Source organism: Necator americanus, chromosome X, assembly GCF_031761385.1.
Source record: "Necator americanus strain Aroian chromosome X, whole genome shotgun sequence".
NCBI lineage: Eukaryota > Metazoa > Nematoda > Chromadorea > Rhabditida > Ancylostomatidae > Necator > Necator americanus.
In genome coordinates, this window is record NC_087376.1 from 34,422,851 (window position 1) to 34,567,029 (window position 144,179).

Here is a 144,179-nt window from a genome sequence, read left to right on the forward strand (position 1 = left end):
AGTAGGAATGCAGATTTTGTTTCGGCACCACGGCAAGGGTGACTGACTGAATGACTTATAGGAGCAAGTACCGTAAAGAATCTGTTAATATTGCGTTATAATCTCTTCTTCTTTCTCTAATCACATATGTTCCAGTGTACGGAATTTAAGCTTTGCTGGCTGCTTACAGAACAGGCATTTTGTTTGTTTCATCTTTTATCACGGGGTTTATGGATTTCTCTCGGGTCTAATTTGTACTGTTACTCACAGCTTCCTTTCCGACAATCGATAGCAGCTGCAACCCATATGGTAAGCAGAAGGGGAAATAGGGGGCCAGGAGGTACCCAAGGTGGTGTCAGAATAAATCCTTAGGAGTTGCGTGCGTTGATAATTGCCCTGCGCTGTGGTCGGTAGAGGCAGCGGACCTTTCCGCTGCGCATGCAGGATGTCTCGCCCACCTACTTTCCGCAGCACCCTTGGTCCTGGGCAAATTGACCAAAAGTGTACGAACTCCATAATGCGATTATGAGCAATTCAATCCGCGTAGATTGTGAACATGAGCATGAAGTAGTGTGTAAAATTCAAGAGATGGCTTCTAAACGCATTGAAAACTTGAAAAGCTTAGAGCTAGGTATTGATCGCCTTTATTAAACAACGGCTAACGTTTCGGCGTTATCGCCTTCGTCAGATTTTAAAGCTGGAGAGACCAAGGTCTCCGTTAGTGACAAGGGAGGCGAATTTGTTGTTCTATCACGTGAACTAGACGAGGCGATAACGAGATAACATCTTGAGGATGACAGTCTATGTGTTCCATCCTCCACCAATGAGTTCAGAAAGCAATATCGCCGCCTAAACAGGGTTTGCGTAGAAACAGCTGGAACAGCAGGGCTCCCAAAAAACTTTATTACGCGTCTCAAGAACGACCTACCCGCATGTCCAGTCCTATACACGCTAATCAAAACTAACAAGCTCTCTGAAAATGGTCTCAATTCGAACGATCCACGTTACTTTAAAGTGAGACCTATCATTAGTGGTATCGGGGGCCTCACGGATAGAATTTCCTGGCTGCTCAACATTATCCTAAATCAGCTGCTCAAATATGTCCCTGCCCACCTCAGCAGTTCTAGCAACTTCTTAAAACATCTCCGCAGTACCTCGTTTGAGCTTGAATGTGTAGTAGAGACTTTTGACGTTGTGTCACTCATACGAACGTTTCAAGCGATACAGGCTGTTCACGAACTGCTCACGCAGCGCCAGTCTTCATTGAACATGTATGGATTAAGCATTAGACAGATCATGACATTGATAAACGAATGCCTTAATTGCTCTATTTTCCGATGGTCGGGACACTACTACCGACAACTTAGAGGCCTAGCTATGGGACAAAGGCTGGCACCCACTCTCGCCATTGTTTTCATGGCCAAGATCGAAAAGCCTATAATAGACCGCAAACCACTGCTGTATTATCGTTACATAGATGATTGCTGCGTCGTCTGCTCAACAAAAGCAGAACTTGACACGTGCTTCAATGTTCTCAATCAGCAATGTCCGCACATTAAGTTCACAAGGGAGAGACCGATAGAGAACTGGTTGGCTTTCTTGAATGTGCACATTTACTTGTGGAATGGGATATGTAAGACTAAGTGGTACCGGAAACCTAGTAGCAAAAACATCTTAATCCACTACCTTTCAGCGCATCCGAGCAAAATGAAAAAATCTGTTATAGGTAACATGTATTGACCGGCGGCAAGAGTGTCATCGAGTAGCCAGAAAATACATGGTCTGGAAATCTGACCCATGAAGTAGCAATATCCAATGGTTGCCCAACTGGAGATGGTGGTACCCGACAAGCAGGACATCCCTCTCGAAGATCCAACGTAGTGTATAGCCCAGAAAAAATCCCTTTCTGTTTACCTTATATATCTTATGATATGAGCAGAGCGGTTCGGGGTTGTCTACGAAAAGCGGGTCTACAGAATGACGTGAGGGTTGTGGAAATACCTCCAGCAAACCTCAAGGGTCAGCTGGTACGTAATCGTGCGTATGATCGACTCTGCACAACTCCCAGCTGCGTGTTTTACCCGTATGGCAGAGAGGGTGATTGCATAATATCAGGAGTAGTGTATCGTATCACGTGCAGGGTGTGCGGTGAGGAGTACATAGGGGAAACGGGACGTCCACTGTGTATAAGGGTCAAGGAGCATCTAGATGGACTCGGAAAATCTAAAACCTTCACGCCACTTGGAGCACGCCGTAGAATATGTCATCCAAACTCCGAAGTGGAGGTAGAAGTTCGTATATTATCCTACGAGTCCGAGATCACAGCACGCAGAACACTAGAGGCCTTTTGGATAACCGCCAAAAGTCTAAAAATGAACAAGAGGGATGAGTGCATTGCTATCACAAACGAGTTATCCCTATATCAAGACCTATGCAGGTTTTGATCTGCATAGGTCTAGGGGTGGGCCGTGAGGTCTCTATATAAAAACCCTTGTGACTCGTAGTTGTGGTACGTGGTGGTCTGCTGCGTTAACAAGTCTAGCTAATGAGGTAAGTACTAGCCAATGTGTTGCTGTTTGAGTTTGCCTACCGTTTGGATGCTTTCGGTAGGGTGATGAGGCGCTTGAGGGGATAAATCACTAATGGGTTTGAACTTTCCAGGCTCTGACGAAGGCGATAACGCCGAAACGTTAGCCGCTGTTTAATAAAGGCGATCAATACCAATCTTGGCTACAGCTCAAGGAAATGGTACTAGGGTCCCGCTGCGATCCCAACCGCTACGCTCCATCGCGCCGCATCTCAGCGCAACCGCTCACACAACGCAACGCACCACAGAGGCAGAGTCGACAGAACGAAGAATCACGACAAGGGATCCTCACTGTTTTAGACCTAAACGATACTAAGATATACATCCAAAAGATTATTATGTCTGTATTTAGTTATGTTTTCTTCTAATAAATCCGAATTTTCGCTTCGTATTCTCTGAACACCAACCGGATTGTATACATCCATGATAACCACTGGTTCCATAATTTTCGTCTATCTTTTAGCGCTTTATGCCTTCATGTCAACAGAATAAATAAAAAATCATTTTTAACTGAATTACGACTCATACGACTCATATTAAGAGTGAAAGTATTCACAGTTAACATTTGGCACAAAAAAAACCTTGTGGCAACTGGACGGTGACAAATTTCCCAAGAGTGAAACAAAGGATTTTTGTTACCGCTACTCACAGAACTTCAGCTAGTCTTTAGACAGCAGTTTAGGGTTGCGTACGTTACGTTTAATTCTTTAAAATTCTTCTTTGGTGCTTTTTGAAAATGAAAAATCAAAAAATACACCTGTGCCAGGTGATACTCTGGAAATTTGTACAGGACAATAGTGCGCCGGCCACGGCTCAGAAAAAATTGCAGAGTGTACGGTGAACAAATGACAACCGATTGGATGTTTACAAGTTGATTTTTCAAATTCCGTTCTGGAAAATTGACGTTGAAAGACGAACCAGAAAGATGGGCATAGCCCTTCAGATTTCGACAATAATATTTTGAAGTCGATACTGAAACAAAATCTACGTCATACAAACAAAAAGAGAGTTAGCAGACAAGCGCATTACGTCACAATCACAATAAATCATCATAGATACTTACTTAGATACTTAGATGGTCCATCTTCGCTAGACGTGTGGGCCCCAGCATCTCTTCCGCTCGTTCAGTTCCTTCGCCATTGTCATCGAAGATGTTCTCAAAGTTCGTGAGTGACGTTGATGAAGTCCTTGAGCCGTATCCAGCTGAGCTCTCAGCTGGTCCATCCGTGTAGCGAACACGTCATCCCATCTCGTTGGCGGTCTCCCTCGAGGGCGTTTAGCATCTCTTGGGATCCACTTTAGCGTTCTTTTAGTCCATCTATCGTCGATTCTTCTCATGGTGTGACCCTCCCATTTGTGTTTTGCTTTCGATACATATTCCGCTGGGTCACGAACACGGGACATTCCTCTTAAGTCGGAGCTGCGAAGACCGGCTAGGTGTTGTATGCGCCGATTAAACTTCACAAGGCATCTCTCAAGGGCTTTGTGGGTAGTAAGTAGCTTCCTAGACGTGGCAGCGCTGTCTGCCCATGTCTCCGCTGCGTAACAGAGCGCTAGAACAATTGCCGAGTCGAACAGATGGGCACGAAGATCTTGGTCTTTCAGTTGGTCCGTAGCTTCCCTGACGGTTGTGAATGCTGCCCATGCTGCTCTGATTCTTCTATTCAGTTCTTCCTTCAAGTCGTTTTCCATGTTCATAGAACGTCCGAGGTATACGTATGACGAAGCTTCCACGATTTGGGAGTTGTACTCCTCCGACTTCAAGTTGTACTCCTCCGTCCTCGCAGTGGGCGTTCTTCATGAACTGTGTCTTCTTTCTGTTTATTCGCAGTCCTATTCTCTTTCCTGCTTCGTTCAATTCGTTGAGCATTTTATCTGCTTCATTGGTACTGCTCGAAAAGAGAACGATGTCGTCCGCGAAACGAAGGTTCGAGAGAAATCTTCCATCAACACATATGCCCCTTTCTTCCCAGGAAAGTGATTCCATTATCCATTGCAATGCAGCCGTGAACAGCCTCAGCGATATAGTATCGCTTTGTCGTACCCCCTTTCCAATGGGTATGGTGAAAGGGCGGTGGAAAAGCTGTATCCTAGTCGTGCATCAATCATAGCAATTGGCTAATGTCCTCACATACAACGCGTCCACACCTTGATCGACCAGCGCTGACAGTATTGCATTCGTTTCTACGCTGTCAAAGGCTTTCTCATAGTCGACGAAGGATAGAAAAAGGGGCAGGCGGTATTCCCGGCAAACCTCTATGACCCTTGACACGGTCTAGATGTGGTCCAAGCAGCTGAACCCCTGAGGCTGGGCTACATCCAAATATGCGCGTGAGGATGATGTTGGTGAATACTTTGTATAACACGCTCAGCAAGCATATCGGACGGTATTTCCGAAGGTCCTCTCAGTCACCCTTCTTCTCATGGATAAGAACGGTTCGCGAGGTCTTCCACTGGTCTGGGATCCTTTCCTTCTTCTTTTCCTTTCCTTCTCTTGATAGCGACTTGTACTTCCGAAGGGAGAATCCGTGCTGGAACTTGACCAGTGGGGATAATCGGGCTTGACACAGGAGTTGATGAACGGAAAAGGTTCGAGTAGAGCCTCTCCGTAATGATTTCCATGTCACGACGAGAAGACGTGCGAGTCCCGTCTTCGCTCAGCAAGGCTGCTAGCGGAATATTATATTCGCGGAATTCCCTGCGGCACTTCTTTAGACTCGTTCTTCTTTGTGTTGCTTCCAGAATCTTCTTCTGCCTGTATTTCAAAAGATCCTCCTGCAACGCTTTTCTGCAGCCAGTGTTTGCTACTAACCGCTCCATGTACGATGCATTCGGATCAAGCCTCAAAACCCTTCTTCTTTCCAACAATTCCTTGGTGGTTTTCGAAATTCGATCCAAGTTTGTCGTGCGCGGCTTCGAGGCACGCTCAGCACAGGCTCGTAATCCTCTAAGCAGCATCTCGTAGTCCACGTTTGGGTTCTCCTCGATGTGCCAGTCACCTTGGGACAAAGAATCCTCGAGTCTTCTATTCTCCTCCGTTGCCAATAGCAGATGTTCTTTTCCATCGTGTGGCTAAGTCGCATTTTCGCACGAAGGGGACGGTGATCAGAACCACTACAAAAGGATAGTGCTACTGAGACGTCAAGTAGACGCCACCTCTGGTTGGTGAGTATGTGGTTGATCTCTGCACGAGTCGCGCCAGTGGACGACTCATGTCCACCGACGACGATCTTTTTTCATGAAAAGAGAGTTCCCATGAAAGAGGCGAGCGGCGGACAACAGCCCGGCGAAACGATTGCCATTTTCATTTCGGTCCCCTAGTCCAAATCTTCCAATCCTGTATTCCTCCTCTGTGTCCTTTCCTAGTTTTGCGTTGAAGTCTCCGACAACGAATTTATAGAAGGACTTCTTGTTGCGGATTACCTCTTCCAACTCCTCGTAAAACGCGTCCAATTCAGATTCATCAGCTGCTGATGATGGTGAGTAGCAGTTGATGATACTGATGGGTTTTTGGCGCAGAGGGCGGAGGTGAAGAATGGCCAGACGAGGTGACAGGATCTCGTTAGAATCGACAAGGTGGACGACAGATGGGTGCACAACAGAACCAACACCGCCTACATTTCGCGATGGAACCTTCTTTCCACGAATGACGAGTGTACCGTCATTCATCTGTCGTACGTCGCTCTTTCTACACTTGGTCTCCTGCAGAGCAATCACGTGAAATTTGATACGCTCTGCAGCTCCGAGAAGGGCATGCAGGTCAGCGTCTGTGGACACTGTTCTCGCGTTGTAAGTGCACAGTCTGAGACAGTCTCCATGGCGAGTCGTGCGTGTGTCGCTTTGGTCCAGAATCGATGACGTCCTGAGCAACTGAGATTTGATCGCCTCTCACCGGTCGCCATACCGTCCGACGTCTGAGATGGCAGGGCCCAGTGTGCAGGGTACTGAGGCAGTGGATATGCTGGAGTGGCAAAAAGACTTTTCCCCAGACTAAGCAGCCATGTCACGACGAGCTTAGCTTTCACCACAGGTCGTCGCCCAACCTATATGGATCAGGGAACCACCTTGCGACATTTTGCCAAGATGGTAGTGAATCTTAGCAGTGGTTTACTTTTAGCTAGGCTTCCGATTCCGAGAAGTCGGAATGTCGGATGTGTCGAACTCCTTCTCAGCTTAGGAGACCCTGCCGGAGGACGAACCTCCGCTGTCCATCGCAGTTCGACGCCCAGAGTCACCTCCACGCCACTATGAGGTGGTAAACCGTTGTGGAGGCCCGCTACACTATATATATATATATATATATATATATATATGTATATATGTATATATATATGTATATATATATATATATATATATATATATATATAGATTGGAATATATAGATATAGATGAGATGAAAAGATTAAATTATATATATATATATATTTATATATATATATGTATATACATATATATATGTATATATATATGCATATATATATGTATATACATATATATATATATATATATATATATATATATGTATATATATATAGATTGGAATATATAGATATAGATGAGATGAAAAGATTAAATTATATATATATATATATATATATAATTTAATCTTTTCCGTAACAAATCGTGAATTAAGCAACGATGCTCACTCGCCTCAAAAATCAAAATAGGCGTGTGGCTTACTCACCTTCATGAACTTTATTTGCGATGCTTCCTCGAACTGTGAATGCATTTAGTTGCCTTCTTTATTAATTAGTATGTTTTACTTTCCATTTTGTTGCTCCATTATTTTTCTGTAATTCTTAGAAGTATACCGCAATTTCTCGTCATTTTCCTCGAGTAATCTTCATTTACAAACGAGTTTCTCATTGTGGAGTTCATATCTTACCACTGGATTTCCTTATAAGTTGGTTCGATCAGTCAAGTAGGAACATGCGTGCCTTCGTTGTCAGTCACCACTCTATAACCATCAAATAACGAGGTAATGTGGTTCCGCACGTTCGTGGCCTTTCACCGACGAGCAACATGAGGCGTCCCTTCGATTATTGACTTGAGCTGTGAAACCTTTCATAGCTTAAACTCTTTAGTTTCAAGAAGTAATACTTTAAATTCAGCGTGGGTGACGTCAATTTCATCTGCACTGCGCCACTCTCTGACCTCTCCGTTATTTCATGCCACTCTCACCAATTTCTGCGTCCACGCATCACATGATTTTGTGTGTGCAAATCGATTTGTCTCTTTGGTGCAGTGTCGTATACGTGACCACAGCTACATGTTAGACCAAACCACAGTTGATGTATTGGATGTGGTGATTTCCACTGCTGCTCTACGATATAATTCATAAACGAGAATTGTTTTATAGCACAGTTGTCCTCAGCAAGTCTACGCAGTTTCCATTTCTTTTCACGTGAAGTTGTGTTGTCTGTCATGTTCGATGACTTTTCTCAGATTTGGTCAGTCTCTAGTTTTTGTGAGATAAGATAAGAAGCCTTGCTCGGTGCGGTAGGCTATGTGTTTATTAGGACTTCAGCACTCATGCCAAGACTGTAGGTTTTGTGGCTTATCATTAAGGAGAGTTAACATTGTTCCTAATTGGTTGTGACATTGCACCTGCTCTTCTGTGTCTCCACGCGTTCGTTCACCTATTTTCACATCAGTTTTTTTTTTTTTAATCTCCCCTTCAAGCACTTTGTCCAACAAAGACAGCAGTGCGTAGTTTGATAATAATTTGATGTGCTTACCAGCTGAAGAAAGTTTGCACATAGAGAAGGGAAGATTCGGTATCGTCAATGATTACAATGGTCATATGCTGAGTACTAATTAATAGAGGGTCGTAATCACCGGGACAATCCACTAAAACACAATAGGGGCGCAGATTTTGTTTCGGCGGCTGCACTGCATCGCGGTGTTGAAAACCAGGATCCCCTCAAGGCTGGAATGGTTTGTGAAGGAGGGTATTGCGAACAATCTGAAAATGTGCATATTATCTTTCATCCATCCCTAATCAGATATGTAATAGCCTGCAAGTTCCACCCTTGTTCCTGGTTTGTTGACTACTTACGAAACATGCATTTTGTTTGTCTCAGAGCTATTGTATCACTGAATATTTGCGGGTATTGCTCCAGTCTAATTTGTCCCGCTTATTTTTGAATTTGACGGAAATGAGTTAGGGGAGCATCCTAAAACGTGCTCTAGTTGCTACCTAACCAGTTTTCTCGAGGTCTGAGCTACTAAAAAGAGTTGATTCAGCAGTTACGTTTATTGGCATTGTTATCTCAATTAACCCGTCATCTTTCGTTTTTCGTTGAAATTTGTCGTAATGGCTTCCTAAACCTCTGTCTGGATGCCTGACAGCTAAACAAATCGCTCAAAATTCGTTGGGGTTTCATGTTGCTTGAGGTTGTTGGGAAAATACAGTTGGGTCAGAACGGTACATGAAGCGCGGTGCATTTGCGTGCGCTTGAAATGGCGCGGTGAAGGCAGCAGTTGGAACCGAGGTGGGGCCATCGCGAAGTGCAGTAATGAACGGTGGTAGCAGAGATCCCCACTCGATCCTCACCGCACCGCAATATATATATATATATATATTTATACTATTTATTTATTTTTGTAATATTACTTATTGATCTATTCTTTCATTCATTGTACATGTCTTGTTCGTTTGGTACCAAGACCTACACTAACGATCCTTCAATTATTCGTTTACTTCACACCACCTGTTTTTTTCAGTGCGGGTCGGTCATGTCATTCTTTGATTTCTCTAAGCCGAGAATGTTCGACGTGAAAAAGCGTATTGGAGCATTTGAGAAGTTCGAAGACGCCGACAGCATGCCAGGTATAACCGAAGGAGCACTTCTCGTTTTAGTCTTTGCTATATTTTACTATTGGTTGGACAGTTGTTCCCGAGACAACTTTACTTTTGCGAGAGTTGGTCTACATGAAGATTTTTTCACATCCTTTTTTTTTTGTTGACAAATTGTATTCTTGCAGAGTCATGGGTGGAATTGGCACCAAGCAGGACTAGCCTATGTAGCAGTGTTGATGCCTCTATGGTGCTAGTTGATGAACACAAAGACAAAGATTCGAGGCTCAGGTATTCTTATACTTTTACTATTGTTCCTGTTCTCGTTGGATTTTGTTTTTACTTTGTTGAAGTTCTCCTGTTTACATTCTTGAGCAAACTGGTGAGTTGGCGTAACTGCTCGACGCTATCTTCGCCAAAATTTCTCGTTTTGAACATAGCTGGGCTCATCTATCTGCATGAGCTCGAACAGAATCATTCCATTCTTCGTAGTTCCATGCATAGGTGCGATAGGGAGAAGCCGGACCTTCCTCAGGTGAAGGGGGTTTAGCTCATGGGGTGCAGCTCAAGTGAAGAGGGTCCTTTCGCAAACCATCCAAAGGTGAAGGGGGTAATTTCGCCAACTGTTTAAAACTGAAGGAGGTCCCTTCCTCAACCGTTCAAAAGTGAAAAGGGTCAGAGCACCGGCTCCGACTATCGCATCTATGGTTCCGTGTTCTAGCCTGAACTGTGTGTTAATGTTTGGTGTCTCTGTATGTACCCTCGCATGCTCCGTTAAGATCCATCGACTCATCTTATTTTTGTATCTACCTACCATCATTAGCTAATTGAAACGTCTAACCTCTGCCAGTTTTCACTACGTCATCCGCCGCTAAACCATATCCGCTTCTGCACTAATTCTACATTATGCTACGTCGCTACGTGGAGCAAAAACAGCCGAACACTCGCCTATGCACTCCCGACCAGGCGACCGTTTAGTGCATGAGTGTTCTGTGACGTTGACCTCATCTTCCTCCTGCTTGCTAAACGTCCAGGTGTCGTTGTGTTGCTGTGTTTATGTTGCTAGACATTTTCACTTCAATCTTGATGCTCTTATATTCTACCTAAGTCGGTCATTTCCTCCTGCTCAGGTCGGAGGTCGCTCTTCATGTTAATTTCTCGCCCTAAATATACATAACTGGAGCATTCGGATATATTTTCCCTGAGCGTGAATAGGGCACCAGAAACCTATTCGTTCCACATGAACATTGTCTTCTGCAAATTCAGCTGAAGACCGATTTTTTATTCGCTTTTTTTCATCAAATTCGACTACTATTTATTCTGCTTGTTGATTGATATTGTTAACATATGTTCTGTTCTATACTATTCTATTCTATTCTATTCTGTATATTGTTGTACAAACAACAAGAGCCTTGTTGTGTGCTGATAAGGACTGGTGGTAGGTTCTTCAAATGTCCAGACCTAATTCTTTCAGGACCAGATGAAGCGGATTATTCACCGAAATGATGGGATGTCGGGCTTTCGAAGTTAGAACCTCTGGATTGACACGTCCACATTCTCTCAGGTGGTGAGGAGGGAAGTGGGCGAGGCTGTCGAAGAGGTCTGAGTAGAAGTCGTGAATGACTCCCATCTCCTTTCTCGATGCTGTAGTTGGGTTCCGAAAAGTGATCGTTTCATGATTGGCGAAGTTCCGACGAGCGTATCGAATGCTCTTCAACCAAAACTGCTGCTTTTCTCAGCGAGGTCGGATGTGAATTTGTGGTTCCCTGAAGCTTGTGCCGTTCTACACTGACGTATTAGCTTCAGAACTTCAGGACACAGGCTTCTCTTGGCGTTTTAAAACTCCGCTTTCCTCGTTGTTCACCGCAGGACCTTTCCTAAGGAAAAGGTCTCATTTGATGACGGTTTTGGAACTTTAGTTTGCAACATTGCTGCTTTCTCTCCTCTTTATCTGAGCGAAAATCCTCCACGAAAGAGGCGGTTGTCCGATCTCGTATAGAACTTTGATACAGCAGCAGGCGGCAGCCACGTCCAACGTAGAGAAGAGGACTTCTGTAGTTGCGAGCTCCCATGGGTGTTCCTAGTCGCAATGATGAGCTCGGAATGCCTCTTTCACTCCTAACTCCATTGCTTGCCTTGGGTCGCGGTGTGAATCTCTTAACGCGTTCTGTTAGGCCGGTGTTGCCGTCAAAATCACCAACGATAACATCATCTCAGCTGTAAACGTCCTATTCGTGTCGTTAATTGTTCGAAAGAGTCTATGTCCATTGTCATACACGTTTTGAGGAGGATACCATCTGCACCAACTCTTCTACTGTCGTATGTTTCTAGGAACAGTTCTCTTTCAGCGTCATATACAGCATTTAGTGGCTGGCACTGTCTTGTTTCGGTCAGTTCGATGACTTCGTATTTAATTTTTCTCGCACCATCAAACCTTTATTTCATCCGATGGAAACGTACGTGCGCTGCAAGTGCAGATCGTCATCTTAGTCGTTTTCCGTTTCTGCACCTCGTTACTGTGTCGTTTCTTTAATTTTAAAACCCAAAATTTGAAAGGTTGCGACCCACTAGTCCTACGGTTTTGTATGAGGATATCACGCCTTTTCGGACAGTAAAGAGTGAACGAGACAAGTGGAGCTTATGCCTGTGCCGAAGTACGGTATACAAAGGTTTTTAAGCCAGTACTGGCACAGTAGAAGCAGGGCTGTGTTAATACACGTGAGCAGTGATCAGTTTCAGCGATGGAGTCGCTGATCTGGTATCTAATTGCTCAGTCTCTTTATATCTCTACCTGATTGTCGATTTATGTGCTGGTATAGTCATCTTCATCTTGGTATAGGGCGGGTGTAGCGCAGTCGGCTAGAGGACCGCTGTAGCTGCACGGTCTGCAGGGTTCGAAACAGCCCTAGTGCCAGCCAAGCCTTTAATTCCTCCAGGGCCGCTAAATTGGGACCAAACTTGTCTGTGAAGATAAAAAATACTGACTTGATCATCGGCTGGCCCCCGCAAGTCATTGTATAGGCTAACGCGCGTTCCAAAACCTCAGCGATTACGAGTTGCAATAAAACGTGTTGGCGCATCCTAAGTGGATTGATACGGCAGTGACTTTTTACTTTTGTAATCATCTTCTGATCCAACTTCAACGAAAACGAGTTCCGCGACACATCACAAATTAGTGGAGAGTAGAGCTACGATATGCTTGAGCCTGCATTTGAAGTATAGTCAGAAGAGTAGGAATTCTATTTTGAACACTTTTCTCTTTTATTCATTATTGAGCTTGCGCTAGATTAGTCTGAGCCACTTGCTGATTTACTAATTCCTAATCTCACCACTCATTTAATATTCAAAGCCTAGATTGAGCAAATCAATGAGAGTTAACAACCTTGCACTGGGTAAATTCGATAATGAATTTGACATTTAGTTTCTGAGCCGAAATTCCTGCGATGCGGTCCGACTGTAGCTTGGGCATCATTTAACGGCATCAGTTAACTGAAGTAGATACATGCAGTTACACATAGAGCATTCAGTAGCAGCGCTCTGGAATATATCCAGTTTTATGTACCTCTACTGGTAGGTACTGAATCCCCTGTCGAACAATGCATAACTTCTTATCCTGATTATCGTGATGTTGGTCTAGATGGTCTCCTTGAAATAGATCCTTTTTGGCGGGCTTGGAATCTGAAGTTTCTAGTTCTTTGATCTGTCTTTTCAAAATCCGTTTTTACCTTTTTAAATCAAGAAACGTCATGGTTTGTCATGTGCTTTACTTTTTCGCGCTTACGGAAAGTTCTCTAGATGTTACTTTTAAATTCTTTTTTTTCAGATAGCTCGTGGATTCTTCTGTGATATGTTGCAATGTATAAAAATAGTAGATAATGAATGATAATAAATGTAATCTCATAGAGAGATCGAAGATGAGCATAGGAGAAAACAAAGATGTGGAACTAGTGATTATATTAAGATACATTATAGTTAGTATAAGCCCATTTAGAATATTCAAGAACTACTAACGAATTTCCTTCTCGAGTTTTTGTAGGTGGCCTTTTGGTTTATATCTGTTGTTTGGCATGTATGGTGCCGTCAACGCGTGATGAATGAAAAATTTGTTCTGATATGCATGACATTGGTGGTTTTGGGTTCTTGCAGAGTCAAGAAATTTTTTTTTGCGGTCTCATTCAGAGAATGTTGTGAGTAGTTCTTTCCAAAGCGCAATTAAAAAGATTTTTGAGCAGGACTTTCAACATCTTTTCGGCAAATGTTTGAGGTTTTATCTATGATGAATCGGTGTGATTTCCTATGGTCAACTTGAACTTGCTGAACTTGCTCCTCACATTATTTTTACTTTCAGTCCTGTTTCCATACAGTCTCCACATGTTGAATTTGACAATCTGGAACAAGTGAAATACCGGTTGGTACGAGATATGTTGCCGGGAAAGAACACCGACTGGATATGGGACTGGAGCAGCAGGCCTGAGGTTTACCCACCAAAGTATGGTAATTGAAAACAACGATTTTACATATTAGATTGTCATTTATTTCTCTTTTTCAAGATCATGCCAAAATCCCGTTTTGTTTTGTCTACCTGGCAGTTACGGAAACGTATTATAAAAATTGTTCTAGTTGTGGACGATTTGATCAAAGCTTCGTGAACTTGATAACTTCCTATTTACAGATGTGTACGCGTGAGGCAGTACGGTTCAAACCTTACAACACCTCCTAATTCTCCGGAACCGGAACTAATGACCGTGTTTGCATATGACGTAGAGCCAAAGTCGATGTCCTTAACAGTTGTGGTTGGCTTCATCGTGTCGAATGTGATAACATTCATGATTGGAGCGGCAGTTGGGTTGGTTGTGAATTCACACCTATTATTACATTTCTGAAGGAATCTTTAGAACAACAACAAAAAGAACCGTTTATTCGAAATTTATGAAGCGCAGTGGTGAAATAGTAATGAAAAGTATTGCATAAATGTTTGATTTCGATTTTTATAGAAGTTTTATAACGTTTATAACAATTTCATAACTACTTCATTTTTGTTTTAAAATTCTATCTTTCTCCCGACTTTGGTTTTTGGAAACCATGTTTGGAGAAGTTATTTTTTGGGAAATAATGGAAAATACGGCACGTCAGCGGGTGACTTTCAATGCAGGTCTTACTCTTGGAAGCAGTCCTTCATCGGGGAGAAATCTCGCGCGCTGTTCATTAAGGTGAACAGCCGTATCTTCGTGGGGTTGCGATACGTAGACCATAGAAATGAAAAAAAATTCAAAAATTATGTATTTCGAGACATAGCAAATCTTTGCGGAAAGTGTGTGCACTTTTGTAAGTTGGTTACATTTTTTTGATGATGCTTTCAGTTTTTACCTTTCTAGATTTGAAAGATACGCTGCAAGAGCTAGTTATGTCAAATTTGGAATGCAAAGATAAGAAATCCTTCCCTGTAAGCATTGGAATGTCCTTTGGAAGAACATTTCTCTTCTCTCCGTCCTCAAAATGTTTCCCTTTTTTTCTTAGCAATCCGAGGTGGTACAATTGGTAACCAAAACGTCTTTTTATCAAGGTCGCATTAATTACATGGTAAATGCGCAGTTTTGTCTAGAACTATGAAGAAGCACCAACAATGGTGAAGTGGTTTAGTTTGAAAAATAGGGATAAAGTCCACAGCACAATCGTTTGTGTATTTGGAGACTTTTCTAAGATCTGATATAAGAATAACGTGATGAATTTGAAGCGTAAGAGGAATAGGTGCTAGATTTAGTCACCCAAGAGATGACGCAAGCTAGTTTCTCAATTAGCTTAGGGTGACATACTTCATCGAAGGATTTTGGTAGGTCAACGTATATTATATCCATAGATTTACCGTGATTGCGAGCGAGGGACAGTCAAAGACACTATCAGTTAGGTTAATAGTTGTCGAAGCACTTTCGACGAACCCATGTTGTTGTGTTATGTGGAGTTGATGATGAGTTAATTTTGAAACATCTAGACTTCCTTCTAGTGGTGAAAATGCTGACGTTGTCGGTGCTCCATAGCACACACACATTAAGTTTACACATTAAGATCTAATATCAGGAAAAACCCTATTGAAATTGCTGAAGTGAATAAGAGATTAGAATTTAAACACGGTATAGAATTTAAGTCAAAGTAATTGCCGGTAGACATGGTTGTTTGATTAGTCAAGATCCAGAACCATTAAGGTTGGGAAACAAACGCTACCAGATTTTTTTAGAACGATATAGTGAGGGATAATTATTCAGTTGTCGACGTTCTCGTATGGACAAACTTAAAGGCACACCCCACGAATCTGAGGTGGTACGGATTTCAGGTGGAGTATTCGTATACGGGATCGTAGATTAAGGAAAGGAGGGTGATTCCGTTCATTTCTTCCGAATTGCCGTAGAAAACGGCCCGGAAGATACGGCCTCGAGCGTTCCGGCGCACTATTTTCCACAACGAGTTCGATTGGAGTGCGCCAGCCTTGTGTACGCGCCGCATCTTCCGGGCCGTTTTTTACGGCAATTAGGAAGAAATGGACGGAATCACCCTCCTCTCCATAATCTACTATGCCGTATACGAATACTCCTCCTGAAATCCGTACCACCTCAGATTGGTGGAATGATGCCTTTAGGCTAATCCACTCTAGTTTTTCCCCACATATTTTGCACGTACATGTATACAAAGGAAATGAAAAAGTTTTTTTTTTTCATTTCCGTTGTATGTATACAACGGAAATGAAAAAAAAAAACTTTTTCATTTCCGTTGTATGTATACAACGGAAATGAAAAAATGAAATGGAAAAAGAAATGAAAAGGAAATGAAAAAAAAACCTCTCAACCTTAATTGTGTTATTGGCATCTGCAACTTAGAATGTGTGGTAAAATCTGCAAGACAATGTTTGAACGAGGAGATAGAGCAACATGTCCAACGATGCTGTAGTGAGCGTTAATGAGGAGCGAGACACGGCAAAGAAGGCGTAGAACATTGTTTTAGGCGAGTTATTGTTCTCCTTTTATATCGTATAGAAATAGACGGACCTTGTCTTTAGGGGTTATCGACGATATGGATAATCCGTAGACAATATCTCCCAGGAAATTGTGGATTTCATTCGTTTTTTGCGCTTTCGCTGGGGTGTAGAATGGGACGAAAACTGCGAAAATATTTGACTGTCGATATCGGTGTCGTAGAAAGTTCCATCAGGCAATTATCGACATTATTGATATTGATCTGTTTTTGGTATGTGAACGGTGGAAACGTAACTGCTGATGTTTTTTACATACAGCGACCACATTCCTCAACTTTCAGGAGAAAATGCAGTAAAAGAATACTGTTTTTTGTTTTGTTTTGCGGTTGAACATGCATAAAGTAACTCTAACTAATGAAACAGCTTTCTCATATAATGGATGTGCCGAAAGATCAAGGAATCAATCAATTAAGGAATCAGTCAATCTACTGGATTACATTGAGTAGCAGTTTAGAACATTTACGTTCCTTAATCTTTCACCCAATTTCTACGATTTTCAACTTCACTCGCAGAACAGATTAGTGCGGAGCAATTAAGTCCAACAAAGTTCCACAATTCACTGCCCTAAATTTTCGTTGTATAAGTTTCCTCCCCAACTTTTCTTGCTGTGTTTATTTGAGGTGCTGATTAAGATATATTATACTAGTTCTATACCTTGTAATTGTCTTGAGCTTATGTAGAATATGGTTTTTTTTTTTCTTAGAATTACCTTGAACTTCGTGTACCTGTATTATATGAGATCCTGATCATGAAACTTATATTTTCATGTCTTTTTATTCATTCATGACAATTTTTCTGCATTGCAGGTTATCCTAAATAGGGATTTTAATTTCAAAGTTGTTGCAAAGGTAGATAGCGCGAAGGTAGGAGACCAAGAAGTTACTTCAGGGATGACAGCTAACGCCGAGTTTGCTATGCTCATTAAGATTCTCCTTACGACAGCACCTTGAGTTGATTGTGTGTGTTAGTTGTCAGATCAGCGATTTCCATGTGAAGGTTGACGAGTTAACCCTAAGGAAATTCACAGATAAACATAAATGGCTGATGCACTCTATATAGTCAATTACGATCACCGCAACAGAAGAATAGATATATTCTATATCCTAAATAGGGATTTTAATTCCAAAGTTGTTGCATTGGAATTGAGATGGAAATGTAAAAAGATGATGTTATGATGCAAAGAATGTATCACATTTGTGAAGAGAATGTTAAATAACTAACTCTCTAAGGGGGAGATTGAGCATGGATGGTAGAATGCACCAAGGGAAGTATTTGTGAAAAGAATGTGGAAGAATTCCATGGGACACATCCTACTATAATTGGACTTTTTTCAGGTTCGCGATCTGCAAACGCCTCGTTAAAGAACGGAAGATATGAGAATATTTCTCATCTACTCGTCCTAACAAGTCTTCGGAATCTGAAGTTTTTTCTGCTCGTTCCATCACTTATTTACGCAAACACAGTACTTTCTTCGCAGTTGCGAAATTAGAGCTGGGCTCTTTTTCACAGTTTTAAACCACGAAAAAAAAATTCATGTTCATCTTGGATTTGTGCTTATATTCATTACGAGATGTTGCTGTGATCTGGATAGATATTGTGGATATTACCAATCAATGTGCAGTGGGCAAAGTGCGAAGCTGGATCCAAGAGCATACATTTTGTCCATTTGTTGTACATAGCGGGATGCACGAACGTCACTTCATGATCGTGATATATATATATATATATATATATATATATATATATATATATATATATATATATATATATATATATATATATATATATATATATATATATATATATATACGTTTATGTCATCACCTGGCGCACTTACTCGCATCTATCTTTGCCGAGGTGTGCCGTCCTTGAACATAGCTCTGCCCAACTTTATCGATTTTCAACGAGAGCTTGCACAGAATCAATCCATTCGTCTCTATATATATTTATATACTTATACATATGCGATACCATTGGATTTTCCTTACAATAAAAATGGTGTACTTACAAAGTGTACTTACACAGCACATAAGTTACTGGATCCACTATCTACAATTCCTTTATGAAGTAATGTCGATCTCCATTCACCTGCTTTAAACGTTTGTATGCTTCGGGATCAAAGCAGTGAAATGAGTCTGACTCATCCGAAAAATCGATTCTCTTCGTCTCTGGGAAACGTTCATTTAGAAGCGAACGTCTTTGAAATTTCACATCGATTTAGCTTCAGTCATCAGCGTCAAGTTTTACGAATCTGTTCGATGTGTTCTATTTCTAGGGAATATGTTGTGTTCCGTAAATGGGTAGTCAAAATCTCAAAGTATCTTACGCTTTAACTACTTTTATTAGATGAGACTACCATCATTGATCCCAGCACATGTTTTGCATGCTCATCATTATAATGAAGTCTTCTAGAAACCGTTCCGTAAATTGGAAACCAGTTTTTGTCTGTTTCATTTGTATGTGCTTAGCACCGATTAGTAGCTTTCATTGTGCATTTAAAGAGTTTCAGCAATTCGTGTATCCATCCCGATTAAGAGCGCCTTTGGAAATCAGAAAATTTCATCCATAGTTGCGTTCAAAGAAATTAGTATTTGTACACGCTTCAGCGTTATTTCTTATGGTTTCCCAGATAGAGTTATTTTAGGCCGTTGCTACAGATAGGCCAATGAATTAAACACGAGAGCGTATAAAACACGAAGTGATGAGCAGTTCCAGTTCGTAGGAGTGCGTCATCAAACTTCCCCTTTACAAAGTTTCACCTCGAAGACAATTCTCATTGCAAGAAACTCCATTGACTGTATCTGCAGGTACCGACCATACCTCGTTATTTTACTCGAGAACCTACTCATGTCAGAACGCGATTTGGGACCGAATAGTGAATTGCTGCATAACGCTCGGAATATTTTCCTCAACATGTGTTGTGATGCTGCTGTTCTACCGAACCACATTGTTTTTTTTCCGATACATTGAATGCAACACATGATCGAACCTCACAAGTATATGCTCATTTCCCTTATATCAAATACCATGATCAATTTCTGTGTAGAGGAGTGGCAAGAAGCTGCAAATATGCGGTCGTTGGTTTCAAACCGCTTTAATTGAACTTTTGATTTGATGCTTCAAGGGTAGACAGATTGGTACCAGACTTGTCTGAGAGAATAGATATGTTCACATCAAACATCGGCCGGGTCTCCAGTTCATTGTACCTCATACGCATTCATAAACCTCTAATGATTCTGAAATGAAGTCGATGCGTTAGTGCATTCTAAAGGGATTGATCAAAGCCAATGAGTTTCTCCTTTTGGCACAATTTTAGCAGTTTTTAGTTTCACATCTTACTTGAGGAAGGAATATCTGGCCTATTGTTAACTTGGAGTTTAAAGGCACCACCCCACGAATCTGAAGTGGTACAGAATTCAGGTGGAGTATTCGTATACGCGATCGTGGATTGTGGGGAGGTGGGTGATTCCGTCCATTTCTTGCTAATTGGCGTAAAAAACTGCCCAGAAGATGCGGCGCGTGCACACGGCTGGCGCGCTCCGATCGAACTCGTTGTGGAAAATAGCGCGCCGGAACGCTCGAAGCCGTATCGTCCGTTCCGTTTTTCACGGCAATTAGGAAGAAATGGACGGAATCACCTTTCTCTTTATACTCCACGATCCCGTATACGAATACTCCACTTGAAATACGTACCACCTCAGATTCGTGGGATGATGCCTTCAACATACAAGTTTCGCTCGCTGGGAATTGACACAATCGCGTGAAATCCTTTTGTTCACTCAGCTGTGCAGTAATAAGTCCATATATTTTTTTAAAATTATTTGATGAAATGGGCAAACACCGCACACCGATATTGAGTCCTACTAGTTCGTTCAATGTGAAAGCACAGCTTAACTTTCGTTGCGAAATAGCAGCTTCCGTCAAATCAAGCAAGTGGTATTACCGAATCTAAGAACTTGGGGCGTTTTATCCTAGTTCGATTAGACATCAAGCGCATTTGGCTTAGATACTGGAAATTGAAGAGAGTTGAATTAAAAGAATGTAGTAGGAACACTAAGAAAGTCTTGAAGGGTGCTAAATCCGCAAAGAAATGTATTCCTGGGAGGAAATTCATTCTAGTGCGCTAGCCAGACAGCACTGAAGAAAGATGTTTTTGCAAGTTTTGAGGAACGCGGCGGACCAACAAATTCAATAACGATAAAATCCTCTCAACATAGATTTTGGTGTTGTGCTGGCGCTATCATCTTCAGTGCTCGCTCCACTGAAATCACATCCTCTTCTCCTTTAGCCCAGCTGAAGTCGTGTAGAACACATTCGACGCTGACTAAACTTATTCTTCAAGCTATAATTTTTACTCTACTTGAAAAAAAATATCTAAGCTGAAATGCTTCCCGGATTTTCGCGGAATCCTGCAAAAGGAATTGTTTGCAGTTTTGTTTGTCCGTAGTTGTCTCAAAACTTACGGTGTCATGAGAAAATATAGCCGAACAAAACTAAGTGTACCAGTTTTGAACTTCAGAACTCACTACTTGTAAACGTGAGTACAAATCCTCCAAAATTAACTCGTTCGTTAGAAGATTCCGCCCCGTAGCTCTCTGCGAAATGTGTATAGCGAAATGGGTCAAAACGACATGAAGCGCGGACAGTTGCGCAAGCGGCTACGCTCGAAACGGCGCGGGGGAGCGCAGCGGTTGGGACCATGTAAGGATCCTCGCTACCGCCACCCATCTCTGCAGCTCACCATGGTCCCACCTCGATTCCAACCACTGTCTCCACTGCACCGCTTCAGGCGCGCAGCTGCTTACACAACTGCCCTTGCTTCGTGTCGTTTTGACCCAACTATATAAGTGCATTTATGTGGCACCACGTATTTACATACAAAGCATACTTATACATTAATATGAACCATAGTATTGTTGGAGCTAATAAGATCAATTTGGTTCCCTTTAGCATTTTCCCTGCTTCCATCAAGGTGTTATAAGTCCACTTCTAATAACGAAATGAAGTATAGGATGAAAACAATCATTTTTTAATGAGGAAAGTATTGGAGCGATAATGTGGTAAATTTGTACAACTGCAAATTACTACTAAATTACCTCAACAGTAAAAATGATAAGAGAAGAAAATAAAACGAAGGGTAGAAATATTTCGTATCTAAAAATATTTTATATCTGAACTATTGTAATGACAAAAAATGTTCATGTACGTGTACATATCAGAAAGATGTTGACAGGACAATGGCAAGAGAAACTTCCAAGCGTGATGCCCGAAAAAAGCACGAAATAGTTGAAGCCATTCAGAGATTAGATAGAAATCAACCAGTGAATGAAAGTGTTCAACAATTGTTCGATGACTTAATAATGCGATCATCCACAAACCATGCACAACGAACCTTGAACAAACCTTGTCAAATATTAAAAACACATCTCGAGTTGAGGTTGCGAAAATGAATGAGGTAACATGAAATATGCAAGACGGTGTAGGCACATGTTGATGGACTCCATAGACGTAACAAAAGTAATCGGATGGGTGCTTGATGTCGTCTTTAGTTTACTTGAAAAGTACGGTATTTTCATTGTGCATAGTGTAAATGTCACATCAATAGTGCCCAAACCATGGTTGAATGAGAATTTTTTTTTGAACATAGTCCGGAGATCAACGCAGCTCAGCACGATTATGCCAGAAGACGCGAACACTACATTGTTGACGCTACAAGACGTTAATTAACACAACTGCGACTTATACGCTAGGGAAAACACGAATCAACAATAATCAAGGTAAATAAAAACACCCGAGCGGACCCTAGAAGCTCGACCTATTCAATGAAAGTACAAAAGCAGTTATTTAGTAATAATCGCCACGGTGTCACTAACAAATTCGAGCCACAAGCAAGAACATCTAAAAATTTCAAAAGACGCTTCACCGACAATCGCTCTTTAAACACGTACTATGGGTGCAAAGGAGCCGATATGCGGAGGACGAGTACAACAAGACGCGAGGAAAAAAATTCTGGATAACTGAATCACATGTGATTACGAGTTGGGAGAGAGAAGCACTATATAACTACACACAGCCAAATTAGTCAGGAACAGCCAAGCAGCATAGAAAACGTCTGACATAAATATCACAATTCCAAGTCATTTAGTTTCACAATACCGAAGGCTTACGTCCGAGCAAGCACTGGTGGGGGAAATGACAGACAGTGCCGTTTTAATGAATACTGAAACCTGTGCGAGAATCATAATCCAACGATGATCAACTGATCGATAAGGTCGTTGGTACGATTGAAGATATGATTTATGTCAAACACACGACGCACAAACGAAGCCACTTTCTGAAACAGTCTTCATTCTTAAACAAAATTAAATGTAAATTCGTAGAACAAATTTCACAGAAGTAAGGAAAGGCACCTCTCACAGAACTCACAACTTTGTCACAAGAAGGATACAGAAAGAGGAAAGTCAGTCATAACGGTGGATTCGCGATCGCTTTGAAGCAAATGTCTACTGTTTTCTACTGATTAATACACGAGTGTTCAGAGGAGTAAAGAATTGAAAGCTCAGATTTCAAGCTTTTTTCACAAATTCAACACAGTAAGAAACGGAACACAAAAGGAGGAGGCGATACTGAATCCACCGTCTAGATACGCGAAGAAATCAATCGTCGAAAATTTGAGCTCTCTCTGATATAAACGTCGCGCGACTACTTCACTTTAGGACCGGAATATTTGGATGCGCCACACTTCACATCAATTCGTATTGTGCGCAGCACTGGGTAACTACGTGCGGCAGTTTTAGTTTTAAAGACATAAAATAGTCGCTGGTGGTCCGTTTTTAACGGAATTCCAGGATCTACGTCTTACTCATATGTTAAGTATTGGACTCAAAAGTCTTTGATTACCAAAAGAACGTCTTATCGTTGTTCGAGCCCTTACAAGTTACAGAAGAAAAATAAATAAGTATGTTTATTCGTTGTGAGATTACAAGAGTCTTCAAGGAGACTTCCGCAGCTTCTCAAGCGACAATTTTCCTTACCTACGGCTAATCGCTGCATCACGGGCTAGGATATAATTCACGAGCTAATAAATTGTCTTTGGGAATCAGACACATCCACTGGAATTTTTTTGATGTGACGTGGTCATATTTCTAACCAGAAGGATGAGAAATATGAGAGAAAGATGCATCTAATAGCTTCAAATTACGTGAATAAAGATTTTTACTAAAACCGGAACATTCCAACTTTCAAAAAGAACGGGAGTGAGGATACTCTATATCCTGTAAGTAAAGAGCTCTTTTGTAGCTCAATTTATTTCCAGACTCACACTATTCTTCTCTAAATATTTCCTTATGACTGTGTAGTTCTTTGCGTCACTACGGTCAAAAGAGTATCCAGAACAGGTTGTCTGCGTCTCAGTGAATGACTTCAGCATGATCTCGTCCAGGTGTTTGCGTTTCCCCTGGCATATCCACTTAATGTAATGACACGTAATGTCTCAGAGGCATTAGCAGAGGATCCACCGGGACCTTCTTTACATTTCCCCACCGCTAGCCCCATCGCATCGTTTGTACACCTGTACTTGACCTCAGGTCTTTGACACGTCAATACAATACTGTCTCCTTCCACTTGTGTCCCAAAATCTGCTCCCATTGAATTAAGTCAAATATTGGTCACAAGAAAGTGAGTCGAATTTTCAGGACATCGATCGAAGCACAGGAGTGGTTCATTCTAAACATTTTGGTATGTGAACGGATGAACTTTCGTTTTACTCTTTTAATTATTTTCGCTCCTCCACAGTCCTGCCACTAAAATATCATCATAAGGAATGTAAAAGAACACAAGAACTGTGTACAATTTCAAAATATTCGTAAACTAAAGGACATTTATAAATCCAGACATTTTAATAATCCCTTCATCGTTTCAGAACTTCACAGGAGTGTTCCACGGAAATAAAATCATATAAGATAAAACTACATAAGTTCTTAGGTGTACAGTCTGTTCTTGGGTTGATTGTAACACTACAGCAAAGGATTCGTGCACAATGGTACCGACAAAGTTGGAGATAAAATAAATAAAGCCATGTGTCAACATCATATTTGGAAACAAATAGAGAGAGGCAATGTTCAATAAAAATTTTTAATTACAGGAATACCAAAGAATTTAACCTAAAATGTTCATGAGACAAAATGAAATGCAGAGATCTGGTTTTGCTATATGCCGAAACGAGTGATCTCTGTTTGGGTTCTTATATGATGTGGATGAAATGATCCCACAAAGAAGCAAAACCTTGTCTACATAAAGTCCTTTTGCAGACCAATCAATTTGAAAGCCTTAAAAAGTAACAAAACCACCTGATAGCCAACTTTGTAAATTAGAGAAATACCAATTCAAATATGAGTACTCCAAGGTGTTCGTAGTGGACTCCAGAATATTTTAAAAATTTTGTCCAGTTTTGAGAAGAAACTCATATAACTGAAGGTACCTCTCATTATAAAAAGATTATCTGCAAGGCGATGGCAGGACTATAGAGACGTGGAGGAGAGTAACAGGGTTAGAAAAACATTACCTATTTCCAGGCCAAAATCTGATAAAATCAAGTTCTGAAAGCAAATTTGGGATCAGCAACTCAAGAGCTTTCGATGTGGACCCTTACGAATCTATCTCACGAACATGCAAGCATTTTGATAGGGCCTAATAGATTAATTCGCTGAGAACAAATTTAAAACGTACGTCAAAAGCGGGTTTGCATTAGGTTGCCCGAAATAGAGTTGCCGATTTTCATCGCTGTTTCAAACGTAAATACCTCAGAACAGACTAAAGCTTATTAGTTTAAAAGGAAATCAGAATCGACACACGTTTGTGCCGAAAAACAAGCTTAGATCATTACATCAAATCCTGGTGTTCTGAAGACAACATACTCTTTGAAAGCGGTTTCAGGCTCGATTTGTGAAACGCAGTTCTTGTATGTAGCTGTCGAAGTACTTGAAAGAGGTGTAATCGATGGAAGAGAAGTTTGGCAAGTATGGTGGATGGTGCAGAACTTCGTATCCAAGTCTGTGTAGTCCTTGGAACGTTAGAGATGCGATGGTGGCTGGGAGCTGTAGTCGAGAAGCACTGGACTTTTTTTGCTGTCCCGTGCCGAGAGAATACGTTAAAATTTCTGGTGCATTTCGTCAAATCGCTAAGAACAGATGTCTGCCTCTGTTTCATCCCGATTTAAGAAACTGTGGTGACTCACAACATCCGGATACCTATCATAATCTGAATTGGAACCGAGTTCTTATTACACAGAATGTGTAGAGACCAACTCAATAAGTCAATTTTTCCTCTTCCTGTTTTGTTCATGAGTCTCGTTACCGATTTCTTTGAAATGCCAATTTTTTTCAGATCATGCACCGTTGGGTTATGCACTGACAGTTCTTCACTGACAGCTCGCGAAACGTTGTACGTGGACCAATTTCAGCTATCCCTCCAATTGGTAGTTGTCAACTCCATATCTTGTTCACTGACGCTCTTGTCTCTTGTATTGTCACAGTTCGTTTCAGTCTTTTATGACTTTTCAAAATAGTACTACACTGTACGTTCCTTTATTGCAACCTCCCAAGAATGGTGGACATATTCCGGGTCGTTCCGGCCATAATGCGAAAAAATCGATTCTCCACTCTGATCAGCACCAACAAATGTTTAAGTTTAACTTTGTTATCGACAATGGGTTCCTCCTTATACTTAACGCATCTTGTACTTGACCCAACTTCAACCCCCACTCTGATAAGCATGTCAGCCAATTTCTGTTCTTTTTTTCACAATGAACCCATTTCTGGGCTTTTTTCTACGAGAAGTTCGACTGGAGCGCGCCAGCCTTGTGCGGCGCCGCATATTCCGGGCCGTTTTTTTTACAGCAATTGGGAAGAAATGGACGGAATCACCCTCCTCTTCATAATTTACTATCCCGCATATGAATACTCCATCTGAAATCTGCACCACCTCAGATTCGTGGGGTTCAGATTTCAGATGGACAGATTCAGATTTCCTTATTTAGTCAATATTTTGGGGACAATATATTAGCACTAACCATTGCGAAAAAAAAAAAATAGGGGCACAACCAATTCTTGACTTTGCTCTTCCACCGTTATTATGCGCTACTACGGTTTTGATTTATCCTGGTTCAAACTATAAATCAAAATTTGAACACAGCTATATGCCATTTCCGTCCTAGTTTTTACTGCATATTTCGTCCGATACTAAGATATTTAGGACAATGATATGATCAAGTCTGAACTTCCAATCAAAGTTCAGACAAGTAATTTTGGTAAAACTTCTTTCAAACAACTTTAGTAATTTGCAACAGTGCAGCTCATGTAAGTTTCATGCGCTGCGCTATAACTCACTGCGTGGTTCAGCCTTTCAGAGCGTCCCAGTTAATTCGACTAAGTTTATTACTTGCACTGCGTTCTACCTTTTCTGAATATATCACCTTAAAGGCGTCGTCCATAGGATTTTCGATGTTTCGATCCTTGCACAATATAAAGTTTGGGGTGTAGATTACATTAGGGGAAATTGAGCGTGGCGAAGCTCAACTTCTACTAGTCGTCCTGAAAAAGGCGTGAGTAACGGCCCTAGTTCCTCCGGGGCTGTTAGTACGCGCCACCTTTGCACATGCGTCGTATCCACGAGTGAGCGGTCGAAGATCAATGAGATCTGCTCAGCGGTCTACTCAAGTAAAGGCAGTGAATAGGCTGTTGAGGGAACCGAACCGTGTAAAAGGGTGGCGCGTCCTCACGTACCTCGTAGAAAGTAAGGCCGTTTCCCACATCGTATTTCTCGACGATTAGGGGGCATTGAACGTGACCAGGCTCATAGTCGTAATCCACACACCGTGCTCTATATTGTCCACGAGAAACACACGAAATCCAACTTCGAAGATTTCATGACACGTTCGCTTTAATGCTAATAGGAACCCATTTCAAAAATGGAGTGCGCTTTCTCAGTTAAGGACAACGTTAGGACATACTTCCAATATTTGGGTCCACGAGTAGAAGGTAGAACTCGTAATATAGTTTGTAGGTATCACGTTGGTAACGCGGTCACGGACCACTTGTTCAAAGTGATCACTTTGGAAGTCTCGTAATCCATCTGATTTCTGGATTCGTATGGTTTCACACTTTCGTTGAGATGCTTGCAAATGAAATACGCTCCGAGCTCTGACTACTACTACGAGGATTCAACACCTATAATTTCCCCAAACAATCCTCTTCATTGTGGCGGGTTCCCGGTTCTGCGATGACTGCTAGGAATTTCAAGTCTCAGCAGACCGAATGAACAGATAAGAATACACTCACATTCAACGTAGCAGTCATCATGAGCAGATTCGAAAACAACGATTGTGAGGATTTTCCACGCTCATTGCTAATCCACAGGAATAATTGACTCAGCAATCTAAGACGTTCTGCTTCGATCGTCTTCTTTCCAGTAGACGATAAACCCTCAGCGTCTGGAATAATTAACTAATAAATGTCACAAGCACGAGTACAAGTTTTGAGAAACATGTAAGCAAGCGCATGCTTCTCTGATTATTATGTAATTATGGAAAACAATTCTCGGAAGCTGCTACTTACTTCTCAAAGAGCATTATTACTGAGCTGAGGGGAAAACGACAGTATTTTTTTTTTCAAACTTACGAATGTTATAGATCGCTTAGTAGAGATTTTTTTTTGCTTTATGTGGCAAAAGTGCTTTGACTTGTTAGTTTTATTGAGAATTATTTTTACGGATCAGTAAAATGACGTATCAAGTAGACAAAAAGGAGCATTTTCGTCATAATTTCTTTTTGGAACGCGACGAGTCTATTGAAGCTGAGATCAGTGATATGTATGGACAAGCAGAATGCTTTAAAGTACCAGCCGCCGTTGGTCTTAGGGCTCCAAAAAGAGTGAATTTCAATCTCATAAGACGGATCACACACTGGTCGATCGATTGTCAGTAGCTGAGGAGCGTCAGTAGTCTATTCCGTTCTTCTCCAAAACAAAAACCAACAAATCAATCGAGATCAAGAAAAGACCCTCCACTGCTTGTCTTCCCATCGTCGAATGAGCCTTTCGATGTTTCAAACTGGTTTTTACGACTGTTTTTTTAAAGATGCTTTCTTGTTCTTTTTTAAGTTTTTCATGCTTCCTTCGATACTCTCTCTACGCAGCACAAATCTTAGCTCAGCTGCTGCAACCTTATTACTCGACTAAATGCTGAAGTGAGAAGGTGTCGAAAATGCTCCGTTTTGTCAACTCAGGAATTCCATTTTAGTGATCTCAAAAAACAAGAGTCAATAAAATTAAAAGAAAAGAATAACTGTCGTGTAGAGCAGAAAATTCCTCATCAAATAATATGGAAGTTTTGCCGCTTTTTGTTTACATACGCATCCTTAAAATTAAAAATGTCCATGACTTATACCTCAACCCAATGTAATTTCAAGTGAAGTATTCAAAGATTCAGTTCTTACACTTGGACTCAGTCGAAAATGTCTTTCTTCGTTTTTTTTTTTTTTTTTTTTTGAAATTCAGTTTTACTTTTCTGTGTCGTTTTACGTAGGAAAAATGTTTTTTTTGTTGATCCGCACATTTTCTCCTCTCTCGGCTCCTGTTCCAATATCGCACTCTCTAGCTAGGTAACTTATTCAAGAACTCTGCGGGATTGCTATAGAATACTGAGATAACGAATAAGTAATAAATGATGAATATACGCTCCTGTTGCACCCTTATATCGCAACTTGGATAGAAACCAGCTGCACTTCTCCACGTACCTTGCCTGTACTTGTGCTTAGCTCTCGTCCTTGAAAGTGTAGATAACGAACTCATAATTTCTGCATTGGTGAATTTAAAAGTGCACGACGTTGATCAATTCCTACGCGGATGCGTTCGACTACAACTCTGACTTCGTTTACGGTTGATGAGCGCTGGTGCAGTCCTACAATGACTTGCAGGTGCCAACCGATGTGTAAGGTCAGTCCAGGCAATACTGGTCTATCGATCTCGGAAGGATGAAAGACTTGGTCAATTGGACGGATTCCAACCTACGATCGATTGTATCCACAGCGGAACCGCTAAGCGACGGCGATATATCGCCCCATTTGTGATATTAATAACAATGAAGGTCACTAGCCTTCGAAAATGTTGGTTTATTGTTACTTTTAAATTCAGTCCCAGTTGTTTTGAGCTACAATAGCTATAAAATACACTTCGAAAAACGAATTTGGTGGAACAACCATACTTGGAATTCTTTGCATCATAAATCTGCCGTGGCATAGATATATTTAATAATTCCCGGCAAATAAACATTTTACAAGAAGCACTTTCAAGTTTTTGCACACTAGTAGGAAAAGAATTTTTTCTTAAACGCAGCATACCATGAATCTGACGTGGTGAAAGAATCCGCGAGAAAATCTAAAGTTAGGGCTGTAGATTGCGGGATCAAAAGTGGTTCCGCTCATCCCTCCCTGATCGTCCTAAGAAACGGCGTGGAAGACGACGTCTTTTTAAGACGATTTGAGTTGCAACGCGCCAAATTTGTGGATGCGCAGCCACCAAAAGCGATCGGTCGAAGAACAGTAGTGGATTCTCCCCAGCCTATTCAAGTAAAACCAATGAATAGGCTGGTAAGGGGACCGGAACGCGTGCGTAGAGGAGCGTTCTAACGTACCTCGTAATAACCAAAGTGGTTTCCATGCCATTTCTTACGACTATCAGGGAGGGATGAGTGGAACCACCTCTGATCCCGCAATCTACAACCCCATCTCCAGCTTTTTCCGCGGATTCCCTCAGCACGTCAGATTCGTAGTATGCTGTCTTTAAGCGGAAAGCGGACTATTAGCGGAAACAAGATGTTGAGCTGTGAGACTCCAAATAAATTAGATGAGGAAGAGGCGCAGCAGAACCGAATCAGAGTTAAGCAATAATCAAACAAATTCACCTGGATTGTGCAGCAGAAGCATTTTATACAACACAATATGATGCTGTTTGATTTGTAGCCGCCGCATCAACTTGAAACAGCCTTCAATCAGGATCGTGTACATTTCTTCGCTGAATCGAGATTCAAATACAAGACAGATCACATGAAACTTGCAAAATCACATCTAGCAACCAATAATGAAAAGACTGGACTCTTACGTGTTGTTGATATCGTTCACTTTCTCTATGTATGTTCCATCCGGATAATTTAGTCGATCCACAATAATCGGGTCGCAGTCAGGTTCTTGCTCTAAATTTTTGGAGTCGTTCCATCGACGGATGTAATTGTGACAGTATGAATTCAGTTCTCACAGAATGTGCGACTGTCACCACAATCATCCTGGCCGGTAATGAACAGGCAAAAACAACATTACTCACTTATGACGATGCCACTTCCACTGTCTTCCGGTGATGTGGTGTAATACGCTAGCTGAAGAAGAGGAAATATTGGAGCAAATGCTTTCATTAATGCAAGCTGAAAAATGCAGAAATTTACTTCAACTACATTGCAGTTAATATCAGCCTAAAACTTAACCTTATCATTAAGGAGTAGCCGATCCATAATTGGTAAACACTTCCCCCATTCCATCATTAATGACAAATCCCGCACAAACCATAAACGCAGAGATTCGAGCGTGCATTGCGATGAAAGTGTTGTATTATACTGGAAGGTAATAACAATGTATCCTCAAGGTTTTCTCGCACAATTACGTGGATGTTCCACACAAAGTGCACTCCACAGTGGCGGCATGTTGCAACCGCGTACGAGTACTTCATTGTCATAATGTTGAAAAAGTAGAACGTCATAACCATTGGAATGAGATACTTAGAAGAAGGTTATGACTATATATTATAACTAACATACAGAAACTTGAATATGCTTCTGAAACCGTCTACGGTTCGTGTTCTTATGGTTTTTTTTTAGAAAACATGCCTTCTCTATCCTATTCGTGATGGAAAAATGAAGTGAAATTAAATATCAACAATCCTTTACTTGCAATGTTGAACATTACTTATAATTTCTGTGCGTATATTTTGAAGCACGGCGCAAGGGACAGTCCAACATGACATTCGACCCACCAATATCCCCAGGAAGGCGTGTACCACACAGAATCTAGTGAACAGGAGCCAGTGTACATAAACAACGCCGCAGGCGGACAAATATGGTACTATCCATTGTGTTTCGCTCACTTTCACACGATATATATATATACATGCATATGTATATATACATGTACATGTATATGTATATGTATATGTATATGTATATGTATATGTATATGTATATGTATATATATATATATATATATATATATATATATATGCATATATATATGTATATATATATGTATATATATATGTATGGCGCCGCGTATACGAGTCTGACTGCTACCTGCACGTGATGGCCTTGCTTTAACTAAACTCAATCAGGCGTTCGAGTGTACGCATTGGGAATGTACGAGCTATATAACCTGCACTGTTATATGGCGAAAGATTCCCATATATTGCAAAAAGGTGCTGTCGTCCAGCACATCGCCAAAGCCCATAGCCTGAAAGGTAAACTGCCTGAAGGGAGCATGGAATCTTTGGGAACAACCATTCGTTTCGTCACGCTGAACTGCCGAACACTATCGAGTGAACTCCAACAAGCCGCTCTATCCAGACTTCTGCGATATCTCTGTGTGCCTTTTGCTGCACTGCAGGAAACACGCATGAGAGATCGGCCCGTCGTCAGCATCGGAAATTACACCATATACTGCGGCGATGCTGATGAGAACAAAGTAGGTGGCTGCGCGATAGCTGTGAGGAACGATTACAAGAACCTGGTGGAGGAATTTGGCTCAACGTCGTCTAGATGAGCCTTTCTACGACTGCGGGATCGACGCAAATGCGAAGATGGGACTCAAACAGCAATCCGATGTGCTAGAAAAATGGTATTATCCAGCGGAGCGCACGTCGGACAACGGTGACCGTCTGGTCGACTTGGGCGAACAGACGGCCTCATCATCGCTTCCACATTTAGGAGGAAGCATCGGCGCAATCAGCTCATGTGGCAGGGGTCAACCCTTTTAACGCCTGAAGAGCAGCACAAACGGAAGATGAGGACTCTTAAGCTTCAGCTCGACTACGTTCTAGCGAGCAACATTCCTCAGTCAGATATCCGAAAATCTAGAGCTGTTTGGGACATCGCTTCCGACTCTGACCACCGTCCGGTTCTTCTCAGCTTAGCGGCTACTTGGCTACTTTTGGCCTAGGGTATGCCACAATGAAGATCTTTACACAGAAATTGATGTGGAATACCGGCTGATGACACGTGGAAAATACCACCATCTTGCACCGCCATCGAAAGTGGCTAAAGTAAATCCTCTTCGCTTCTTTGGTCATATATTAAGGAGATCGGCAGATCGCCTTGTTCAACTAGTTCTGAGGAGTTTGCCGGGTTCGAGCTGGAAGAAGCCACCTGGCCGAAAACGGAAGTTCTGGACTGAGGTGGTGAAAGAGGACCTGAGGACACTCGGCATGGATAGGCAGTTCAGGCGAGACGTAAGGTTTCGCAGAATATGGAATAGCGACGAATGGATTGATTCTGTGCAAGCTCTCGCAGAAGATCGAGAAGGTTGGGCACAGCTGTGTTCAATGACAGCACACTTCGGCGAAGATGCGGGTAATCGCGTCAGGCGATGACATCAGCCCGCCGATTAAGTCAAGTAAGTCAGTGTAAAGGGGTTAAAGCTGTATAAAAATACCTTATAGGTTGGCAGACTAATGGTAGCAACACGGCATGCAAGATATTATTTAGCACTACTTAATATCTCGATCTGTTTTCTATCTTCGAATTTGTTATAAATGTTATAATCGTCTTATAACAAGAAGTTCTGTTACAAATGGTGAGCCGCATTCGATAGATGAACTACAACAATTCTTCAGCCTATGCATTCTCACCTTGCATTCAGGACTACATTTTCACCGGCAGTTTTTGTGCTGGCGACTGTATATATTTAATTTCCCGAAGTGTTTCCATACACTGCCCTTTACCTAAGGATATAAGAACCTCTAGTGTGCAGTGCAAAACTATGGTACCGATCTTAATGTTCGGCCCTAGTTACTCATTGAGCATTGGCTTCTTTCTTTTTTTTTCGAACGGGCATGGAAAGCACTCACCATCGGCTGCGAGTTCTCTCTCATCCATTCGTAGTCATCAAAGAGGCACCTAAAGAAAAAAGGTTTTCACGTAGAGAATGCTCACCAATGATGTATAGAAATGGTCATTTTTTTCTTCATGTCCAGCGATTAATTGATTTTTCATCACCAATATGCAATGAATAACCCAACGAAAACGGTTTGCTTACCAACAACACTGTTCTTCATCCGAGAGACATTTAACTACGTTGGAATCACGTTGCAACGAGTCTAATTGCTTCGTGCTCGCTGTTGCCGTTCTTGCACTAAGCGCAATTAAAGGCATCACACCACGAATCTGAGGTGGTACGGATTTCAGGTGTATTGTTCTTATACAGGACAGTAGATTATAGAGAGGAGGTGATTCCGTCCATTTCTTCCTAATTGCCGTAAAAAACGGTCCGGAAGATGCGGCGCGTGCACATGGCTGGCGCACTCCAATCGAACTCGTAGAAAATAGCGCGCCTGATCGCTCGAAGCCGTATCGTCCGAGCCGTTTTTCTACGGCAGTTAGGAAGAAATGGACGGAATTAGCCTTCTCATTCTACGATCTCGTATACGAATACTCCACCTGAAATCCGTACCACCTCGGATTCATGAGGTGATGCCTTTAAACATTGGAGTGTGTGCTTTAGCAACGTACTAGCAATGTAACCTGCACATATATATTGCAAAAAGGTGCTCTCGTTCGACACATCACCCAAGCCTAAACGTAGCACTTCAAATGCATAAAAGGAGCATAGGGCCTTTGGAAACGGCTTTCCGTTTCGTTTCGCTGACCTATCGGACATTGTCAAACGAACTCGAAGAGGAAGCCGTCTCTACAACAACATGGTGAAGAAATTCGGCTCAAAGTAGACCATGTGCGCCTTTCTATCGGATCGTAGCAAATGTAAACTTTGGATTGTAAGTCCAGCAGCTACGGAAACAAGTAGAGCCAATAACAACGATGCCCGTGACGAACTTAATGTGTTGTAGTCCAATATACGCGACCAGTAGGTGGTCAATGCGGTAATCGACATGACTGCGAAGACGGGACTTGAATAGCAATTCGATGTTCTGTTGTAGGAAAATGGTGTTATCCAGTGAAGTACACATTAGAGAGCTGTAATAGCCTGGTCGACTTGAGTGAACAATAAGACCTCATCGCTTCCTCGTCCAAGAGAATTATCGACGCAAGATCAGAAAATGATACTCTGCCAAAGAAAGTCTATCAGTGTTAGAGTACAGGCCAGAGAGAAACTTTATGATGCAGATTCCTCTACAAAATGTATCTAGGTAGGAGCAAAAGAAACGCTCACGGTTCTAATAACGAGAAAGATGTTCGTTTTGAAAGAAGCTAAGGAGCTACGTCGGCAACTGCAATAAGATTGTGAAAATAAATAGATGTGAAGAGCGAAGGTGTTTGAAAAGGCATGGAGAACATGTACCCGAGGAAAGCCTATGCATTACTAAGACAGGATCCCGACAAAACGAAAAGATGTTCGCCACTTCTCAGTACTCTCAGTCCGCTGCCGATGAAGCAACCCTATCAATCTGGAGGGACCACTTCTACACCTTGCTGAACTGGGATTCGCCATCACCTGAATTCAATCAGTACAACGACCGACATACACAGGTCAGGAAAGGACCACCAACCGATTCGGCGCCTTGCTGAATCGGTTGGCGGTCCTTTGCTGACCTGTCGGATGTTTTGTCTGTACCCAGAAGAAGAATGGAAAGTTTGGTAGATATGAAGGAATAGGAGCAAAAATCCTGAAATCTATTTCCTACGCCTGGGATTCGTTAGGTGGCTAAGATCATCCGGTCGACATGGAATGATGAAAGGATGCTTGAGTTGTGAAGACACGTCTTCATAGTTCCCTTCCAGAAGGCGTCGTTCGCGACGGATCCCAGGAACTATAGGGGCATCTTATTGTATGCGTTTGTACAACATTCTAGAGTGGATTATCCTGAACCGACTTGTCAAACGTCGCGCGACAAGTAACCCGGATTTTGTCGTGGCCGATCTATGACTGAACAAGATTTCATGGTCAAGATAGTGGTCGAAGTGAGGTAGCGCCACTCGATGTCTATGCAATTAGTTTTTCTAGACTTCGAAATCTCCTCAAACTCTTCCCAGCGAGGCCGCTTGCACAGCACATTTCGCATCTAGAACTGATGGCATAGCAAAAACATCAAACAAAACGCCGATGATGCTGTCACATTCGTAGGAAGCCGTCCGAAACGTTATCATATAAGTTCAACTTTAACATTCGAAGGTGGATCTCTTGGAGACTTCCAACAGAAAAAAGGGGAGATGGGGAACCGATCGAACTCATAAATTGTTAGCGGGACTGGGCTGAAGAACAACGGCAGCTACGAGTAAGATATACAACAAAGATGCATTAAGGATATTTCAGCAGAAACTCTATGGCAAAGTGTTTGTAGTCGTCTACCATCGCTCATGGTCCAAGTCAACCAGTGAGTCCTACTTATCTGCTACTCGCTCTGTTATTATCTGCGAATCGCATATTTAGGCAGTACACCCTGCGGTGATGGCGAAGATCGGCTGTACGAGAAGTACGCTGCTTGAACGCTTACCCGCCTACTTTTAATACTCATAGCGGAGAGCCTTCGAAGGTGGGGGCCACAGAAAATAGTACTGGCTTCTTGGACCACATTATGAGGAGACAGAAGATCACTTTCTTAGACCTATTGAGAGAAATCTCCCGGATTTAAGACGAAACTACCCGGCTGCAGGAAGACGGAAGTTCTGCACCCAAGCGGCTGAACGAAAACCTGAAAACATGACATGGATGGGCAGTTCCGGCAAGACGTCAGATTTCCCAGGACATAGGGTAGCGACGAATGGACTGATTCTATACAAAGTCCTGTTAAAGATCGAGGTTGGACACAGCTAAGTTCAAGCAGGACACACTCTCGGCGGTGATGCTGGCATTCACGTCGCGCAGGAGATAATATTTGTCTATCGTTTTGATCAAGTAAGTCGAAATTACCTCAATCCGTTTTCAAATTACCTCTACAACGCGTTCTCAGCGACCACTTGTTACCGAGACAGCGAATCAACGCGTCAAGCTAGGTTGCTACAACTGACCAACTTTACTATCCGACGCCGTTGTCAATCCGACCACAAAATAAGACAAGCAAAACATCCCATTTATTTTAGAAGCAGATTGTCCATAACATTTCACGATTGGCCGAATAGCTGATGACTGTGATGGGTGACTAAGAAGTCTTCGCTGACTCTTCTGTTCGAGCGAGGTCTTCTGAGTGCAGGCTATTGCATTTTCAACTGGGTGACACTACAGTTTTGCAACCCTGCTCACCACAGATTGAATATCTAGTCCGAAACGACTGCAGCATCCAATATTGACGTGTGCAAGGACCTCTCTAGAGTAGATCTCATAAGGATTAAGAAGATATGATAGGAAAGTCAGCAAATCGATAGGACAAATACTATCGCTTACGGTAGGTATCATATCTGTGATCAGCATTGAAAGGAAACTTGACTAGCCTTCGCTAGCCCTTGGAAAAAAACAAAAGATGGCTCGATAAAAATAATATTTTCGCCCAAAATTGTTGCTGGTATGTGTAATCAGTACGTGCAAGAACTAAAGTAGGGAAGATTTTGGGGAGCATAGAAAGAAGTGAAGAAAAAGCCGAAATCGATATTTACTTGCAAAGTTTTCAAAATACGCGAAAACCCTGGCTGGGAAAATGTCACTGCTTCTACGTCTATTATAAAAAAAAAAAACGCCGATATAATCGATGAGCGAATGAATACTGTTACATTATGGCCCTATAATCCGCCTAATTTCCGAAGGTCCCTGGTTGGAAAATTTGGGCGAGAACGGTCCATCCGCTGAGATTAGTATACGAAGCATATATATGTACACATATATCTACATAAACTGATTCGTAAAGGTTTTTTTTTGTTATATATGCTATTACAGATACAGGACACTCATGTGAATAATCCTTACAAATAGAAAAACAGAGTGTGGGGCGGGTGTAGTGTGGCGGTTAGAGGTTCCGCTTCCTGCACGATCGATCGGAGGTTCGAATCCGCCCTTGTGCTCACCAAGCCTTTCATTCCTCCGGGGTCAATAAATTGGTGCCAGAGTTGTCTGGGAGGATAAAAACACTGACCTGACACATCAGCTTACCACCGCAAGTCAATGTATAGCCCTGTTACACGTTCGTAAACCTCAAACGATTCTGAATTGAAGTGAACGTGAAGGCGCATCCCAAGCGGATTGATTAACGAGAGACATGTTATCCTTTATAGATTTACAGAGACACACACGTTTCTCATCGTTGTTGTTAGGGTGGAAACCTCATGCAAAGGCAGTGTGAGGACAAAAACCGACGAAGGAGTTTGTTCTGGCTGTACCAGATGCATACGTTTGTTGTGAATGTGTGAGTGTATGCGAAATAATATCTGCTACGTACTTGTCTTGTCTTATACTGCAACATGAATATTATGTAAGCAGAGCTGCTAACAACAGGCGCAAATATATGTTAGACGGCTCGAAAAGTTCTAGTTATAAGCTTGCGCAAAATAACTGATTCCACCATTTAGTGTTCAGATTGGGAATCGAAGTCAGCAGCATTCTCATGGAGTTGTTTTGTTTTATTGCTTTTTTAATAAAACCTAATTAAAATTAATGTAATCATACGAACTGTGGAGAAAAAATTGTCAGAGAAAAAGCCTTTTACACTAGTACTAAGAAGGCAAAATTGATGAGAAAAAATGTTGATGTAGAGAAAGGAATAGTTAACAATTATTTTCACTCGTGAATTTCATTTCACGGACAAAGAAGTCCAAAATAGTTTGAACTTGGAATACGGCTATATACGTACTTATTGTACATGCAGCTCGTAGCAGATGTATGAGGCTCAAACCGACAAGCTCTCCTAATGAGCAACATTTTGTCCTCGAGGCGCATAAGATCATCTACCAGCAGCTTCACGTCGTTCTGGAAAATGAAACTGTAGGCAACAAGAAACATCAATTGAACAAAGAACCTAGACGATACCAAGGATACCTGCGATTCATGGTCGAAAGCTGAACTATCCAACTCAGGAATCACCATCATCGTACTTGATGATGGAGTTGAGGTATTGACGTACGGATCCGAGCTGAATAAATAGTAGTGAATGCTCTGAGCCTTAGAGAATGAAAATATTCGGTTGCCTTTTACATCGCCTTTACATTAAACGTGCTAAACCTTTTAAGAAACAAATCTGTCAATCTTCATCAAATATGAACTATATTGTAGTAGGTGTTATTGAAAGAAGATTGAGATACGTTCGCGTGAATTGCGTTCCCGTGTCCTGCCTATGTTCTCCATTACACCAATCTCATTAATTCTTACAAAACCAATAGCCTCCTACCGCAAATTGCCCAGAAGAAGTTGAAACAGGAGAAGCGGAATATTATTGAAAAGGACCCACCCGGCACTGTTGGGACTTCCAATTTCCTCTTTGAGAGACAGCTCATTCTGTTCTCTCAACCGTCGTTCTTCCTCCTTCTTCTTCTTCAACGCTTTTGTATAACGGATTTTATCACGATCGTGCTGGATGGCTGAAGGGGTCACCGGCATACATTGGAAAATTACAGCGGAATAAAGCAGTATGGATATATATATATATATATATATATATATATATATATATATATATATATATATACAAAAAGTCTAAAGTCCGGCTTTAGCCGGATGTTGGTATATAATAACGCGATTAGTTCGTATGTGTTATTATATACCAACATTCGTATTCGTTCTGCTCGCCTTCACTGATCAGTTAAAATTAACAGTAGTGACATTTTTCCAAATAGAATTGTTTTTCCCATCAATGCGTTCTTCGATTTTTTTTTGCTCGATAATTTAGGCAAATTTCGAAGATAAAAGATTTAATACTTTCTTCCTATGCGTGCCCATTCTACATTTGGAGAACATTCAGACTATGCATATGTATTTCTTCAAAACCTCCACATTTTGGAAATATTATTTATACTATGAGTTTTCTCTTTTTTTTTTCTCAGCAATCACAAAATGATGTGCTAATATGGTATGACGTGAATATCATTGTCATATTGATGAAGATAACGTTTCACATCAAATCATGTAAAGTATTAGCTACTATTTAAGCAATCGTAGCATCTGCTTACAATTTTTGAAGAAATAATGCTATCAACCTGATGTGGTAAAAATGCGGTGGGAATAGACATGTGTGCGATAGAGTACATGGGGGTAAAACACAACAGCTTACACGGCCATAAAATTATTCACAACATTTCGTTTCCCTCTTCACAAATTCACTTGGAGTTATTACAAGGAAATACCGCACCGCGGTCTATCAGTTCGACGCTATGGGACACTTCCGACCCCATTTTATAGCTTTCTGGCGCGGACGCACTAACCCGACGCCGTGAAGCCCATTTTGTAGCTCTTTAGTGCAAGTGCACCTATTTGACGTCGTTGAACACGTCTCACTGCTTTCTGGAATTTCGTTGCACATACAGACTGGCACACACACGTGACAGAATAACCCCGTTATTGAATAGCATGATGGTATCATATATATATATATATATATATATATATATATATATATATATATATATATATATATATATATATATATATATATATATAGTATGTATATATATATACACACGTATATATATATCATATATATATACGGATATATATCCGTAAATATATCCGCATATATATATGGATATATATATATATATATATATATATATAGCGATATAGCGGAAGTGTTCATGACAGCGGGCTGATGGCTGCACCATGAACGCCTCCATTGGCGGTAGGTGGAGTAACTACTACTGGTGGGTAACAGTATAACAATCTATTAACGGCAGAAATGACCAGAAGTGTTATTTTTGTTGATTACTTCCAAAAACGACTTAGACTTCCAAGATTTCATCTTCAACATCCCAACAATCGAACTACGTTACGCACATTGCAGAGAAATGCTGACTCCAAGAACTTCAACAAACAAACCAGCCCATTACTTTGTCTAGTTATTTAGAAAAGGATATTCGTTAACTATCCTCATGCAATTCATTTCCTATGAAATAAGTAAAAACAATACGCAGTTTGTTACTGCGAAGAGGAAAGAGTCCCTGTTATACTTCCGCATTCTCGTTGTTTTTGCAATACCGAAACAATGCTATCCGAAGATGCAGAATCCCCTGTCCGCTCTGTGCTATACTCTCCAGCACGTAGAGGAAGACGACAACTACGACGGCAAAAGCAACAAACATGTGAGGCGAAGCGAGCCGAGCCGTAGGGGCTGCAGTGGTAAACACGCCAACCTTTCTCGATTCTCCTCACATCTCATACACATAACATACATATACATGGACACACCTCTCGCTATACCCACAACAACATCTACGTATAGCGGGTAATCATCGACATCGCAAAGAAACAAAAACATTGGAGCAATACACTACCCAAGATATGCGCATGAAATAATGAAATCACGAAGCATTTTTACTAAAAGTTCGTCCGATTCCAACAAACTTCTGGATAGATTTAATTTCGGCACGATGATAAGTATTGTAAGAAAAATCGGCTTCACATCTTTGACTTCGATCAAAATACGCTTATTAATTGCGCTGCAGAATACACAATCCTCATTTAGTACAATGAAATTAGGTGCGCGCAGCTGGGAATCTGGGTGTTATCTGTGAGCTTTCGTTTACTGTCGAAGTCGGGAGTATAAACTGCCCATAATAAAAGATCGTCTTGCTTTTAAATTAGAGAAGATAAATTTAAACTCAGATACACGAGACAATTAACAAAGAAATGACACATGAGCTCACTCATAAAGACACTCATAATGACAAAGACTGATAACGTATGATCCGATTTCCATTTTTATGATTGATTTCCGTAACGAACATTTAGAAACCTGAGAAGACAATCTAATTATTCCCGCCAAAGATGACAATGTTACAACCGTTCCATAGGTAGCATACTGAAAATCCTAACAAATCAATGAAATCCAAAGTAAAGGCCAGAACTAGTTAGGTTTTTACTAGTTACTACTGCAACTTACTAGTTGGTTTTGTTTACTTGTTATCTTCAGGTACCCTGCAATCATACAAACAAAAAGCACGGTAGGAGATGTACAGTAAAGACACTATCAAACTTATAGATCAAAAGGAGCGAAGGTGAGAGCGAAACAAGACACTACAGAGACGTGCCCAAAGCATCATATGAGAACGGTTAATGGTGAATAGTGAACATTCTTAAAAGGAAAAGAATTTAGTAAACACCAACCTTTTGGATCCATACCCATATCAAAGCACTTCTTCAGGCGGCAACTACGACATACGCATCGAACAGCTTAAAGGTAAACTTCTTACATGAGAACATTCAAGAACGACTTCAAAGCCTTCTACATCTACGTTCATATATTTTATACACAGTGCTCACAATTCTTCTCATTTTCAGAGGATACAGGGAAGTGGATATCACAGAACTAAGAAATAAGTAATTTGAAACAGCAAGATAGCTGATGACTGCAACGTTACATCAATGTGAAGAGATGCAGAAAAGAATGAATGAGGAAATTCAACAATAAAAAGCAGCAAAAATCACAAAGAAACTCACATTTCCCAACAACACAATCGCCGGAGAATTGGCACGTAAACGTTTGTTTGTTCTGCAACAATATCTGTTATTGTTACGAACATCAGTGTATTTGCAGAGAAAAGTAAGCACGTGAAATCTCGCTAGAAAATCTTTTTGTCGCATTCCCCGGCTCTCTTCAGAGATGCATAACTTAGATAATACATAAACTCTAGTGGACAGAACGCTCTTCTCATTAAGACAGAACAACAATGGATGTACCACACATGTTATTCTAAACAATATCCACATCCTGCTGGGTAATGAGTCAAACAAAAAATTAACAATCAAAGTTTTAGAAAAAAAAAACGAGAACAACAAAAAGGAAACCCACCACAAGCGCACGTCGAAAAAAAGTCTTGCACCCGTTGCAACTTGGGACTGAATAATGTATACCACTTGCCAGATCCGCACATACTACACACAGGGTACCTTCAGGGATCTTCTCGCGTTCTAAAGGTTAGAAAAATATGAGATTGATGAAAGCAATTGCAGCTGCGGCTAAGCAGCAGAAATAATTGGAAGGAAATAACTGTAAATAGCCCGATGTAGCGACAAAAAAAGAATAAAAGAGAAAGGGATTTGGATCGGGTATGGCACGAAGATAATTTTTGCTTGAAGTCTCTTGCTGTCAATTGTGCTGCAAAAAAAAAAGAATTGTTATTTGCACTACTTTGCTATGCAGTTCTTCAACGAAGGTGCTTCCAATTCATGTAGAATGGGTAACTGTAAACTGTAATCTCAGATGTCAATGAAAAACATACATCGCTTTAGGAATAGACTAACCAAATAACGGAGTTCAATAAAAAAAGATTTGGGAAACCATTAACATACTTTTATTATGTGGAGAAATTTCGTGATAGAGAACCATAGTAATTGGGGTAGCTAACATTGCTTTTGCAGCAATAGCTGGGCAGACTTTGTTGTGGTGAGGTTCAATAGAGCTAGCAGTAGGCCTGGTGCTGGCAACGACGAAGCGAAACCTCACTTCCCAGTGGTGGGCGGAGCCTCGGCCTTCGGAACACAACAATACCGCCGACTTCAGCGACTGCCAAGGGGTTTTGCAGCATTTCATGACACAAACACAAATAACAAGGACCCATACCTTGGTAGATCAGACTGGGTTCGAATTAATGCCATCTAATTCTACAAATAAAAGAAAAGGAGCGTGAAAACGAAATTTGATCTGAACACGATGCTTTCAGAGAAGCCGAAAATGGCCTGAGATATGGGTTCTCCCCAATCCGCATTTGACAGCTAAGAACGGCCACACGCTCCCGGTACGTTTTTTTTTTGCGCTAAAGTACAGGTCCATTAAAGGCATCACCCCACAAATCTGAGGTGGTACGGATTTCAGGTGGAGTATTCGTATACGGCTTAGTAGATTATGGAGAGAGGAGTGATTCCGTCCATTTCCTCCTAATTGCCGTAAAGAATGGCCCGGAAGATGCTGTGCGTGCACAACGCTGGCGCGCTCCAATCGAACTCATTGTAGAAAATAGCGCGCCGGACCGCTCGAAGCTGTATCTTCCGGGCCGTTTTTTACGGCAATTAGGAAGAACACCCTCCTCTCCTTAATCTACGATCCCGTATACAAATACTCCACCGGAAATCCGTACCACCCCAGATTCGTGGGGTGGTACGGATTTCCGGTGGAGCCTTTAAAGCAGCGATGAGTGTTCGCCCTCTCCGGATATAGAGGCTAAAAAAAACACGGATGAAGCACGGATAAATGCAATATATGAACAAAGACTACAGCCGGTAAAGGTTCATTTCATCGATATTTTTGCAACCTTCATAATTTGGAATGATAAGGGACTTAAGGAGTATGGGGTAAAATGTAGTTTAGTGGAGGGGGCACTTAACCGTGACCGGATTCGACTGCACTCATATTGTGATGAGGGGCGTGCTCGAGTTGCATTTAGAGCGCAAAGACTCAAGAACCTCCATAGAGAAAAGGTTCTCGTCGTTAAACCATTTCATCTGCATAATGTCTGCTGCCAACATGCTGACTCTTCGTTATTTCACTCCAATTTCCAATTGGTCGGAACTCGCAGCGAACTCCAATGAAGAATTTGACGAATGGCTCGCTGACCGTGGATTGCTGTGAAAGCAATGACATTGTCCCAACTGTGGAAATCTCCGCAAAGTCACGAAGCAGGCAAACTAGGACAGCCTTTGCAAGACTAACTCAACACGGCCTCTTTAAGACCTCCAACCTGCGAATACAAATAGAAAATGGGTGAATAAAAGTTGTTGCATGGATGTTAGGTGATCGCTGATTTCTATGGAAGCCATTCCCGGTCGAATTATTTTCTTCGGAAGTAAAACATGATATGACTTACTTACTTCTGGTAAGAATGTTTGGAGATTTGGTAAAGTCAAAGGCAGCGTATCGCAAAATTGACATAGTATGGAAACGCGAGGGAACCCGTAGAGTTCAGGTTCTTGATTACGGAACCCAACCTGGCCCAGCTCAATTCCCCCTAGTCGTACTAAAAAAACGGAATGGGAATCCATTGTTTCCACCTACGAGGTACACTAAAAACGTCCTCTTGTACACGCCTGCTCTTCTCTCAGCGCCTTATTTATTGGTTTTACTTGAATAGGCGGGCGAGGAGGTGTCATTGACCCTCGACCGCCCGCTCGTGGACGCGGCGCGTGCACAAAGGTGGTGCGTTCCAAAATACCACGCAGGAAAAAAAAGCCGTTTTTTTTCCTGCGAGGTAGGTTGAAGGCACCACCTTTGTGCGTTTCAACCACGATTAGGGGAACTTGAGCGCAGCCACGCTGAACCTTGTAATCTATAACCCAAACTCTACGGGTTCCTCGGCGTTCCAGTACTACATCAATTTCATGGTACGTTCCCCTTAAAACAGTAGTAATCCCAGCTCTGTCTACTTTTTTCCTTAGTAGCTTTAGCCTTCATGTCAGAGATGGTGAGATGGTGAGATGAGAGGAATATTTGACAGTTAAGAATGGTTTTGCGCTCTTTGTGCAGGCCGAGTACGCGGCTTATTTACGAGTACAGTTCAGTCCGGTCACAGTTGAGTGCCCAACCCACTTCCCACAACTACACTTTACCCGGAGTATGCTCCCGTTGTACAATGTTTCCATTTTGATTTAATTCCTATCTTGAAGGACAGAAAATATGGAAAGCAAGACAGAACTCTAAATTCTTACAGATGGAACTACTTAAAAACTTACTGCTATTTGGCATTGGGCGACCTTCGAAACGACATATACGCTCAGAGTTTCATTGACCTAAAAGTGGGCATTACCTGGTAACAAGTTACTTCATCACAAAAAAACACAATGCTGCAACCTCAGCTCAAAGCTAAATGACAGCCATTCTTCAAAGGCATCCCCCCCACGAAGCTGGGTGGTGTGGATTTCCGATGGCTAAAGAGTATATGAGGTCGTAGGTTGCAGAAGCGAGTGGGATTACGGTCATTTCCTCCTAATTGCCGCAAAAAAAAACGACCCGGAACGCTCGAAGTTCTATTGGAGCGCCCTACCTTTGTGCACGCGCCGCATCCTTCAGGTCGTTTTTTAACGGCAATTAGGAGGGAATGACCGTTATCCCTCTCGTTTCTGCAATCTACGATCTCGTATAGTCTTTAGCCATCGGAAACCCATACCACCCCGGATTTGTGGGGTGCTGTCTTTAAACGTTGAAAAGTGACTCAGTACTTCTACGATAATATGCGTCATTTTACACCAGAGGCGAAAACTTCACAACAAAGCAAAGTTGCAGTAGATAGTACTAATGAAGCCATACATGTATATTGTGTAGTTAAAGTCAAGAAAGTCTTCCGCAAACTTGCGTTTTCTGATCATCTTGGTCCCGGGCACAAGTGTGTATAGTAACAATATTTCTAGATTTCAATCATTCACACCTTACTGAAGTCTCTTCTACCTTCGTAAGAAAACATGGAATAAATAAGTGAGACTTCTTTAGCTTCGGAAATGAGAGGGCCTCCCTCATTAGCCGCAGAGACTCATTAGCATGGAAAAAAAACCAAAAAAAAAAATAAGAAAGTGATGAGAGATGCAAAGAAGAGTAAAATATAGTGTTGGATTCAGTCAGAGTGAACAACAACAACAGGACAACCGATGAAGAACGTGAAGTTTTTTTTTACTAGCTGTGCCAAACAGATGATGTAACAACAAAATTCCATCTTTTATAATATTATAATGTAACAAATTAAAACGTATAACGTTCGGATCAAAACGCTTGGTGCTATCATGTTCTGATCGAAATACGACCTAGCTAACTTAGTTCATGTCTACCGTCAGAGTGTAGCTAGCGATGGTCCTACCCTGATCGTAGGCTTCAATTCGTCTTATCTTGACTATAATTTGCGAAACACTGGAAATAGTCGGGCTTGAGCCCGTAGCTCGCCAGGGTAAACTGAACACTAGTCTGCAGATGAATTACTTTCTAGTAATATGCAATATTTATTGCTTTCGAAATAGTTTGCAGGAACGAAAAGAAACGCTTCAATCTTGACTTTTTCTGTAATCTTTTTCAAAATCGTTTCCTCCGTCTCAAGCACGCTTTAGTTATAGTATTGTAGTTATTGTAGTTTAGTATGATTTAGTTTCCTCCATCTCAAATTTATTCCCGTAGCTCGTACACTATTCCTTTCAATCGGAGCGAATGAGCCACCTCTGCAAATAGTGGATATCTTCGTTGCTCTGAAAAATGAAATCGTCAGGCAGTGGGGAAATCCAAGTAGACATCAGATCATTAATACTTTATTAGTAAATGAAACACTTGACAAGTTTTTGTCTGAAGTATTAGGTTGCCCCAATAGTTTGGTTTTGTTTGGTATCCTTATATTTTTTAAAATCCGGCGAAAAACCCACTGGTTTTGATGAAAACATTCATCAGGATAATTTTGCAGGATGTTGTCAGCGACGGAAATTTCAAACTATTCGATTGAGATCGGAACAGGTAGAAGCCCTACGAAGCGAGATGTGTAGAATATGTCGGATGCGAAAGACTTTCCAGGCGAAGTTCTTGAATTCTGTCAAGGTTGCAACACGATTTGCGACGTTCAACAGACTGTCACATTATGAAATCACCCGACGTCACCTTACTGTAGCTTTTCTTCTTAGAGAAGTACCTCAAAAGCAACGTATCACAATTTTGACGTGGTGCGGAACTCACAGCGAAAACGTAGTTTGGGTAGAAAATAGATTGCGGAAACGGGCGTGGCTCTGCTTAATTCCCCTAGTAGTCCTAAAAAACGGCGTGAGAAGCGCTTTGGCTCTTACGAGGTACATTAGAACGCGCATCTTTAAACACGCTTGGTGTTACTTGAATAGGCTTGTGGAAAGACCTCACTAATCTTTGAGCGCTCGCTTGTGGACACAATAACGGTTGTAATTGATCTCGTAGGAAAGGGCACCTTCTATGCCGTTTTTTGCGACAGTAAGGAAAAAATGAACGGAACTACGCTGGGTTTCGCAATCTACGACCTGAACCCTACGTTTTCACTGTAGGTTCCGCACAACGTCAAAATCTGATACGCTGCCTCTTAGGCGAACTATGTCGATGAAATCAATTCCTTCCATTATTGACGCAACTGTGTCGTTTTGAGCTCTTTTTTTTTACTTATGGCATTCTTTCGGTGAAAAATTCAAAAGATTCTCGCATTTTTTTCACCTTCAACACCTTTGAACCTACTGAACATTTACTAATAATACTGAATTCTGATATTTGTACAGGAAAACAAAAAATTAGAACAAACGCTAATAGTGGGTGCTCACCAAATAACAGTAGTTTATTTCCGACAATTTTCCGAATCGTTGAAACACCAAGGAAGCACAGTGGAATGCAGTGGAATACAAGTGAATCGTAACAATGGTGGGAAATATTCTTATTTTAGAAAGATAACAGCAAAAGCATTGATTTTCTTCTCGGGTGTGGGCTTAATCTCTCTACTGGAATTGAACACAAGCTTTATGTGAACTCTAACCCATGGGTGGAGAAAATGTACGCAAAAGAGTACTCAAACAAGTTTTGTACCACCAGAAAATAGCGTGGGAGCCGGAGTCAATTTTCCTTCACAGAAATATTCTCCAATTATGCACGAGAGCTTCTTCTGAGGTTTCAAAAAACAACCTATGAATGAATACACAAAAGAGTCCAATGAGGGATTTTTCTAGCATACTGCATTTGCACAATGCAAATACTCAAATGCAATTTTAGAGAAGAAGCAGATTGGAATTTTTCCGAAGTGAAGGAAAGCAACTGCGAGGTGTAGATAACTGTACAATTCATGCCACATTATCTTGTTTCCAACAACTTCCAGGTGAGTCTGATGCTAGCCGCTAACCTTGATCGCAACTCAATTGGGGTGTTTTGTTGCATCCAAAAGAAAACATTTTCGTTTATAGGGCATTTTCAGAAGAACATTCTAACGTATTTTATAAGAGGTTTGCTTCGCCAAATGGTTGAGTTCTTGTTCATGAGACCTCTTTTTTAGAATTTAGATCGGAAACAGACCAAAATTAGGGCTAAATTCCAACCAGTTTTTGGGGGAAAAAAACGGAAGAGATTCTCTCCTACAAAATACTCAAAATCAAAAAGCTTTACTTCAACCATAAGCATAATTCATAAATACATCATAATTAAGAACGACCACAATTAGACACAATTCAAGAACACACACTTTTCACGCACGAGCAAAAATCAGCTTTTTAGCAGGTTTCCCACTCCAGAAAAAAGGAACTTTGTTCTTAAAAAAAACAACTCGATAAAGGGTATAAAAATACCTACATGCAAAAACTCCTCTTTCCAGGTGGTCTGGTTATCTCGAAATCTTTTGGTTGAGGAATAAGTTGTGAGCTTTTTTTTCAAAACGAAAAGAGTACATAAAAATAACAGGTATTTTGAAATAAGTCATATACTAATCGATAGACAATTTCCCATCACACGGCATTTTACTATAACCTTTTTTAATTTTATTAATTCTTGTTTCTTTTTTTTGTTGAGATCAGTAAGGTGTGGTTACAAGCGGACAAAATGGAGCGCTTTCGACACCATTTTTTCATCTAGTAGAGAAGATGAGGTCGCTGATGCTGAAATTGTTGCTGTGTATGGAGAAAACTTGAAAACAGTGATTGCGTTCGTTTGCTCTGCTTTTTTTTTCTTTGAAAACAAAAATACTACAAATTGATCAAGAGTATATTCTCCATTTTTTGTTTTTTTTTTTATAATTTCCAACAACTTGCTCCCACCATTCAATAGTTTTTCTGTGCTTGTTATTATTCTTTTTCATGTTTTCTTTCGTCGTTTCTCATTTATTCCAAATTTTTTAAAAATTTTCCATGCCTTATTCGATACGCTTCATGTGCAACACAAGCCTCACAAGCAGCTTTAGCAGCCTTATCATCTACACTGATTGCAAAAAAACTGAAGATGCCGGAAATGCTCTGTTTTGTTAAAGGCATCACCCCACGAATCTGAGGTGGTGCAGATTTCAGGTGGAGTATTCGTATACGGGCTGGGAGACTACGGAGAGGGAGGTGATTCCGTCCATTTCTTCCTAATTGCCGTAAAAAAACGACCCGGAAGATGCGGCGCCGCAGAAGACTGGCGCGCTACAATCGAACCTCATGTACAAAATGGTGCGCCAAAACGAATGAAGCCGTATCTTCCGGGCCGTTTTTTACGGCAATTAGGAAGAAATGGACGGAATCACCTCCCTCTCCGTAGTCTCCCATCCTGTATACGAATACTCCACCTGGAATCTGCACCACCTCAGATTCGTGGGGTGATGCCTTTAACTTGACACTCTATTTTAATGACTTGTAAGAGCCAGAAGCGAGCAACATTCACGAAATCTAGAAATTTTCCTAGAATTAAAATCTATTCTAGAATTAAAATTAATTAGAATTGTAGAATCTAGAATCAAATGTCATTAAATTCACGTATAAACTGTTGGAAAATATGTAATTTTAATTTGTTAATCTTCTAGGTACAGTTCTAAGATTTTCCTCTGCAACAATTCGGTCCATCAATTATCGAAATCTCGACGTCTTACTGCAACGTTCATGAAACGTTAGGTACTTACGGTCGATTATGTGCAGCCGAATAAGTGCCTGCAGAAAATGCTGTCGGTAGGCCAGGGCAGGCATGTCTTACGCTAACTGTAATCATTAAAAGCAGCATACCACGAAACTGAGGTGGGGCGGATTCCACGTGGAGTATTCGTACACGGGGTCGTAGATTATGGAGACGGGGGTAGTTCCGCTTATCTCTCCCTGCATTATTGCAAACAGCCGCCTCCAGAATGCTGTTTTATACGACGCCACGCTTCATCCCTTGCGCCGCCTCCGCCCTGCGATTCGTCGAAAATCAATTCGAACTGCCCCGATAGGCAGTAAGGGACGCGCGTGCAAGGGTGGCGCGTTGCAGCAGAAGGCATCGTACAAAACAGCGCTCAGGGGTCAGTGATTCAAGGAGAGATGAGCGGAACCACCCCGGTCTCCATGATCTATACGGATACTCCACCTGAAATCCGTACCACCCCAGATTCGTGGTATGCTGCTTTTAAGCCATGCCCGGCCATCATCATGTCACTGAGGGAGTGCGTGTAAAGAGGGTCACGGCGAATTTTCGAGCATACACCGATCATGAATCGGCAGAGCAATTAGCGAAAGCGATGTGGGAAAGAGATTTACCTTCGGTGCTACCTGAATAGCTGACTCTGCTCACCTACCGCTAGACATCATACGCTGTATCACGCTAGGTTATAATTCACGAGGTACTAAATTGTTCTGAAGAATCAGACAGATCCACTGGAATTTTTTTTTTTGATGAGATTATCTCAAATTTGTAACTGTACCAGAGCCAAGAGAAATCCTCATTTAAATAAGAGAGAAAGGTGCATCTAATAGCTCCAAATTACGTATATGAAAATTTTCGGCAAAAACGAAACATTCCTGCCTTGAAAAGTGATGAGAACGAGGTTTATCGTTATCTGTAAGTTTTAAGCTTTTTTGTAGCCTAGTTCATTTGTGGATATATGGGCCCTTTATATCTCTGACCTCTTGTAAGAAAAAGAGTGAATTTGATGAGATTTCTAGACTTCCTAAAAGTAAGATCTGAGCAAAACGCGCTCCAGTTCTCTTATTAGTATACCTCAGAAAATGGCATGCACTTCTATTAAACTAATTGTTCTTTAATTTATTCGGTAATTTCGACAGCTCACATCATTCTTCTTTACCTATTTCCTTATAACTGTGTAGTTCTTTGCGTCTCTGCGGCCAGAAGAGCATCTAAGACGGTTGTCTGCGTCTCCATAAACGACTGGAGCGTAACCTCATCGAAATATGTTTGCGTATAAAACGATATATCCACTGGACACGTAATGCCTCGTAGGCATTCGCGGAGAATCCGCCGGGACCTCTTTACCGTTCCCCTCACTGAGGTCGTGCGCTGTGCTTGTATTGCAATTACATGATAGAGTTGGCTTTTAGGAAGGTTCAAAGAACAAGAAGGCAACAACATAGCAGTGTAGAAAGTGAGAAAAGAACGCAAAAAAATAAAAATGCTGAAAATTAAGCACAAAGGTGGAAAATTCCTTCAAGAACAAAACAACACCAGAAAACATAAAGCTGACAAAGTTCCAAAATGATGAGCTTTATAATGGTTATTGCTTAATGATTGTAGTAGTCGAAAAATTTTTTTGATACGTTTAGTCACTATATCCCTGTATCGAACTACGGCTCCGAAACATGGTAAAATATGACATTTTCTAATGTTAGCTTGGATTACCATCATTTAGACGTCATTTTTTAGTCGCTCTTCTCGCATTTCGTCATACCACAATTATTTTATCTATGTCTATGTTAAAGTCCGCTCCTCTAAAAACGACTTCTATTGTCATATAATTCTCTATCTTAATAATAAGGCTGAACTCTTTCACCACAGTTCCAAAGACGTGTATTCTGCAGATCAAAACTTGTTGCCTGTATCTGCATACAACAGAACATCCAGCATTCAACAATGTTTCAAACACTCCTTGCTTTCATGGTGAAGAACTAGTTTCCTTTTTATGCAAAAGGCCGAAACTTCCTCCCGCATTGTTTTTAATATTTTCTTGGATGGAGTCCAAAGTGGTATGGCGAATCCTTCAGTCACGCGCGGAACTTTGCACTTCGGTATATTCGAAAGGATTTTCATCACCTCACACTTTGATTGAATTTTGAGCTGGATCTGTGTGTGCGTTGTGGGCAGACTTGAATTCATCAGGCAACAACTGTTCGAATTTTCTCCTTTTCCTAATTTCCTTCAAACACACAACTATTTTCTATTTCCGGTATTTCGTGTACAATCGTTTCATATGTACGCTAACGATCGATGCTCCGTACAGAGGCAATAGCAGAGATAGTATGCTCTTGTGAGGCATGTTTCGCACCCTTTTAGACGATGAGAGACATAGATAGGCGGAATATGAGGCAGCCGCAACGCAATGGCCTGCTGATGCTGCTAGCTGCTGCGTTGCGCAATTAACGATCACCGTCGCCAGTCATTTCGCCTAAGCTGTGAGTACCTAACGATACGTGCCTTTGTGAAACATGTGCTCTGTTTCCAGTTTTTTCAAAGAGAGTGAACCACTATCAAATTCTCTTCTTCATTCTCCTCATCTTCTTTTCCCTTCTCCTCTTTTTTCCGTGCTTACTCCTCTTCTTCTCTTTCCTCTTCACCTCAATGGAATGGAATCCCAACCACAACACAACAAAAAATAATATGAAAAAAGATACAGAAGTGAAGAGGCCGAAGGAAGATAAAGGAAAGTGCAGCATCTTATTGCGAACAACAACACGATATACAAAGAAAACATTGTGAAATTGGAATAAAAATTCAATTAAAAAAGTGTATCGCAGTAATAAAATTGACTCAATAGTGTATCAAGGTGTGCCGAGAAAAAGCAGTTGGACCGTATTGATGTTCACTGATAGTATATATTCACTAAGGTACCTCGTTACGAGAAAGAATAATTTGAAGGCACTAGATGGTGAACTAACTGCGGATGACTCGTTCATACAAAATTTTGTGTCGATACAAAAATGGGAGAATTCTGTTTAATATCTATCCGTTATGGTGGAAGAAATGTGCTTGAAATAGGAGACGAAAATGGAAACTAAAAGTTTTTATACATTTTCTTCTGTTGATTTGAGAGAAAAAAGTATGAGATCTGACCCAAACGGAAATGAGAAAATGCTCTATTAGATCATATTTAACACTATAAGAACTCCCTTCAATGAAGAAGAAGGTGAGCACCCTCAACTATGTCTTGTCCTTCCAGATAGTAAACGACGTGATGAGAGAGTGCCAAGGAGGAGTCGGTCAACGTAAAGCAGGTATCCATTATGTAGAATTAAAATTTGAGAGCACTTATGTACCTTTCACTATGTCGTTAAAGGCATCACTCAACGAATCTGAGGTGGTACGGATTTCAGGTAGAGTATTCGTATACGGGATCGTAGATTATGGAGAGAAGGGTGATTCCATCCATTTGCTCCTAATTGCCGTAAGAAACGGCCCGGAAGATGCGGCTTCGAGCAGCGCTATTTTCTACAATGAGTTCGATTGGAGCGCGCCAGCCTTGTGCACGCACAGCATCTTCCGGGCCGTTTTTTACAGCAATTAGTAGGAAATGGACGAAATCACCCCCCTCTCCATAATCTACTATGCCGTATACGAATGCTCCACCTGAAATCCGTACCACCTCAGATTTGTGGAGTGATGGTTTAAGTTTTCACATAAGCAAGTATCACAAGCAACTGGGAAGGTGTTTTGGCCATCGCTTGTTATACTATTCTGGAGTAAATTCCTTTTTCTTTCGTCGTACATTGCAGTCAACTTGGAGCATGACTCAACTGAAGGGGATCTCAAGAATCAAGGGACTTTCTCCCAAGCAACGATCTCCTTAACCTGGACATGCGCAGAATAAGAGATGATCTTCACTTTAGAAAAGTACTATATTATTGCACCCACCATGCCAAAATGCTGTGTTACACGATTGAGTAGAACTTCCCTAGTGTTTTGCAATTGCTATTTTTCTTAACTGATGGAAGTAGTGCTAAGATGTAATCGTTTCTCTCAAATGTTGTGATGTTGAAAGCACCCAATTGTATTAATAACACCGTCAATGGTAATTATTCTGTTAAATAAAGTTCGAAAAGTTCTAAGCAGGTTTTTTGGGCAGAATAAACGCTCAAAAAGATCCAAATCTGACCTCTTGAAAATCATGAGAATTGTACGTATTGTATTTGATTATTCTATTCGAATTGTATTTGAAGAACTACGAGAGAGAAATACAGATTCTGACGACGCTTTAACAGAATTTCCTGTTTTCTTTTTTCCTAGAATAACCAGAACAATGTTAGAAACAACGAAAATTGGAACTACGGCGGTTAGAAATACCACAAATACGTCAAGTAGACAGTAAGTAACAAACCCTTATGAATAATGGGAGAACGACGTGGTGATTGAAAATTAGTGATAGGTAAATAACTCAAGGTAATCAGAAAGATCAGAGTAATATAAGAATTCATTTGGAAACATTTCGAGCAACCTATGATTCGTAAAAGCGATAGTAATGAAGTGTGATACTAGATACTATTTCAGTTCTGGAGACGAATGAACTACAAACTGAAAAGAATGGTCAAATTTTATCTGCTCTTGTGATTGCACCAATGAGAATGCTCAAAAAGAGCCAGGCCAAGTTACAAAGTAAAATTCAAGCAGACTGGTGCCTAAGTAATGACATATGAATCAACTTGAAGAGAGAAGATAATGGGAGGGACATCAATTAAAGAAGCCTAAGTTGTTGCATGATGTCAGAACAAGCGCAATCGATCGGGACACAGCACATGTGGGTTGTCGTCGTCGCGAACCAGCGGCATTTTCGACCGCCAGTGCGCCCTCACCGGCGTCGCGGCCGCAACGGTCTCACCAGGTGGGTGCGGGGGATGCGTGCAGCACTTGGTTTCACCGCTATATCGTAGCATGAGTAGTACTATGCGCAGAAACATCCTGATACTGTGAGGTTTGCACGACAGAAGAGTTTGAAGCAGTGAGGCTGCGCACAATGTGCCTAGTGACAAAAATGGTGCTGCAGACCTTAAGAAATCCCTGTCAAACTGCACATGGAGGTATCATCTGGGAACAGAAATAATTTCCTTGTCACTTTTCATGCCCTAATTCACTTAAAACCTCAGTGGGGAGTAGTTACACGTGTCGCGCAGTCGCAAGGAAACGTGCACTCCCGCTAGAATATCTCGATCAGTGTGCTTGTGAGAAAATAAGAATGCACTGATTTGGCCAAAATGCTTACTTGTACGTCGATGTTTTCGCAGTCGTTGGAGAAGTTTTGTAGTAAATAAGTGCAATTTCAACCCTTTATTAGGTCAAATGTCGCTTTTCTAAAATGAAGTGGTTCATTCGAATTTTCAGAAGCGATTTTCCGCGGTTCCATCGTATTTCGCCTGCCTATGCTCGGTTTTTACTTCTTGCTGAGAATATACATAGGCCAGCAGAAAGCAGTAATTCTGAAAGGACATTCGTTTCAAGATGACGTATTCACCAATTATATAGCATTTGAACATTTGATCCAATAACTCCATAGGATAGCATCGCTCGAATAACTCAATGAGAATCAATTCTGTAGTGCCAACCGGTTCGGCAAGCTTCTCTTAAGAGTACAATGAAGTTCAGTCTAGTAATGAATGAAATAACAACGGAGTGTCTTCTCTACAATCCTGCGATTGTGTTGAAAGCTGTACTAAGCCGTCGTGTGCGTTCATTTCCGTAGCATGTGGTTCCAAACAGCCAGTATATACTAGCAAAACCTTAGAGAAATGTGTCACACCCAGGCTGTAGCCAAACGCACAGAGACAACTTCCACAAAAAAAGGTGTAAACAAGTCAATCTCACAGCTGAAAAATCCCACCGTCTAGACGTATCCTCAATTTCCAAATCTATTTGCAAACTTCCAACAAGTACATATCAAATTTTCTTCACACATGCGAAGACCTCACGCGATTGATCTATCTTCTGAAACCAGTTTTTACACAAATTAGACAATTTGTACCCCATATATGTGTATGTAGGTCATTTCAAACCAACTTGAAGCCCATAAAAACAAGCGAAAGAAACAATTGCGTTTGCGGCTGCGCTCGACGTGAACTTTACTCTTACTGGGATGGTCGTTCTTACAAAAAAAAAAAAAACTGCACAGATTACGAACATTAATCATGGACCATGAAAGCACGGGACAAGATTGCTATCAAACTTTATCGTCTTAGCTGTTGTATTTCCAATTTAGGAAAAAACTTCAAACTGCACTAAATTAGATGTCCGGAACTATGGAGAGAGGTATGTTCCGGCTTTTTTGTAGTCAATGCTGGATTCTAGATGCCTTCTAGCAACAGAAACAGTTCAAGACGTATTCAGCAAATAGAAATGAACGTCCGGCTAAAGCCGGACTTCAGACTTTTTGTAGTGTCCACTTCGCTCGCCTTGACCGATCCTTAAGAAATAATATACTATATTTGGAGAACAATCAAACTTGATTTTACATCTATGTTTCTCTGAAACCTCAACAATTTGGAAACATTATTCGAATTATGAGTTTTCTCCGCTCTCAACTATCAGCACAGAATGATGTGCTAACATGAAATGAGGTGAATATCATCAGCGTACTCATTAAGATAAAACTCTTCGTCAGACCACGTCAACGTGTGTTGGCTTGTATTGTATCTAAGCAGCCGTTTGTATGTGTGTTTCTATTTCGTGAAGAAAGGATGTTGGCAACATCAGGGGAATATGCTTGGAAAGAGATACGCGAATGAGTCATAGAAACCCATTCTGCCGTTGGGGCTCCCGCGCACCAATTCGAGGCAGAGGGACCCGTCTCACCCCACTCCATGGTTTTCTGGCTCAGGGACACGAATTCGACGTCGTAGGACCCGTCCCATCTAATTTTACCGCGTTGGAGCTCCAGCGCATCAAACCGACGCCATGATATTCTTCTTCCTCTCTTTTTGGAACTTGTTGACTGAGACACACACTGACGCACACACGTGACAGAATAAGTCAGTTATTATATGACATGATAGTTTGTAAATTTGGAAATGTACATTCACATAAAAGTTTATTTACCCTCACTAAGGTATGACAGAAACTATCTTGGCCTATCAAACCCAACATACATAGAAATGCAAATCTGGACAGTGGTGGAAATGTAGAGTGCTCCCCTATCAGGTTCATGGCTATGGTTCAGCACCCCACCGATGCAGAGTTTTGCATCGTTATGGAGTATTTTCGTGACACACAGACAAACACACACACATACACATACACACACACACACGGATTAAGCGCGTTATTATATAGCATGATAATAAGGGGCTTAGTCTCTCTATGTGTTTTTCTATGTGTTTCACGAAAATACTTCACAAAGATGAAAAACCTTGCATGAGCGGGAAGCGAACCCGCGTGACATGTGAACATTTTAAAACTGAACCACTGTCACCAAATGTAATGACGCATATGAAAGACGTGATAGGCCAGATTATTTTTAGTCACACGTTAACGAGGTTCGTCCCAGGAGTTTCTTTTATGGAAAGAAAAGTTTAAATTGATTTAAAATTTGGACATTTTTTTCCATAACAGGAACTGTCGGGATGATGAATTTGAGTTAATTGTTTTGAGTTGAAAAAAAGTTCTGGAACTAGAACTACAGAGTTCGAAAACTTCAGCTCTATTTTTATGAAATTATTCTTTAGGAGAACGGTAAAGAGGGTCTCGACGGAATCTAAATACTAATCTATACTCTGTACTATCTCTAAATACTAATCTGAATACCTCCGAAACATTATGTGTCCAGTGGCATCCAGTGGAGGTCACGCTTCAGCCTTTATGGAGACGCAGACCTACACAGTTGTGAGGAAATATGTAAAGAAGAGTGGTGTTATTTGTAGGAATTGCCGAACAAATTAAAGAACAATTTACCTAAAGGTACATGCCATGTTGTGTGGGGTTCCAATAAGAGAACGGGAACGAGCTGTCCAGATATTACCTTCAGTAAGTTTAGAAATTTTGTGAAATGAATTCTTTTTCTTCCCATAAGTTGCAAGAGGTCAGAGATACAGAAGATCCCTCTGCCCGGATAAAGGATAACGAAAATCTTCGTCTTTTGGAAGCTGAAATGTTCCGTTTTTAACGAAAGTACCCATAAATGAAATTTTAAGCTATTAGATGCATCCTTCCCTCTAGAAGTGCGAAAGTTCGTCCTTCCTTGAATCATGGCATAGAGATTGCAACTTGTCGATAGTCAAATCTAAGCAACAGCCAAGATTGTTAACAAACTTTATTACAGCTTGTCTTCGGCGTTGTCGCCTTCGTCAGAGGCTGGAAAGTAAGAATATTTGCAATTTATCTTCTAAAATGCCTCAACCAGAACAATTCATCATCCCCTAAGATATGACATCCTTCCCCCTTTTTTCACGTGTGGATTTTTCCTACTCCTGGTAGGTTACAAACCTGACCTCACATCACAAAATTCCAGTGGATATGCCTGATTCTTAGAAAAAATTAGTGCCTCGTGAATTATATCTTAGCCGGTAATGCGGCGTATGGTTAGCATTAGGTCAGCATGGTTTGCCCAGTGACTTATCTTCTTCGGGGATTCGAAAAACATCATATCTTTGTAGGATTTTGTGAAGAGGTCTGGCATTCGGTTCGACGGTCTCCCTGGCGGTACGTTTGCTACCGGTTGGTGTCCAGTTGCTCACAGCTCTGGTTCAACGATTGTCGTTGAAACGCCTTACATGTTCGGCCTACCTAGTTTTACTCGCACTGGTATATGCGACAGCCTCCCTGATCTTCGATCGATGACGTGGAGTTAGACATTGAATCCCCTTTTTCCTAAAAAAAGGGATACTCATTGCATCACCCTTTCAATAAAGCGTTCTATGACGTCGATAGCATTTTCCTCCTGATGCGGAATGTCCAGGTCTCTGAAGCTCAGGTCAAAGCAGAAGAACAGAGGTGTCAAATAGGTTCGAATAGAATGTTCTTAGTCCTCTTCACTACAACCTCGATGCTCTTATAAGCTCCTCAAGCCGCTTGTTTCCTATTGCCCAGCTTGGAGGTCAGGTCGTTCACTATAACATTCGAATATATTAGTTCGGTTGAGCGTCAATCGGGCATCAGAAGCCCATCCGTTTCTCATGAACATCTTCGCGCTCAGATTCTGTTGAAGACCGATCTATCGCGATGCTTCCATGAGTTTTGAAATGGTGTGAATGTGATCAAAATGTGTAAGGAGCTTGTGGATGACAGACAGTGAGCAGGTTAAGCGATGGCTCTCGATGTCATATGGGTCACCCTTCTTATACAACAGGACGGTTTTGCTGGTTTTCCATTGTTTGGAAACCTTGCATTCCGACATATAACGAGTGAATAGCTTTACCGTGTGTTGATAAGAACTGGCGATAGGTCTTTCAGACATTCAGACTTCACTCTCAGGACCGGGTGGAGTGCGATGTTTGACCATGCGATGGCATGTCGGACTTTAGAATGGAGAATGTTTAGGATCACATGTCCATCATCAGTGAAATAGTGAGGAGCCAAGTAGACATGACTGTCGGGGAGATCAGAAAAGAATTCGAGAACGACCTTTCCATCCTCTTTCTTGACGGTGTAGTTGTTCAAACAGGGATCTGAAGAGTGGTCATCTTTGTTCGTGCGAAGGGCGCGTGTAGCATTGTTGGTAGGAGGTGCGACTGAGAAAACATGAGCGATCGATACTTCAAAAACACCCTTATGGTAACCAAGCCTTTTATCCTTTCGGTGTCGACATATTATTACCACGTACATCTGGTAGGATAAAAACAGTGATTTGATTCATCAGCTGTCCCCCCCCCCCCCCCTGCAGTCCGCAGTCCCAGCCCGCAGTCCTCCTTCATCGTTTCTCTGCCTTCTCTGGGCGTGAGGTCGTGGTCACCTTTCGCAGCTCATACAGTTCCACGCTGACGTATTCACCTTGGTCATATTGACTCCCGTTGCTCTTAGAATTGGGTGCGTATCGTTAGGTACCCGCAGCCTCCGCGACAACCCATCCTTAGGGTAAACGACTGACAACGGCGATCGTTAATTGCGCTGCGCAACAGTTAATAGCGTCAGCAGGGCATTGCGCTGCGTTTGCCTTGCGCCCCGCCCTTCACATCGTCCATCTTCGACCCTCTTAGGTGCGAAACATACCCCGCAAGGCACGCTATCGCTGAAATTGCTTCTGGACTTAGTATCAATCGCTGACGTATAGAGATACATCGAACGATTGCACACGAAATCCCAGAAGTAGAAAATAATAGTATTTTATTTGTGTAAAGCAAACGAGTAGAAATTTCTACAAACTATTGCAGTATCTTACGTGCATTAAATGCTATGTATAAATGGAAATTTATGTCTGTATCTTCTATAGTTTTTTCAATCACAAATCTACGTCTTCCAACGTTGCTAGATTGTTGCCTTTTTGTTCTTTGAAGTTCTTTGTTTGTTTCTTCCTAAACGTTAACTATATCATGTTATTGCAGTACAAACACGGCACATGACTTCAGTGATGTGGTGATGGATGGGCGTGGCTAAGTGAACATAGGTGGACTAAGATATCCCTGCTCTGATCTACCGACAGCCTTTTCTGCAGGCAGTTATTCGGCTGCAGATAATCGCCTGCTGGTACCTGACGAACGTCCCTCCTTAAAATTTGTTGGGTAGGCACCAGCAATTTTTCTGTTTGTACCGATCGCATGCTAGAGTCGCCCAGTGGTTCCTCTTCCCGCGTGAGACGCGAAGAGCAAAAAAATTTTCCTTGGAAGACTTTGTGAAAAAACTCTGATCATGGAGTCGGCGGTCTTCCTGTAGCGCGCTTAATGTCGTATGGAACCCGGTCGCTCTCGGCTTTGGTCCAATGGTTGTCGTCGAAGTGGTTCACGCATTTGGCCCATCTTATTTTGCTTTTCTTGGGAAACGCGGCGGCGCCTCTAATATTTGACCACTGATGTAGGATAGAACTTCGAATCACATCCCTCATTTGTATGAAGCGGGACACTCCTAGCATAGTTCTTTTGATTGTGCGTTCAAAGACGCTGACTGCATTTTCTTCCTGCTTGTGAAGGTTTCTGAAGCATAAGTCAGGGGAGGAAGGACGATGGTGTTAAGGAGGTGAGCACGGAGCCGGCTGCTCCTGGCCTTTTTCACTACATCCTCGATGTTCTTATAGGTGCTGAAACCGCTCGTTTTCTCCTACCTAGCTCGGGGTTCAGATCTTTCTTTATGTTCGGCAATCTAACCTTCAATTTCATGACGTCTCATTACAGCTTTCGCATTGTATTCTCGTGAATGGACGTGAATATTTGGGGTTAAATTGCGTCCCCTTGTTTGACAACTCTCATATCGATAATGACGTTCTTGTAGAATGGCGAAATTCAGGTCGTGAAGGCACTATGCAATAGTCGTGCAAACAAGGACAAAACAAAATTTTTTTCTTCGCTACGACAAACCGAGCTGATAGTTTTTACAAGATTCATATGACTGAAACTTTCCAGTGAAGGTCTCTTAATGAGAATGACAAGAACTCAGAATTGATCATCTACATAATTACATCCAGCCGGTGTCGAATGCGTTCAGCCGTGTGATCACTATGCACCTTTGATTGGTGCTGGACAAAAAAGAGAGAAACTGTGTGTTCAGCGGAGGAAAAGCAGGTGTTGCAGCAAGTACAATACACTAATCGGCTCATCGGTTGATACACGTTCGGTGGCGAACATACTATGCATCATAGTTTTCTTGTACGTGTATGCTGAAACAAACGAATGCTGGAAACTAATTTATTTCGGAGTGCATTATCACAAAGAAAAACGAAGAAAAACACGGCTTTCTAACATTGTATTCATATTTACTTCCACAATATTTCACAATCTATTATGTAACAAGCAATTCATCTAGTAGTTCTTTTCTTCCGTCTTGTTTTCTCGACAGCTGCAATATTGTTCTGGTTCTGGGATGGGTGTTTTCTTCGTGATCTCGGTGAGATTGACTGACGGTAAACACAAACGGGTACTATGTAAAGGTTGAACCGTCGTAAACAAGTTGTTATTTTTGTCTAGGGATCCGAAACATACTCTGTTCCTTGATCACAACTATGGACCAAGAATAGACAGCAAATTACACAGCTGTCTACAGGTTTCGATCAGCAGCGAATTACCTTTAGAGACGTACCACTTAGTAAAGAACAAGAGACTGAGGGGGTGTGCTGTATAACATTAATTATTCACCCAGCAATGTGAGCATCTTTCCCTAAATGATTTGGAATACTTCGTAACCTTCTAGTACATTTTTAGCACATTTTTCTCACTTCTCTTTTACCGTGTATGGGAGTTTGGGTCAGAAGGACAATTTTGTGCTTTACACTATAGAGTGATGATATTTACATTACATAGTAATTGGGCATAGTTGGAAGGCGGTCAGTAGGTCGCTTCACAAGAAGAAGAAATCTCATATTAATGTTTTCTATGATGAAAAATGTTCAACATTTTTCGCATAAATACCATTTGGTCTGCTACCACATGTACCACAAAAAAAAAACTAAGAAAATCAACATTTGGTAGATCTGCATGATAGGAAGAATGGGATACTAGTGACTAAACCTTTTCTTCGTCTTGTATAGTATTTCGACGCTTAAGCTAGAAGATCTAAAAAAAGAATGGCGAGCGAATAGTTAAACCTGGAATACGTTGATTATATACTTAACTCCCGTTAATCTTCGAACTGGTCGAGCGGGCGCCAGTAATCTTCGATTTGCCCCAATCGCGTACCAGAGTCGCCCAGTGGTTCCTCTGCTCCCGTGGAACACGAATAGCATCATTATTTTCTTTGATGGACTTCGTGAAGAAATCTGACCATTGGGTCGGTGGTCTTCCTGTAGTGCGTTAATGTCGCGGGGGGCCAATCGCTCACGGCTCTGGTCCAACGGTTGTCGTTAAAACGCATCACGTGTCCGGCCAACCTTTTTTTTTACTTCCCTTGGTAAACGCGGCGGCGTCCCTAATCTTCGGTCCCTGATGTGAGAGAGGATTTCGAATCCCGTTCCTCACTTGCTTGACGCGGAATACTCCTAGCATCACTCTCTCAACTGCGCTTTCAGCGACGTTCACCGCGTTTTCTTCCTGCTTGCGAAATGCCCAGGTGTCTGAAGCTCAGATCAGAGCAAAAAAATACTGTGGTGTTAAAGAGGTGAGCATGGAGCCGGATGTTCTTGGTTTTCTTCACTAAATCCACGATGCTCTTACACGCTCCCCAACCCGCTCGTCTCCTCCTGACCAGCTCGGAGATCAAGTCGTTCATCAAGTTAATTTCCTGACCTAGATGTACATTGCTGAAACATTCCGATATATTCGTTGCGTTGAGTGTGAATGGGACATCCGAGACCCATCAGTTATGTATGAACATCATCTTTTGCAGATTCAGCTGAAGACCGATGCACCCACATGTTTCGTCGAATGTGTCCAGCATTCGTTCCCCGTCGCTGATGCTAGTTGTTATCAGTGCGATGTCATCAGCAAAGCACAAATGGTGTAGCTGCCGACATAACATCGCCTTGTCCAGGTTCAGCTGAAGACCTATCTTTTTACATGTTTTGTCGAATTCGGCCAGCATCCGGTCTGTCTGATTGATGCTTCATGTTATCAGAACGATGTCATCAGCGAAACGGGGATGGTGTAACTGCGGGCCGTCAACTTTCAATCTTATGTTATTCCATTCCAATCCTCGCATCGTATTTTTGGGATTGACATTGAATACTTTGCGTGAAATTCTGTCAACCTGGCAAACCTCTCTCTTCATGTCGATTACGATATCATTGTAGAGTGAAGAAATTTTGGTTGTGAAGTTGCTATACAACTCACGAAGCATCTTTATGTACGGAGTAGGGAAGGTTTGGTTGTACAAGGCTTCCATGACCGCTTCGGTCTCAACTGTATCGAAGGCTTTCTTCAAATCGATAAAAGTGAGACAGAGCTGCATGTTGTACTCTCGTGATACTTCTATGAGTTTTGAAACGATGTGTATATGGTCAATCGTACTGAACCCTTTTCAAAACTCTGCTTGCTCGCATATCTGTCCTTCATCCAAGACTTTTTCAATCCTATTAAGGATCTCTCTTGTAAAGACTGAGTAAATGACAGACAGTAGTTTGTAGATTGGATCCCGATATGAATATCCCCAGGCGCTCTTCTTGGGCCAATTTTGGCGTTGAAATCGCCAATTATGACCTTGTAGAAGGCATGATCTTCTCGGCAGAACTTCTCCAGGTCCATATAGAAAGCTTCGACGTCTTCTTCTTCGCAACTTGATGTTGGATCGTAAGCGACGAAGATAGTCAAAGCAGGCGTTGGACCACATCTTCTCATCCGCAGACGTCCGTCCGGTTGTTGTTCAAAAGTTGCTCGAAAGAGTCGATGCTCTTTGTCATACTCGTGTTGACGAGGACTCCAACTCCACCAACACCCCTACTGTCGCATGTTCCTAAGAACAGTTCTTCTCCAGTTTCATATACGGCGTTGAGAGAGTGGTGTCGTCTCGTCTCGGTCAGTCCGATGACGTCGTACTTAGTCTTCTTGGCTTGTTTCATCAGACCTTCGATGGCCTCTTCCGATGCAAACGTACGTGAGTTGTAAGTACAGATCGTCACCCTAGTCCTTTTCCGTTTCGGTAGCCTATATGACCCTGCAACGATGTCTTACCTGGCGCTACCGTACCAGACTTTCCTCTGGAATCAGAAGACTCTTTTCTATCACTGTGACCTGCGTAAAATTTTAAAACCCATGGACATTTTGCAAGCTTCTAGTCCCATGAGTTTTTGGGAGAGCGTTGCGTTCTCCCGGAATGGACATGTGGAGTTTATTTGTTGGAGGCAACTTCAAACCGCCTCCCTTGCACCTCCCAGTTACTTGATTGCAAGCTTTCGGCCGGACAGACTTGCGGGGTACAAGCTCAATCCTGGCTTAGCAGAAACAGGCAGTCCATCACTGAATCCACCCGTTCCTCTGGGCAAGCACAAGGTCGCTTTTGGTTGGCGCTTAGCCCCCTACCCGCTACCCGGGGACCGTAGCCTCGCAACTGACCGGCAGTGACCCTTCTAGTGAGAGAGATCCGTGGCTTTCAGTCATATGAGAGATATTTTGTAATCAGAGAATTTTCGATTCTGGTACCGATAACGTGACCGAATTAGGAAGTGGTAGGTGAATTATATCCTCTTTTCGTAGAGTTTCCCTTGTACGACAAGATCGAATTTCAGTAGTCATGGATGAGAGTGCGACAGTCCTGAGTTGCTACCAATTCAATAAGCTGGAAATTTCATCTGTTTCAAGAACGAAAAGTCAGAAATTAGCCAAGGAGCATATATATGACAGTGAGAAAATCGGTAGCTGACAGAAGCGAAGAAACACTAAGTAGCAGCAGAAGCAAATTTGCTGAAATGTTATTGAAATATTAGTATTGAAATATTTTCATTTCTGTTCTATTCTATTCTTATTCTAAAATCTACTATCTTTAAATACTGGTTGAAAGACAAAATACGATGAAAAAGAGAAGAATCAGGTACATAGCTTGAACTACAGAGCAATGGCGAAAAAAAAACAACAACGAAAAAATCAACATTTTTTTCCTTCAATATGGCAATGGGTCGAAACAGGTTCGACACCCGGCTGAGCCAAATTTTTGCAAAAGGATGAGAAAGCTGAAATCACTTCTAGAAGATGAAGAATTTAATTTCGCATAGTTTTTAGTAGTTTAAGAGTGGATCGCCTGGAATCTAATGACAAAAATAAAGCTCGGATTCTGCGCATAATGTAAGGTCTGGGAATCGCGAATAACTTTGTCATAAAAAAATAAAAGGGAAATTTTAGGTAGTTTTTCAGAGAAGAAACTTTGCCCCAAGAAATAGTTATGTCGCTCTTTTCCCCTATTTACTAATCTTTTTGTAATTTTGATATGACGAAGGTGGGAAAATGGCGTCATCATTGACCCATCAAAAATTTGGAAAAGCGGCGGTGACCCAGACCACAAATCCAGTACCACAAGCTTTTACTGCGCGAGCAAGAAATTGGGATCCTGGCATGTTTTTCCATTTCAGAAAAATGAGTTTAAAAAATCAGCCATATATTTGGATAGAGAGAATAAGAAAACCCCTATGTGCAAGATTTCTCCTTTCCGGACCGTCTGGTTCTCTCAAAAGTTAAATGGGACACATCCAAGAAGAGTTGGAATTTTTCAAAAAGTCTAGAAGGTAAAAAAAAAACAGCTGTATCACTGCTTTGTAGCGCAAACCTTTTCTTTAAAAAAAGCTGCCTAAAGGTTTTCTGTTGTCCCTCTTATGACGAAGTTATTCGCGCGATCATCCAGACCTATCATTGTGCGCAAAGTCTGAGCTTTTTTGGTCACTAAACTCCATTTGATCTCTTTTCAAACTGCTGAGAAAAGAAAGTAGGTGTCTGCGCGACAGCTGTGAAGATCACAACAACCTGGTGGAGGAATTTGACTCAACGTCGTCTAGATGCGCCTTTGTACGACTGTGAGATCGCAGAGGACGTAAAATCTGGATCGTAAGTGCCCGCACACCTAGAGAAACCGCTGAGGACAACAGTAAAGACGCCTTCTATCATGAACTCAATGCGTTAATGTCTAAAATACGAAACCAGAAGGTGGTCATTGTCGGAATCGACGCAAATGCGAAGATGGGACTCGAACAACAATCCAACAAGTTGCAGCGGGCACAGTTGCAAGATGTGTTGTATTAGTGAAGATCTCGAACGACAGCATCAAACGACACTTAGTTCGTAGTAGACTCTAAGATATGCAGTGTGCATCGGCGTGTGTTTTGTTTGTCCATTCAGTAAAAATTAAGATTGCACGAAGATCCCAGTAATCACAGTAATCTACCAGATAGAATTCCTGGCATGCAATGACTTCTATATCGGAGAAGCTGGAAGGGTGCTGAGCCTGCGTATCAAAGAGCATTTCGCTGGTAAAAGGCGTGGAGACACCATGACACCACTAAGGCGCCACAGGAGTGAGAAACATGATGAAAATGAGTTTGAAAGAGAGAGAGAGAGAGTGCGTTATTAGCCTACGAGAAAAAATTACCTGTTAGGAAGGCGAGGAATCCATCCATAAATAACAGAATTGAGCGCTTATCAATTACCAAAGACTTTATGCTATTCGTAACACTCGGTGAGCAATAACATTGTCCCACATGCTGTTCCACTATCCAAACACAGTGCTTAAGAATACTGCACAGTGGGTAGATCTCATTCGCCTTGGGTAACAATCTGTAATCACCTGCCCCGTTAGTCGATGAAACTGGTCAATTTGTTTTCCTTTTGGAGTTTTTGCATACTGTATTTAGAACGATATCGAAGCTTCGGGGGTGGGTGTGATGTAGCGGTAGAGGATCCTGCTTCCTGCACTATCGATCGGAGGTTCGAGTCCGCTCTAGTGCTCACCAAGCCTTTCATCCCTCCGAGGTCGATAAATTGGTACCAGACTTGTCTGGGAGGATAAAAGCAGTGACTTTACACATCAGCTAGCCACCGCAAATCATTGTATAGGCCAGTTACACGTTCGTAAAATTCAAACGATTCTGAATTGAAGTGAACGTGGTGGCGCATCTCAAGAGGATTGATTAACGCCAGAAACTTTATCCTTTTTATCCTTTATCGAGGCTTCGCAAGGAAAGAGGAGGAGTTTGGTGGGATATGCGTAGCATCAAAGACCTCGAACCATTTCCAGACTTCCGATAAAGACGAGGTTGTCGAAACGTCAGGCCACCAATAAAGTTTCATCAAAACCTCATTGACATAACAAGAAAACGTAAATGCTGAGATATAGTTGCATATTGTTCGATCCGACGAGGTTCCGCTCATCCCTTCCTAATCGTCATAAAAAATAACGTGGAACATGCCGTTTTTTTTTACGACGATTTCGGTTGAAACGTCCCTTGTGCATGCGTCGCATTCACGTGCGAGCGATCGAAGATCAATGTTGTCTTCTTACCTACACCGTAGGAATTAAAGCGATTCCCACACCGTTTTTTACGACGAGGCAAGTGAGCGGAACCATCCCGGATTCTGCGATCTTCAACCTTATCTCTAGCTTCTTCCACGGATTCCTTTATCACGTCAGATTCGTGGTATGCTGCCTTTAATACATGTAACATCTGTAGTGAAACTGCATTAAATGATGGGTAAACAAAGATCTTAATTGCCAAATTGTGAGGTTTGACTCCTAAATGGATCATAAAAGGCTTTTTTTCACTTCGGAAAAGATTTCAATTGCTGTTTCACCCTTATAAGACGTGTAGGTATTAAAAAAATACGATAAGCATCATTTTAAACAACACCTATCCTTTGTTTGTTGAGCGAAATCTTGATGACATTGCTGTATATGAAATTGAAATTAGACTGACTATCGAAACCTTTGACAAGAAAATAGTTTTCGAGTTTCTTTTTTGTGCAACGTTACTTAAACAACCCCCCAAGAAATTGCGTTATGGCGCTCTCCAGTTTCGAATTTTTCGCTTATCTTTGTTCATAGTTCAACCAATGTTTAAAGAGAATTTGCCGAAGCCTTGCACGTTGAGTTTGCCTGCAAATTGTTGCTGGCAAGTTATTATCTGTCTTATAATCTAGATTTGGGACTGTCAGTCTACCACTTTTTCAGGGCGCTAAAACAGCATCTGGCCAAAAAGGTGAAACTTCAATTATAATGAACATTTTAGGAAGACAGTCATTAATGTCATTGGATATAGGGCAATGAAATTTCGTAGAATGAGTTTTTTTAGTAAATGTGGTTCAGAAGACCTTCAAAATTTTCAGATAAACCAACTAAAATCTGAACACGTACTAATATTTCGAACAATTTCCACCCAATAATTTCAGATTATTTCCTGGGAAATACATTTTTAGAAAGCTTCGTGACTTCTGCTTCTAGATAAATTCTTGTGAATGCACGAAATTGACAAACGTAACCCTGTAGTTAATGTTTTTCTACTTTTTTGGATCTTTACAAAGGGAGAACTTGTCGGGGCCAGCGAGTACTGACATGCGATAACGATAGTTCCCGAATATTGATAGAGTTGTGAATGAAAATTTTCTGACAATGATCTGCATCGAAGAAGGATGCAAATGCAGCACTTATCACATAGATAGTTTCATAAAATTTTCTATTAAAAAGCTAAGTAGATGTTTGGATGATTACATCTCAATTAAAATATAAATTTGTCATTTTACCTAACGAGTTTTCAGTGTGAATCAAGTTCCGGAATAGTTACCCTCGCTAAATGTAACATACACATTCCGACGGGATGCACGTAGTAAGAAATTCTTAGTACGTTAGGTACTTCTTGATGAAAGACAAGAGATTAGATGAACATGATTTATGTGCGAGAATTTGGATGAACAATAATGACCGGATACATCTTTTATACGCTCCTATAAGCTCATTTCTATAAATTAAATTCTTTGTTGCTTAGTTGATTAAAACATGCACCACATTCGCATTTTAAGAGTCGTTACTGCCGGACACCTAAGAAAAAAGTTTCTCGAAAATCTTTAGTAGCTCCACGTGACTCATGTGACTACCTTTTTATAGGACTTAAACCTTATTTTATTGATGTTCCTTGGTGTTCACTTGTAACCATCTATAAAACCAAGTTCTGCGAATGTGTTCTTTTCTCGGTGTATCGCAACAGGGTCTGTGCACTTCTCAATTGCATTAGAGACTTCCTGCATTTTGTTACTTTTCTCTGCACTTCGGCGAAACCACAGCCACACGTCGCCTTAAACTTGAGAGAACCGTTCTTCTATTTAAATCCCATGACTTGGCCATCAATTTTGACGAGGAAAGTAGTTTTTTTCCTGTACTTGAATCTACAGTTTGCGATTACCGATTCTCAGCCAACGCTACACTCATAGCAGCCTTATTTGAAGAAGTGTTACATTCAATTTCAAAACTGTACATAACATATCTAATTACTCCTGTCTTTATTATTGTCTCATGCGCCATTAAGAAAGTTTTGAGTTTTGCCAGCTAGAACAGAGGTTCTTTTTCTTTATTTCTTAGATGATTTGTACTCAAATCCTACTTCAATCATCAGTGTCGTTGTTATCATTTTGTTGTTTATTGACGACTCTTCGTCTAAACATCAGTTGTTTTGTTGTTTTGAGATATGTCTTTAAGTACATTCTTTCTTGTTGTGAATGTTATTTCGCATTAATATAACAATGTTTAAAATGTTTCGGGAATGAAAACAGGGGATCACTTTAGAGTTGATTCAGAAAAACCACTTTCCAGCAGCAAATAAAGGATGACCTTCGAGAGTGCCCAAACGAAACTGAATTATTGTTGACCTTCACCAAAAATCTGGAAAGAGAATAGGGTTTTTTCACAGCTGAAGAAGTTCCTGTCAACTTTCGTGATACCAACTCAGCGAAAACAACACTGCCCCGTTCTTGGCGACGGCCTCTTTATACACTATGGCAGCAATGTAGTATTATCTTCAAGCAACCTTCATTATAAGACCTTGAAGACCTTCGCACTGAGTGATGGTAACTGCCTTCTTCAACTCGCTATGTCCATAACAAAGTATATGTACAACCTTTTACACTTAAGTAATCGAATGCGCTGATATGATTGTTTCGTCGAATGCGCTGTTTTGAAGTTATGGACATTATCACTTGAAAGAGCATCTGACGAATCATTTCGCAAGCAAAATTTCCTTGACCTCCCATAGACGAGTCCTTTCTATTCGAGCTGATTTCTGCAATTATTCAAGTTCTTTGTTTTGTATAAAGTGACTCTATGCACGTAAAGTGGGCGTTAGAGGTTCACTATCTAAAGACTACTGCGCATCACGAACACTCTAAACGCTCCGATTTTTTAACGTGTTCGAAGATGATGGTGTTACCTCAGTTCGACTTAGACATGTACACACGTCCTGTATTATTCCAGCATCTGCCGTCCATTTGCGTTTGGTGCACATTAGTTTGTAAGTACCAATTACAATCGAGTTAACACGACTTGAAGTTTAGTGCAACTGCGAAAGCGGCTGCGCTCGAAGTGGCACGGCGGAGTTAACGGATACGATCGAACTGGGATCCTCACTCATCCCTGCAGTCCGATTGCAGGCACCGAAAATTCTGTCTCGACTGCATCCACTGGTCCCTCCGCCCCATTTCTAGAGCGGCCACCTAAGCAATTGCACCAGGTTCCGGGTCATTTTGACTCGATTGTGCAAGGAAACATCAATACTGTTGCCTTCTCCATCTCCTTCTCTAAACAGATAGACTCTCCAAGTGGAGTTCGCTGCTATAGAAGATCGCCTTGGACGAGCTTCATCTGAAGTTTTTCAACACGCAATATTTCGCACATTCAATCTTGCCAAGTAGGTTGTTTGGTTAATCTGACTAAATGTGAAGGGTATTTGTGGTGATAAAATTAGAAAATAGCAGAGGCCATATCTTTTTGTTCAAGTCGTTAGTTGCCCAATATGTTGAGAGTGTCGTTGACTCGGAATCAAACCTTTGCATCACATTACACTTCCACTAGAAGATATCGCAGTCGATTGCTCTAGACATATATGAGAATCAGTGGCTTTTTTAAAAGTTGGCTTAGGATAATCTGAAATACTTGGTACTGGATAAAGAGATCCAATTATGGAGGACAACTGCTCTTGTGAAAATTTCAGCTAACACCTCTTATAGAAATCATTTATAAATACTATGAACTGAACTAATTAAAGATAGCGTTAGCGTAAATTTCCATTTTAAGATTCTTTTCACTATCATATAAGGTTCGCAAAGTAGTTTTGAAAAATGGCACCGGAAAGACTACACATGCTCGCGAATCAAAGACGTCGAGCCAACTCTTTTTCCTTTTCGGGAGTGACGAGACGAGAAAGCTCAAAGTGGATTTCTCACGCATATTGTTAAAAGCAGTTGTTTCTTCGAGTTAATCGAGGCCTTTGATCTCTAGATTTGCAGTGGTTTTTTCCGCTGACATTCTTAAAAGCTACGATACCATTGAGTGACTCGGAGATGTCCCTCTATTACAATAACTTGTTGCCAGTTCTCTTGATTTTCATGTGTTACCAGCAAAGCCTGAAGAAGTTAGTTAAGCTTGTCGGAAAAAGGAAGCTGAAAATGAAGGGAATTCGCTTCTGAAAACAGCAGCAACAGCAAAATTGGATGTATAGGATCTAGTTCTACAAATGGCTTCTGATCTAGTAAACCAAAGAGCGTTGCTCTTACGCGTCCTTCACTTATCTCTTTCCCACTTATTTTGATTTATAAAAGCTCTTATTTCTCCTAGACATTCATTCTTCTTCTTGTTGTTTGCCAAATATTCTTGTACCAACCTTTTCGATGTATGTCGTTGATCTTTTCGTCGGATAAAACACTTTTAGCGTGGCGGTTTTTAGAGAACATTTGGGCCGATGCTTATCGTTGGGTCGCGCTTATTCTTGGCCCACATTCAGTCTGTTTGTCGCTGCCTTTGTCGACCAACGTTATTCTTAATGTTTCGAATTTATACGCTACGTTACTACCTCAATACCTCTAAGGGATTTGAAAAGATCTGTTACCCATTGATGTTTTTTTCCTTCAAGTGAAGGAACGATTACTTAAGAACGAGATCACTGATCGGTGGTTGAGAGAACAAACGATGTAATGTTCATGTGACATAATATAACTCATATCCACTTCAATACTGCTAGTACTATCCTGTAGTTGAATATAAACCTGGTCATACCACTACCAAAAGATCCTTCCTGTCCAAGTTTGAACATATAAGTCTAACATGTCTAAATCGCGTTCGTTGTTTTATGTGTCCATTCAAGTGTTACAAATAACTAGCTTTTCTTTGAAAATTTTCCGTGTAGATGATCCGTTTCCGCATAATATAATATATATTGATTGAAGTAATTAACTACTTACTTCTATTTAGAGTGAGTCTTCAAAGCAAGTAACTACTAATGAGCCCAGTTATTGTGAATCCCATTCTCCAAGAATGTTTTTTGGAGAACTACGGCAATGCCCACATTTTTTTTTTGGTTGGGAAATAACATTATTTCTGAATGGTTCCATTTGGACCACTAGTGGTACTTATTTTAGCACCAACCACTCCGCTACACGGAAAAGTTTCCAAAAGGCTAGTTCTTTGTAACACTTGAATGCATATATAAAGCAACGAACGCGATTTAGACATGTTAGACTTATATGTTGAAACTCGGACAGGAAGAATCTGTCGGTAGTGGTATGATCAGACTTCTAATGACAAAAACCGTAGAAGCTTGAAAGCTAATATTTTTCTCTTCCACATAGCAAAAGTAGAGTGACTGAAAGTTGTGCTTTCATGGAAAGAAGTTCAATGGCTTTAGTTTCCAACAGAGCCCGCATTCTGTCCATTCCTCCCCTCTCTTCGTTGCATAAGCTACTCTACAAGCATTTCTTTTGGGAGGTTCTACTCCCCTCGAGCAACTGGTGTACTAATTTGTGTTCACTACGACCACTCCTATAATTCTTAGGTTGTAACTAAGCTCTTCTTTTTTTCGAAAAACTGAAACCTTGGACGATATCGTCGCACAATTGACGTTTTTTTCAGTAATTTGTGAAATTAGCGAGTGTTGTTCCCATCAAAAACGTGGACGAGTTCCCGCGACTTTAGCGAACCGAATAGGTAAGCGAGTCCACTTTGTTGTGGTGGTCCCTGTTTCTTCCATCACATAGAGTACGGAAGTTTATACGTAGTGTAAATGGTGCGCACAATAAACAAGCACACGGAAAAGTAAATAGGTAACTAAGCTGTGTCATACCTTAGTATACTCTTCAAGTAGTCGCCACCCCTCGTCAGCTAAGTCCTATGTGTGTAAACAAATCGAGAACTTATTTATTAGACTTGACATTGCTATCGTGATCACTTCAAGGGTCATTCATTCGGCTAACGAAATATTCACTTTTCGTTTTTTGGTCCACTCTATCAGATAGTCTCAATCACCTACCAGATATTGGGTGCTGATGTCTGCAAATGTGTTTCCAGAAGGAAGCGATTTATGCATGTGCTGTTTTCATGTTGAAAATTCTTAGTAACTAGATTTTGAACCAAATCCTTTGTTTTTGATCACAGTGCTTTAGGCTATCATCTTTTCTCATCCAGTCAACCATAGGAATTCGTAGTTGTGTATTAGCGCACACATTTCCCGTCTATTGTTTTATGTAGAAAATCTGCATGGAGTTTGAGATAATAGGCTAATTCTAGTAATGCGAATAACATTGTCCATGCGGTGCACAAGATGATCGCTAGTCAGCGAAAAACGTTTTCTTCTTGCACCTGACGTCTCAGAAGAATTTCATAGTAATGAAAGGCATAAGTTGAAGAACATGAACACTCAGTTGAAGAAGAAAGCTACTAAGTGATTTCTTCAATTACTTGTTACTATTGTATTGCTGTCATTATCCTTTACCATTAATATGTTCTTAAAACCATTTATATTATTTAAATGGAAGAAATATCAATTTTTAACTGCAAAAATAGGATAAAAAAATTTATTGATAGGCCTAACAAATAGTTAGATTAATAATACGTATCCATCTGCTCCACCATTCTCGCAGCAATGAAAATCTACATACATATATATTCAAATGAAAAGTGAAAAAGACGTTAGTTCAAAGAAGTATTCGTAATCACAGCAGGTATCACAACTTGATCACAATACTGATGAAGCATTCACGAAAAATGCATAATAATCGACAGTAAAGCGAAAAATGACGTTTGTCCTCACAAACATCACATCAATCACGGGAACGTTCTGGAAGAAAACGATAATGAGACGAAAAACGACAATAATAAACTCAACACTATGCATGAACATTGAGAAGCGGACGGTGAGTGGCGGTGCGGCACCGTCGGTCACCGTCGCTTGCTTCTAACTTGTCACAAAATGGAAATTTAAGAAAAATTTATAAATCATAATATATCGTTAGACTTCCCTCTCTGAGATTTATTCAAAAACTGCCAGATCTTTTGTAAAGGAGCAAAACCACCTTAAATATCCGCCAAAAAGCAATAACCCAACCCAACAGGGCCTGAGGTTATGGTTGAAAAAGAGTCCACAGACTCAAACTCTCACATTTGGTGGAAACAGCAAGAAATTGTTAGATGCAAGCACATGAAACTGTTGATCTGTTACTTTTTAAACTCATTTAGGCGATATTGATTATTGTGTAAAACTGCGGCTCGTCCGGACTTTGAACCTTTGTTGCAAGGAAAGAAGTTACCAAACACCCGATAAAATCGCGATCAAGCAAAACACTGACTGCTGATGGCGGAGGAGGCCAGACCTGGCTGAGATGCGAATAGCCGGCCCGCGAAACCTGATAAAAAAAATAATCTCGAATAGCTCTGTAAACAATACCATTCGGCTCGAAATGTGGCAAACTTTTTTTTTTGCATTAAGGGGCATAGTATTGAAATAGTTTTATAGAATCTAACCGAAAGTTTCATATTCTTTCTTTCTAATGAAAAAAACGGTGTTATAAGAGGGCGGAAAAATCTAGTAAGAGGAAAACTAGCTTCATTAACTAAAGTACATTATGTGTTGTAAGAGTTTGCTTAGGGTAGTTGTGTTTAATCGCGATTTTATTGCCTGTTTTTATAAGTCCTTTCCTTACAACATAGTAATCAAAATCGCACGGATAAAAAAATCAACTATTTAATGGGTTTTCCTCTAGCAATTGCTTGTTGTTCGGATCAAATGTGATAATTTGAGTCCCTGAATACTCTTTCAACTATAATCTCAGTGTACGCTGAGTTCCAATTATTGCTTATTGATGAAGTCTGATATGTCATAATGTCAGTGAAAAATCGTACTTCACCCGGTCCCGACAGAATCAAGCCTGAATATCTGGAATACCTGCCGCCAGTTCTCATCATCACACTGGCGACGGTCTTATGTGTCGGAATCCAAGGTTCTTACACAATGGAAAACCAAAATGACAGTGCTGTTGTATAAGAAAGGGGACCCACAAGACATCGGTGACTATCGTCCAATCTGTTTACTGCCTGTCGTCTACAAACTCTTCACAAGAGTAATCCTGGATAGAAAGGATAGAGAGAGCATTAGATGAAGGACAGTCGTGCGAGCAAGCAGGGTTTTGAAAAGAGTTCAGCACGATTGACCACATACACATCGTTTCAAAACTCATAGAAGTATCGCGAGAGTACAAGATACGACTATATCTCACTTTCATCGATTTGAAGAAGGCCTTCGATACAGGTGAGACCGGAGCGGTCATGGAAGCCTTGGACTACCAAAGCTTCCCTACTCCGTACATAAAGATACTTCGTGAGTTGTAAAGCAACTTCACAACCAAAATTTCCCCATTCCACAATGATATCATAATCGACATGAAGAGAGGGGTTTGCCGGGTTGACAGAATTTCACGCAAAGTATTCAATGTCAATCCCAAGAATACGATGCGAGGATTGGAATGGAATAACATAGGATTGAAAGTTGACGGCCCGCAGTTACACCATCCCCGTTTCGCTGATGACATCGTTCTGATAACATGAAGCATCAATCAGACAGACCGGATGCAGGCCGAATTCGATAAAACATGTAAAAAGATAGGTCTTCAGCTGAACCTGGACAAGACGATGTTATTGAAAAACGGATGGATTTCTGATGCCATTTTCCGATGCCCCATTCACGCTCAACGCAACGAATATATCGGAATGCTTCAGCAATTTATATCAAGGTCAGGAAATCAACATGATGAACGACCTGACCTCCGAGCTGAGCAGAAGGAAACGAGCGGCTTGGGGAGCATAAAAGAGCGTCGAGGATATAGTGAAGAGGACTAAGAACATCCGGCTCGGTGCTCACCTATTCAACATCACCGTTCTTTCTGCTTTGACCCACGCTTGAGAAAAGTGAGCGTTTTGCAAACAGGAGGAAAGCGATCAGCGTCTTAGACGAGACACGACATAAGCGACTGGATATCACGCGACATCAAACGCAGCGCAGAAAGAGCCGATGGTCAGACTTCTTTAAGAAGTTTTTAAAAGACAAAGACGACGCTCTTCGAATTCCTTGCGGGAAGAGATGCCACTGGGTAACACTTGTACGCTATCGGGACAAATAGAAGTATTACTGGTGCCCGCTAGAGCAACTAGATGAACAACAGAAGCACAGGTGATACAAGTGATACACAAGTGGTACACATATTTGGCGTAATTTGTCTCCTTTCTCATCGACATGCCACTTTTTGGATAGATCTCAAAGAAAAGGATATAATTATTTATAAAGTGTTTTTAAGTTTCCCTTTTATGACAAGTTAGAAGCAAGCGACAGTGGCCGATGCCGCCGCTCCATCACTCACCGTTGGTTTTTCAATGTTTATGCACAGCGTTGTAGTTTCTCTCCTTAAATGCCGTTGAGTCTAACTTTATTGGTCACCTTCAGTTAGAATTGAATAAAATGATGCGACAAGGGATCCCTCCTTGTCCGCGTTTGTAGGGCTAAATTAACATAGCTTGACAAATGCAGCAAGTTCACTAGGTATGGGAACATATTACTGTTTCTTCTTCACTTCTGGATTCTCCGCAGACATAGAGAAAGCTTATTCAGTCTCGCGTGCAGAAATATCAATTTCACGAGATGAATTAGAGGTTTTCACTGCAAACTTTCGTTCATTGTAACTTGACTTTTGTAGATATCCTAGAGTTTTTTTCTATTCTAAAACAAATTGTTCTTCCGATTTCAAATATGTACTCAACTCTGCAAGTTTCAGCTAACTTTTATAAGTTGCCAGAGATTAGTCTTACAAGATAAACAGTCTCCTGGACATCCTGAAGAACAGATTACGCTATCATTCGTGCTACGCAAGCGGTCATAGGTACTATTAACCAGCTGCTGCTTCAGATATGTAGGTGGCATCTTACCACCCTCAACCCATATCCTAATCTAGGCACGCACATTTGTAATCCCTTGCTGAATTGTCCGAAAGGAATTTTAGCGTCCGATGATTCGTCTCAATGGCCGCATTCCACTTATCTGTTGTGATGAGGATTTCCGCGGGAAAAGCCTGAGATGGAGTTGTGGACTGCGGAATCGGGGTGGTTTTGCTCGTTTCTCCTGATCTCTCCTGAAATTGTCGTAAAAGCAGCATCTTTCATTCATATTTTTACGACGCAGTTGTGGCGCGCTATTGTTGTGCCCGCGCCGCATTCGCGTGCGAGATCAGCGATGCCTTCTCACCAGCCTATTCAAGTGAAACCAATGCATAAAGTAAGCTGTTGAAAGCACCGAAACGTGTGCATAGAGGACCGTTCTAACGTATCTCATAACAACTAAAGCGGTCTGTTCGCCCTTTTCTACAAATAGGGAAAGATGTGTGGAACCACCGGATTCCGTCCTCGGCTTCTCCCGCAGATTTCCTCCCCACGTCAGATTCGTGGCATGCTGCCTTTAAGTTCGTGTTCGGCAGCATTGAAGGAGAGCATCTGGTAATCATCTTTCGACTTTTTGTCTATATCTTCTAGGATAGTTCTAACACGAAATGTTTAACGGGGAATTGCTCACATTTTGCCTCCTTTTTCAGGCTTTCATGAAGACAAGTGAGCCGAAACGCTAATCGAGTGAGTTGCGCTAACAACTTTGGTTATGACTAGTTGAAATCCACAAGATGCATAGGTCGCTTTGTCATAACAGATTGCAAAAAAAAGTTGTCTCCCGCGATTCACTCTAACAGAAGCAATATAGGTGTTGCTGTACATAGGTAGCGTGGAAGTTCGAGTTCCCTTGAGTTTTGATACGATCTCAAAAATTGCCGATAATGTATTTTAAGCAAGATTCAATACTGTTAACACAGTTCATTACGGATAACGTTGCAACGTCGTCGCTTTGACAGAACTGCTAAGCACAAACACCGAAATGTTAGCCGTAACAAAGTAGTATACAATCTTGGGCCTTGCTTCATGTACATAGATACTTTAACCGCAACTAGCTTCAAGTGTCCTCAACATTGCCAGAAAAATCCTAAAGAGCTGCTTGATAACATTTTGCTCTTGGTTACATCCAATGTAACCGCCAGATTCTGAACACACACCAGACGCCGTGCGTAAATCGGCGCTCTGACAATAATTAAACGTGTTCCCGTCAGTGCAAAACGACCATTAAGCACCCATCCCATGCACCAATCTCTATGGCGGCGACTAGCAGAGTGATCTCCGCGTTAGATATTTCTGCTTCACATGATAAGGTTCTTAGTGGGACACTCTTATTTCGACGGAGAAAAGAAAATCTCTCACCGTGAAGTAGCGTCTACAATGACACAAGTCAGAGCAGTGAAGGTTCTCACTATTATCTAACTAATCACATTTGTTTAGTAGATGAATACGTGGGATCAAGTATAGTCGGGTTAGGACAATATGAAGTTGAGCAAACAGCTGTGCTCAAAGCAGGTAGCGAAGAGGTTGGGATCGAAAGGGGGACTTTTTATGGGACCAACCATCGCTGCAGTTTGTGTCATACCTCGATGTCAACCGTTAGCTTCACTGCGCCGCTTCCAGTACAGCCGCTTACGTAACGGCACTGAGGTTAATCTTGTTTTGACCCGATTAAAACAATGGTTGCTCCTCAACACATCTCCACTTCATCTCCAGAAGTCTTTCGTTTGTAAGCAATATAACCACGACTAACACGGTTTATTTCGTGATACCTAGCTCTGCACACATGGTTACGGTACAACATATCGACTTGCACCACGTGTAAATGTTCTTTCCTGATCTTTCATCTGAGTGTGCAATTCAGTAAATTTATGTACTGCACTATTCGTTAAAGTTTAGTTATCTTCTGCACAGATGCTTGCCGCCACTTCGCTTGCTTCTCTGGCAGAGAAAAGTCTCGCCAATTATGTGCTCGGTGGTGGATTGCTCCCGCTCAACAATAACATCGCCTTCATACGTGATTCTACTGCGGTTATTGTTGCAATCGTTGATCAGAAGGATCGCGCAGTAGCATGTGGAGCAGTTTCGATGTATTCAGCGAAACAGGTAGCTGGCTACTCCTACAATTCAAAGGGGAATTTTGTACCGCTTTTCAATCTAATATGTCAAGTTGTCATTGCGTCAGAGGGAAGTATGATCTAGACCTCTGCTGCTTTATTATGAAAACCGCAGTGACTATGCAAAGCAGCACTTTTGAAAACTACATTATAACTTTTCAAGTGCAAAGAATACAAAAACGACGTTTATATATATATATATATATATATATATAATGCGAATGGACATATATTCTTAGCAGCTTCCCAGTAATTTCTCAGATGTTATCTATTTAGGCTTATTGCGTACTTGGCGAAGTTTCTGATGAGTATCGGAATAAAACTGTATGGATGGAAGAAGTACCGAGCGAGAAGAAAGAATCACGGACCTACCGAGTCGGCATTTGTTTTTAAGATATTCGTTATTCAAGATATTCATTTTCATACTGCAGTACTTCATCGTTCATTTAGATTACTCGCAGTGTCCCACGTATTATTGCTCACACTGCACCCACGATGTTTGAAACAGTGTTTGCTGATCACAGCGGCAGGTACTGATATCTTACTATATAAAGCAGCAACTGGTGGGGACAAAAACACTGATTTGATCATCGCGTGAGTGATCATCGGGTAAAACGTGTTGGCATATCCCAGCTGGATTGATACGCCAGGGACTTTTAAAGGCATCACCCTACGAATCTGAGGTGGTGCAGATTTCAGGTGGAGTATTCTTATAAGGGATAGTAGATTATGGAGAGGAGGGTGATTCCGTCCATTTTTTCCTAATTGCCGTAAAAAAACGACCCTGAAGATTCGGCGCCGTACAAGGCTGGCGCGCTCCAGTCGAACTCCTTCTAGAAAATAGTACGCCAGAACGCCCGAAGCCGTATCTTCCGGGCTGTTTTTACGGCAATTAGGAAGAAATGGACGGAATCACTCCCTCTCCATAATCTGTTATCCCTTATAATACTATCCCTATCATACTATAATACTATCCTCCACCTGAAATCCGTACCACCTCAGATTCGTGGGGTGATGCCTTTAAAGCAGCAACTTCTACCTCCGTTTGTCCATTCAATATTTTAAGCTTCCAGAACTAAACCAGGGCACCGAAACCTTGCTCAATATCCCAGGAAAGAAGATCGTCGGCGTGATGTTAACTTCCATGCATAACTCTACCTCTGCAAGCGCAGGTCCCACCGCTCTCAATATCCCTTCCCACTTCTATGCGAATTCTCACTACGTCATGAGAATTCCTTTCAGCAGAAATTGAGTTCTCTTCCAATTGCACAAATTAAAAGGTGTTTCGTGTCGTGCACAAATTAAAAGGTCTTAGTTTCGGTGTCGAATGAACAAGCTTGCCATTACGTGTCAATTTCAATTTCATTCTATTAGTTTAACCACGCGGAATTCAGTATTTTCGATAGCAGTCTCGCGATCCTCTTTTGCGACTGAGCAACTGTAAAAATGGTCAAGTCTAGGTTCCAGATGACAGGATCAGGGACATAGCATACGACGAATTTCCGTGCAGAAACGTCACAAAGCTTCCGAATTATTCGGAGTTTTCCTTCAGTGCTTGACTAAAAGAATAAAAGTAGTTGACTTTGACTCTATCGGCATGCGAGTGCCTAACGCGGCCATCCGCATCTTCGTTAGGATATTTCGTCCTCGAACATATTCGAGACCATCCTATTCGATCTTCAGCTAGGGCTCGCATAGAGTCTATCCATCCATAAACCTGTCGCTACTCCATAAACGGCGGAACTTTACGTGTCAACTGAACTGCTTATCAACACCAAGTGTCCCTAGATCTTCCTTTACCACCTCCATCCAGAGCTTTCTTTATCGACCAGAAATCTTTTTCCAGTTTGACTCTGTGAGCATCCTCAGGACAACTTGGACAAGAGGATCAGACGACCTCCTCATGATGTGGCCAAAGAAATGAAGCGGGGTCACAGCGTGTAAGCTGCAGCTTATTTCAATACAAGGTTAACAACATGTTGTAACTTCGCGCTGTTTGAGTGAATATAACTACATCGTCGGCGTAGTCAAGATCCACCAAGGAACGTGCAGACGGTGCTAAAACGACATCGACGAAACAATGCTCAACCGTTCTTCACGTTGCGTCATCAACAGAAAAGTTGAATAGAAAGAATCCCGCTAGACTTGTATACGCGAGCCCATGAAAGTACTTACTTGAGCCAATCCATTTCCAACGAGAGAGCCCGGGAGAGCCAGTTTCTTGAAACGCCCTAGTTGTATCTTCGGATCCTTTCAAGATAAGACTTACTCGCTGGCTCAGGGAAACCGGCACAGCAAGCGATTTATGCGGCAGAAAGTTTGAGTGAACCACTCACTTCCTCTTCATCCATTCTATGCAACGCATGAGGTATATCAGAATGTTCAACACAACTGGGTCGAGAAAGACTAGGTTGCGGAACTAGATAGGAACTTAAAGTACTATCATTTTTGCTACAGGAAGCTCCAGTGAGGAGCTTCCTGGAGAAAGAGGGCTAGACCAGACTTTGTAGATGAATGTACAAGTTTCTGCAATTGAGCAGCTTAAATGAAGTTACAATAGTGGAGAAAAAATTCACTGAAGGATCTATCTGTTCACTGTTAACAGAAGGATCCTCACTATTCTCTCAAATCATAAAAGGACTTTAGATCGGAAGGTTTCTTTTTTCAGACCAACACTATTACATCTGGTTGATGCACTCGTGGATTGCAGTGTAGGGAAGATCAATTTGGACCTGAACAAGAATCTCACTGTTGACCTACTAGAAGGAAACGAGTGAGTGGAAATGAGTTCTCTTGAAGAAGTGTAAATCTTCTTGCAAATTAATGTTAGTGAAAATATTTCATGAGACTTTCAATAGCTGTCACATGTAATGAAACCAAACGTCTTCCGTATGCGTAGATATGGGTTGGTCCTACATCGACTCTTATTGAGTTAAGTATTTGTAAATAGAGAACTCGATACCATGTTCTAGTTCAGCGCCAATATGCAAGGATGATTCATAACATTAACATTTGTCAACAAAAATTCCCGACCTATTTTCAGAAATAGGCGTTAGCAAGTACATGGGATGGGGGTTAGTGGAGTGGTAGAAAAAAATTGTCATCCCTCTGGACTCGAAACATTGGGACCAGACTAGTCTGGGAGGATAAAGGACTGATTTTATGCGTCAGCTGGTCCAATATAAATTTCAGATCATTCTAATTTGTAATCAGACGCTCTGGCGCATTACAAATAGATCGGTAACCTCCATACACCTTATCCTTTGATTTTAGAAAAGAATTGGTTGGTCAGTGGCGTGACTTGTCAGGTTTTGTTGTATCGGACAAGTTCAGATTTGAGGAAATCCTTATTGAGAGGTATTCTATGAAAAAGAAATCTTAAAAAAAATGCAAATCATAATGCAGCACATTGAAGGTCGCGTTTGGCCAATTTGAAGCCATTTGAGAGCAGTATTGTAATCGAAAGGGCTGACAACGAAAACATATTACCGGTACTAGATTATGATGGAGAAGTTTCAATCTACGACCGTACCGAACATGTGACTGCTCTTCTTCACACACCTGGTGTAAGACTGCCTTAGCAATCTGATAAACTGTGATATCAAACCACAAATTCCAGATAAGCGGTAATGTAGCATTACGGGACGGACAGCCGTGCGGATATACGCTTGCCTGCAAGAACCGCATTCTGCTTTGTTACGCGGATAACGAGGAAGTGTTCAGGTAGCTAGAGTGGTACAGCTTTGTTCTCGAGTTCATAGCTAATCAAATTAATTTTCAACAAATCATTTCATATATCTGCTCAATAATTAACTTCATCTGCCAATTAATCACCTAAAAATTTTAACATTTTCAAATTGAACAGGAGAATCTGTAGAGTTGCAAAGCTAAATGACGCGTTATGGCAGATCAAAGCAGAGAGTACTGCACCAAATTTCTGACTCATTATCAAGGCAGCCGTAACACATGATGACAAGTTGATTTTCACATAAAACTAGTTTGTGTTTTGGCGCTTAAAGGCATCACCCCACGAATCTGGAGTGGGACGGATTTCAGGTGGAGTATTCGTATACGGAGAGCAGATTATGAAGGGGTGGGTGATTCCGTCCATTTCTTGCTAATTGGCGTAAAAAACGGCCCGGAAGATGCGCCGTGTGCACACGGCTGGCTCGCTCCAATCGAACTCGTTGTAGAAAATAACGCGCCGGAACGCTCGAAGCCGTATCTTCCGGGCCGTTTTTTACGGTAATTAGGAAGAAATGGACGGAATCAAACCCCTCTCTTTAATATACGATCCCGTATACGAATACTTCACCTGAAATCCGCACCACCTCAGCTTCGTGGTATACTGCCTTTAACAGTTTAAATTTTGGCGAACTCATGTTTTTTTGTCTTGGGAGTAGATTTTTTTTGTCTTTCTTATCTTTGAACGAATATTTTCCGTAGGTCTATTTTCTAACGAAATCTGCATATGCGACTTACAATTATATGCAACAATATTCCAAAGCATAGCTGATTTTGAGGCAACTGATTTCATCGATAGCTGAAAGTATGAACCACCCGAAGTGTAAAATGTTCGTCAGAAACGGTGCACATGATGTCATACAACACATCATTGAGGTAAGCTAGGTTTCCTGATAGCTACTTCGACTCGTAACTTAAAGGTGAAGCTGGAACAGCCCTCACAGGACTGAATAAAAACAATTGGTTTTTACTAGTTTTACTAACAACAAGCTGAGCTACTGGACTTTGTTCGAAGCTATACAGATTTTGACGCCGAAAAAGCCGACAGCCAAAAATCTAAAATTTCGCACTTTTTCTCTTTGCAAAATTACAGTAGCGCGGTTAGAAAATCCGGTGCTATATTTTGATAAAGCATCAAGGAATTCCTTCAACTGCAAATTTTGATCTCTGTAGGTGTTCTGGTTCTCTCAATTAGGTTTCAAAAAAAAAAGAACGGGAAGAGGTAGAAGCATCAATATTTACTCAAATATAAGAGATCTGCTTCTATAATAGTGCAAAATTCTATAGCAAGAAATTTGCTTTGGGCGTCGTTATTCAGAAACTCGTGGAAACTTCTTTGCAGTAATTTTATCCCTATTTCTGGCAGTTGTAGATGTCTTTTTTTCGCTTAGTAACACGCTTTAAAACTGCTTCATTGAGCGATAATAGGAATATTCATTATTGTTGTATAAAAAATGTGCTCTTTATGCTACTTAACGCTAAATTCAGAAACCACGTGTGAATTGGCCTCTGACCGTTTTAAAGGCATCACCTCACGAATCTGAGGTGGTACGGATTTCAGGTGAAATATGCGTATACGGCATCGTAGATTATGGAGAGGTAGGCGATTTCGTCCATTTCTTCCTAATTGCAGTAAAAAAACGACCCGGAAGATACGGCTTCGAGCGTTCTAGCGCGCCCCAATCAAACTTCTTGTAGAAAATAGTGCGTTGGAACGTTCGAAGAAGTGTTTCTGGGCCGTTTTCTACAACAATTAGGAAGAAATGAACGGAATCACCCTTCTCTCAATAATCTACGATCCCGTCTACGAATACTCCATAAAATGGTAAAACAAAAATCTGCAGCGCTTCGATTTAATAGTTTTGACAGCAAGTTGATTTTTTAAAGGAAACAATTCCTTTTCCATTACATTGCCTTCGGGCGGGTGTGGCGCACTTAAAGGTCGGCTTTGGCCACACGGTCGATGGTTCGATTCCGCCCAAGTGCCAATCAAGCCTTTCATACCTACGGGGTCGATAAATTGCTACCAGACTTGTCTGGGAGGATAAAAGCACTGACTTGATCAACGGCTGGCCTCACTAGTCATTGTATAGGCCTACACGCATTCCAAAACCTCAACGATTACGAATTACAGTAAAACACATTGGGAGATCCCAACTATAGATTGATACGACACTGACTTTATCCACTGTCCTTTTTACATTGCCTTCGCAACTTGCATCAAGTTATTTGTGATGATTATGATTACTTGCAATGATTTCAATTATTCAAGTATTCGATGGCATTCGTACTGACAGTTGGCTGCAAAAAGTCACGATTTTTCAAGCAGCTCTCACTCTAAAGGAAGGCTGTACGCATTAATTGAGAACGCATCGTGCACATATGATCAGTACGCATCATAAGTACGCATTCGTACTTATGATCTTGCATTTCTCCTTATTTCGATGTCTTTCAATTCTTTAGTATTTTCCCAAACTAGTTCCGGACCAGAAGGTTGAAAATCTTCCCGTAAAATCTTTTAAAATATACTTCGCGCTATTTGTTCTCCTAACATTGTGCACACCTTAATATGTGTTTACTTATCATCTAACTGCCCCCTCGTCTTTTTTCTTTGTGCTCTTCTATTTTTTTCTCGCCTTTTGATCTCTCTTACGACCTCCTACTGAGAAATGCTCAACGCTACCTCGACCTTGTTCACAAATTCCGGTAACAGTTGTAGGATGAACATTATAGAAGACAACAACTATTACCATATCTAAGACAAAGCACTTTTTGAAAGAAAATGAAGAACATGAGAAAAGAGTGGGCAGAGGAGGCAAAAGTCATGCAGACAGTGCAAGAAGTGGAAAAATGCTAAACTTTTGTCTATGCCGCTTTCATCTGGAATTGGTGATGCTGATCTGGAATCGCAAACTTTCTTTCTGCGGCTTTTACATCTTTTAAACAAAATTGCATTTCCTACATCCTTTCAGTTGTATATAGTAGATGTAACCAGAAGAAAATAAACTATCGGAGTCGAAGCTCAGAGAGAGAGAGAAAAAAATAGCAAAACTTTTGTCCGGCACAGTATGCTTTGCTTCCCCAGTGTTAATTGTCTCACGCCACCTGACCAATGCTAGTCCAAAGGATAAACAAAGAATAAGCCGCATGAAGGAGTAAGATTTTAATTGTTTTGAGAACACATTTGACTGCGATTCGCTCTATTCTATTAAAGCATAATAGTAAAATAAACCGTGAATTTTTTTTTGGAAAATTTGAAAGGTTTTTTTTCTCTAACCGCAGCCGCACTGTGCCAAGAGATCTGAGTACTCTCCGACTAGAAAAAAAAGGAACATAGGACGAAAGCATTCTACCCGATGTGGATTGAGTGGCCAAACAGAATGATCCTTTACTAGTGACTGGTAAGTGTTTGTGAACTGGTAAGCTCATGTAATGTGTCCGCGGCAAACTATCCACCTTAGTTGTAAAATACCTATACTTCTTGGACAGATGCGTCCAAAGCTGATAGTTTGAAAGAAAAGAGTCTTGAAAACATAAATATTGGGACAAAATAGTTTTTAATAAAGGAAATATGGTGCGATTCCTCAATATACTATAAATATAACTGGAACGATCTTGCCAAAAACGTTACGGCTGACTGTCGAGGAAAATCCCGCTATCCATATTTGCTGACCCAGGTTCCAAGGTGAGGTGGTCGACAACCCCTTCTGCTTTGTGCTCTCCGAAGAAGGCAATAAATAAGTTCTTCCAGTCATTTGAGTAACGATGCGGAGAAGAATTGTTTTCAAAAAGTAGTGGGTTCTTAAAAATCAAATCATGTGACATGAACTCATTTCCTGAGTTCTCGATCGTCATCCAACTCATTAATAAAGGATGGTTTCACTAATTTGTTGAAGAGCTGTCCTGATTCCATGCTGCCCTGACACAGTGTGGTTAAAGAAACTTTGAAATCTTTGAAAAAGTAAGAGTGAAGCTTGACGGACTATTTATTCTACTGTTATAATAGAGTGAAATAGAAAGACAATCAAAATGTTTCAAAAACAACCCGAAGGTTGGCATCTGAAGGCGGCATATTTCCGGTTTACTCCTTGGACCAACGTCGCACGAGCTGAGGTGTATACAGCCGATCTTGTAGATTTGTTGACTCCCTCTTACCTTTCGGAGCACAAAGAATACGTATAATAGGGTCGGATCGACGTGAAGCACGGTGCAGTTGCATGAGCGGTTGCGCTCGAAGTGGTGCGGTGGAGCCCAGCGGCCAGTGTCGAAGGAGGATTCCTGCTAGCAGCATTCTTTGTTACATTTCGCGATTGTTTCACCTCGATTCCAACTGCTTTCTTGTCGCTTTGACCCGACTGTAGGTATAATTTTTCTTCTTCAGGTTAGCAAGCGCCATTTACTGAAGTTATAGCATTCGCCAACTTCGCAGAGTAATCATAAGCGGTATCTTGGTCATAATTGTTTTGCAAAATCAAATCAATCAATTTCTCCAACAAATTCCTTGAAAAATTGTCTTCTGTTCGTCTTCAATGTGGATACAAGGTTTCTAGCAGACCGAATAAAGTGATGGTATCCAGTCAATGCAAAATTGTTTTACTGACATCAATTTGAAAAAGGTCTCAAAGGCAGCATATCACGAAAGCATGGACGATGGTGAAATTTCTGCACGGATAGATAGGGCTAGTAGTATAGTTCGCGAGTATGAGGGCAATCACACTCATTCCGCTCTGGTTATGGAGAAAAACGACCTCCAAAACTTCAACGATACCCCTGTACACGCATCGTATCTGCGAACCATCTCCCACGCTGTTTTTCGGGAGGATTAGGAGAAACTGGGCGTGAACACGCTCATACTCGTAATCTACAACCCTAACTCTATATTGTCCATGAAAGATTCCAACAACTTCGTTAATTTTGTGATGCGCTGCCTTTAAACGAATCACGTTTTCTGAGTACAGATTAAGTGAGCATTGCGAAGGAAAATTTCGGCTCGGTCGCTTCAGGTATGTCAATTTCTGAGTGCCGTATACCCATAATATAGGGATGAAGCAGCAGGCTCAATCTAACTCATTAAAATACTCTGTTAAGAAAGAAATTTATGTGTAAGCTGATTATCACCGGACCAAACAGCTTATGGCAGCATGTTTGCTTATGAACTTATTCCAACAGGCATCGATTGAACGCAAGACAGTCACTCGTCTTCACACCAGGACAAACGTTCACGGTATTAAGTGGAACATGATTTACTGCGCCAATGTTGGACTCCACATATTCTAGCGACCGAAAATTAAATTTCTAAGAACCTATATGTATTGTTAAAGAAACTATCACTTTTCTGTTTCAATTCTTTATGATTTCTACTTGAGCTCCAGGGGCTCCGCAATAAATGTTCTGTGAAAGGATGTGAGAACAGGGAGTCGAGGCGATTGAAAACAACTGAACCTCAAATCACTTGCCACATGCAAGGAAAGCAGTCGCTGGGAAGGACAGTTGTCGCGGAACCCGTTCAAACAGGCCTATATAACGCGTTTGCGGAGACGACGGACACGCATGGTCTTTGAATGCATTGGCATGTGCCGGTCCATGGCACGATTTTACCGCGCTAGTAGATTCCTTGTGGTACGTTCGCACATGAGTGTGTCTGGTTGAACGCGTTCAGCGACGACTTTAATTTTAGCCTGATTTCAATGTAAAGAAAATGAAACATTGGAATTCAACAAATAGATGTATTTTAAATTCGCCAAACATGAGGTCACTGGAATTAAAATAACTAGTTCGTATTACTTTTCCGGCATTCTTTTTCACCTAGTTTGAAAGTTGTTGACAGACCGCATTGGCAACATGCAAAAGCTGCACTCTTTAGATTAGATATTTTCTGTAAGATGACTATTGCATATGTATATGTGTTCAGCATATGTAGTCAGAATGCGAAGATTTGATGTCCTGTCTCATGCGCAGAAAGAAACTGCAAATGCAAATGAATCGCCCCACTTGACACCATTATCATATTCGCAGTTAGCTCATGCTATAACCCAGTTGGAAAGATTTTATTTAGTCCGACAAGTGGAGAGATGAGTCTGAAAAATTTGGAAAAAAGAGATGTATTATGTATTGATGCATTGAAATGGCGACGGATGAATAGATTCTATGGGGTCTGGGGATCCTATTCTAGGTCTTTACACCCGTCCGCCGTTTAAGTCAAGTAAGTTTACTGTTACATTACTTAATGGGACAGATTGCATGGAAATCAATAAACAGAAATAAAAGGATAGTCATATCAGAACAAAAAGTTGCGGGAGCAAAAAAAAGACCCACCAGCATCTCGTAAGTGGACGCTAATGAGGAGTTACGAGACAATAGTAGTAAAAAAGAACACCTGTAAGCAGTGGAATAAAAAGAATTTTAACGAACAAGTTGTTCGGAACTGATTTTATAACAAGTACCTGGTAAAATTTTATCGACCGAGTTTACGTAGAAATGGGGATGTATGGTGAGGTGATCAAATGGTATTGTTTATGGCACCTTCAATTCATTCATCTTCGTGTATTTTCATTCAATTCTTCTAAATAAAATTCCAACATCAACAGCTCATTCTGTACATCCTTCTAGCAATGATACAAAAAAAAAACTACAATCCATAAACTTATCACAGCATGCCTCAAAGTAGCGCAGGGCAGCTTCTCGGCTACACAAATACTCACAGCATCAAGTAAAACATGATTTACCGCTGCAATGTTGAGTTTCATGCATTATAGTGTACAAAAAGCTGAATTCTCAAGAACTTATACATAGTCGTTGTCAGTGGAGAAGTCATTGCATTACACTGTCCCATACTATTTGTACATACGATACATCGTGATGAAGAGTTTCCAGGGTAATAAACATTTCTCCTCTGGAACATTATGAAAACAAGACACAGAAACAATCGCAAACAACAGAAGCTTCATGTATATGATCTAGTTACAATCCGATCATCACGAAAGACAAATCTTGTAGGCAAAGAGAAAAGAATGAGGCAAGGCTAAAATGGTACCGGGAGAAATTTTTGCGTGCTCTCAACGTGAAGGAAAGGAAACGTCAGGCCAGATTAACAACTATAACGGCCACCAAGAGAAACACTCTGAAGATTTTAAGGCAACTAGTAAATATCAGGCACTACTATGAGACTGATGACCTTTGATTACTAGAACGAAGTTTAAAAATGGTCGAGTCCTTCAAGGGAAAACGTGTCTTGAAGACATACCTTATCACGGCTGGCTTGTTTTGATAACTGGACTTCCCAGAGGTATTTACAGTATGTAGTCCTTCTTTTTGATAGGCAAGGCATAAAATAGTTTATATGTTGGTAAGAGGTATTTGCAAGTATGTAGTTAATTTTCAGTGTTTTAGTACACTGTGAATTTTAATGCCCATCTTTGTCATTATTTCTGTTGAACTAAAGATATGGGCGGCGTTTTCTAGCGCTTCGAAAAAGGTAACCCTGTGAACATTCGAATTTCAAGAAATCCAAAGAAAACTTGTTGGGATGCTCATAGACTGAATCCAGAGTCCGATTTCGTGTAGAGTGCTTTCTGCGATGTAATTCAGCAATAGCCGAACCAACAAAACTACTGATGGTGCACTAGCAAGAAGGGAACCTTGCATTTCTCGTTGATGCTCAGCAGTTTAAAACTTCCCAAGACTGGCAAGAATAGCCTTAGAGTTGTTAACTTCAGAGGTAAGATCGCGTGCAACCTCCTAATAAACATGACGCATACGAAAGCAACTGCTGGATTGAGGCGTCTGATCATTAAATAAGAACAAACTAATTAGATTGTAAAGCATGACAATAGTTCAAAATACTGCGCTATTTCAGGTTTACATAAATCTCATAAAGTAAGTTTAGTTAACTTGGTCAATAATTGCAACAGACAATTAAAATATTTCTGTCAATGAAGAAGATTAAAAGAGGACCCTAAAGACTAAGAGGACCACGGAAAAAAGCGTCAGACAAACTCTAGTTGCTTTGTTAAATTTGTCGCTGTTCGGCCGAGATTCCCAGCCGCTAGCAAGCATTCCTTCCACCTTTGCCCATGTTCCATTGTGTGGATGTGGTGGCTCCACACCGAGAATATTTAGAAGAATCTGGAAGAGAAAAGAAATATTTATAGAAAAAATCAAATAAGGAGCAGTGATATCTCCATAGCTTGGTTAATCTAGAGGATGAGTCTGAAAGAGAAAAAGGCTGTGTTCTCACCTGATATACATCAACGATTTCGATAGGCCCAACCTTTTCTTCAACTTTAAATGCTGAAAAAATATCATCTTAATTTCCAATGTCTTTGGTATTTGACTCATGTCTAATCTTTTGCTTGTACCTGGTCCTCTAGCCATAAAAATGCCTCTCATTTGAGGTGCATCTGGATCCCAACCTCCGGTTTGTTTTACTTCCCTCAAAGGGTCAGTTGCTGAAGGAATCGACTGAAGTTCACGCTAAAAAAATAATCTTCCTCGGTTTTTCAATTTCGTCGTTTTTTCAATGAGAAATAATATCGATGCAGCAGTGATATAAGCCAACTTCAAAGATAAAGTATAGTTCACCGTAATTATGCTGGTGCCTGGTTTTGTAAGCAGGACAACGCCACTCATAAATCTTGATCCAGCCCAGTGAAGCTTCTCAGGTATCTCCGACAACTGAAATTGACGAGCAATGGTTTACTTTGATTTTTGCTAGAAAATGATAGGAAACTACGCCTTCTAAGAGAAGTAATCTCTACAAACTTCAAAAAAACAACATATATATATAACATGTAACCTTGTATGCCTTCACAAGCAAAGTGTCAGTATCTTCATAATCACCCATGGGAGCCCACTGATCGCATACCCGAAGCTCGAAATGTACCTAAAACGATTGTTCATGAGTAAAAAACAGAATAAACAATAAAATAACCGTACTGCAGCGTGATTCTCCAAGACGGCCGAATTTGTACCTAATGACACCCAGAAACGTTTTCTACTTTGAAAAGGGCGCAGAAGCATACGAAAAGTGCTCTTTCTTCACTATCTAATGAACTTCCAAATGTTATCTCAGCCAACAAAAAGAGCTCTCCTAGTAGTTATATCAAAAGATGATGGGGTTAGAAGGACGGTATAGAGTGAGCACAGAATTTTCACTGTGTTGATAATCAGATAATGTTGATCCTTGAACACCCCGCGGACCTCTCGCTCTTGAAACGATCATACACAATATACTTGCTAATGTTAGGAAACAATGCGTTGTAAAGCTTTTAACAATCGAACGAGAGAAAAAGCCTATTAATTATTGAGAGAAGTTCCATGTCATCGACCAACAACAGTACCACTGCAACTTGCTATCGACCACTAGCATTAATCCGGTTTAATACTCTCAGAGACTCTTTTTCTACCACCTTTACGGTATTCCGCAAAGAAGTAGCACTAGCAAATCGTTGTGGTTCAAATCCGGTCTGGGTGACATAGAGGTAGTGATACTTCCACACTTACAAAAATTTTCAACAGATGTGATTTCTCATGGAAATCCAAAAATGGAACATACCACAAGCATCATAAACAACTTCTAGGGGTTTTCTCTGACAAGTAGTCGATTCATTTTTGTATGATAAAGACTACGAAAACAAAAATAAAAAAGTGCAGCAAAACCTACATGCCCCTCATCAGCTGGTTCGGTGAAGATCATAAGCATCGAGTGAAGGTTCACTACCTTTACGACCTCAATTAAACCTTTAGAAGCATGGAATAGAATAACAGCGATTAGTGTGTATGGTGTTGCGTTCATCAATAATGAAGTAACCTTAGAATAATCAGAAAGACACTCCTCCAGATAGAACTGCTCCTCTTCCTCTATCCGTGCTAGACCATGGTCGGAAAGTACTACCAAATTTGTTGACGTGAACAAATCGTGTTCTTCAAGTTTTTGCTAGATATGTTTTATATTTTTCTCAGAGAACACTCTAAGAACTGTAGAATTGAATTCAAAAGGGAAAGCATTAGGAACTAAAAAATAGAAAGCAAAAATTCGACTATTATTCATACTTGAAGCTCGTGGATGTAAAGGTCAATCGTAGCGATGGCCTGCTCTGCTTCATCCGATTCTGCTCCAAATTGCCTAAGAGCGTTTCCAACACCACCGTAGCGTAAAAGAAACATCTGAACACAAAGTGATGCGAATTGATACTTTAGAGTGAGTGTTCATCAGAGATAAAGACCTTAAGTTATTGCCCTTCTTGTATTCTATGCTAATCACAATCATACTTTCGAAAATTAAACATTATCACTTTATCTCAACACGTTTTGGAAGAGAAGCAAACAAAAGGTTTTGTTAGTTGCACGTCATGACGCAAGGCGACAGATATGACATCTGCGTAGATTTTACCTGTTGCTTGTAAGCTTGGTATCTGATTATCCTGTTGACAATTTCTGGGAAGACCTCTGCAAGTTTGTCTGTCTGATCAGGAACGGTTACGTCAGTCCACCGCCGCGGAGGGACTTTGACAACCATATCATAATGTGCCCGCTAAAGGTGTCAAAATGAACGTTATACGGGAAAACTTGTGGTAAAATCTTTTCAGTTAACAAATGCATGAAATATTGATATAAAAGCCACGGTGATAACTGCAGCATATGCGTATAGGTGACAGCATTATCAAGAGTAAGCACTTCTCTCGGGTAAAGCATGAAAGTTTTTTTTTCAATTACTTTCCTTTACTTTGCGATGACAGGAGTTGGAAGAGGTTTACTCACATGGCAGTGTGCGAACCAGTAACAATGCACATCAATTCCGGATTTCCCAGCTGTGTACCAGAGAGGGGCAGGAAGAGACTCCCACCATATGTCTTCGCTGTCGTTCGCTCCTGAATTTTTGAGAAATCATATACGTAACTTTTTCTTAAGCTCAACAAACACCGTATTCAGATAAATAGGCACATATCAATTAACCATTGGAAACAACATGACGAAATTCGTGACGATGAACTTGTGAAATTTGGACTCGTTCCCGTTAAAACCAGAATCAGAATTACGCTAAAACTGGTTAATTTTGCAGCGGGTCACCTATGCACATACAATGCACAAAAAATTGCATTTGCACACATCTGGGTCAAAGGCAACTTGCTAATTGCTAGAAGCTCGCAGTAAAACCCGTTTCTTTCTTTGAAGAACTGCTTAGAATCAAGTTGGTTAAAGTGAGAGCTAACATGGCTCAGGTTAAAGGTTGAAATGAAGCTATATTTTGCTCCTCGAAGTTTTCGAAAAAAAAAACAACGGAAAAGAGGAAAGAAATCATCTCTGAGAGGAGACGATTTTCTTACTTGTTTAATTGCCTTCGACATACATACATATGCATTCAACTGCAGAACGAATCGCAATTTCATTTTTAAATGTTATTCTAATCGCGTACGTTTTGTTTTGATCAGCATTAATATAACGTATTTGTGTTCACCAACAACAACGGTAGACACGTAATGCATTAGTAATTCCAAAAGTTGATAAGAGAGCAATAAAAAATACCTTTTCCTCGCTCGAAACTTAAATTTGAATCTTTGTCCCACATGTAATCGGCTGTCATTCCGTGATTTTCAGTGTAGAGACCTAAATGTTAAGAAGAGTTAGGGAAATCATGACGCTACATCTCATGGATTTGATAAAAATACTAGAACAGTTTGGCCTAGGACCTAGAATCTATAGAAGCATTTTGTACCGTCTCGCTAGTAAAAAGACATTCTAGTTTATAAGTGGTTGCCTAAATATCTTGAAAATTGTTTATAAATGTCATTGCATCACTGATTTGTTCCAAATCGAAGATAAGACAGAATGTATGGAATTTGTTAAAAAATACTATAGTTGAAAACTTCGTCAAGGACTTGGCTTCAGTTTCGATTAGCTAAGGCTGCATCCAAGTTAATAAAACAAGAACTCTATTGCAACAGAGTAATTTTTAATTGCACATACATGGCTCTCTCAATAAACGTTTTCGTTGCATCCTTAAAAGGATAATGTGCACGGCGTTGATCAATTCCATTGAGGATGCGCCTGCGCGTTCAACTTCAACTCAGTCTTCGTTTGAGGTTAATGAACATGGATGCAGCCTTACAATGACCTGCGGAGGCTAGCCTGCCAAATCAGTGTTTTTTTTTGTCCACCCAGACAAATCTGGCGCCAATTTAGTCTGGTACTGGAGGAATGAAGGGCTTGACTTGCACTTGGGCGGATTCAAACCTCCGATCGATTGTAGCCGGGACCTCTTGCCGACTGCGCTACACCGTTGACATTGTACAAGGCGCTGATTTTCAACTAACCCATAAAGCCGGCTTCACTTGGGGTAGCCAACTAGTGGAAAGTATCAGCTTTCTCAAAATCTACCATATAATATTCGGAAGGGGATGAAGGAACTTGTTCTACCATTTCTGAATTATGAAACTACAATCCAGTTCATCACAGAATGAATATTTTGAGAATGATTATCAAATCCGTAATTAGCTAGTTATTGAAAGAAGAATAAGTAAACAGATTAAATTGGTATTTTAGTGTAATATGACTATCTGGAGTGGCATCAGATCAAAAGGTCAAAGTCAACAAAGCCTACCATCGGATGGATACTTGCGCGCGAAAAGTTTGCTTGAGTTTGCCTTCAAAGGTAGCACTCCACGGAGCTGACAATGTTGGGATCTCTATGGAGAAGACAGGATTAGGAGTGTACATTACAATTGCAGGCGTTATATGGTGCCTCGTGGGACAGCTTTTCAATTCGCACAGGAAGGTTCCTTACAAAGAAGTAGTGTTAGGGCCGTAGATTAAGCGCATTATTAATTAATTAAGAGCGAATTGAACGGGAATGCGCTCATACGCTTAATCTATGACCCTAACGCTACTTCTTTGTTAAGAAATTCCAAAACCGTCAATTTTTTGGTATGTTGCCTTTAATTCACAATCCTAGTGATTTTATCAACGTGTGTGTAGCTCAACTTGGTGAAAAATCCTAGCTGATATAGAGAAATGATGTCAAACGTCTATCATTATTAAGAATCTGAAAGTTGTCTACTGCTTCGTCATGACTGCCCTTCAGAGCGTAATTTAGCTTTGAATTAGAACACCAACATCTATGAGACACTAGTTTACCAATGGTTGTATCTACACCCTAAGCGCAGAGTCGCACATGCTTCGCAGTGTGCAAGCAGCTACAAATTTGAGACTCTTTTTCAGCTATGGACCAATAGGAAGAATTTCAATAACAGGAGTATGTAGACTATGTTGAAAATATTGTAACATTCCTATTAACCGCTCTATTCAGTTTTTTGTTTCACCAAGAAAAAAACTGAATAGAGCGGGCTCTATTCAGTTTTTTATTGTACTTTTGTTATTGTTTTTTATTTGTGGAACAAAAAACTGAATAAAGTATACGTAATGAAGAGCGACAACGATATCTCGACTACAAAAATTGTGGTGAGATTTAATTCATTCTATGCATGTAAGAAGGATTTCTTGAAATGGCCAGGATATACCTGAAAAAGGAAGAAAGCAATGAAAGACCTGGGCACGGCTCATTGTTAAAAAAAATTACCATGTAGTTCAGGAAATTCGACTAATTAATTCATGTAACTCAAAATAGTGATAATGAGAAATGAATGCCAAGCACAAAATAAAAGGAACATTCTACGAAAAGTAATATATTTTTATTTATCTTCATAGTCATGGAAGTCACAAAGCCTTCTGAACTCTAAAAATCCAGTTCGTTATCGGTGTATTAATAAGGCACATGACTCCCGAAATAAACAGTCCAATTTTTCCGACATAAAATCAGTACCTGTAGTCAGACTCAGCCAATTGGGCCAACTGTGCGTAGGAAATGTTGATTTGAGATATTCGGCATGCACTCCATGTGAAGTCAGGTGTTGTATGCCTGTAAGGTTAATAAACAAGTGACTTATATGTTGGAAATGAAGAAACAGAAATGCAGTTATTACAAAAATTACTAAAACAAAATTAAATTACAATTCTAAAGTTACAGTGACTACTCAATCTGTTACAAGAAAAAATTGCGAATAAATTTCTCGGTTACGCACTTCAGGACTTACGTAGGATGGATTGATTACCACAGGACCTACGTAGGATTGGTTACCACAAGATGATGAGGGGGATTGCATTGCTGCGTGCCTTTTACTATCAATGAAATAAAACTTGCCAAATTTCGTCTCCGGTTTGGAACCATTTAGAACATTTGCACCATAACCATCAATCAGTAGAACGATGACATTCTGACCGATTGGATCCTTCGAAATGCTGGTCCCAAGCAGTAAAAGTAGGCACAAAAATGTGAGCATCTTCAAATTAAATCATCTTTATAAGTATCACACAACAATAGTCTGCAATAGAGATTGTTATCGGGGAAAACGTTTTTAACGACATGAACATTAAACGCTCAGTCTTCATACATACTTTTGAGGCCTAGAAGTATTGCCCTATTTTTTTTGGTTACTCTAACAATACTATCTCGGTTTCAGCAAAAACTACTTGCGCACGGCGCATAGAGCCCAGTCCTCGGTTTTGTACTAAATATACAATTTCCTTTCATGTTATGAATATTTTCCAAGAAAACGTTGACCTAAAGGTTGCCTTTGTCATCTGGAAGTCACCTTTAGTGATGTGCAGCTAAGGCTGATGGATTAGTCAAGGAGAATGAGAAATTTGGTGGTTCAAGTTGCAAACAGAATAGTGTATTTATAGTCGGGTCAAAGCGGCATGAAGCACGAGTATAGCTACACGAGCGGTCGCGCTGGAGCAACACAGTCTTTGACCGCTCGCAGGACGATCTGCGAGCGGTCTGTTTGGCAATTTGCCAAAGTGACATGAAGTGACGTCATACTAACCAGTTCGATATTAGCCGAAATTTTCGGTTGTTTTCACTCTTATTGTTTTTCTTTCTGACTTTTTTTCGTATTTAAGTTTTTTTTCCGCATTTTTCAATGTTTCCTGTATTTGCCTTCGATCTATATTGTACGTAGATCTATATTGTATCTGTATTGTTCTTAAGTTATTGTATTGTTTTTGCTCGTGTATTTAGTTTCACGTTAATGTTCTACAAAAAAAAGAACATTAACATAGAAATGAATACAATTTTAAAGCAAGTTTTAGAAGCGATAAAAACAATACAATAGCTTTTGAACAATACAGATACAATATAGATCTAAATAATTAAAGTAAATACAGGAAAGATAACAAAAAAAAAAACGAAAAAAAGAAACTTAAAAGAGGAAAAAAAGAAAAGAAAATCAAACACATGAAAACATACAAAACATTGCGGCCAACATTGCCAACACATGACGTCACTTTATGTCACCTTGGCAAGTTGCCAAGCGGAGCGCTCGCAAGACGCTGCGAGCGGTCAAAAACCGCGTTGCTACAGCGCGATCGCCCGTGTGACTACACTCCTGCTTCATGTGGTTTCATGTGGCATATTCATCTCATACATAAGCGACAACATGTTATGTTATAATATGTAGTAAGGTTATAATATCACTCTCTTGAGTGATATTATGACCTTATTACAAAGGTAGAGAAAAATAATGTGAATACATATTCAGTTATCTATCAAAGTACACGCTAAACATTAGCGAAAAATAAAAGAGTACCGAAAATACTGGAATGCAATGAGTTGACCAAATTGTGGTTGTTTGAAAAAGAACGTCGAACTCGAATTCAGAGAGCTCGCATATAAGAAAGGTGGAATTTCTCAACAATAATCAAATGCGACTAACGTAGATGTCTGCTAAGAATTTGAGCTAACTGAACAAAGCCAGTAAGCACCCCTGATATGTAGCAAAACGAGGAAGCATTCTTTCGATGATGCTGGATTATGTCCGCAGGATGCAGAATTTCTAGGGATTTCTCTGTCAGATTGAAACTGAAGAAAGTAAATCTTGTCAAAACGGGAAAGAAGTGAGATATTCTTACGCAGAATGTGGCTCCATAGTTTGAACACTCAGTACGACACAAAATAAAGTTATAATAGTTCTTTTTGGTACCAATTTATGGCACATGAAATTTGATCATAATGAAATAATCGAAGTTATTAGATTTGTCTGCTCTTACGTAAGCGTGGAGCATTATCACAGTGTTCGTAATCCTTTCTTTCTCCTGGCGATGGCGTCACAGTTGCTGGATTTTATTTGGTGCACATGGCAAGGGGCTGACACAGTGATGTTTCACTGAAGCAATCTCTTGCTTTCCCTGCTCGAAGCCTTTGTGGCTTCTAAACGAAACTGTCTTCAACATGAAACCATAAGATTACCCATTCCTGTGGAAATTTTAAGAACACGTGCAGCACTGGCGTGGGACTTTTTTGGCTCCTCTACAGGCGGCTGCGAATTGTAAACAAAACATCATTTTGGCATTACCACTTATGACGACTGGGTGAAAGAAATGTGAACGAGGTTGGGACTCCTAATGTGTACAAAGTAAAGTCAGTTCAAGCAAATCAAAAAACAGACAGGAAGTGGATTACTCAGCTGAATTGTTGAATTGTTAGAGCCATGAGATCCATATTGACACAATATGAAGAGCTAAAACATGTGGAACGAAACTGACACTGCCAGCTAACAAATAGGGAACATCAGCTTCCAATGAAACAACGCACGACTGTAGTTGTGCGAGAAAATGAAGAGATTAAAAAAACTAATTATCATGAAGAATGTAAAGAGAAGAAGAGGTGAAATACTTGTGAACATTGGGTTGGACATTTCTACATAGCACTGATGCGCCGATTCAGTCGCTTACTTACCGTTGCAGGAAAATCATCGTGTTTTTTCACTTGTGATGGGTCAGGAAGTAACCTTCCAAGGCCAGCTTCTAAGCTCTAATTCTATTCTCTATTGCTCTATTCTTTCGAGTAATTGTTAGCGACTCTGAGATCCCACAAAATCTCATTTCCATTCAGGTTTTCGTTCCTACTACGTCAATTAATAAAATGCATGTTCTTTAATGGCCATTTTCCAAAGCTATATCACAGAAACGTCATCATTCAAAACGTAGATAAAAGTAGTCCTGCATTGAACATTCGACTCGAAAACATTTTGGAGTTTGCCAGAGTCAAAAAGGCACACCACACACAAAAAGTGATCAAAGGAAAGCAAGTTAGTGATATTAGAGAACTCGCGATAGATCCTGAGAGTTCACAACGATTTTTGAGTGACAATCTTAGTTGAAAACCGATATGGCATACAACTGTTAAGTATGAGCAAAATCAGCGTCCAGTCAACTGTTCCACTCCAAAGGCAACCATAGTGCCACTGATTGTGCTCTACCATGTAACCTGAATTCAGCAGCACTTACGAGACTGGAGAACTCAACAAAGTGATTTCCTCGACTAGAGCAAGGAGGCAACTGTGAACGAGCTGGCATTGTGTTACAGAACCAAAATCACAAAAGCAACTGAGTTTGGATGCAATACGTAGTCAGCTAATGGAATTTTTGTGAGACTGATATCTGGAAGCAATCCCGACGTTTCGTCCACATCATGCTAATTCCGTTAGCATGCCAGCACATGTGTCTCAGATGGCTGTCAAGTGAGCTAAACATTCTTCTGAATGAGAAGGACAAAGTTCACCAAAACAAGAAACGGTAAAAACAGCGACTTTCTGGAAGAGAAATATCATTAACAACTTTTGCAAGACACTTTTAGCTGCTGCCATTCCGACGTTCACTTGCTAACCATGTAGAAGAGGAAATCCAGTAGAACAAGCATGTATCGCGGAATGAATTGCCAAAACAGTAGCTGGAACAATTCTTCACTATTTAATTTAGCTTAAAAATGTTGCACTATGTTATCTGGATGAAAGAAGTGCTGAAAATAGCAAACGAAGAACGATTGGTGCTCAAAACGGAGTTCTCCAAGCTGCTATTGTTTCTTGGAACCAGTTGCTAGACCGACAAAAGTATGCCGTATCGTAACCCATGGACCTTATTTGGAGTCTAAGGTACTCAGACATTTTCGGAATAATTTCACTATTAAGAATATGTTTTGTTACAAAAATGCTACCAATACTTATGTTTTGTTCTATTATACATATTATATTATATTAGTCTTAGCGTCCGGCTTATGACGGACTCCAGACTTCTAGCGGTTCTCACTTCGCTCGCCTTCTCTGAAAAATAAAATTAAAAGTATTGGAAATTTCTGCAAGTTTTTGCTACAGAATTGAATTTTTCTTTTATTGGCAGTTTTTCTTTTATTTCTTTTATTCTTCTTCCGTTTTTATTGATTAAGAAGTTTGGGTAATGATGAAATATTTAACATTTTTCTAAAGGGGTCAGTACTTCACTATGAGAATATCCAAACTTGAATTTACGCCTACACCCCCTCGCTACCGCTTGAATTTGAAAACATTATTTGAATTAATAGATATTCTGATATCTAGATAATGACGACGAATAGATTGATTCTGTGGTAAGCTCTCGCAGAAGATCGAGAAGGTTGGGCAGAGCAATGTTCAAGGACGGCACACCTCGGCGACGATGTGGGTAATCGTGTCAGGTGATGACAGCAGCCCGCCGATTAAAGGCAGCATACCACGAATCTGACGCAGTGAGGGAAACCACTAGACAAGCTAGAAATGGAGTAGTAGATAATGGGATCAGGCGTGGTTCCAGGGTTCTAAGGTCATCTCTCACCAATCGTTGTGAAAAAACGGCGTCAAAGACTACGTTTTTCTCGACGATTTCAGTTGCAACGCGCCACTCCCCGCACACGCGCCGCATCCTGCTGCGCGGCGGTCGAAGGCGAGGGAGTTCTTCTCGACTGTCTATTCAAGTGAAACCAGTGAAAAGGTTGCTGAGGGGACCAGAACGTATACATAGAGGAGCGTTCTAACATTCCTCGTAGGAACTAAAACGGTTCCCACGACGTTTCTTAGGACGATTAGCTAGGGGTGGGTAGAACCATACCTGATCTCACAATCTACAAACCTATCTTTAGCTTTCTCGCGGTTTCCCTCACGAAGTGAGATTGCCTCACGAAGTGAGTGAGATGCTGCCTTTAAAGGCATCACCCCACGAATCTGAAGTGGTGCAGATTTCAGGTGGAGTATTCGTATACGGGATGGGAGACTACGGAGAGGGAGGTGATTCCGCCCATTTCTTCCTAATTGCCGTAAAAAACGGCCCGGAAGATGCGGCGCCGCACAAGACTGGCGCGCTCCAATCGAACCTCTTGTACAAAATGGTGCGCCAAAACGAATAAAGCCGTATCTTCCGGGCCGTTTTTTTACGGCAATTAGGAAGAAATGGACAGAATCACCCCCCTCTCCGTAGTCTCCCATCCTGTATACGAATACTCCACCTGAAACCTGCACCACCTCAGATTCGTGGAGTGATGCCTTTAAGTCACGTAAGTCAACGCGTTAGATATTCTGATCCTATTATCCGCTAATTAACATAGGATCATGTGCTAACATGAAATAACGTGAACTGATACTGATTAGGACAAGGTTCTTCCAGATCACGTGATCTGTTAGATCTATCTAAATAGGTGTTTGCATGCTTGCTTCCAATTTCTGAAGGAAGGGTGCTACAAATCTAAGGGAAACGTGCACGATATAGAAATGCGGAGAAATGTACAGAGATGAAATATAGCACATGAAGTTATCACAACTATGAAACTGTCCACAACACTTCATTCACTTCATGACAAACCCTTGGAATTATTGCCTGTACTGCTGCACCAATAACTGCGCTACAACAACATGCTGCACCAATAACTGCAACAACAACATGGAGCTCCCTCATTTGGTGGGGCGGAGCACCAATTTTAACCTGTCGGTGTCCTGTCTCAGCCCCTTTCATCGCCTTCTGCCGCCGGTGCACAAAATCGGCGCCATGGGACTCTCTGCTCTCTTATATTTTGCTCCACAAACACGCACATATGCATAGGCGACAAGCTAAGCCCTGTTTAGATAGCATGATATTCCTTCCTTCTGTACCTCTATAATATCTGAGCTTTCCTCATCCTCGTCTCCAATAGTTAATAGAGAATGGTGTGGTGGTGCTGAATAACGCGAAAGCCGTCGTCGTACTGATAAAGATAAGGATCTTACGTCAGTTCACGTAAACAGCTAGCTACTGCTAAAGCGGACGCCTGCATGCATGTATATAATTTCCAAAGAAACTTCTGGCACGCATGATGAGTGTAGCGTATGGAAGGGTGGACATACAGAGGAGTACATTTCGGTGATTCTTCAAACAGCAAACCGGTATCACTTCATTTTACTGTTTTATGTTAATTATTATTATTTATTATTTAATAAAGTTATTCATCAATACTTTAGCATTCTTTCAAAGAAGATTTACTGTATGTAGAATACACAAGGATCTTCTCGAAGGTTTTTGTCTCTATCGGTCTAAGGGTTTATGAGGACGGTTGCGCAGTCAGCTGAAAATTAAATGACTTTGATTAACAACTACCAACAGTTATCATCTTCCATATGCCGGCACGGCGTACTCGAGGATGCCATGGCATCTCGCCTTAACCGCCGGCTCAGTAGCTCAGATAATTTTCTTTTCATTGGAGAACTTTTACCAGAGGGTCAATAATGCAATAGCAGTAACTTTTCTGATTCTCCGGTAACTTTACAGATGGTGCACCAGTGTTCAAATTTCCGCTTTTTACTCAGTGTGTGCGAAGCGAGCACCAATAAAAGTTTGAAAGTCCATTGTCATCTGGACATTCAGGAACTCCCTGCAAAAATGAGACATACCCTCCATAATATTGGTGAAAGGATTTAATAGTAAATCTAAATAGTTAGGAATGTAAATTTTGTGATTTTGGTAAGAACAAAGGATAAAAGTCAGGGAGAAATAACCACTTTTTTGTAAAAGGAGATGTCGACAGATTCTCTAGATACAGAGAGAGATATATAGGATGGCCAAACGTTGTCACAATGAACACATATAAAAATTTCAGTCATTCACATGCACAAAATGCGTACAGGCATAATATTAGATTAAAACAGAATTTCTGTGCCTAAATGTATCCCTGATCAAGTTAGCTTTTGAAAATGATGATTCTCATATAGATCCTCAGGTTCTTGTTTCCGTGTGGCAGACGATAATCCTCACTAGACCTGCTCCCCAATGCTGAAGTGCTTTATATGAGTCAACTCTACTGGGTTTAAAGGCATCACCCCACGAATCTGAGGTGGTACGGATTTCAGGTGGAGTATTCGTATACGGGATGGGAGATTACGGAGAGGGGGGTGATTCCGTCCATTTCTTAATAATTGCCGTAAAAAACGGCCCGGAAGATACGGCTTCAGACGTTTTGGCGCACTATTTTGTACACGGAGTTCGACTGGAGCGCGCCAGCGTTGTGCGGCGCCGCATCTTCTGGGCCGTTTTTTACGGCAGTTAGGAAGAAATGGACGGAATCACCTCCCTCTCCATAGTCTCCCATCCCGTATACGAATACTCCACCTGAAATCTGCACCACCTCAGATTCGTGGGATGATGCCTTTGAATATTGAAATAACCTAAGCCGAAAAGAGCTTGACATGAATGACAGAGGTCAAGCTAGAGGATTCACCAGTCTCCGTCATCACAGGGTACTAGAGTACTGACCAACACTACCTCAACAAAGAAGAACTAGGGTGTGAGGAACCTACTAGAGAGCCGAAGCCCATGAGCGGAAGTTTGCATTTGGTTGTATATTTAAGGTCAGAGGAAATAAAGCAGAACTATTTTAAATAGTAAAAGTCGAGAGAGAAGAGCGCTTCTTCTCTTCATGCCATTGAGGTTAAATAGAAAAACGATGAAGAACGAATTGCGAGCCGAAAAAATCCAAATAGCGAAGCAGATGAGGTACACGATAGATGATGAGGGCAGATGATGCCATGCGAATTGACGTAATCCTCATGGTACAGGTACTACCATATTTACTTCTTAACATTAAAGCAGCGATGTATTTCAACTCTCGCTAATCGCACTTTTCACATTCTGTTGTATTCAGGCCCATCGCGATGATCGCAGGAACTGCGAACATCTATGTCTTATACAAGAACTCTATAAATACAAATTTGGGGACTCTAATTTGCAATTTCCATAAAGTGGAATAAGACTGCAAAGTCCTCTTTGAATTACGTTTTACTCTTAGAACTTCTTTTCAAACACTTTTCAAGCAATCGTTTGGTGTCAGCCATCGACAACGCTCATAAAGAGGGTAGTGAATGAAATGAAGTACCGGTGAACCTGAAACCATGAACCTTATCGGACAAATCAATATTTCATTTTCCTAGATTAGTCGAGGATGTTTCAACTTTCCGTTGTTGTAAACTAGATCACTAATCCTACCTTCTAGTGGAAAGAATCCATCATCAAGAATTCCCGCGAAAACTGCAATTAAGGAAGAGAACCAATACAGATAGATTTCCATCCTCCCTTTTTCACCGTACTATCAGTAGTGCATTCACGGACCTACTATCTTGCTACAATGCCATTTGAAACACTGCGCAATCGTTTAAAAAGAGAACTATACACTGGAAAAATAGTTGCGGGAGTCACGCGCGCAGTCTTTTACACAACTGGCGACGTTGTATTCCATCGACAGCCGCGGGACCTGGAAAGCTGTCGATATCACTTCGATGTACAGAGAATACTTCACTTAAAATCTGCTGTCTTGATTGCAGTCGTAACAGGGATGTGTGCAAAGAAAATCTTGAAACTGAACTGAACGTGTTGTTCTCAAATATTTGGATTTACATCACGATCTTTTTAAGATCGTTCTCAATGTCCTTGGATCCATAAGCTTCATTTTTGTGAGTCATCGGAGAGGACAACGATCGAATGATGAGTAGTCCCAACTCAAGATCATCGCTGCGTAGTAATTTTCATATGGTTCTAGTTACAACACTTGCTAAGTAGGAAAATCTATTGAGCAAAAGAGTTGGCAGCACGTAATTAGCAACCCTTTGCATGCACCACACAAACGATAATAATGTCTTTGACCATTTCATTCCCAGCATTTCCAAAAAACATTTCCAAAAAGATTTCGCCCAAATTGACGAAGTTGGTTTCTCATCACGAATACGTAGGGGTAGGGTGCAGTTCACGCTGTGAGCGTGATGACGCTCAATTCCCACAAGCAAATCCAAAAAAGACGTGTAAAACAGTTTTAGTTGCATCGGTTTCCCCAACGATGGCAATCAGGAGTGTGTCTGTAACTGTGTATTTGGAGGAATTTCTGCTGCTTATTTGAGTTATACTAGCAGGCTTACGGATGTTGGACGACGACGGAATTGCACGCGTTCCATCGCGTAATAGGTTGCATCGTGGTGGACTATTGCAATTATGTGAGTGAGTGAAAACGAAGTTATCAGGTAGTAATACGAAACGAGACGAAACGAGTGGCATAGAGTTAGGAATAACTCGGTTAAGTAGTAGAACAGGTAGTCACATTAAGTAGATGAAGATACACTCAAAACCTTCACCAATGAATGTGTTATATGGCAGATGGCAAAACAGTAACATCCAAATGTATAGGATTCTGTTACAACGTGCAAATTCACAAACAATATTTCATGGGGTAGGTCAAACTACCGTGCGAAACTCGCGAGACACATCAGCATAACCGTTTCTTGTTATCAGTAAAGTATGTTGCAATATAAGAAATCTCACGACTATCGCAGGACATTCGCACATGTAACTTCGTGTTAAGTTCGACCTGTCTGTTCTCGTTAATCTTTCCTCAAAGACTGTTTGGCAAGAGTTTATTACAGCCGCTGATACATTAACATCAACCAACATCAATTGGTTTCAAGCCCAATTTTCTTCTTTTTTCTTCTTCTTTGAACGAGTGTTTCGTACTTGGCCAGTGTAACTCAAGAAATGAAGTTGCAGCAAAAATTTAGATAAAAAAAAAACAGAAACAGTTCTGAAAATCATAAGCTACTAAAGAAGAGCCATCATCTGACGGAAGCGATACCAACGAAAGTTGAAGAAAATGAGAGAAGAAGACTACGCGCATCAATGTCATTCAACTTACACTCATTGAATATTTGGCTGGATTTTCGAATAAAGTTTTTTTTTAGTCTTACGTGTAAAGACACAGCAGAAGCAGTGGAACGTCCAACGGAAAATCTATCTAACTCCACATTTCAGCCCAATATCTTTGACGAATTGGATCACGAGAGATATGATTTTTCGGAAATTCTGATGTTTAAGTTCTATGATCATATACTAAGACAGACTCAAAGATTAAAATTAATTATGCGAGTACAACTACCCCGAGTGATCCAATGGCAGAAGCTCCCCAAGTTATATTCCAGCGCGAGTTTGATGCCAACTGAGAACAAAAAACTGTAAGGAAAGAAGGTCGAACGTCACTTTCCAGATCTCTCTTGCAATAGTAATATTTAACATGTGTCTTTAGAATGGATAGTCAGTTTGCGATCTTAAAAATTTCGAGCGGACTACAACCACAGGTGAATGGGACTAAAAACGAGCATGAGTAGCAGATATTCAGGATAGGTACAAAACGGTTGATCACGGTGATGGGTGGATCTAACAGTGGAGGCAAGTGGGAGATGAGAGCGGTGGCAACTGACGCAAACGCATCGATCTGGCTCATGCATTGATCTTCGTAGTGTGTATGTAAACGAACTCACACCGCACAATATTACAAAAAAAGTCTGGACAATAACAGTACAACTACATATGTAGGCGTTCTGTTTATTAGCCGAATAGATGTGAAGAACCGCAGCACATTTCGACACCATAGTTGCCTTTATCACTGAACTCAAGTCTTACCTTTTGCTATTTTCTCTAACAAACTCACTGTAGTATGGTTGTCAAACAGCTGATGCAGAAAATGAATGTATCAGTGCAAGCGTTAACTGACATGCGTTGACAAATAGGAAGGGATCCATGTGGCGATATCATTCCTGACATGCCACTGGCTATGTGGAGGAGAAGGAGCCAACATTACACTATAGTTCACAGCAACAAAAGAACTATGTAAGATATACACGATTAGATGATGTGATAACAAACATCGGAAATCATGAGATAGCATGACATAGTGATCAAGAGCAAGACAAGGAAATACACGACAAAAGGATTTATTGTTACCCGCCACATTGTTCGGCAGGTGTTTTCCTCTCATCGACAAAAAGACAAACTTTCAACTCAAATCTTGGCTCTTCGAATAGTCGACCCCTGTGGCATGAATCGCTTGAATGCAAATAGTACACATTACTTTACGCATTCTATGAAGCACTAGCTCACCAGCCATTTATCACAATATTGTTAATATTTGAATGTATGAATGTGTGCTGTTGTCAAAGTCAAAATGACAATGATAAATTCCGTAGAGGAGAGTTGACATGAAAATATGCATAAAAAAGCCGAGGATCCACCATCGACAACTTCATCGCCGCCGCCACAGATCATTGTGCAACAACGGAATCCATGCTATCAACTTCGTCTTGAGATGTTTATAACAGTGAAGACGTATCTGTTGTAATTTAAAAAGGGAGATATTGTAAGGTGAAGGCAGATCCCCGTTATATCTATTGTCGTAATGTAATGGGTAGATCATCTAAATTTTCGAAGTCCTCTACAGTAGAACATCGTGGAATGGCGTTCAAAATCAAATAAATATCTAAAGGAAGTGTTATTCTACTCATTGACAATAAAGCTTCAATCAATACTCAACCAAAACAGCAACTGTGTGAATTTTTCGAAGTACTAGTCATGTGCTCAAAAATGACTTGCTATTGTAGTCCTCTAGAGAAGTCACGGGAGGAAAGTCTAATGCTATAAAACAAAACGTGGTATCTCACTTTACCTTCTTCTAGACACCTTAAACTGTGTGAGTACACTGGCAAAGCATTTTTATATTCAATGTACAGCAGCATTAGAACTACATTATACAGCGCAAACTACCAAAATCCTTTATACGTCATTTCATAGAACCGCTGCAAGGCATTTTTTGCTCATACAACATTAACAGAGTAGGCCTCAGAACCGAAAAGCATGCGAAATTGATTGTTTAATAGGAAGAACAAATCACCTGCTATTTACTTGTGGTTATGTTGAGCATAGAACATCATGGGCACTAATATGATACAGCACAAAATCTTCAAGATTCATTTGGAACCCTAGAAATTGGCCGCATTTCTCACAGGCACTTGTTTGTGTTATATAAACAAGTAATTGACAGCAACATGAACGTAAACTGATTAGATGGAAATAAAACAGAACAGACAAGAGGAAAGGCCAAAAAGAATGCCGCCAAATTAAAAGACACACTGCACATCTACATAATGATGAAATGCTGAGATGATCCTACAGAGGAGTAACGAACTAACTGTCAAACACGTCACCAGCAAGAACACCTAGCCTTATATAAAATAACAATTGCACGTAAGCAGTTGGAGATACGGAAATAGCAGTGCTCCCCTCTGTTGACATAATTATTATGGCACATTTGCAGTGGCATGCAATAGTAGGGATTCGAGAGACGGAAGTTGGCATTTCGGAATAAGCAGTTCCTTTTTAGTTATAAAATCAAAGAACCCTTAATATGTGAGGACAAATTAACATTAGTATAGTCGGGTCAAGAGGACATGAAGCACGGACATTTGCGCAAGCGGCTGCGCTCGAAGCGGAGCGGTGGAGCGTAGCGGTTGGGATCGTGTAAGGGTCCTCGCTGCCGCCAACCACCTCTGCAGTTCGCCATGGTCCCACCTCGATTCCAACCGCTGTCTCCACGGCACTGCTTCCGAGCGCGGCCGCTTACGCAACGGTCCGTGCTTCATGTCGTTTTGACCCAACTATACACTACTGCTAATCCATTCACACCGCTTATCCCTGTGCAGATTAATAACCAGTTCTTGAACAAAAACACGTATTTTAAACGTTTCCTTACTCGTTTCTTCGTGTTTAGGCTAAAAACGGTGGAAAAGGGTTATCTGCAGAGGCAGTGTGGTCAAATGACTCCGCTGGTTGTCGTCCTCCTGAAAGAAATCCAGACGTACGATATAACCTAATAACTCGTACACAGACTTTCACATGATTTTCACTGGAATACGAATCGAGTTGTCTTTATAGGTGCAAAGGATAACCTTAGAACTGAAGGGCATACATTATCAGATTGGGGCGCTGCTGTAACATTCTCTTAACAGTTTTGTAACTGTGACGACTGGATTTGTTTCGTTTACAAGAAATCCTCGACTACATCATGCTGAAAGATAATTTGTTTCGCACTACATCATGCTGAAAGATAATTTATTTCGCACTAAGTTACTCTAAGCTCTTGAATTTTACTCAAGATCCTCTTCGGCGTGCGAGCAAGATTGGGATTTCGGCAAGTTTATCCATTTTGGAAGAGTGAGGCGTTTCGAAAAACCTATACATTCGGATAGAGGCACTAAAAAAACCTCTACGTGCAACGTTTTTTTCTTCGTGCCGTCTAGTTCTCCTAAAAGTTAGATGGTAAAAATCCAAAAAAAGTCGGAAAATTTTTAATTTTGTCGCATCAAAATTCCAAAAAGACTAAGAGATGGAAAAGCAGCGATGTGAATGTTTTTTAGGGCAAACATTCTTCTCTAAATAACTACCCAAAAATTTTCTTTTGGTCCTCTAATAAAAAATCATCCAAGCCTAATGGTGTGCATACGAGGTCTTATTGTTACACTGACAACACTTCATACATTTTCAAAACAAAATGTTGGGGCTTCCATACAGCCCGAGACTAAATATGATATTTTGTGATTTATTTAATCATTTAATACTATTTTTTGTAATATTTTATAACCAGTATGAACGTCCGGCTAAAGTCAAACTTCAGACTTCAGACTTTATTTTCTGTAAATCTAGAATTGTGTTTTTCTAGCAACGCTTTCTTCTTTCTTAAAATATACAAAATAAATTTAGGCGAGAGATTTCATAGCTTTCTTCATAAATGGGTCACTTCTACATTTGGAGAACATTCAAACTTCAGCTTCAAAGACTTCTTTGAAATTAATATAATATAGACACAATTTGAAGGCTCGACTCGAAGTATGGGTTTTCCTCCCGTTTCCTCCCTACTGTTATCAAAGAATGATGTTTTATAACATAAAATGACGTGAACGACATCATCGTACTGAAAAAGATAATGCACTTCGTCAGATCATGCAAACTGTTAGCTGCTATTTAAGCAGCCATCTGCATGGATATTTCCACCTTATAAAGAAAGCATGCTACCAACTTGAGGCAAATTTGCCAGGAAATAGATACGCGGAGGAGTCTAAGAGGCACATCCAACCGGTTGACTGACCGGCACATCCCACGTCAAGCGCTTTATCCTCTATCCTTCTACTGTGACTGTGCTGTACTTGAGTTCCTTATGCTTCAATAATTGTTTCGGTCCCTATGTCACACCGCCTCTCCTCTATCGTCTGCTGCCCGAACTTGTACGCAGTGTTTCTGAACCCGTCTTTCTCTTCGTTTATCGACCATGAAGGTTTGAGTAGCCTAGGAGATTTCAAACCACCGACATCGGAATCGCGGCCGATCCTCTAACCAATTGTGCTACCTCTGAGGGGAATCTCATTTGGTATCCCAAGGCTTTTCTCAAGAAAGGTCGGACATACAAACCAATGTTTTCTTTAAAGGCAGCATACCACGAATCTGGGGTGCGGATTTCAGATGGAGTATCCGTATAGGGGTCGTAGATTATGGGGACCGGGTGTTTCCGCTCATCTCTCCCTGAATCACTGCAAGCAGCTGGTCCCTGAATGCTCTTTCGTACGATACCTTCTACTGCTGCGCGCCACCCTTGCACGCGTAGCGTTCTTTACTGCCTATCGGGGCAGTCCGAATTGATATTCGACGAATCACAGGGCGGAGGCGGCGCAAGGGGTGGAGCGTTGCAATAGATGGCGTCGTACAAAACAGTATTTCGGAGGCGGCTGTTTGCAGTGATGCAGGGACAGATGAGCGGAAACACCCGGTCCCCATAATCTACGACCCCGTATACGGATACTCCACCTGGAATCCGTACCACCTCAGATTCGTGGTATGCTGCCTTTAAACTGTTATGTAAACCTTTTCCGTTTTTCGACGAAGTCTCACAGCATCAAATCGTTATTGATTGAAATGTTTGAAAATCAGTACGTCCCCATAAATCATTTTCATTTCTTTTCAGTGATTCTACGCAGCCTATTTTATCTCACCTCCAAACCCTTTTGCTCCACCTCCTCCACTTGTAAATGAACCAAAAGTTGATAGCGGTAGGCCTAATTCAGCAGGAGTTCCTTGGACCATCAATCCTAGATTTAAAAACAATTCAGCTTCCTCAAGATCATAACTTACAGTTAAAAGTTATAGGCAAATATGTACATATTTGAACGGCTAATAGATCAAGTTTTTGGAAATTCAAGAATATGATCTATGCACATGTGAACAGCACAGTAAACAATAAATGATTGTATAATTTAATCCTCTTTTTAACGTCCTCTTTTTTCTAAAACTGTGTCCTTGAAAAATCGTGAACCCTCACCGGAGTCCTCTAACAGCGGCGATCCAACTTTCGGCAGATCTCGTTCGTAGTGGTTTGCAGGTGCTGTAGAAGAAAATCTGTATGTTCTTTGGAGAGAAAAAAAATTAAAGTTGACAGAAATGTAGCTAGAAATAAGTGTAGCGATAAATCCTCTATTACCGACATCTGCTGCATGGTTCGCGGGTATGCGATGCAGCGTCCGTTTAGACCGCTCAGTAAAAGATTGATCTGGAACTAAAGATGGGGTCCCAGTCTGGACTACAGGAAGAAAATTGGGTTTGTCGGAGATTGAAGACGATGGAGTATTCTGAGCAGCGATGTTTACTGTGTTAACTGTTGCTGTTCCTAAAATGAATACGACATGCAATCACAAACACGTAGATTTATCTTGACAAAAGTGAACCTTTAGGTTCCTTTGGTGCGAGTTCAGCAACAGGCAAAAGAGGAGGCGGTGGCGGTGGTGGAGGTAGAGGACCTTTGTATCCTGGTGGTGGCGCGATGAAGTACGGTGGAAGCTGAGACCGTACCAGCGTCGACAACTGTGAATTTCTACCGTCTTGTTCTGCCAAAGGGATCGAAGCTATTTGCGTAAAGGCTTTTGGGTTAGTTGATTTTAACGGTGAAATAAAGATGTTTTGTGATGTTGGCGAGATGACTTCACGAAGTGGGATGGTATGGGTCTGCAAAGTGTGAGTGTGTTTTGAGACATAAAATGTCCTTTTTTTGCTGGTTTAAACAACGTAAGTAGTTGAGAACGTACATCACCTCCTCCAATAGACTGGTGCTTCACGCTTTCCTTCAACTGTGCAATTTTCGCCGCCAATGCCCTTTGGGTTTCCTTAAAGTGCTGCATTTTTGGTTTTTATCTGGAGAAAAAGTTATAGAAATTATTATATTGCTACTAACCAAACTTGCGTCGACACCTTGGACTTTTTGTCCAACTACATGTTTATTTGATGTAACGCACTGCTATTTTGTTGCCGTCCTTCTCAGCGCTCAGACTGTTATTACATCGTACTTACTGAATTTGCAGGAAGAAACTGAGCAATTAAACTATCTTTTAAAGATATTGCTCGATAAAATCTTCAATTTCGGATTCGCGGTAGTAGGTAGAGTTGTACCTACATTAGCATAAAGAATAGCTGTATCCAGATTGCTACATTCTAATGCACGCTTCTTTTTTTCTTTTTTTTTTCTACTTTTCTGTATCTCTCTCCTTTAACCTCACCATACATTGTTTCCAGAAGTGGTACACACATTAAGGATAAAGGATAAGGATAAAGTGTCTGGCGTTAATCAATCCGCTTGGAATGCTCGAACACGTCCACTTCCATTCAGAATCGTTTGAGGTTTACGAACGTGTAACTGGCTTCTACAATGGCTTGTGGGGGCTAACCGATGTGTCAAGTCAGTGTTTTTATCCTCATAGACAATTCTGGCACCGGGTTATCGACCTCGGAAGGATGAAAGGCTTGGTGAGCGCTAGGGCGGATCTGAACCTGCGATCGATCGTGTGGACAAGGGAACCTCTAACCGATTGCGCTACACTCGCCCATACACGTATTTACGCAATTGCTTAAATAGTAGCAAATAAATAGTAAAGCAATAGTAAATAACAGCTACTTATTACATATTCTCATGTAAGACTATTATCATTAGTGAAATGGTGACTAGGATATGATCATCACTACCACGATAATGGTAGTGATGATCATATCCTACTTACCACTTTACAACATCGCTACCAACTTCTCTCCAAGATCCATCGCAATCCATCGGAACTCTTTGGAACGGGCAAAATTAAATTTGAAGATATCATTTGAAAGCGAATGAGCTGCTGATTTCAAATATACCTCAAGAATTTAGTTTTGACAAACGAGTGGCCTGTGAAAGTAATTGAAGGTGAAGGTTGGCAAACAAACAAAGTTTTCCAACCTTCGTTAATTACTTTCCCACCTAGGCTATCCTGCTACTAGCATATCCCGCAGGTACATCCTTGGAAAGAAGACATCTTCATAGGATTTCTGCTTGTTGTTTGAGAAGTCAACGCATTTTTGCGTTGGACGAAAAATTGGACGAACTATTCATTATATTCGTAATCAGGGCGGAATTTTGGTACACTACATTATATGTAGGCCTTCTCTTAGGAAACTGACGAAAGTGCTCCATTGAAGGTTAATAAAAAGGCATACAGTCGTAGCTGTAGAAAATCTGCTCGAAAGTTTTCCAAGTGAATAATTTGTTCTCAACAATAGTTCAAATTGCAAATTTTAAGCTTTGAAAGTTTCTCGTCTTTTCAACGTCAAACTATTTGCAAACTTCGAAATTTGAACACTGACTCCTGTTACTTATACCAACTACTTATATAGCAGGAGATATTCTTTGGCTGGAATGGTTACTCTCTCACGCGTCCGTATTTATGCTGAAGAAACTCGCCAACGCTTTGAAAACAGTTCATATCATAGAATTAACTGTTTATTGACCTTTCAAAAGGGGTGTGGTAGTTCAACAAAAGAGAAGTGGAAATCTGCGAACCTCGCTTTCCTTACGAAGTGAGCCAGGGTTGAGTATTTCTCGAGCAAGCAGTGTTCCATAGCCAATTATCGAATTCTCACTAGTCGAATAATCAAGATCTAAATTTTCAAATAGGATGCTGTTCGTCCATGAAACCAGCATAGGTTCCAAACTTCTTCATTCATTACCTCTTACGCCGGTATCATAAGTTCTAACTGCTGCGGCCTGAAAATTTCCAAGTATGCGCAACTTTTCAATGGTGAAATAAGATTGAAAGCAGTGCTCTTTTAATATCATCAATGAAGAGTTTACTTGAGCAGTTCCAGGTCGTAACCGTAGGAGTGGTGCAAGGATCGGCCCAATATTATCGATTATTCCTGCTATAGGAGTAATAACCTTTGCAAGTTTTGGTTCCGAGTAAGCGCTAGCAGAAGCCTAAAATTATTCATAAGTTCAAAGGATAAAGGGTAAAGTGTCTGGCGTTACTCAGTCCACTTGGGATGCGCCACCGCGTTCACTTCAATTCAAATCGCTTAGGATTTACGAACCCGTAACTAGCATGTACTGTGACTTGCGGGGCTAGCTGATTTACCACGTCAGTGCTCTTTTTTATCCTATAAGACCAATCTGGTACCAATTTGTCGACCCCGGAGACATGAAAGGCTTGATTGGCACTCGGGCGGATTCGAACCTCCGCTCGATCATGCTGCAGCCACAGCGAAACATGTTACCCACCACGCTACACACCTACCACAACTGCCCTTACCGACCGCTGTTGACAGTACCTAGAACATGAAATATACTTTAATGCCAAAACACAGTGTGAATCAGACATTCTTTCAGAAAACCAGCTGAAATGCATAGTTACCCACACAGTAGTCCACGGAAAGATGTAATGTAGTTGGTAAGAACGCACTCAATGGCTAGAATAGGCTTATCAAACCTTTCATTGCTCTGAGGTCGATGAGTTGTTACTGGACCTGTTTAGCAAGACTTAAAAAAAACATTTATTTGACTCAGCACTTGGTCCTTGCAGGTCAATGGATAGGGCGCATACGCGTTCATGAAAACAAGCTCGAAGAATCTGATCTAAGAAGTAAGATAAGAAGCCCTAACGTTTTTCTAACAAAAAAATAAAACCAAAAGAAAAGAGATAATGTAAGAAGATATTTCCAAACTGACTCGGAGTCCTTACAAGTTGAATAGAACGGTTACAAAACTTTACATACATGTGGCGCCGTCTGCCACTGAGTCGATGGTGGAGAGAGAAGGAGAAGGGGGTCTTCTACGGGACCACGTTACAACGACATTTCCTCTCCTCAGCGCTAAAGACTCCACTTTCTCCAGGTAAGCCCCTCTTGAATAAGTATTTCCGCCAAATGAATACCACATGCTAACCTTGAAATGCTACTATTCTACCTTATTGCTCCAACAGAAATTTCATAACCATATGTGAAATAAAGATTAGGAGAGTGATATAGCAACAGAACCTCTACAAAGGCGGCGAAATCTTTGTAATAACACTTTCACTATGCACATGTTTGTTGACTTACAATAATTGTTAAGAAGAAGAAACAGGTTTCATTCCAACAGAAGTAAGTCTCCTTCTCTCATTCTTTGCATTAAGATACTTGTTTTGTATTTCACTTACATGTACGTTGTGCACAGCTGTGCTTCTCTTCGATGAATGAGTAGTAGTGGAAGGCTCAGTATCGGTTACTGCTGAAAACAATTTGATCGTTGTGAGCACCTACCTATCGCACATGTACTCGTTTAATCGAAGTGGGAGTTTCTTTGTTCAGTTTCTTAAATTCTTAGTTCAAAAAGCTGGACCGCTTTTCGAACTAAGAAACTATTCTGAAGATCCAGTGCCTGCGGCCTTTGCGCTTACCAGGAAAGAAATGTTTGCACAAGTATACGAAGACAGAGATAGGCGGAATTCTAACACGAATCTTAGACTTGAAACTAATGTTTCCCAGGATATTTTTGTGTAAACATTTATGTCCCACCAATTATGCAGGCAATCATGCTCAAAAGAGATGTTGAGTGTTTTTGTAATGTTTCACATTGACAAGAAGTGCTGACAAAAAAATTTGTCCGATTGTTAAGGAGACAGATACTGATGATGCTGCTGACTTCGGCAATCCTAATTATTCCAATTGATTCTATTGACAGCGTCACGCAAGAGTTGGATTGCTGAAGAATCCTCTCTAGTGGATAGGCACTAGAGTAACATATTTCGGCATGAAACCTGAAGAGCTGCACAACCGACTATCAAAAATGAACTCGTCTTTTTAACCACAGGTGAGCGTAGAAGGGACTAACCGCAATCGATAAGTTTTTGATCAGGAAGGTTTCTCAAACACAGTTTCTGACAAACCATTACTTAAATGATGAGACATATATGTAACATCGATCCACATCGTTGAGACACATTTTCCAATAATCTTCCTAGGATCTTCTCACTGGAAGAAACTAGTATCTACTGTGACCCATAATTCGAGCATGCCAACCATACTCCATGTTTTGAGTTGCTCACAGCTTAAAGAAAAACCAAACTCCGCGTGAAAATTTAGTCGGTGTAGCCTGTACCGTATACATAGTTTTAATGTGTTTTTATTACTTTTTAGGGAGAAGAATACATGGCCCGAGCACAACTTTTGTTGCTACCTGCTCACGGTGATCTGCTTATGTTAGAAGCAACCAGGCATTTGAGTAAACGCTCTGGGTATATACGAACTATATAATTTGCAGTTATATGAAGGAAGTTACCCAAATTTACAAAACATGCCGTTGTCCAGCACACCGCCAAAGACCAACGCAAATAGGTCAAATAATAAGTGTGGAGTCTTTGATAAGAACTCTTCGTTTCGTTAAACTGCCAGACATTGTCAACGTGAGTTACTAGGTCACTCGGTGTCGATAGGGAGTTCACGTGGGATGTTAGGTCTCGCGAGGAGCATGGGGGACGGAATAGTGATGAGAAGATGGGCTCTGTGCGAGCTCTTGCTGTAGATCGAGAGGGTTGGGCGAAGCTGTATTCAAGAACGACAGCTCTCGGCAAAGATGCGAGCAGCCGCGTTAAGCGGTAATACCAGCCCGCTGATTAAGTCAACTAAGAAAGAAATCATATCCGCGTATGTCCGCTAATCTGGCAATTTATTCGACTTAAACGGTGGGCAGATGTCACGTCCAGCACATCACACTCCAGCGAAGATGCGGCCACTTCGTCGTCTTTGAGCTTTTCTGAGCCCATCTTGTTTGATCGTTGGCTAAAGCTGAGATGGAGTCCGCCATTGGTCCAAATTCTGCAACGGTGCGTCTCGTTCAAACTACATGTTGGAGCCAAGTGCCTTCAGATCTGCTTTTACCACATCCGTTGAGAACTTTCTTTAAATTTCTAGTGACATTTTCTCTCTCAACTTCTCAAGACAACTTGCACAGTGTGCTCTGTCTCTTTATAATTTGAACAAAGACGGTTTTCTGCGACTGCTTTCGACCGTGGTAAAAAACGTTTAGGCTTTTCATGTGTTCCTTACCTGTACACCACATTTATTTCCACATAAAAAGTTTATTTGGGCGTACCGTTGACCTTACGTTGAAATGGAGCCACCCGAGTAGCTTATTCTCTATGCAGTTGAGCTTCTCCATCAGTAGGTAGTGAGGTTCTCGATCCTTCTACCAAGATAGAGGAAAGAGCGGATAGGTACGCTTCCAACTTGACGTCACTTTCGATGGGGTCGACTGCAAATACGTCGTTAATAAGTGGAGTGCCGAATTGGCTCTAGTGCACCCTTGATAAATATCTCTCTCAAAACAGTCGCCGTCTTTCATCGTTCAATCGAAATAACAGAACTCGTTCACGAGGTCAATTGCTGTTCCATTCACCCTAATTCCTGTCAAGATTCTCAAGCCCAACATCTGTCCAATATCTATCAGGGCGGAGTTGTAATTCGTAGATTGCAATTAGTTTCCATACGAGGTTGACGAAGTGCTGCAGCTTTGCGCTCCTTGAAGCGAATATTGTTACATTGTCGGCTTCCTCGAGATCGGTCAAGAGATGGTGCTAGAAGGACATCAATGAAACAATTATCAACAGCTCTTAGCACGACGTCATGGAAAGCAAAGTTAAAATGTGTAATGGTCCTGTTACAGCACTTGTCTTACTCCAGTTTCCACTTCAAACGGCACGGTCTTCGACCGTATGTTCGTCTATTCATCTCACCAAGTCCGCGATCAAACATTTCCGGCACTCTATCAGCACAAAGCACGTTGACAAGATTGCCTCTATCAAGAGAGTCTAAAGCAGCTTCAAAGTGGAGAAAAGCTAACTGCAAAGACGTAGGCGGTTACTGCACCAATCACTTCGATCACACGCTTGACAACGAACTTCTGCTCAGTCGTAGGCAGAACGGAAATCGGCTTGTTCATCAGCTGCCGGGATGAGGAGCGGTTTCTTCAAGTCAAGATTTCTTACTTCTTCAAGAACTACAAGATTTGTTGAAGTTTCTGCTATACTTTCTCAGTACAAAATAGCTTTTTCTCAGGTTCTCGTCTTCTGCCCTTTTAGACTCATTCGCTCTTGATGCAGATTCGGTTTCTCTGTTACGGTTTCAGCTAACTGCGCAAATTCCTTCTCAGCATTGAAGCAAAGCATTGAAAATCATCTTCGAAGGCGTCCTAGTAGTTATCTGCGGTCCCGTAGGTACGTGAGCACATACGATTGAGAGTCTTAGCGTTCTACGATCCGCTGTAAAAAGAGGCATTTTATAGGAGTTGAGCCAAAATCCACCAGTGGATTATTGGAGCTGTTCCACACAAGCATCGCGCAACCTCCCATTTCTCTTTCATAAACGCAATAGATAATGTAGCTTTCGGTGCTGATGACGGTGTGACCCAATTTCGAGTTTCCTGCAAAGCAGCAAGCGTGGCATGCAAATATCGACAGTAGTCTTGACAGAGCGGGCTGTTGGAGTACGACATCAGCACCTGGGGAATTTTTGGCAGACCTACGTCATAAAACAATGCCAGTTATATAGCTTGCACGCTCCCAAGGCTGTTATGAACTGAGTTCTAAGTTCGCATAATGACATCCTTGGATGGGCCCATCGAAATATTCTGATACATTGGTTACTGTGTGACTCAGAAAGTTCGATCGGAAAACAAGAGGCAACAAACGATCCAATAAGTTTCTCGAATTGTCGCTATGCTCTTGATAATCCAGGTACTCCGCCTGTTTTGTGTGATTTTGCTTTAAATGTTCCGTAAGCTCGCATTCACTATCACATTATGGATCGCACTACTGACGAAATACTTTTCTATTTATGAAGACTATGGAACACTTTAGGCGTATCTGTGTTAACGTTAGAGACTTTATATAGCGAAACAAATATTATACGAAAACGAAAAAACGCACCGCTAAAATAGTCCTCCTCTGCTTCTGGAATTTGCTTGAATGCTGGAGTAGAAGTTTGTTTGTCCGTTCTCGCCAAATCTGTAGCGGAGATATCTGCTTGTACAGTGCTCCTTTTTGTGGTAATCGCTTTAGCTTCCGTGCTGGTTTCTGAGGATGGCATAGACGCTTTAGGTGTGGTCGGTGTAATCGTCGTCGTGGCGTTTTCTGACATTTACATGTTTTTTTTTTGCTCCACTAGCTATTCTTGCAGCTAAAATATCTACAAAAATGATCCAACTTATAGTGGTTGTTGACCAAATGGGCCCAAGCTACGCAAGAAAATGATGATGATGGTGCAGTCACTTCACATCCTCTGCAAGAAGTGGCTGCACAATACAAATAAGATATCAGGGAAATTCCTAGAAGTTGAAGAACATATTCATTTATGAGGTCGATCGAAAAAGTTAATTTACACGGCGGAGCTCCCAACAATTTTGTCCTCTGTTTTTCGTAGACCAAACAGTAACAACCAGAGAGTAATTCTCCATGGGAGTCAATAACAGTGACCCACCCTTAAGAAAAGTTCAAATTTCCTCCGGCGAGAACTCGGTAAAAGGTTGAAGAACATTTCAGGGTTGATCGTGAGGTCATGGATGGGCAGGCAGTCTCATCCTCCAAATAGAGTGCGGCTCGTTCACGCCCGCTAGGGTTTCGTGTGTCGACGTCCAATTCGTAGTGTTCCGTTATGTTGTTGTTGGAAGTTGTCATTTAATGCCAAATGGGCAACAACCAAATCGGCATCCGAAACGAGTTCCAAAGATAGCGCAACAATATGTCGGAGGAGTGCCGGTTCCGTTGAAACTGCGCTGCGGCAGCGGCACTTCTCTACGCAGGAGCCAAAAGTACGTGTTAGTCACCTTACCCAACGTGGCGTTGATGTGCTACCTAAGCGGCGCCCTCACTGCGAATGACCGTAACTCTACTAGAAGAGCACGGTTCGAAAATATCGCGTGTTCATTTTCGAACAGGGTACTTCTCTGGACGATGACGGGATGACTTTTTACGGCGTGGTCGAAGAAACCTCTAGAACACCCTAACGCCTACTTGAACATCTAGAAAAATGGGGTACAAGTTGGGAAAGATGGAGACTCTTCAGGGTGTAAAAGAACTTATTGAAAGAAGTTTTTTTTTTGCATATCCTGACAAGTCTGGTAATTTTGGTACCACCTCTTTCATATAAGCGTAGTGTTTCTTTTAAGAGACTTTTCAGTAGAAGAGATAAAAATGACTGCGCAGGAATGCTTCGATGAGAAGAAAGCATTGAGTTCATAGTCTTGACAAGGAATTGTCCATCACTGAGCGGAGTCAGCATGTGCGTTTTTATGACTGAGGATTTATTCACTGCCACATCTGTTTTTTTCTTAATCGTGACAAAAGCCAAAACGCTTTAAAGTACTCACTAATCGTTTGACATTGAAGAATGAGTTCAATGTGCACAGTCGCTTTCGTTCAAATGGATCAGCCATCTTGAAATAAGTAATTACGTTCGAAGACCCAGTGTATAGCGTCTCCGCCGTCAATCCCTTGATTTCTTATGCAAGGAGGAACCTCTGTTTTTGGCAGGACTCTATCGTAAATTTCTACATATAAAAAGAACCATTTGCGCTGACCAGTCTTAATTATGGTCCACCCCACAATGTTATTTCCAGTACACTTATTTTCTGGTTGCAGTAAGGTTGTTACCGAATATTCCAACTTTTCACTCTTCATATGTTGCACAATTTGATACTTGCAGAATAATCACACTTGGTAGTAGTCTTTGATTTCCATGAGTAGACCGTGCGATTAGGAAAACAGCAAACTGCTGATTAGCCAAATGTTGATCATGGAGTTCTTGATCCCCTATGTTTTCGCCCGCAACATCCTCTTTTTGGACTAACAAAACCCGTGGTGGGTGTAGCAGTAGCGGTAGCAGTAAGACGTGATCACTACGATCTCCGAGATCGATGGTTAAACACCACCAAAACCCATCAAACCTCTCCCCATCTCTTGATTCCGGTCGGTAAACTGACGCCAGATTCCTTTGGAAAGCCCAATTTCGCCGCTGCTTTCCATCCAAAGTCATCCACAAGTCCCATATACATTTATTAACCTATGTACAATTCTGAATCGAGTAAGGGGATTAATCATAGCTGTACATTATTTTAGTCTTTACAGTAACTTTTATGTCAACTCAATCAGTATAGCTCCCACCTAGAATTAACATTTGAAGTAATTTTATAAATATTTCAAGGTTTCTTGCTGACCTCCTTGTTGAAAAAATGTCGTGATTTTGTGTTTTGTGTTTTCGTGTTGCCGCTTGGTTCCCTCCGAATCTCCTGATCCCTCCGCTTTTAATACTCCTTCATAAGCTTCGGTCAGCGAGAATACCTTGAAAACAAATGAGTATGAAACAATGACAGTGTATGAAGACATAAGGTAGTACCTTCTTAATTCCTGCACGTTCTGTTGTCGTAGTGAAAGTTGGTAATGCCGACACATTCTCGGCGGTGCTGATCGATTGTTGTTTGTCTGATGAGTGTTTATTTGTTGTAGCTGTTGGGAGTGTTGCTCCAATTACTTGTCCTCCTTCAGTGACCCTAACCTCTGATTCTCCGGCAGTGCCGTATTTTGTGGCTCCAGGATCAGCAATCAACTGATTTGACAGCAATGAAGCGGCATAGGCCTTAGAATGTTCTACAAACTCCTCGATGTCCTTCCCTTTTTCATTGATGACACCACGAAGCGGAGCTTCAGCTGCAGCTTCTACTGAACTAATACTTATCTCTGTGCTACTCTCAATGACTAAGGTCTTATTAGAGGACGATGTTACCGTAATCCCCGTACCATTATTCGTTTTTTCGACAAATGTGGCTCTTTCTGGAGCCATACTTGACTTCCTTTCCTGTTCTTCTACAGTTTTGTTAAGGATTGAAAAGATTTGTGTTTCAATTTTCGCCCTTTCTTGGAAGTCTTCTTCAGATGTGTTGCGAAAAGCAGCAGTGAATCGGTTCTTGTCCATCCTATTATTCTTTATCCGCTGTGCATCAGAAGTGGAGGTAATATTTGCCTAAAAATCACTGGTTACGAGATGCTTCGAAGGGAAAAACTGTTTCTGTATATATGCATTTTTCGTAAATGAAGTTGCGAAGTAATGCGACCATTGCCTTTCTTCATTTCATCTGCAGGCATTAAATGGTCCCCATCTTCTCCATTAAATTCTACTTATTCACTTAGCTTCAAATCCCACTTCACTGACCATTTCTGGCGGCTCCTCAATTTCTTCTCCTCCATCATCATCCTTAGCATAATCGACCGAGTGCTTGTTTTTCCTCGCTTGCCTGTGGATCCTCAGTAGGGCAAGTTTCCGTAGGTAATCTTTTTCTAACATCGCCTGTAAATCTGCTGCCGTCTCACACTGAAAGGCAGCATACCACAAACCTGACGTGGTGAAGGAATCCACGGGAAAATCTAGAGTTAGGATTGTAGATAGCGGGCTCGGGGGTGATTCCGTTCATCTCTCCCTAATAGTTGTCGAAAACGGTGTGGGAAAACGACGTTTCTTTTAAGACGACTTCAGTTGCAAGGCACCACACTCGTGCATGCGCCGCATCCAAGTGCGATCGGTCGAGGATTAATGGTGTTTTCTCACCAGCCTATTCAAGTGAAACCCATGAATAGGGTGTTAAGGAGACCGGAACGTTTGCATAGAGAAGCGTTCTAACGTGCCTCGTAATAACCAAAGTAGTTTCCAAGCCGTTTTTTGCGACGGCCAGGGAAAGATGAGCGGAACTACCGTTGATCCCGCAATCTACAGCACCATGTCTAGCTTTTTCCGTGGATTCCCTCACCACGTCAAGGTCGTGGTATGCTGCTTTTAATGAAGATGCATTTTCAGTAGCATTGCCGGTCAGCTACGTCGTCAACATAACACATTATCACTTACCAACTCTGAGTTGTTCAATCGAAATTCGCCCATGTCTTCTTCGGACCATTTGATTTCTTGGTACTGCTTCTTAGTTCTGGTTGTTTCCGTTACGGTAGTTGTTGGCTTTATCCTTGACACTGGGGTTGTTGAAGTGACACTTTCTGTGGGAGCCATAGCAGTAGTTGTCTTAGAAGCGAAGATAGTAGACATCATGACTGGCGGTTTTGTTGCAGCAGTTATTGCAGATGCTGTTGTGGTGAAGGGAGACTGACCTTTGATCCTGAATGTCCATTAGGCTAATTAGTCTTGTTGAGATCATTATAACTAGATTTAGTAGACAATGATTTAAAAGCATCACTCCACGAATCTGAGGTGGTACGGATTTCAGGTGGAGCATTTGTATACGTAGATTATGGAGAAAAAAAGTGATTCCGTCCATTTCTTCCTAATTCCCGTAAAAAACGGCGCGGACGATACGGCTTCGAGCGTTCCCGTGCGCTATTTTTTTTACAGGGAGTTCGATTGGAGCGCGCCAGCCATCTGCACACGCCGCATCTTCCGGACAGTTTTTTACGCCAATTAGCAAGAAATGGACGGAATCACCCACCTCTCCATAATCTACGATCCCGTATACGAATACTCCACCTGAAATCTGTGCCACCTCAGATTCGTGAAGTGATGTCTTCAACCTGCTCGGGAATATTCAGATTTAGGGTTTCAGATTTAGGTCTGAACTAACCTTGGCAGAAGTAAATAAAGTAACCGTTCGTTAATTATATTGTCAGCGTTGTGCTTCTGTTCCCGTAGGAGTTTCAAATCTTCTCGTTTAATACTAGGTGCAATTGTAAAGTCGCGTGGATTTGGAGGGCTTACCCTTAACATGCAAAAATTGTTCTGTTGTTCCTCTTTTTTACTTAATTTGTATTCACCTCATGGGTTGCGGTCGTGTCGCCATATTCCGAAGCACTCTGCTCCAAGCTCCTAGCGCATCGCGGAAGCCAAAATTGTCGCCGAGGGCAGTTATTTGTGAAGAGTGCTGGCTCGAATCGTCGAAAATGTTGAATTGCGCGTTTACTGCATTCACTACCAGTAAAAGCGTCCACCACATGCACATGCGCTCTTGAAATAACTATAAAACCACTTTCAAAACTATGTCACATGTGAAATGAGCATGAATGGAAAGGAATGTGTATGTGATATTCCACAACTATCTAATGTGAACATAATGAGGGCTTGATATCTACTAACATAGTGCTTCCAAGTAAAGAGAAAGGTCCTAGGATTTCAAAGCAGTGGAGATGAATTATGAAAAGGAAAAAGCGGATAAGATCAGGACAGGTAATGGAGGTGAGCTGAGCGGTTTAAGTTACACTTAAATTCTCTAAAATCATCCACAGAAACTCTGTGAGAGCGACTTATTTTTAACTTATAGTAATTCTGTAATGTGATTGAGTTAAAGGAGTTGCAAAAGCTTGCCAAACGAGCTTCTGTCATACGAGGTGTACCTTCAGTCTGAGGTGCAACTCCCAGTAGGTAGCCAACTCTAAGATGGGCTCCCAGCTCCAACGTAGACCTGCAGCACCGACATGGGTGTTCAACTCCTATGTGGGTTTGCAATTCTGACATAGACAGGCAATACTGAGATGGATCTTCAGCTCCGACTCGGCTGTGCTCCTTCACTCCTCGCAGCCCGATCAAATCGATAAGTGTGGACAAGGTGTGTCACTGTCATATTTGATATCAGTATCTACTACATGAAACACCGCTTCTTAGGTTTTAGCGGTAGTAGAACAATGATATGCTTAGACACTCACTCAGATGATTAGATGGGGCGTCTTCACTGATGGTGCACGCCCCAGCATTGTTCCCATTCGTTTCCCTATAGCGCAGGCTTATAAAAACTTGGCATGTCTGGTGAGTAAAGTTGAGGGAACTGAAATCCTTCATCCGTATACAGTTGGACTCTCAATTGCGAACACCTGTTTTAGCGGTCTCTCAATTACGTCTCTTGAACATCTCATGGCAAACACTTCAACATTCCATCGACGATTGGCCACAAACGTTTCTCACAATGTCCCAAACAGGTGAGAAGGAAAATGTCGGTTCGTCGTTTGTACCTGACCCTATTTATTCACTACGTTACGAGGGAAGGATATTGTTCTTAGAGACAGTGTATCACGAAATTGATGTAGTACAAAATCCAAAGAGAACCCTTGTAGTTCAGGTAGATTGCGGAATCCAGCCTGGCTCCGCTCAATCTTCCCTGATCATCGTAAAGAACAGCGTTGAAACCTGCGTTCCTTTCTACGAGGTAAGTTAGAACGTACCTCCCTAGTGCACGCGCCGCGTCCATGTCTGGCGGAGCCATGCTCCAGTCAACTCTAATCTCTCAACTTCAACTCTCGAATCTACAACCCGAAATCTACGGGTTACCTGAGGATTTCGTACTACGTCAACCTTCGTAATACGCTGCCTTTAAGTCGGAAAGGTGAAGCTTCTAAAAAACATTTTCCAAAGTTCTGTGAGTTCGCTCTGTAAGTAACGTTTGAGATGAGGCAGCTATTTCACCTCATTTTTCTGTTGCATAGCAGAACTGTAGAGGAACTTCCAGGAACCACAAGGAACTATGAAAATAGAAAAGTACGAATGTCTCGACTGACCATTTAGTTTCTAGCTTTTTACGGATGCGAAAACTGCGCTCATCCTTCTGTTAATATCTTCTTTCATTTGTTGTTCATGTTGTTTTCCTAGCACACAAAACGTCTACGGTACACATACAATGGCCTCTTCTATATCAAAATGTTTGATTTATATTCTTCCGATCTAAAATGAACGTTCCTCAGGAACTGTGCATTTCCTCTTTTCATGCACAGCCCTATTCCCTGTTCTTCTTTACTTGGTCCCATGGATATCGTCGTATCTTTGGTTTCAAAAAAAAAAAGAAAAAAAGAACGATACCGTGCGCAAAACGAAAGTTTGGGAGAAAGACTCTTTTCTCAACACACAATTCCCTTTCTTGTCTTTTTTTTTGCACAATACTAGAATGAAAAAGTGGGTGTGGAAGATATTTAGATGAACATAGATTAGTCATCGAAGGCACTGCTCCTAGTACTGACATTAACCAAAACGAACCTCATTCATGACTAAATTGTAGAAGCAGCAAAATATTTTTTGTCTCCTTCACGCAGATTCCCAGATCATTGAGGGGATGGAGAAAAAAATAAAACGGACTTTTCGAAGGAAATCTGCACATCTATACAATGAAAATATTCTAATCCGAATGGGTAACAACTTTATTGCACGATGATAGAGGGCCAAATCCGTCAACTCATCTCACAGCACTTAATACCATAAAATGTAGTAATCGAAAAACATATTCTGAATACAGTACTCTAGCCAAGGAAGATGTATTCACTAATTTAGGTTAGGGTAGTATCGTCAACCTCTTTCTCAACATATGGGCAAGATTGTGGAAGTTGTTGTTTCAATGCAAAGAAAAATCCGGAACGAAGCTGAAAATGCCGGTTTATATTCCTTATCACAGTATGCTAGAGCTGAACATGATAAGGCTCTGCTAGATCCAAAAAAAAAGTGCGCGAGAACGAAGAAATTCATAGAATCAATATTTTTGCCCGAGATGATTTCCATGTTCGTATTTGGTGCCAAACAAAACCATGTTAATGAGCCTTTTTACCGATTCTATGATTATTAAAAAGAGTGCGTAGGGATTAATGCATCGATATTTTCACTCGATTTATATGATTATCATATTCGAACTCAGGATGTGTTAAAGCTACAGTAAGCAACTTTCCACCGAGGCCTACAAGAAAGTGCATCAATCAATAAATCAATGAAATCTATGTTTGCCCCCAACATGATACCGTTTTCGCGATCAGCTTATGTTAAACATAAAATCGGTGTGACCTCATAGAGTCTTACGGAAGAAATGCAATTCGATTATTTAGCTAAATCGACACTTTTTCTCGAGGTGATTATTATATTCGCAATCAGTGCCTGCTAAGAACACTGCTGGCGAAGCCTAACTGAATCTACGAAGAGAAGCGATCAATAAGTCGATAGAACTGGCACTTTTCCCGGAGTAATTATTATATTCGTAATCACAATGCGCTAAAGCCTAAGTTGGCAAGGCTTCACTGATTCTAGAGTGAAAATGCATAAAAATCAATGTCATATTATGAATCAATGCTTATCGATAAAATCTACACTTTCCATCGGCATATTCATAATTGACATGTGCTAGAAGCTCAGTTAAAGGCATCACCCCACGAATCTGAGGTGGTGCAGATTTCAGGTGGAGTATTCGTATACAGGATGGGAGGCTACGGAGAGGGGGTGATTCCATCCATTTCTTCCTAATTGCAGTAAAAAACGGCCCGGAAGACACGGCTTCATTCGTTTCGGCGCATCATCTTGTACAAGAGGTTCGATTGGAGCGCGCCAGACTTGTGCGGAGCCGCATCTTCCGGGCCGTTTTTTACGGCAATTAGCAAGAAATGGACGGAATCACCTCCCTCTCCGTAGTCTCCCATCCCGTATACGAATACTCCACCTGAAATCTGCACCACCTCAGATTCGTGGGGTGATGCCTTTAAGAACTTTCACTGTGTATAGAGGAAAAACAGACAAAATTCAATAAAATCGAATTAATCGATCGCGGGACCGATACATGCATACGAAAAGTGACATAACTTCTGCTAGTTGCGAAGTTTGATCAGACTCAGAGAAGCGAGTTACGAGGTGAAAAGACGCATAGGACAAACAAATACAATATATATATATATATATATATATATATATAAGGACTGTATGAGGATCAAGAAAAGAGAAGAAAGTGCTGTTTCAACACAACGGACCACTGCTCGCTCTCGCGATCACAAACATTAATTGCATCCACCAGGTATGTGTGTGAACCAAGTTGTATTTCTTCTTGAACAATTTGTTGAAAATGTGAGAAACACTATTTGCAGAAATATAACGTGACACAATACTATCTAGTTTTGTCTAGTCAAAGGTAGGGTTCGCGAAAATTTTCAACATAGGTTCACTTCGCAGTTCCAGGTAGGATTCTGGACGTAGCTTTCAAGAATAGCAACAAAAAACGCGGAGTACCATTAACAAACCCACAAATCAGGAGTAACAATCTACCTTAGAGATGAAACTTTAAGCATACATGACAATGAAATAAAGGCGTGTAAAGCGAAGTAGGGTGTTTTTCTAGATGAAACAGCTCCTGACACTTGCATGTGTAATGAAATCACCTTTAATTGTTTCACTTAATAATTTGTACAACGGCAAAAAGTTGCTTCGTAGAACAAACTGAGACCTCTGGTCTCCGTACTATGAACCACCTGATTTTCATGTAGAGAGTATTTCGCTTTATCACGCTCATTACTAAAATCTACCCTTATCATCATCTACTCACTATAGTGACCGAACATCGGAAATCTTTTACAACCCATAGATTTACTGTTAGTTTGTCTTTGATAATAATTTTTCCGTGCACGTTAAGATAAAGAAATAACAGGGTAGGAGTATGAAGGAACTCCATAGCAGTGTTTCGAAGAGGTGACGGAGTCGCGAGACGCGAATTTGGGTCACGGAGAAAGTGATCCACTTCGATAACAAGTCCACATATGATCGACTATTTTAAGCCAAAATTATTGATGATTATAAGTTATGAGGCAATCACGTAGGTAATGGTTACTGTAGCAAAAATCTCTTGGATGTACTGGCTAAAAATTGCAATGCTTGGTAGAAAAGTCAGCTAAGTCCTGTCTTGTGCGGTAATTCGAAGTGGACCCATCAACAGCCGCACAAACTGCAGCCATTGAAATGATGGACAAATCCACACACACCTTACATTTTCTATTCTGTTTCATGTTTTCTGCTTTATTGGATGGTCGTAGCTCATATAAAAAAAAACAATGTGAATTTTTCAGGAGCTTAAAAGCTCTTCGTTCCTTGAAACTTGGCGCAACGACTGCAATTTGTCGGTTATAAATGTGAAACAAAAATCAAGATTGTTAACACCCTTATAGCTAACATTTCGACATCGACGCTTGCGTCTGAACCTGGAAGGTCAAAACATTTGTAAAATATCCCTTTAAATACTCCAAAAAGGATAAGTTATCATTCCATAAGATATTACATCCGAAACTAATAGCCAAAAGAGTTCAAACCATTGCGCTTTCCTAAGTAACCGCGTTGCTGTGATATTAGTAAACTTCTGCGTGACAGAATCGTTCTAAGTCAAAACATTTTTTACAATCTTGGTTCTTGCTGCACAATTATAACTGACATTTTGAATATTTTTATCTAAGAAGATAACTGAAATACTGCTGCTTAGAGAAAAAGTTTAAGTAAAGCACGAGTCCGCGAACGTCACTTTGCTATCTGCTGCAAAAGGCGGAAGTCGTGATGCAGATGTAATGTGTTCCAAATTGGCTAACATGGCGCTGGAAGAGAGCCTGCAATGCGCGCCCATTTTCGATTTATCCTTTAACTATGGGACAATCGAATATCTCAAACCAAACTAATTAGACCGATGGAGAGAGTAAAGCCGTCAGCGCCCGTACACTAAGGCATAAACGAGCAAACAACCACTCTCAAGCGCACAACAGGAACGTAATGGAGAATTGATGTACGGGAAGGTCACAGATAGAAGCACAATGTAAATTCTTGTCAACAGAACATTGTGTTGCCCTTCTCAATAAATCTCAAATCTCCCTGCGGGCGTATAAAAAAGGACGGAACCTTGCTCAAAGGGTTTCATGTACACCGAATACAGCATCATTCTGTCATGAGGATATCCACACGGCTATGATCAAATATACCTGTTTTTCGTATTTTTTTGCTCGCTCAGAAAGTTAGTAAACGATGAGTGTTTGTGTTAGAACACCAAAAAGCTGTCGAAGTCTTCAAACTTTTAAAATAATAATCAGTGGACTTCTTCTGTTACTTCACCGTTAATTGTTTTGGAAGCAGGTGTTATCCTCTCACATTGATAATTATATTGGTTACAATATACTCTGACATTACATTTCGCTTAAGATAAGCAAAATCACACATCAACAAGAACATTCACTACATTACAGTTGAGGAAACAAACAAAAACAAATCTACAAGCAAGGAACCAAAGTGAGAGGAATATAAACAATGATGGATTTTGATCTGATTGGTGTAGGATCGATTGTCGATCATCTGCTATTAATTGTATAGGTCAGCGTTTATACTATACCAATAGATCAGTATCACATGTTACGTTACAATAAATTCTATACAACAATTGCTGGACTTGCTGCCTTTTTAGACATATCCAGTGAAGTGATTGGTTCCTGCATAGGAGAGATTTCTTTGGCCGGTGGAGAGTCCTTTTTCTTACGCAGGAGGTTTCTTTCTTTGACCTAAACCAGCAAAACTTGACATTCTAGCGTTTGGAGCTTTTTTCGTTGCTTTCACTGGTATGCCTAAACTGTAGCCACGATTGCTATTCATGATATCAACGGCCATTTGTGATTGAACCGCCTTCATTACTCCTGTTAATTCTTGGACTTTGGTTAGCTATGCCACATAACAAGGCTTCTGTGAATTTTTGGTGTGACGTTCGCAAGGGTCTCTCATAAAAACAGATGCGATTCATAGCTTTGGTATAGTGGAGTTGGTTCAGCAGCTTTAGCACACAAAGTGAGCGCCAATCTTATGCATTGTTTCTTAAGTATGCGAACTGTTTGAATGCTTTCCGTAGAATGATGAGACGTTCAAAAAGAGAATTCTCTTATGACTTCGGTTCTCCAGCAGTTAAGAAATGGGATAATATCGAAACGCTAGTTTTTAATAAACATTAGTAACAATCTTGGTTACAGATTAAGCACATCAATAAAGTAACACTGCTCACTACGATAATCGGTCGATTAAAAACAAGAGGCTGACCTTATATTCCAGAGTTGAATGAGGGACGCCGTAATAGCTTCCAGCTCTGTGAACACTCATCTCACCTCGACGAACGCTACGAACAGCCTCATCCAGTGCATTTTTGTCATATTTCCTTAAAAACCTTGTACATAGAGAATTCCAACGTTTTTTCCGACGGGCTTTCACTAGTAGGCAGGCTTTGGTTAAATAAAGGATAAAAGAATAAAGTGTCTGGCGTTAATCAACCCGCTTGGGATGCGCCACCACGTCCACTTCAATTCAGAATGGTTTGGGGTTTACGAATTTTTTGGGCTATACAATGACTTGCTGGAGCTGGCCGATCTGTCAAGTCAGTGTTTTTGTCCTACCAGACAAGTCTGGCACCAATTTATCGACTCTGGAGGGATGAAACTCATGGTGAGCATCAGGATGGACTCGAACCTCCACAGGCAGCGGAACGTCTAACTGATTGCGCTACAACCGCTCCTTGGTCAGACAAAGGTTTCAAGAATTTCAGCAGAAACATGAAGCGCCCCCAATGAATCCTGAAACAAGAGGAATCAGAACTCGAAGCGACGCAATTTTTCATCCATGATTAAGAGGGTGACTAAGAGTGATTGAAATGAAGTGATTGAGTGAACTTTTAATGAATTTGCTTGCTTCTAAAATTCCTGATTTCCATATTTGCGAATAGTACTTCGTTTTTTCTGCCATTTTTGAAAACTCTAACTTTCTCTGTGATGAATGGAATTAAATATCGAAATTCCATAGGCGCGCTAAAGTTTGTAATGAAGTAAATAGAATATATAGTTAAGAAGCGAAACTTCATGATTAAATAAATGTCCTCGAAGAAATTTGTCTCATTGTTTGATTTATCTTAGCTTACTGGTCAGATTCAAATTTCCTCCGCTATTGGTTACTGTGTCATCAGAAAAAGATATTTATTTTGTGGACAACAAATAGATGTTTAGAAAATGTCGTTATAATCTTGTCTTGAAAATGGAGCCGCGTATCCGAGTCTGAAAGCTACCTGTACGTGGTGGCGTTGCCTTAACCAAATCAGGTAATCAGGTGTTCGAGTGTACACATTGGGAACGTACGAGCTATATAATTGACACTGTTATCTGGGGAAAGACTCCCCACTGCAAAAAGGTGCTGTCATCCAGTTCATCGCCAAAGCTCATAACCCGAAAGGTCAACTACTTGAAGGGAGTATGGAATCATTGGCAACAACCATTCGTTTCGTCATGCTGAACTGCCGAACAATGTCGAGTGAATAACCTCCCTGTCTACGCTTTTACGATGCCTGTGTGCGGTTTGCTGCGCTACAGGAAACACGCATCTGAGATAGACCCGTCATCAGCATCGAAAATTACACCATATACTGCGGCGATGTCGATGAAATGAAAGTAGATAGCTGCGCGATAGTTGTGAGCAACGACTGTAACTGACTGGTGGAGTTATTTGCCTCAACGTCGCCTAGATGCGGATTTGTACGATTGCGAGTTCGCAGACGACGTAAACTTTGGATCGTAGGCGCGAATGCGTCTACTGAAACCGCAGAGGACAACAATAAAGACGCCTTCTATGATGAACTCAATGCATTAATAAATACCCAGCTAGAAGGTGGTCATTGTCGAAGTCGATGCGAAAATGGAACTTGAACAACAATCCTATGCGCTAAGAAAATGGTATCATCCAGCGGAGCGCACGTTAGGAAACGGTAAATTGCTGGTCGTAAATGCAAACAAACGGACCTTTTCATCGCTTCCACGTTTAAAAGGAAGCATAGATGCCATAAACATACGTGGTAACAGTCAACCCTTTTGACGTCTGAAGAGCAGTGCAAGTAGAAGACGAGAACTCTCAAACTTCAGCTTGACTACGTTCTAACGAGAAACATCCCTCTTTTGAAAATTCGAAGATCTAGAGCTGTTTGGGACGTTGCATTTGAATCTGACTACCGTCCAATCCTTCTCATCTTCAAGATGCAGTTCCACAAGAGAAACCGAGGAGCCTCTCTTCAACTAAAAATACACACGGCACGTCTAGGAGAAGAAGAATGCAGAACAAAATTCCCCCTACGTGTGTCTATTCATGCTAGACTAAGAAGGGCCAAAAAGAGGCTTGCGGTGCGGATTCATTCAAACAGTGCATCCAGGACGCTGTAAGGGAAAAGCTCCCGGTCCTATTGCCGCAAAAGAAGTTTGCCTTTGGATTTGTGGAAACAAATCCTATATATAACTCTGTATGTGCTGCCCACAGCAGTGGTAATTTCAGCTAGGAAAAGCGTCTGAGAGGGAAGCTGCATTGTCGGCTACAGAATGACTGCGAAAACGAATTGAATTCAAGAGCGAAGGAGTTTGGGAAAGTGAAGGATAGGAGCCTGCGTAAAGCATATGCTTTATTAAAGTAGTAAAGCGGCAACATGAAAAATGTTCTCCAGCCCTCAACACTACTTAATAGAGGACCCATTGGTGAAATAACATTTCCAATTTGGAGAGACCACTTCAAGACTTTGCTGAACCGACAAGCGCCTCCTGAACTCGAGCACGTTCATAGACCGACTTATGCGGTTAACGAAGTACCACCAACCAAATCGGAGCTTCTGGCCTGCATCCAGAAGATGAACAATAGAAACTCTGGCGGAGACGACGGAATTAGCGCAGCAATGCTGGAATATCTTCCTCCGTTTGGAATTCGTTACATGACAAAAATCGCCTGCTCAGTATGGATTGACGAAAGGATACCTAACTCGTAGAGAAACGCTATCATAATTCCCCTCCGCAAGAAGTTATTCGTCATGGACCCTAGAAACTACCGAAGAATCTCTTTGCTGCATGGTACGTACAAGGTTTTGGAGTGGATTATCCTGGTCCGAACACCGCGAAGAAACAACGCGCCAGGAAGAAGCCAGTTTAGTCTTGGCCTATGTGCAATTGACTAGGTGTTCATCGTCAATGATAGGACGGTCAATGATGAATGATGATAAGGAGATTGACCGAAATCTGCCAGCGGTATTAGAAGCCAATACAGTTAGCATTTCTAAACTTTGAAGCCACCTTCGACTCTCTTCCTGAGACTCTCCCATTGAGGCCGTCTTCTCAATGAACTTCGCAGCGATGGTGTACCAATAAAGTTCGTTCGTTTGCTTGATGTCATGAATCAACGAACAGCTGCTGCAATTCGAACACCAGCCGAATGTACAACAACGTTTGATGTGGTAACAGGAGTAGACAAGGGGCAGTCTACGCCACCTATGACATCACGCAAAAAACAGTCGACCAATGTCCTGCCGACATCGTCTTAGCACCATCAGGGTACCCCTTCACCGATCTCGAGTACGCCGGCGATGTTGTTATATTCGCGGAAAGCATCGCGAAACTTCAACATGTTGTTAACCTTGTAGTTGGTAGCAGCCTATGGATTATGTCTATGCCCTGATAAATTTAAGCAGATGTGGGTCTCTTCGAGACCTCGAACTTGAATCAAGGTGGACGGACAACCAATAGAACTCGTAGATGAGTTCTGTTACCTGGGCTGTTGGGCAGAGCTATGTTCAAGGCGGCACACCTCGGCGAAAATGCGAGTAATCGCGTCAGGCGATGACATCAACCAGCCTATTAATTCAAGTAAGTATATATATATATATATATATATATATACTTACTAGAGGACTTAGGACTTCCCTTCCTAGAGGATAATCTTATTCTGAATTTTTAATTTTATTAACTCTTGTTTCTTTAAATTATTAGGATGTCAAGTATGCGGTTAATCGCCTCAGGCGATGATATCAACTCGCAGGAAGTCAAACATTCAGTTGAGTCTGAAACAAGCAGAGCAAGAAGAGAAAGCAAAATTTCCATCAGGATCGAATATGATAACGATTTTGAGAATTCTTCAGAGGTTGAAAAATAAGGAGAGTAGTGAGGGCAGTATAATGTAGTAAATGTTTCATAGGTGCTTGTTTTTTTTTTCAAAGTTGCTCCGCACAAAAATTCTACATTCATGGAGAGTTGAGCCTTAATAACGGAGAAAAGAGAAGGTCCTTTCTTCACATGTAATTTATAGGAAAGTGTGATTTAATGGAGAACCGATGCGACGATTCTTTTGTATAAGAGGAGTCGGAACAAAAAGAATTGACAGTTTTCGCCCAAGTTGGTCACTGTTCCTCATCTGCAAGCTCTTCACAAGAGCAATCCTATGCAGGAGGCGAAATAATATTGGCTGAAGAACATCCATGTGAGAAGCAGGTCTTCGAGAACGACTCAGCACGACTGACCACACATGCTCCTTCGAGGCTTATAGGAGTGTCGCTAATTCTCACCTTCATATGCTTAGCGAAGGCCGTCGACTTAGCTGAGACAGAAGTACTCATTCACTCAAAATATTTATTACTGGGATCCATCGTGGAAAATCGAAGACCAATTGGCGGAATATTCCGAGATGTTTTCCATCTCATACATAAGCATGTGGAAGAGCTATAGTATTATATCCGACTAAGTCGCAGTACGCCTAGTAAGATAAGTGCGCTGATATTATCGACATTGGTAAGTCATTAAAGTTAACATACCGCGACGTGGTGAGGGAGTCTGCAGGAAAAGCTAAAGCTGATGTTGTAGATTGCAAAACCCAGCGTGGTTGCACTCACCTGCGCGGGAACCGCTTTAGTTTCTGCGAAGTACGCTCGGACGGGCTTCTATGTACTCGCTCCGGTCGTCAGCAGCTTATTCATTAGTTTCACTTGGATAGGCTGGTGAGAAGACATCACAGATCTAGCACGTGAAAGAAACGCGTGCACAAAGGAGGCGCATTGCAACTGAAATCGTCGCAAAAAAAATCCTGTCTTCCTTGCCGTCTTTTTACGACGATTTGGGAGAGATGAACGGAATCACCCCCGGTTCCCGCAATCTACAACAGTATCTCTAGCTTCTCCCAGGGATTCTCTTGCCACGTCAGATTTGTGGTATGCCGCACAACAACAAACAACAAAACAACCCTGCTGGAAGCGATAGGAGTGAAGTGACCTCAACAGTCACAAGTGATAAGATAGTCATTTGATACTAAGGTACGATGTTCTCTTCTACTTGTAGCTATGAGGCCCATCAGCAAACTTAGGAGTTTATTTGTTGGGCCGATAAGGCGTTTGATCGGATGAATCACGTTCGATTTCATCCCTTCAGGCCCTGAAGAAGGCGATATTGCCGAGACGTTAGCCAATAGCCCGATAGTAATAACCTCGTGTCCGGCTCAATTAAAGAGACCATTTATTAAAAATAGTTTATTTTCTTAAACTATTCCCGAAGTTGGTTTTCTGCAACAATCTGATGCCACTCTGCAAACGATTCTAGTGATCGGAGTTGTTTTAAGATCTCAAGAATAAGGAATGTTGCACTAAAGTCGCGCTGAACTGCGATTAATATAAGCCCTGCAGTTCAATGCGTTGGTAAAATGAAACGTGGGATGATCAACGTAATTTAAGAACAGTCAGCAAGGACTCTCAAATTTGGGATTTCTCTTCCGGCCAGCTCTTTGTTCCCAGGTGGAATAGCGATAACGCGCAATTCCTTCCAGAAAAAATGGGAACGAACTTAGCCAACAGGATGATCAGACCTCATGAGTACTTAACGCGTTTGCGAAAACATGACTGCAAAAACCTTCTGCATTAGAAGCACTGGTATACCAGAGAAAACTTCAAATGGAGGTTATATTATTGGATTTGTTTTCACACGTGGGTTGCAACGCCTTGTCGAGTGATAACTCACTTTTCTGGATTTGTGGGATGACTTACGCTTTCATTGTTTGTCTCATTGAAAGCGCAATTCGTCCCACAAATCCAGAAAATGTTCAGCGTTCATACTGAATGTTTGTAAACAAAGTTTATAGCTCTACCTACCCGTGATGACATCCCAACTCCGAAGATTTGTGCGATCAGAATGAATAAGTTCTCACGATTTATGGGAAGATGCATGAAGGATCGCAACAATAAAATCTGGGGTCAAGAAACATCATCAGAAGAGTCCTTTCTTAAAGGTCGTTCGGGTTTCCTGCAGCGCGTTCTGATGACTTACCAATGTCCTTGTAACTAGTGGTTCCCTTTCTGATTATCCACAACAAAGTACAAAATTATAATGTTCTCCTACAAACAGGAGTATGATGCGGCAATTTTTTCGCAGAGTACCTCTGTCTGGTGCTCGCGTAGAAAGCGAACTCAGTATTGTCGTGTGTTTGCTTTCGTCAAACAAACCTCATTTTGGCTGTTACTGTACTTCTGCGGAGAATTTTACTTCAACCATTTTTAACTACATGACTACTGACTTCCGAAAATGTCATCACACAAGCCACCTGTATTGTCCTCGCTTTGGTCGGCTTTTCTTCCACTCTGAGAGCTCTTCCTTTTTCATGTCCTCCTTAGAGCTTGGTCCCGTAATGTTCGCAGTTAATGCCTAACACGTAAATGTAGTGAACGCACACACTTGTAATATATTAGTTAAACAAACCGCAGTTTGACTAAAAAGACTCTGCCACAGGTTAGTTGTCCAATCGCATTCCCAGCGGCTTTCAGAATTCTCTATTTTCTAAACAGCAACACAGCTACAACAGGGTTAACACACCTGATTGAGATACATACTTGCAAGCTTGCCCACCTCTTCCTCAGTTCCATCACTACTCGGTGAAATTGAAGAACACTCGGTAACAGGTGTGGTAGCCCTTAATTATTTCTAATGCGTCATTGAAAATTAAGCAGATTTGTAGACTTTGACGATTACTCCACAAACTTCTTTTGTCTTTCCACTTGTTCAGCTAGTTTCTTTTCGGCATTGCTCTGCCCTCCGGGTCGCCTCCTTTTACTCAATGGGATTTGTCCAGTTAGCTCCTCAGCTGCCTCCAGTTTGTATATTTTGTTTCTGAGAGTTGATCGTGGTATTCCATAAACAACTGATGCTCTGAAACCCCTGTCTCAGAAGCATATCGACTTAGGAGAGACATAAGGTAATTGCATGTATGCTCAAATTATTGAAGGATGGAAAAAAGAAACGCATTTGACTCTTGTAAATATTTAGGTGATGCTGATAATTTATTTCTTTTACTGTTAAACCAAACGTCACCTCCTTGTCCCCAACCGTCCACAACGTATATCATTAACTGCAGCAGTTAAATCAACTTGGCTGTAATTACGCTTGATACCGTAACCATTCCTGATCAGTTCATCTGAGCTAAAACACTACCTTAACACACGATGAAGTTGCTACTTCTTTTTGACATAAACTGGTGACCAACCCAGTCTGCTCCTTCTCAGTGCCACCAAAGTTTGGCTGTTGATGTTGTTGAAGTTTTTTCTGCTTTTGACTGTAATTGGCAGTTTCAATGTCGATGATTGCTTCGAGTCCCTGAGAATTGTAACAAGGTTCTAAATGCTTGATACTCTAAAAAAGTAAACAAATGAACGAACCGATTTCCTACTCAAATCCAAAGGTTGCTCTTCACGTGGACAAGCTTCAGCAGCTGCTGGTTCATTAATATAACTCGGTGTAAGAAGTTGAAGTTGAGCTTGAAAAGGTTGTGTGGGCAGAGTCCACAAAGTACCTGCCAGAAAAGGATTCGCCATTGCCAGCTCTGAATGGGGCGGTTTACTCTAACGCTTCAATTTTTTTCTTTACGTTTAATCCTGTAGAATCAAACTAGCACCAATATTCACACAAAAACTTAATATTTCAGCAGGATCCTATTCTTCATTTTCGAAATCTTGGAAATAAGACTTTCGAGACAACGCTTTTGACACCAGAGGTATGTACTGAAAACCTCAATTTTTAGGAGTGGGCGGCGAAGTGTTGCGAAAATTTTAATGTGATGCACTGCTCCGATTCCACAAACGACTGCGATTTTTGCTGTGCTCATGTTGCTAATAAAAGGATAAAGGATAAAGTAACTACTACATCAATCCTCTTGCGATGCGCCAACACGTTTTACTGCAATTTGTAATCGTTGAGGTTTTGGAACGCATGTTTGCCTATACAATGACTTGAATGAACCAAATATGTTGTTATCAAGCCACTAAGTTATGGTTCTCATGATTGCTAAGTCCGAAATGTAGAGCCGAAGCTCTAGCTGGAAAGAAAATGCACATGTGTATCACGGTGCACGAAAACCCTGGACAAGAAGACGACTCAGTATGGACTACGTAGAAACAATTTCCCTTACATTGATTTTCTTCTACAATCTATACGATTCGGACATCCTCATTATCTTATTATTATTTCTGGGAAACGAGTGTTAGTTATGTATGATTCCAAGCATGCTTACAGTACAGATGAAAATCTCCGTAATTTTGCTTAATACTACTGTTGTGTAAGGGTTCACCACAGGCTTGCCGCTGGCATCATGTTTTAATGGCATACTGCCCTGTTGCAATTCACCGTGCTCCTCGCTGTATACATAGACTCGCCCACCACGCGCTTCTTCGCAGCCTCAAGAAGACTTGTTCTGGAGTCTCTTTCTGTATTTACAAGTGGCTGCAACTACCGTGCTGGAGATTCAGAAAATGTTCTTGACTACAGTTTATAAGAAATATACACAAGCCTTTGGAAGAGTTAAACTCACGGTTCTCAAATATAATCCTATGCATTTCTGGGGTCACATTAGATCCGATGCCAAATAGTCCGAGCATTTGCATTTGTGACATCATTTCGACTGGAAATACTTGTTGCTAATAAAACTTCCTCCTCTTATTATATCCACCATTTATTGATAAAAAAGACAACCGCTATAACATATTAATAACAGACGAAGCGCAAATTTTTTACAAGTTAAAGGTGATAAGACGCATAATGAAAATCCTACATAGTTGAAGGTTGAAACAAACCGAGATGTATGTGTCGTTCTAAATATTGCTATTTTGAATCCCGATGCTTACCACGTACAATGCTGGGTTGCAAACTATACAGCAATCACTGCATGTTCTAAGCAATCGGACACAAGGCCACAATGGAAATGCTTTGGACCAGTTCATTTCACGTAGAGACAGTTTTTCTTTAAAGTGTATTTATTGCGAATTTGCGTTGCGATAGATGTTTTTTGCACGTTTATATCTCGTACGTCTGCAATGAGTCCTTTGTATTTTCAGCTGAGAAAAAACGGTGACGCAGGCGCGAGGCGGCCACACGACTGGAGAAATTCGGCGCAGACTGCACAGTGTTATTTTATGTATTTTCATGCTCTTGCATATCACTGTAAACTTATTATTCGCAACCAGTAACTGGTGTGTCGGTAGCGCAAAAGAACGCAGCACAGTGATGGTGATTTTCTGACCGACGTTTACGTACAGAAAGTATATCTGGACCGAGGAAGGTAGTACGAACACCGTCTCTGTCAATAACAACATCGACTGTCAAACTTCTCTACGCTCCTAGAATATTTAGTACAGACTAATCTTAGACTAAATGAGTAGAGATAGCCAATTTTCATAGTTAAAGCTAGCATATCTGTTCATCATGTATCGCAGTTATCGCAGTGCATAATTAGTGTTAATAAAGGGAAGTAGGAAGCGGTTCACCAGAATTAATGGACACTGCAAACAGTGATCTAATAGTAAGTGCAGATTTTGTTCTTTGGCTACGTATATTTTTATTTTTCTTTATTTTTCTTTTGTCCCACGTTTGCTTGGTCACACCATATATCGCGTGTGCAATAATCTTGAAACTTTATTCTACTCTAAGTAGGGCTTAGAAGAGTTGTCTGTGGAAGCGCGGGGCAAACGCGCTATATTCTTTGCTTTCCCAACGTACTTAATTGTGCTGCAATGCAATCTCTTCAAGAATTCAATTTTCTCGATCTCAACGTTATAACAGAGCATTTCGTTCCTGTGATCGGCCCAATAATCGAGTGAAGTTGTCACATACATTGCACTGGTATTTGAGGTGAAATATCCTAGTGTGAACAACAGAAGTTCGACCGTCTGTCTGCCTAATCATCCTTCCTTCTGAAGCAGATTCTCACGTACACGTAGCTGGCATGCAAACGAATGCCACATACTCACAAAACTAAAGAGCGCTCAATGACCAGGACTATCATTTTTGTAAACCATGCAGTTGTTTGACCAGAATAACCTCATAGCTATATGGTATATGAGGCAACATCGAAAAGACCAACAGCCTTGAACGAACATGTGCAACTATGAACAGTCGAGCAGAATGCCAACCCAACGTTCATCTCTGCAGCTCCAGTGGAACTGGCGAACGCCGCTCCTTGATCGCAACCATCGCACTTTTTCAAGCGCGAACCTTCGCGGAACCGCACAGAGCATCAGGTCATTTTGATTCAACTGTATCAGACTGAATTCAAACATATAGCGACTAAACTGAGATAAACAAGTCACTGGAAGGGCCAGGGGTGACCAAAAGCCATAACTCCAATTGTCATATCTACAGTCTAACTATATTTTGAAGAATCCGACTTTGGTGCCTCTTTTGAACGAATTAGGAACATTGTTATGGTAGAAGTGAAAACTGGGTATGCCTAAATGATATTTGTGAAGATCTTCGGAAGCGTAAGATACGCTAACATGTATTTAACTGACAAATAATCGCGGTGATTAATCTAGTATGTTCACAAGAACGATGAGCTGTTTTCAAGTAAAGTTTG

At 41.1% G+C, this 144,179-nt stretch overlaps 13 protein-coding genes across 20 annotated transcripts in view; 4 read left to right on the plus strand and 9 right to left on the minus strand.

The window, feature by feature from the left end:
- Positions 1-3,655: 3,655 nt before the first annotated feature.
- On the minus strand, positions 3,656-4,264 carry RB195_026303 (uncharacterized protein; the record flags this gene model as incomplete). Of its 2 annotated transcripts, none has more annotated exons than XM_064214796.1 (1): positions 3,656-4,264. In XM_064214796.1, the coding sequence occupies one exon, from the start codon at positions 4,262-4,264 to the stop codon at positions 3,656-3,658; it is 609 nt and encodes a 202-aa protein (XP_064070677.1). The 2 variants fall into 2 exon arrangements, with proteins under 2 accessions (XP_064070677.1, XP_064070678.1); XM_064214797.1 differs by having other exon boundaries at positions 3,656-4,258.
- A 723-nt stretch (positions 4,265-4,987) lies between these two features.
- On the minus strand, positions 4,988-5,524 carry RB195_026304 (uncharacterized protein; the record flags this gene model as incomplete). Its single annotated transcript, XM_064214798.1, has 1 exon — positions 4,988-5,524. The coding sequence occupies one exon, from the start codon at positions 5,522-5,524 to the stop codon at positions 4,988-4,990; it is 537 nt and encodes a 178-aa protein (XP_064070679.1).
- Positions 5,525-5,776: 252 nt separating this feature from the next.
- RB195_026305 (uncharacterized protein) lies at positions 5,777-6,235 on the minus strand (the record flags this gene model as incomplete). The annotated part of the gene is made up of 1 exon (XM_064214799.1): positions 5,777-6,235. One exon carries the CDS (start codon positions 6,233-6,235, stop codon positions 5,777-5,779), a length of 459 nt encoding a protein of 152 aa, XP_064070681.1.
- Positions 5,777-7,993, minus strand: RB195_026306 (uncharacterized protein; the record flags this gene model as incomplete). The annotated part of the gene is made up of 2 exons (XM_064214800.1): positions 5,777-6,428; positions 7,749-7,993. 2 exons carry the CDS (start codon positions 7,991-7,993, stop codon positions 5,777-5,779), a joined length of 897 nt encoding a protein of 298 aa, XP_064070680.1.
- A 1,312-nt stretch (positions 7,994-9,305) lies between these two features.
- Positions 9,306-17,767, plus strand: RB195_026307 (uncharacterized protein; the record flags this gene model as incomplete). 2 transcript variants are annotated; one of them, XM_013451510.2, is made up of 5 exons in its annotated part: positions 9,306-9,399; positions 9,555-9,657; positions 13,715-13,855; positions 14,039-14,212; positions 17,725-17,767. In XM_013451510.2, 5 exons carry the CDS (start codon positions 9,306-9,308, stop codon positions 17,765-17,767), a joined length of 555 nt encoding a protein of 184 aa, XP_013306964.2. The 2 variants fall into 2 exon arrangements, with proteins under 2 accessions (XP_013306964.2, XP_064070682.1); XM_064214801.1 differs by having other exon boundaries at positions 9,336-9,399.
- Positions 17,768-22,628: 4,861 nt separating this feature from the next.
- RB195_026308 (uncharacterized protein) lies at positions 22,629-64,739 on the minus strand (the record flags this gene model as incomplete). Of its 2 annotated transcripts, XM_064214802.1 has the most annotated exons (14): positions 22,629-22,724; positions 27,727-27,878; positions 30,347-30,456; positions 30,544-30,634; positions 30,763-30,859; positions 30,920-31,048; positions 33,547-33,595; positions 38,431-38,546; positions 38,616-38,709; positions 39,025-39,154; positions 41,892-41,957; positions 42,225-42,276; positions 42,577-42,695; positions 45,450-45,462. In XM_064214802.1, the coding sequence occupies 14 exons, from the start codon at positions 45,460-45,462 to the stop codon at positions 22,629-22,631; spliced, it is 1,314 nt and encodes a 437-aa protein (XP_064070683.1). The 2 variants fall into 2 exon arrangements, with proteins under 2 accessions (XP_064070683.1, XP_064070685.1); XM_064214803.1 differs by lacking the exons at positions 22,629-22,724; positions 27,727-27,878; positions 30,347-30,456; ... (9 more) ...; positions 42,577-42,695; positions 45,450-45,462 and adding exons at positions 63,078-63,250; positions 63,338-63,520; positions 63,819-63,942; positions 64,162-64,373; positions 64,430-64,739.
- On the minus strand, positions 59,740-60,150 carry RB195_026309 (uncharacterized protein; the record flags this gene model as incomplete). Its single annotated transcript, XM_064214804.1, has 1 exon — positions 59,740-60,150. One exon carries the CDS (start codon positions 60,148-60,150, stop codon positions 59,740-59,742), a length of 411 nt encoding a protein of 136 aa, XP_064070684.1.
- Positions 64,740-76,974: 12,235 nt separating the features above from the next.
- Positions 76,975-77,244, plus strand: RB195_026310 (uncharacterized protein; the record flags this gene model as incomplete). Its single annotated transcript, XM_064214805.1, has 1 exon — positions 76,975-77,244. The coding sequence occupies one exon, from the start codon at positions 76,975-76,977 to the stop codon at positions 77,242-77,244; it is 270 nt and encodes an 89-aa protein (XP_064070686.1).
- Positions 77,245-80,244: 3,000 nt separating this feature from the next.
- Positions 80,245-89,468, plus strand: RB195_026311 (uncharacterized protein; the record flags this gene model as incomplete). Its single annotated transcript, XM_064214806.1, has 9 exons — positions 80,245-80,436; positions 80,724-80,822; positions 80,898-80,977; positions 83,116-83,220; positions 83,721-83,804; positions 83,863-84,013; positions 84,067-84,170; positions 84,971-85,067; positions 89,361-89,468. 9 exons carry the CDS (start codon positions 80,245-80,247, stop codon positions 89,466-89,468), a joined length of 1,020 nt encoding a protein of 339 aa, XP_064070687.1.
- Positions 89,469-90,537: 1,069 nt separating this feature from the next.
- RB195_026312 (uncharacterized protein) lies at positions 90,538-100,307 on the minus strand (the record flags this gene model as incomplete). 2 transcript variants are annotated; one of them, XM_064214808.1, is made up of 16 exons in its annotated part: positions 91,279-91,311; positions 91,435-91,461; positions 92,187-92,315; positions 92,428-92,480; positions 92,549-92,663; positions 92,772-92,864; positions 92,986-93,072; positions 93,853-93,918; positions 94,000-94,125; positions 94,242-94,355; positions 94,582-94,722; positions 94,950-95,059; positions 95,715-95,795; positions 98,008-98,103; positions 98,386-98,524; positions 100,293-100,307. In XM_064214808.1, 16 exons carry the CDS (start codon positions 100,305-100,307, stop codon positions 91,279-91,281), a joined length of 1,425 nt encoding a protein of 474 aa, XP_064070689.1. The 2 variants fall into 2 exon arrangements, with proteins under 2 accessions (XP_064070688.1, XP_064070689.1); XM_064214807.1 differs by lacking the exons at positions 91,279-91,311; positions 91,435-91,461; positions 100,293-100,307 and adding an exon at positions 90,538-90,567.
- A 10,821-nt stretch (positions 100,308-111,128) lies between these two features.
- RB195_026313 (uncharacterized protein) lies at positions 111,129-126,720 on the minus strand (the record flags this gene model as incomplete). Of its 3 annotated transcripts, none has more annotated exons than XM_064214809.1 (18): positions 111,129-111,202; positions 113,405-113,500; positions 113,731-113,793; positions 113,890-114,075; positions 114,134-114,410; positions 114,491-114,568; positions 116,266-116,363; positions 116,433-116,469; positions 116,557-116,679; positions 117,896-117,966; positions 121,661-121,864; positions 123,946-124,069; positions 124,125-124,447; positions 124,526-124,748; positions 124,938-125,072; positions 125,625-125,886; positions 126,346-126,480; positions 126,536-126,720. In XM_064214809.1, the coding sequence occupies 18 exons, from the start codon at positions 126,718-126,720 to the stop codon at positions 111,129-111,131; spliced, it is 2,694 nt and encodes an 897-aa protein (XP_064070690.1). The 3 variants fall into 3 exon arrangements, with proteins under 3 accessions (XP_064070690.1, XP_064070691.1, XP_064070692.1); XM_064214810.1 differs by having other exon boundaries at positions 114,134-114,269; positions 126,536-126,714; XM_064214811.1 differs by having other exon boundaries at positions 126,536-126,714.
- A 6,181-nt stretch (positions 126,721-132,901) lies between these two features.
- RB195_026314 (uncharacterized protein) overlaps positions 132,902-144,179 on the minus strand; it is a gene marked incomplete at both ends in the record, with an annotated part of 21,255 nt that continues 9,977 nt past the window's right edge. For both annotated transcript variants that reach the window (XM_064214812.1, XM_064214813.1), the window contains 10 exons: positions 132,902-133,030; positions 133,557-133,671; positions 139,884-139,984; positions 140,039-140,116; positions 140,186-140,249; positions 140,318-140,485; positions 140,648-140,755; positions 140,820-140,929; positions 140,992-141,155; positions 142,140-142,229. In XM_064214812.1, the coding sequence (XP_064070693.1) occupies positions 132,902-133,030; positions 133,557-133,671; positions 139,884-139,984; positions 140,039-140,116; positions 140,186-140,249; positions 140,318-140,485; positions 140,648-140,755; positions 140,820-140,929; positions 140,992-141,155; positions 142,140-142,229 (1,127 nt within the window). The remainder of the gene's footprint in view (positions 133,031-133,556; positions 133,672-139,883; positions 139,985-140,038; positions 140,117-140,185; positions 140,250-140,317; positions 140,486-140,647; positions 140,756-140,819; positions 140,930-140,991; positions 141,156-142,139; positions 142,230-144,179) is intronic.
- RB195_026315 (uncharacterized protein) lies at positions 135,967-136,299 on the plus strand (the record flags this gene model as incomplete). Its single annotated transcript, XM_064214814.1, has 1 exon — positions 135,967-136,299. The coding sequence occupies one exon, from the start codon at positions 135,967-135,969 to the stop codon at positions 136,297-136,299; it is 333 nt and encodes a 110-aa protein (XP_064070695.1).